The sequence below is a fragment of the Cinclus cinclus genome, chromosome Z, assembly GCF_963662255.1.
Source record: "Cinclus cinclus chromosome Z, bCinCin1.1, whole genome shotgun sequence".
In the NCBI taxonomy this organism is placed as follows: Eukaryota; Metazoa; Chordata; class Aves; order Passeriformes; family Cinclidae; genus Cinclus; species Cinclus cinclus.
In genome coordinates, this window is record NC_085084.1 from 46,490,032 (window position 1) to 46,634,210 (window position 144,179).

The 144,179-nt window shown below is 37.6% G+C and overlaps 2 protein-coding genes across 2 annotated transcripts in view; one reads left to right on the forward strand and one right to left on the reverse strand.

The window, feature by feature from the left end:
* Nucleotides 1-33,067: 33,067 nt before the first annotated feature.
* FANCC (FA complementation group C) lies at nt 33,068-94,461 on the forward strand. Its single transcript, XM_062513356.1, has 14 exons — nt 33,068-33,232; nt 34,781-34,868; nt 40,481-40,575; nt 62,817-62,936; nt 63,736-63,800; nt 66,432-66,596; nt 70,189-70,345; nt 77,705-77,757; nt 80,295-80,394; nt 85,080-85,155; nt 85,947-86,028; nt 89,364-89,535; nt 92,339-92,545; nt 94,318-94,461. The coding sequence occupies exons 1-14, from the start codon at nt 33,068-33,070 to the stop codon at nt 94,459-94,461; spliced, it is 1,689 nt and encodes a 562-aa protein (XP_062369340.1).
* Nucleotides 94,462-111,257: 16,796 nt separating this feature from the next.
* Nucleotides 111,258-144,179, reverse strand: part of AOPEP (aminopeptidase O (putative)) — a 167,776-nt gene continuing 134,854 nt past the window's right edge. Inside the window, exons 11-13 of the mRNA XM_062513137.1 lie at nt 131,751-131,867; nt 114,212-114,298; nt 111,258-111,584 (exon numbers count right to left, since the gene is read on the reverse strand). Coding sequence (XP_062369121.1) covers nt 111,444-111,584; nt 114,212-114,298; nt 131,751-131,867 — 345 coding nt within the window. The 3' untranslated portion in view covers nt 111,258-111,443. The remainder of the gene's footprint in view (nt 111,585-114,211; nt 114,299-131,750; nt 131,868-144,179) is intronic.

The window sequence follows — 144,179 nt, forward strand, 5'->3', positions numbered from 1 at the left end:
CCAGTAACCACAAATATTTGGGCCCAGCCATCCAGCCAGTTCTGAATCCAGCCAAGGATACACTCACTCAGGCCATGAGTAACCAGCTTTTCCAGGAGAGTGCTGTGGAAAATGGAGTCAAAGGCTTTATTAAAGTTGATGTAGACAACATCCACAGACTTTCCCTCTTCCATTAAATTGGTCACCTGGTCACAGAAGGTGACCAGGTTGGTCAAACAGGACTTGCCTTTCACAAACCCATGCTGACTGGGCCTGATCCCATGGTAATCTTGCATGTACTCTGCTACATAACAGCTCTCAGGTTGACCTACTCCAGAACAGTCCCCAAGGTCAGGCTAACAAGTCTGCAGCTCCCTGGATTCTTCCTCTGACCCTTCTTGTAGATGATAAACGGGTCTAACATTTGCTAACTTCCACGCAACTGGGTCCATCTACCAGTTAGGACTGCTGGAAATGTCAAAATGTGGCTCTCTGAGAACTTCCACCAGCATCCTCAGAACCCTCGGGTAGATCCTATTGAGCCCCAGAGACCTGTGTGTGTCTAAGAGGTGTTTCAGGTTTTTGACCATTTCCTCCTGGGTTATCAGGGCTTATTCTGCTCCTGGTCTCTGTCTTTCAGCTCAAGGGCTGAGTACCCTGAGGGCAGCTTAAAGTCTGAGTCAAAGAAGGCATTAAATACATCAGCCTTTTTGCCTCATCCTTTGTCATTGTGTTTCCCTCTGCACCCAGTTAACAATGGATATTCTTCTTAGATCTGCTCTTGCTGCTGATGTATTTGCAGAAGCATCTTTTATTGTCTTCTATGGGATAGATGGAACAGATTCTTGTTGGGTCTGGCCCTTTTAAATTCCTCACTGTATAACCTCGCAACATTTTTCTAGTTCTCCTGTGTCATTTGTTCCTTCTCCTAGAGGTCATAAATTCTGCTTTTCACCCTGAATTCCATCCAAACTCTATGTTCAGCCAAGCTGGTCTTCCCTGGCTCCTCATCTTTCAGCATATGGGGAAGCTCCTGTGCTTCTGTGCTTTCAAGATTTTCTTCTTAAAGCATGTCCAGCCTCCTTGGACTCCTTTACCCTTCAGGAGTGCTGCCCAAGAGAGTTTCCTTCAACCAGTCTCCTAGACAGGCCAAACTCTGTCCTCTAGAAGTCCTAGGCACCAGTTCTCCTCTCCCCTCCTTATATCTCCGAGAACCAAAAGCTCCATCATTTTGTGATTGCTGTGCCCAAGAATGCCTCTAATGATCACATCACCCACCAGACCTTTTCTGTTTGCAAAACAGCAGGTCCAGCAGCTGTCATCCCTAGTTGGCTCACACAGCAGCTGTGTCAGAAAGTTCTCTGCCAAACACTCCAGGAACCTCCTAAACTAAGGCACTGTTTGAAGGCAATGAAGGCAATTTACTCCACAGGGGTAAGTAAAGCACTTGTAGTTCATAGAACTGAGAGTAGTCTTGTGTTGGCAATCTGGAGGTTACATTCTCTTACAAACATGCTTTAATTGACCTTTTGCTCACTTTGCTATAATTTTTTTCAAAATTTTCAGTGACAAAAGAAAGCCCCCAAATACAAGAGGGTCTAGTGTTGTTCTGGGGTTTTTTTTCTTCTGAAATTCTGCTACAACAAAACCAGCAACAGGGAAGGATGCATAGTAATTATTTTCTGTTTTGCCTACAAGTAGATTATTTTTCTTTCCAAGATCAAATCAGTAATTTTTAGTGTTTTTTTTTAATAAAAAAGATTTAAAATGCAAATAGGATTTTGTGATTGACTGTATACAGAGCATAACCTTACTAAGACTATACAGACAATAAAAATATTACTTAACTTCAGAAATTCTGCTTGCAAATTCATAGATACACATCTATGATCAAAGAACCTTTCTCATCAAGACAGCTTCTCAAATATTTGTTTCTATAAAGTTTTGGTAACAAAACACTCCTTAAAACCAAGCAGGAAAGAGCTACAATAAAACAGACTGACACTGTATAACTGAAGCAAGTGAAAAGGGAATCCTGCTTCCCTAAAGTCCCTTCTGGCTTTAGTTTATCCCATGGCCTTCTTCAGTATCATACAATTTTATTTAGGCACCAAAAGAGGTTACTAAGTATTCAGGAGCACTGAGAGCTCAGTTATAGTTTCTCTGTTGGATGGATGCTGGTCCCTTTGTTCTACCATACAGAGGTAGGAAAAAACTATCAAAGCTTTCTTCTCCTTTATTTCTTGCTATACTTTGCTCCAAAGGAATTGGGTTCTGCAAACATTCACCATTGTAAATCATGGCTTAAATTTGATACTTGGTCATCTGTTTAACTGCTGCTCTGTTTTCAGACTTGCACTCAGTGCTGCATCATCGGGAGAACAGAGGGTGCTGTATTGTCACTTGAAAGTAAATATATGAAAATCATAATGGATAGTAGTAATCTACAGTAAAATTACAGTAATAATTTTTCAGGAAAATACTGATATTAAAGGATCCTTTATGTCTCAAAACTAAAAGTGGCTACACATCCTATTTATTGTGTTCCATCTTTTCCCATTATTTTATGATTATATCTTATAGTTACTGATAAAATCTAAGCCTTTCATCCACTACAGACGCTCCATATTCCAGCAGGCCTTTGATCCAATATGATTGTCTTGAATGGCACTATAGGGGCAGAGCATTTTTACCAGAGCTTTTTGAGATGCAGCATATTTCATAAGGGGCCCTTTTATTAAGATTTCTCTGCCACTGTAATGGAAAACATAGATTTGTGATCTGTCCCTTCCAGGATATTAAACAAAAATTATGCCATCATTATTGAATTAGTTACCTCAGTGCTTTCAGAGACGAGCTTGTTATCATTACATTTTTCTAAATGGCTTATTGCTTCTTCAGTATGAATGGATTTTGAGTGGACCTGAAGTAGAAAATTGATAAAGGGAAAAACTGTGTAACCTTTCAGACTAATTTTTAAAAGTGTGACTCTAAGCTTCATACAATTAAACTTGATTTAAAATTTCTCCTGTATCTTTATCAGGGTTTAAATTCCCTTGAGCATTTCCATGGAAGGAAAGCTCCATGCTTAGTAACTCAGGAGGAGGCACTCAGGAAGAATTTTTCTGTAACTAGTTGAGATAAGATGAGCTGAAGTGAATGTGGAAATACTACATACAGAATTTACTGTGTACGCATAAATGCAAGAGTTTAGATCATGTAGTCTGGTCAGGTATTTACTTCATGATCTTCATACAGGTCTCAAAAAATGTTGCTGAAAACAGGTGTTCACTGGGTCAACACAAAGACAGCCACAATACTGATCTTCCTTCACACACCCTCTGATAAAAATGGCATGTCTAGGCACATGCCCATTTAAGCAGTTTGTCATAGCCTAGGAACAATGATGTACAGTGCTCCATAGCATACAAAATTTGAAACTGCATGTTGTTGGCAAGTGGCTGAAAGAAGACATTGCCTCTATGAAATGTGCAACTTTGTATGCTGCTGCATAGAATAATTTATACACATTCAAGAAATGTATGCCAAAGCATCTTTGTTAGGTTCTCTCTAATATCTTTATGGTACATGAGATCAAATGAAAATAAAAACCCCAGGAATAAATAAAAGGACACCTGCAATCCTGTTAAAGAGAATGCATTGCTTTCCCCATAGAATACTGACTCCAAGAAGTGTATACTACCTTCAATAAATCATCTTTCTAAAGAATAAAATACATCAAAATAGCTATTCTGGGAATTGCCATCAGTGCTTCAGGCGTAGCAGTGAAACATTGTAACTTTGGGCATAGATTAGTATAATCCTTTGTGGAATCTGACAACATTATTATTCTGTGAACTTCTACTGTGTCAATTGGCTTGACTTCAGACTTGTGAACAGAATTCAGTGGATGTTGTTTACTTGATCAGTGACTTCTGAATGTTGCTGCAGTGGTTGTATCTCTTTTATTAAAATACAGTAATCTGTGGTTGTTTCTGGTTCCCAGAGGTCTGTTTTGGACTTTCATACTGCTTGTATATGTTCACTTATGTTTTTCACTTGGATATTTACTTGCATTTGTCCAATTTCCCCCTTCTTTTCAAATAAGAAAACAGGGACACTTGAGTTAGGTCTTCTAAACAGGTGCCAGGTAATGTAGAAATAATAAATGATAAAGTGCAGGGCCACAGAAAATTTTCCTTTTATTTTGATGCAACCTATTCTGTTCAAGAAAAATACATTTTCTGTCCAGATGACTGACATCTAGGTATTCTCACAAGGAAAAAATGTCTGTTAATATGAAGAAGAGCTAATTCATGAAACAACCCAGTGAAAACAAAGATATTTTAAAGGTGGCGGGGGGGCTTTTTTTTTTCCAAGTATTTGTCCACAGGAAGATGAGCTGAAGTAAAACTTGGGACAGTTCAATCTTTTCTCAGTACACGTCCTGGATATCTGATAGGGATTTCAGGACTGAAGCTACCCATTTGGTGAGAAATTTTTGTCCAGGGTAATCTGCAACATGTTGGACAATCAGATACTGCTAAATTCGGGTATACATCTGGGGTGCTGATAACTGTGTTTTGGAATAGTGGTTTTATTATTAATTGCCTGGTTGAAAGACTTAAACCATTTGGTGCTTGGACACATTGGAATCCTTTAAGTAAATAGTTTAGTCTTGGCATCCTTTCACTGTAACTGCTGCAACTTATCCAGTTAATGTTGAAGGGGTGGATGTTTCATCTCGAAGCACACTTAGAAGGACAAAATTTGGTTTTATACACACTGTCTCTTACACTAAAAGCACAGATTTTCAAACACTTTATAAAAGTCCATAATTCATGCCCAGCCACAGGCAGGATTTGCAACTCTTTCAGCCTAAGTTGGGAATGCACCTTTTTCTTTGTTGGAGAAACCAGCATTTCTTAGACTGCCTTACATACAGGTTGGGTGTCTGACATTATGGACTGCACTCAAATATTGCTATCAGAATTTGGTGACAAAGAAAATTTACGTTTAAACAGGTAGTACAGTCATAGAATATAAGAATTCTTCTATATGAATAACAATGTGTTACATTGAAAAGAGTTAAACTTCAATCCTGCAAATCCTTACTAAGTTCTTAACTCTCAAAGGACTCCTATGTCTGTAAAACTAAGCAGATGTGTAACTATTTGCAGGATTTGTGTCATAGGACTTTCCTGTATCCCATGAAGCTCCATGAAGGCCAAGTCTGGGATATTTAAAAGTCTTAAGGTGACACATATGCACCTTGTTGAGGTGTTGAAATATTTTTGAAAGTAGAAGATATTCATATGCCAGTGGAAATAATCTTAGAATAGGATGGAACACTTATCAGGACCTGCATGTGTATCTCTATGTATGGAAAGCAAGCAAATACCTACAGGTGCACTTCAGCAGAAAAGATACAAGATTTTGTAGTGCAACAGGACATCAGCAGAATTCCTGGAATTATCTTTTGCTCTACAGCTCTGAGTAACTTAAGAAAATAATTAGTTTCACAGCTGCAATATGGTTTGTCCAGTAATACTTAAGAAACTTCCCCATCTACTGATAGGAACCCAACAGTAGCTGAGCGGGATGAGTTGATACTTAGTTTTGTCTTATTACAAGTGGTGAAGTCAAATCCCAAAGCCTGGCTGCTTCCCTCTAACTGTAATCAACCAGGGAAGTTAAACTCTGGTGAAATGAAAGTCTGTCATTTGACAAGACCAGAATTGGTTTTATATGCTGATAAAGCTCTCAAACGTCAGGTAGGTAATTTCACTTCTGAGAAAAGTCAGTACTGAAGTAAAAACTGCAAATATTAGAAAACTGGCAGAATGAGGTTTTATCTGTGTCTGGATTTATTTGTATTATCACAGTACAAACACAATATAGGCAGTAAAAGGTAATGGATTTTTAATAAACATACATAGTTAATTTTTTAACCCCAGCAGCAATAGTAATAGCAAAAAAAAAATAGTGTTCTTACTATATTTTCATTTTTAAAATATGTTTTTTTTTTTAAATCTGAATATTACAAAAATATAAACCCATGGGCAGATGACTGTTCTGAAGGACATCTGACCTATCAGATACGTAAGTTTCAAGATTTATTTTGTAGAGCTTCAATAAACCCATGAATCAACCCATAAGGAATCAACCCATTCCTTACTGTGCCCATCTCCACTTCTAAGCAGGAATAATTCCACTGAATGCTCCTATTCCATTCCAGCAAATCAATTCCAAATGTATTTTCTTGACTTCATCTTTTGCTACTACACTGTCTCCCCATAAGATGTTTTAAATTGAACTATTTATTATTTATAGGCTCTTATAAAAGACTGTCAAACTCTGCCTGTGTTAAATTTTCATTTTGCCCTGCTGGCCAGCCAGTATTCTAAATGATCCTGTCTTTGTGCAAACACACTAGATACTATGAGAAGATGAAGTACTTACTTCTTGGGTAATAAATGCTCATATCAGAGGCTTTGTTTCCTTGGTATGCAAAAAAGATGCTATATTTGCCAGCAGATGTGAAAGGCTAATCTGATAAACTGATACAAAATTTGCCAGAGTTCTACACTTCCATTTTTCATATAATGATAATTACAACTGTATGACTGGAATGCTGAGAGGTGACTCAAATAATTGACTGGTTAATGTTAAGAAGGCATAAATTCTTCAGAAAAGCCCTGTGCATACCAGCTGAAAATGCAACCCATGAAATAAATCCATCTGCCTACATTTGTTTTAACAGTAATACTGACCTTATAGCAAGGTATTTCCGAAGGACTTTTAATGACCAGCTGGAGTTAATAGCCTCTGGCTGTACCTCAGGCTTTAAACTCTGCCTAGCAAGCCATTAATTCCTAGGAAATGCTCTGTTCCTTGGTTGTTACTGCCTAACAGCATGACAACCTAGACTGTAAATAGCTCTTAGCAGAGAAAATAATATTCTTAAATGCACACAGTACTTTCCTTCAGCAAAGACTCCGAACTATTTACAAGGTGAGGGTTCTGAAAAACAAAGTAAGCAGAGATGACTTATGTTCCTGGGCAAACAGTCTTTCATAATGGACAGCTTTAAGGAGATGCATATTCTCAGCATGTCACTGGGAAATTAGACACCCTTAGGGCTGTGTCATTGCCCATGGCTGGTGTTTCTGGCTGTAGGCTAGGGAAGCGTCAGCACTACCCTCTTCTACCGCTGGCTATTGGCCAACGCAGTCTGAGTTTTGTGGACATTTACAAGTCTTCTGGGGAAATATGTCAAATGTCTGCAAGTACGTGTCACCAAAGAACCAGAACAGCAAGAAAAAGTAAGTTGTTTGTGATTGTCTTTTTGTGTACGTACAATGTCTAAGACATCTAAGGCAACAAAGCCTTATCTGCAGTGATTGCATGCTGCAGGTGAGGAAAACGTGATTACTCAAAAGGATGAGCCAGACAAAATAAATTTGATTGCTGCCATGTCTTCAAAAACATCTACAATGACATTAGTAAGTATGACATTAGAAGTATGAAGAGTCAGACCCAGTGACTGACAAACCAGAAGAAGCACCTGGCTGGTAGCCAGATTTTCTATCTTGTTCTGTAACACCAGCATGGTCAGAGTGGCAGATTCACCACTTCCCATTCAAGAACAAGCATTAGCGAGGTGCCAAGGAATTTAGTCCTGATGCTGAGAAATTGTAAGCTCATGTTTAACACCATGCATGTCAGTTGCAGTTGCACAGTACTCTTCCTAGCCTTAAGCATATGACATAAGGCTTTGCCAGGCTGTTAGAAAAGCTGTGTAGAAGGCTTTGCTAGGTATGCAGCCACACTAGATAGAAACACAGAGCTTCTTGAGACTGAAATTCATTCATAACAACCCACTGTTAAACCCACCTGTTTCAAATTTGTGCATGAGAGGAGACCAATACTACAGATTTGTAACAGTGCTGAATATAATATAATAAATACCTTTTGTCACATGCTGGTTAAGGAATTTTGTCAAGTGGATATGAATAAAAACCAGTGAGGAGCATAAAACTACAAAAGAAATCAACCTCAAAGCCAAAGAAAAAGAAACAAAACAGTGGTCTTCTGATAAAGAATATTTTGCAGCATTGTTCTTTCCAATTTTATCATTATTTGTAACTGGCCTACTATTAATTTTGTAGGTCAAACATGGTTACAAGCATGTACTCTGAACAAGCACAAATACACTTTATTATAATTTTAAATAGAGTGCTGCTGAAGCTAGCAAAATGACAGTTTGAAACCTGTTTTTCATTTTTTGTATACTTTCTGAAAAGATCTCTTGTGCTTTCTCCCCGTTTCTTAATTAGGCTTTCTTTATTCCATGACAAACAGGTATCAAACCATTATCCAGCCACAGATCACACATTTTTTCAGTTCTCATTCATGCACTAGCACAATTCAGAGCAGGACTAAATCATGTCAATTTTTGATTCCTCTTAGTGGTACAGAGCAGCCATAACTGAACAGAGTGCCTGGAAAAATAGGAATCATCAGGACGTCAGTTGCATCACAAAGAGTAGCTCTGACAAAAGATTCACAAGGTCTTGCTGATGGAGTTTTTGTTCCACCCTCCTTACACCTTGAGAGAAATATCTAGATAGAGGGTCAAGCTCCCAGTCTTCTTATCCTTTTGGCCATCTGTTCCCCTGAACAGCTTGGCTCTCACCCTGTGGCACAGAGAAGGATTTTTGAGGAATGCCACAGCCCCACATAGGTTTTGAATTTTGAGGACACGGGAACCACTGAATATAGATAATGTCTCCCTAACTAATTTAGTAACTTGTTTTACATATTACATTTCATGTTTGATGTATAACCGCATATGATCATGTTTAGAACATTTCACTGCTGTATGTCATAAGCCATAGAATAAAATGAGTTGAAAGGGACTCACAAGGATCATCAAGTCCAACTCCCCATCCTGTATAGCACCATCCCCGAGTCACACCATGTGCCTGAGAACAACTGTCCTAATACTTCCTGACCTCTGTCAGGCAGTTGCTGTGACCACTTTCCTGGAGAGCCTGTTCCAGTGCAAAAACACCTTCTGGGCAAAGAACTTTTTTCTAATACCCAGCCTAAACCTCCCCTGACACAACTTCAGGCCGTTCCCTCAGGTCCTGTCACTGGTCACCACAGAGCAGGGATCAGTGCCTGCCCCTCCTCTTCACCTCATGAGGAAGTTGTAACTGCAGTGAGGTCTGTCCTCAGTCTCCTCCAGGCTGAACAGACCAAGTCACCTCAGCTGCTCCTCATACAGCTTCCCTCAAAGGCTCTTCACCATCCTTATGGCACTCCTCTGGGTGCTCTCTAACAGCTTCAAGTTTTTCTGTACTGTGGTATCCAAAATCAGTAAATACACTAAGAAATCACACAGAAGCCTTTTAGCATTCTAGGTACTTACACAGTGTCACTTTAAGTTTCTTTCTCAATTACTAAAGTTACTTAAGAGTTCTTTTTTTTTTTCTTTACACTATGGCCTTTTAGTATTTAGTTAATCCTTGGAAAAGGCAAAGATTAATAACTTCCTAGAAACCACAAAGCCAACTAATGAAGATTCAGAGCAACCAGGCTCCTTTAGTCCTATCATTTGAGTGTATTATTTTTTTTATTTATAATAATTATACTTGCTTTTAAAAACATAATCCTTAGTTCCCATTTCTACATTTTACAATGCCAGTATCACATTGCTCATTTACTAGATGGGGAAGAACTGCCACTTGGAGGAAGGGAATTCAGCTTCATATCATGTTTGATATCGTATTATTTCATGACAAAATCTATTTTCTGAGATTAAGTATGAAAGAACCTCTAATTGTGGCTGCTTTTGTATTTGTATTGTATTGCAAATGCTGCCAGAGTTTTTTATGTCCTATGAAATGAAAGAAATATGTAAAGGTAAGGAAATACATAGTAAAATCTCAGGTTTGAGCCAAAGCTCTTAAGCAAACTCCAGGGAGCACTGCTGAGAGATAACATGGAAAACAGAGTGTGACACTATGGGAACAAGAGAAAAGGGAGGATGCAACTGTTTCCAAAATTAATAAAATCTTTCATAGACCAACAAATTCTGTGCCTTAAACTTAGGATTGCATGAACAGCTTTATGAGATTTTGGGCTCCTACTTTGTGATTTTTAATACACTAAGATTTATTTTATAGGTGACAATAACTTGGCATTGTGATGTTCAGATTTGGATTAATTCAACACAATTTAAAAAAATGTATTTATTTGTAGTTTACAGATACACACTCTCACTCTTTTCTTCAACATAATACAATATTTATTTTTGCTATTTCATTTTGCATGGTGCATTTGCATATATAACTTTCATTTATATAGGTATTTGAAAAAATATTTTCCAGATAGGCTTTATGTGGTCTGTGCAAAGCTGTATAAGCCTCTTTTGAACAGTATGAATTATATTCATGCAAGTGATTATCAGTTGTGAATAAGATTCAGTATATTAGATTAGAGATAATTTACAGGTGTCTCAATGTAAATATTCAGTTAATGATGCAAGAAATTAAGGGAACAAAGAAACACTGTATTAATGAGAGAATGATGGAAAACAAATTACTATTTTGTCAGAGATGTCACAAGTAAGGGACTAAATCTGAAGATAGACAAGGTTAAAGAAAGGTTAATACCAATAAAGGAAGAACGATTGCTAAAATAACTGAAAGGAGATTTAGGAAAGAGTGCATTCCACTGACTTGCTAATACGAGTATTGCAAGCAAAGGAGTGTGGATGACAAACTGTTTAAAGAAGGAGTGAAGGCAATGGAATACTAAAATTATACTTCCTTTGGGAGGTCAAAGAAGCATGATATTGCAGTGTCCAACAGGTTAAATGAAGGAAGGAGAAATATAAGGTTTTCATTTAATGTGTAAAGAATGTGGGGGGAAAGTTGGCACTCCATGACTGCTGTTCTTATTTTCTGTTATAGAAATTTTAGAACTGTTTTAGCCACTTTTTGACTAACACTGAAATGATTCTACTTCTAAGTAGAAGTCTAAAGACTTCTCTATACTATTTCAGTAGCTACTTTAGCAAGCTACTTAATAAGTGAAGATCTTTTCTATTTTGTAGGGATCCCAGCTGACGGATTTTTATTTTCTTTTCTTTTTTTTCTTTCTTTTTTTTTTTTTTTTGGTAAGGCAGTGGTCTGCAACACCAAAAACGTGCAATTTGAAAAGGCATAAAGGCTACAGTTGTAGACTGGCCTACGTTGCTTTGAACAAATGATCATATACAACATTCAGCAAACATAGAAAAATGCAGACCATAAAGATGATTGTTTCAAACTGCATGAGATTGTTTTAAAACCAAAAGGAAGTATCTTCTCATCTATCTCCATCCAGTCCTCTTTTCCTGTGCTTTACAGCTTTTTTTCTTTCTTTTTCTTTTTTTTTCTTTTTTTTTTTTTTTTGACAGCAAAGTCATCACTAGGAATACTATGGTGGAAACTCATGCATTGAGTAAATATGGGTAATTTCTTCACTTTTATCTCATGTATAGCATTTTTCTTTACATGTTGCATTTGCTTGGTTTTCATGGAGACATAGGCTTGGCAAAGATTATAGACAAAGAAGCAGTCTCTCATTTCAAGCAAAACCATCCTAGTGTGGAAACTGTTCTTCCATTTTTGACAAAAGCATTTAAGCCATACGATGAAAGGCAGTTACCACAAAATTTATTCACCGGCTTTTCTTTTCTCCTTTTATTCATACACTTGTCTTATATTCCATGGACAAGGACTATCTTGCTTCATTTTTAGTACATTTAGTAAATTACTGTATTTAATGGAATTAGAACTTGCAAGCTGTTTTGCTAGCAATCTTTTACAGTGTTGTGGGCTTGTTTGAAATTTCAGTTTCTCATACTTTTAAACTGTGAAGAAAAATTAATTTATTGAGATTTACTTACTGAATTTGAAAATATCACCTGTAATAATCAGGTTTGCAAAAGAAAAAGTTCAAGATTTTCAGTGTGTGGTACCTTTGAGTTCACTACTTTACTGTATGATAGTAACTTCATTTTGTGAGATTTAATGCTTCATAACTTCTAATGAGTTTGAATAATTATGGAATTCATGAAAGAATATGAAATTCTGTAGCTGCATACCAATTCTCAAAAGGCAGTTTCAAATATCTCTAACCCTCTGAAAATTAGTTCAAGCGTGATCTTTATCACATTTTGCTGACTTTTTATTTTGGCTCCTGCTTCCTGCCAGTAAAAACAGCATTTCCCTTTTTACCATCTTAAATTTGGTAAAACCTCTCAGGTTCTAGAATGTGTAAATACCTCTTTTAGTTAAGGAGAGTATTTTATACAAAGCAGGAAGGAATATAGTCACACACATGAAACTGAAATGCTCACTGGAGTATTTCATACTGTTAATAGCTGTCGGGAAGAGAACAGGTCAAGGCAAAGTCACTAACTTTCCATCCTGTAGCAAGTATTTCATGCTTCTTCTGTGTATGTTACAGGAACTTTTTAAAATAGCAATAGGGAATACCAGAAAAATTAATAAGCTCTCTGCATGCTGTACTTGATTCTGTGGAACAAACTTAGGAAATGCTCTCCAGTATACAAGTGTTCAGCAGGACACAACAGCAGCAGGACTAAATGAAAGATTTTTTTTTAATTAAAAAAAAATTAATTTTCATTGTCTCTGTGTCTTGGGAATGATAGATGTAAATTGTCCTTTCTTTGTATAGCACCTGCTGTGAATGCAGACAGGAAAGGATTTATTTTCAGGATTATTTTCCACAAGAAGATTTGTAAATATAGATAGAAACATAATCACCAACCTAAACACTTCAGCTTCTCTAATATTATTTTGGAAAGACACATAATAAGACAAGTAATGAAAATCTTGGCTGTGCCAAGATTAGTTAAATTATTGTTATATGGTACAATTTCCAAATTTTATCCTTGTGACTATGTTTTATACCAGTCTGATAAATAATATGTCAGCCTTAATAGAAAGTTGGAGAATTCCTCAGGTCTAGTTTAAGGAATATTAAACTGCACTGGTTGATTCAGGGCCAATTTTTTTGAACCTGAAGAGGCTCCCCAGCTAAAAACTTGATAGTGTTTGCATTAAAAAGATACCAAACATATTCATCTATCACTTGGGACACAGAACACAGAAAATTTTCATGTCCTGCTCAGGAGTGAGTAAACATCCCCAAGATGTCAAATCAACAGGAACTATGTTCCCAATCAACAACAACAAAAAAAAGAAGATAGAAAATTATTCCAGCGTGAACCTAAAGACTGTGTGACATTCACTGCTCATGAAATTCATCAACAGGATTTGCAGACTGATGCCTCCAAGAAGCAACTCCCCTTCTCCTTACTGAAGACAGTTTTTTTAATGGAACAGCTTAGAAAGTATAAGCAACCATGAAACTATACTGCAAATCCAATGGGAGATATGGGAGAAAAAGAACACCTGGAAACTCATGGAAATCAACATGCCTAACTATTCTGCTAACAGCTTCCTAAAATACCGTATTTTAGTGGGTAAATTTTCAAATATATAATCAGCATCTAGAAATGCCACATCCACCTATTCAGAGATCCCCTATTGTGTCTAGCAAACAGCAATACACTGGAATCTATTGGTGACTTGTTACACAATGTGGTCTTCTCTGTGGATCTCTTGAATATGATTTATGTTTACTTGCCACTGCCGTGCTCAGGCAGTTCCCATCCCATCTGTAAAAGACAACAATATGACTGCAGCATCTACCTTAGCTCTTTGTTATCTTGTACCAAGCATTTTGAGCCAGCCACAGATCTATATGAAGGTATATACCATGTTCACTTCAGCTAAGGCGTCTGAGGCCATTTTGCTTGGTACTTGTCTGTTGCTCAGAGCAGTCTTTAGCTAATCACCACGATGTGCATAAAATATATTGCATATATGGTGATCATGTGCATTGATAATTATATTTATCATGCACCTTTGTGTGCCTCACCTGCACACCTGCAGTTCATCCCATCACCTCCCCCAGGATTTATTCTAACATTCAAAATTTCTGAAAAGCTTCAAACAGCTGGGACTTTTCCTTTCTTTCTTTTTTCCCCTTCTCTGCCCTTTTCCTCTCAAACTTGTTAAATACATTTTTCTTTCTCTTCCCCTAACAAGGGACTTATTTTCTTACCAAATTTAATACTGGCCAAAAGATCAAATGTTGATATTTTGCCCTGAACCAAAGTATAGTATCTGCTGTGTATTGTCAAAATGCAAAGCTTAATGAAGGGCTTTGGCAAAATACCTTGGGGAAGAGGAGATTGCTAGGGCTCTCAGAGAGCAGCCAAGAATTCTCTGGTATTTGGAATATCCTTTCCAAAATATTCAGGGTTTGAAGTAATGGAATTCTTATCTAAAGCAGTACTGTTTCTGGTGACTTAATAATTTCAAATATTATTTTTAAGTGTCCGAGATTTACTATTAGTAATTCTCTAAGGCAGATGTATTAGCTCCATATGTAGTAGTATCTGTTATTAAAGATGAAGGCTAAAGAAACAGTCCCCATAATATTTTTTAACCTCAAATGTTTTGCATTTATTAAATGTGGGAGTAGCAAACTCCATACAGACTGTCTGAAGTAACATAACACTTGTATTGGTATTCACTTTATTCGTACTATCTATTTCATTATTCATATTCATTGCCATTTATTTTTTTGACTATTTAAAATGAGGGTCCTTTGAAGGTAATATTACCAACTGTTTTTTCCACCTACTGGAGTTTATTCATATTAGTAAATTACTTTCATCTTTATTTTTTATTTGCTCCTATTTTTTAAATATTTGTCTATTTTACCCTTTCCCATGTCTTCCTTAAATGCCCTGGGGTTTTTTTTGTTTGTTTGTTTGTTTTTTAAATCTTGGATTTATTTTTTACAGCTCCTACTATATTACAATGATTTTTTAGCCATATGTTCAGGTGTGTATGAGAACTTTTTGTGCAGTAGGCTTGTTGAGCAGCAACAAAATTGTCTAAGCTGATGGCATAAACATCAAGCTGAATAACAAAGGCAGCTTTTTGCTACTCTGACTGTGGGGTAGAAATACACTTCGGACAACTCTAGAATATGTTGAGTCAGAAACATGAAAAATGATGTTATCAAATGTCTTCCATTCAAGCTTCTTCCAGGGTACTAGAACTGTAAAAAGTCTCATGAATGAAATAACTAATAATGCTGACATTAAAGAAAGTGTTAACATAATTGATGATAGAAAACAAATACAAATTCTTCCATGTTTTCACTTGACAAAAAGAGTAGAATGATTGAAAGAGTTGCATGAGTTATGAACGGGACTCATTGTGTGAATATGGGCATTACATACAAAGCTCCAAGTTGTGGTCTGCAAATGCGTTGGATGTACAGGAAATATTCCTGACAGTTTGTCTTGATGGGTTGCCTGATGACCTGTTGCTGTTTCCCAAGAAAGAACTTTGAAACTTTTACACACAAGCCTTTAATTCATCAGGTGTTTCTGATTTGATAGGATGAAACTTAAAAAAGTAATTTAAGTAATGGATGGGGATTTTACTATATGGGTAGATAGAATTTGGTTTTGTACTGACAGGGATGCCTCTTTTTATAGAACATTGAAAGCAGTAGTGATCAGAAAAGAGGCAGCCTCTAAAAAAAAAAAAAAAAGAATGCAAGAATATGAAAGCCGGATGGGAGTAAGGAGTTTGAACATCATCTTGTAAAATTGTGAAAACCAGCAACTTTTAACTTCAGCAGCTGTGGTACTCATATGTTCAAGCAGACTTTAAATCTTATTATTTGTATTAGACTACAAGTCTAATACAAACTAGCCTATAATTCAGACTAATGATGTCATTGCAATTTAATTTAAAATCCATCTGAAAAGCAACAATTCAACCTAGGCTCAAGAAAGTGTTTTGCCAAAGTGACTTTGTTCTTTTGGATAATGGGTTTTGTTTTTCCATAGGTAGGAATGCAATGAGTGCCTTACTCATTTCTTCAAGGAGGAAATAAGGACAAAGTGGTGCAAGAATACTTATTTGGAGGAAGACACTAGGATACAGAGAATTCTGTGTGCTAATGGTTTCTCAAAAAGACGGGTGGAAATACAACAGCAACTTCTTATCAACTCTATTTTGCAAATAGTGAACATGGAGGTAAAAGCAGGCAGGAGTGAAAGAGCTACCAGGGTAAACAGGAGAAAGAGCCAAATAGGTAAGCTGACGAATAAGAGGAAGAGAATTAAGTAAGACTCACAGTCTTACAGTGTGGGCTGGGGAGTGATGAGCAAAAATGCACCAAGTAGTCAGGCTGTGTAGCATTCATATTTTCAGTAGGGCTGCTTTGAGGACCAGTGCCAGAGCTTGGTAGTTTTATTGCCTATGCTTTATAACAAACTCAGGGACACTAGGGTTCACCTTGCTTATATTTTTCATTTTGGCACCAACACAAATTTCAGTAAATCGAATATTTATTTCCAACCATAACTTTATTTGAAACAAAATTTCTTATTTACTCTATGTCTGTGCTCATACTAATAACATTCTGTTCACAGGGATACAAGGACTTGCTATTTTCAGAAAAGTGAAAAGAAGCATAAGTTTAACATGTTTTGCACCAAATCTTACCAGAAATGGTAAAGCTGAAGGCTTTTATTAATTCGTGAGCCCAGGACAAAGACTGTGGCCACGCACTTTGGCCTGGCCACAGACAGCATTCGGTGCGTGGCGGCTGAGAAGGCACATCCCACCTGGGGCTGCAGTGCCCCGGTCACTTTGCTGTCCCTGCGAGCCTCTCCTGAGCGGCACGCTCATGGTCAGACTGGCTTTGCCCATCTCACTGGCTCACCCAGCGAGTCTTCCACGTGCAGGAAACAAGAGTTTCGCAGGGACCCCCGGGAGTCCAGGGGCCTGAAGACCCACAGGGCTTTTGTCGATCCCAGCTCAGGCCCTTCAGGTCCCGTGCTGGAGTCGGGAACCCAACTGTGTGCCGCTGCGGCAGGCTGAATCACAGATCCAGAATCAAAAAACCACAGAATATCCTGAGTTGGAAGGAACCCACAAGGACCATGAAAATCCAACTCCTGGCTTTGCGCAGGACATCCGTAAGTCACACCAGGTTGTGCCTGAGAGCCTTGTGCCTGAGCTCAGACAGGCTCGGTACTGGGAGGCCTGTTCCAGCACCAGCCACCCTCCGCTGAGGTGAAGCACCTCCTCCGGGTTCCCAGCCTGACCCCGACACACGCTCCCGCGGCGGCACGGGCACTGTCATGGCCCGGTCCCCGTCACGGCCGATCCCCTTCACGGCCCGGTCCCCGTCACGGCCCGGTCCCCTTCACGGTGCTCCCGCGAACCGGCGGCGGCCCGCAAGGCCCCGCCCCTTCGCGCAGGCGCGGCTCGGGCGGCGGGGGCAACGCGCGCGAAAATTCCAAGGGAGCGTCGCGGCGGCCGCGGGTAAGCGGCGGGAAGGGGAGGGGCGGGACGGAGCGGGAGCGGGGAGCTCCGGCGGGACCTGCCCAGGTGCTGGAAGGGAGCGGCGGCTTCTTGCCCGTGCCGCCCCAGCTGGCCGCGCCGCGGTGGCCGCGGGCCGGCGGCCGTCGTGGCGGGAAGGGGGTGCGCTAGTGCGGATCATCCTCCGGGCTCCGCGCCTTCCCCTTCCCCCCTCCGCGGGAGCTGGCGGCGGCGAGCCCGCCGGGAAGGGGTAACATGGGCAGCCAGGCGTCGGGCCGGCCCTCCCCGGGACTTTTGAGGCCGGCAGAGCAAGGCGGCCGTGGCGGTGGGGCCGGGCCTGCGCCACGTCCCGAGAGCCGCTGCCCGAGGTGCTGCGAGCCTCGCTCCTGTGGGCTCTGTGTTCCCTGCCAGCGTGCCCCGTCCGGCCTGGCCTGCAGCACTTCACCGATCAGACATCCCCGGTTTCTGTGGGCAGCCTGTGCCAGTGCCTCGCCACTCTCTGGCTGAAAAGTTTCTTCGAACATCCAACCTAAGCTTACTCTGTGTAAGGCCATTGCCCCTTGTCCTATCGCTACGTGCCCCTGTGAAAAGTCCATGTCCAGCCTGTACAGTATTCCCTGTATAGGTACCATCTGTACTGGAAACATCTGCAGAGAGACATCAACATCTGTGCTGTCTGCGTCTTGCTATTTCCACTCCTTCCAGAGAGGAAACAGTGATGAATTGTCATTTTGTAGTATCGGTGCAAGCAATAATTCATGGATACCTTGCTAAAAGGTTGGTAGATGGAGGGGAATTTGTTTCTGATTCAGCAGACTTTGCCAACTTTTGTACTGTGCAATCTGACACATACATCTGCTGTGGTGGAGGAACTCTAGTGGAGCAGGCTTTTAAAGAATACTGTCCGGAAGTATAGCTGACCTTTAATTTAAACTAAAGAATAGGGAAGACAAATGTCCTGCAAGTGCTGGGAGAATTTGACATTTCAGGCTTTGGGTTTGGTTCACAAATGTAGGTAATTAAATTTCCACTCCCCTCAAAATTTTTCCAAATAGCCATTTTTCATGCGGGAGAATAACTAAAATAACTGAACTGTGATAATGCTCTCTCTCTCAGAGTGAAGAATCCTACAGGTAAAAGTACTGTGATATAACAATCTAGTGATGGGCTTTTGGAAACTAGGAGAATCCTCAGAATTTGGGATTTTTTTTCTGATATGTACTTAAAGGATCTGAAGCTGTCCCCCATCCATTTTGTGAAAAGAAATCTTTATTGTCTGCGCCCAATACATAAATTGAGTTTATGTTCTGAATTACATGAATTGCTTTCTCCATTATTTGGGTTTATGCTCATCTCCCCTTCTTTGCTAAAGATTGAAAATTTGTGTAGTAAGACTTGATCACCATACAGTATTTGAAGCAGAGGTGGAGACATTGCTGAAGGAAGAGCACGTGGCGCTGCCAAATCCATGGAGAATGTTGGATTTTGGCGTTGCTGGGAGGGCCCCGGGGGCGTTTGGCGCGGCGGGGCGGGTGCTCACTGCTGCCACCTCCTGGGCAGCGGCAGCGCTGCGGGGCTGGGCCCCTCCGCAGGAATCTCCCGGGAATATGTCACTGGGGAAATCCGAGTCGGGAGCAGATCTCAAAGGTTGTCTTCTCGCTTACAAGCAGGGATCAGTTTTGGTAATAACTTCTGTGCTTTTCATCATGGCTTCCTCAGAAAGTGGGATGTGTGTGATTCTGCCTTTCTGTGTCTTTGCTACTAAGGGTTGAATATGATAATTTTAACGAAGTTTGAAAGCAGGATAAAGGTTTTACGATGATTCTATTCCTGCATATATTTTAAAATTTGAAGGGAGGGTCAAAGAGAAAGGCTGATATTCCCCATGTTGTTGGGCAGTAGTCCTCCAGGACTGGATCACATCTCTTACAAAGACAGGCAGAGATATTTGGGACTGTTCAGCTTGAAGAAAAGAAAGCTGTGCAGAGAACTCACAGTAGCCTTCCAGTATCTGCAGGGGGCCTGCAGGGAAGTTGAGGAGGGACTCTTCATCAGGAGCTGTAGTGATAAGACAAGAGGCAAAGGATTCAAACTGAAAGAGGGGAACTTCAGGTTGTGTATTGGGAAGAAATTCCTGTGAGGTTGGTGAGACACTGGAACAGAACGCGCAGGGAGGTTCTGGATGCCCCATCCCTGGCACCGTTCAAGGCCAGGTTGCGTAAGTCCTTGAACAACCTGGTCTAGTGGGCAATGTCCCTGCCTGTGGCAGGGAGGGTTGGGACTAGATGATCTTTAAGGTCCATTCCACCTCCTTAACATTGTATGATTCTGTGATTCCATCTGGTCAGCACATGCATATGGGCCAGTTTGGTGGGTGCACATGAAATTAACCACAGGATACCATGGGTGAAAGTGTCATAAGGGACACTGGTGGGAGTTGGAGTGATGTTATGAGGAGTTACAGCCATAAAGGATACAAGGAACTGGACACAGCTGTTCCATCAGTGGAACAGCCTTTGGCCCCTCAGTGTGCTTTTAAATTATAATTTCTTTAACCCTAAGACATATGTTTCAGTGTACTGCTCTACAACTGTGAAGTTGCTGCTTTTGGCAAAGATGTCTTTCAAAGACATATGGGTGGAGGACCTTGAGAAGGGTGACAGAGATAGGTGAAACAAATTTTTCTTGAAGCAAGAACTCAGAAAGTGTTAGAATCCTTTGATATAAATGGAATAATTCTTGGCATTTACAGGAAGATGTACATATTGCATGAGATTGTTCCCAAATAAAAATCTTCAGTCTTTATCAGATTTTTTTTTTAAAATTATTTTTAATGAATATGGCATATTTTGTGCCAATCTGATCTAAACAATGCTCAAAAGTATGCCAGATTGTAAAGATCTTGCTATATGTAAAAGTGGTAGAGCACTTCTCAAAAATAAAATCTTAAACAATTCAGCTTTCACCAAGAAGGGTATTCCCAGACCATGTTTTTTAGTTAATGCTATAATAAATTGGTGTCATTGTTAATGTTATTAAAATGAAGACAGTGGTAATACTCATTAAAAATTTGTAGTTCCTTTCATGCAGCTATGGAAATTAGAAAATTATTAATGCTTGAGACTTTGTGGCACATACCACCAGCTCCCAAGAACACTTGAGGATCATGCAGTTAGTCTACTTTTTAAGTTACAAGAGTGTACAGTATGTTAAATATTATGTTATTGGAGAAGGACAATAACTTTTCAAGTATTGCAGAATATTTAGAAATTAGTAAGACTTAGTTATGTGTTTTACTATATAAATAATACAGATTTTAGATGGCATGACAACTGGCATGTGATAACTTGGAGATGCAAAATACTCTTAATTAGTATTGTATTAATCATGAACTCATTAGACATAAATAATAAATTAATAAAGAAAAATCTAGATTATTTATATTAACAATCATAATTTACTCTTCTGAATTTCGGAAGTTTTGATTGCAGCTTCTTTATAATTTGTTCAAGAATGCTATTACTCTGTATAATGATAAAGGGTGGACTCATGTCAAATGGTTTGTGAGAGGTTTCTGTTAGTTTTTTAACTATGAGTCTTGCATATGGTTGCAGGGTTGTGACATAGTACTTCTCCATGCATTTTAAACTTCCTATAACAATCATATTTCTAAGCAAAACTGTGAGCTATAGTTTCATAATTTTACTAGTGGTGAGTTGTACAGGTATTACTGGACACAGTCTAAAGACAGATTACTTGCTCATGTGTAATCTGCACAGCATAGTTTATGGTAATCTTGCAAAATAAAGCCCACGAGGCTACTGCAGCAAAAGGAACTCTGTAAATCTTTGAGAGGAATAAATTAAAGAAATTGTAAATGGAGTAAATCTGATGTTTGGTTTTAGTTTTTTGTTGTTTTTGTTTTGTGTTTTGTTTTTTTGTTTGTTTGTTTTTAAAGTAAACAAATATATAAGTAAATGTACCATTCTTAAAAATCAGAGCAAAATTAATCAGGGGCTTCTGTAGAAGTGAAACAGTATGTACCTTACTTAACTAATTTTAATGATTTCTTTAGTATCATCTGCCACATGTATCAGAAGTGAGAATTGGATTCTTAGGCTTCTGACTCCTGTAGCCAAATTGTAGTGCTGTCTTTCCTCCCTATTAGTAGATTCACTGGACATGATTTTTTTATAAATCTTGATTAACAATGTTACAGTATTGAAGTATTCCAGATGGGACTGTAATAAGTTATCAACTAACTCGACATATATGAGTTTCCAAGGAGAAGAGGCCAAGAGACATACTACTAGCTAGTATTTTTTTATTTATTCTGTACATTAGAAGTTATTTATTGTCTGTGGACCAAATTCATAAGAAGCTCCCTTTCCATAAAATAAGGGAAAAATACAGTTTTAATTTCATGCCAGGTGAAAAATTGTGAGGTTTTCATGAACAGATGTGACAGACACATTTTTGACAAGTCAGAGGATCCTCTGTAGCACATTGAAAAGTAAATGCTCATAAAATATACAGGAATAATTGACTGAAAATCATTGTCTCATCAATTTGAATGTCAGTTCCCGTCTTCAGTATAAATGCCCACATAGCTAATTGTTGCTGTAGTATGAGTTTGACTGAATGAATGACCAAAAGTCTTTGCTCTAAATGTTTCTGAAGAAATTTATCTCTTCTTGTTTGCAAAGAATGAATAGCCTGATTTAATGCCTGTGAATAGCATGAAACCTTGTCAATGGACTCCAGGGACAAGTATCTGTGGGAGTGTGTTAAGATAATGTACAACAAAAAGGTGTAAATGTTGATGTGAATGTCATGAAATTATTTTTATTCTTCTGAAGAATACATTTTTCTTTTTCTGTCAGGTGTACTTAGTGCCATAAATACATCTTTATTCTGAAGATTTTATTCTGTGGCTATTTCTGAGTGTGAGTAGTCAGAGGTGGGGGGTTGGGTGGGTGGGTGGGATGTATGAGACTCTTTTTATGCCAGAGAAGTGCATTCTTTGATTTGCAAACTTGCTTTCGCTGTGGACTCTGTGAATACTTTTCACATATTTTTTTACTTACACTTATTAAGCTGTCACTTGAGTTCATATAAAGGTAAGTATGTGTAATATAAACTGAAAAGAAAATACTTTCCTGTGATTCTTGTGTAGTAATTTTCTTTTTGGTGGAATATTGACCATCACTGCATAAATTGTCATATAATTCTTGAAGAGCTTAAGGCGAATAATAGATTATCTTTGAAGAAATCCTTGAAAAACAGTGTTTCCTAATAGGCTAGAGTATATGAGATTTGTGTGTTTTATCTCTTTTTGTCATTTGTTTCCTCAGTGACTTTGAACAAATTGTTTTCTATTTGTTCTTCAGCTTCCTTATGCTTATACACAAATGCTTAAACTCTGTAGAACTCAGGTTTCAGATTCAATGAATTCAAACTCATAATTCAGGTTTCAATGAAAGGTATGTGCTTCATTACTAAATAAGTATTAGAGGTTCTTATAAAAAATCTTAATGTAAGAATTGCGACCTGACTGAGTAGCTCTGGACATCAGTAACATAGTCCGTATTTTACCTTATGTTCAAATACTTGAGATAGAGTTTGAAACATATGTCTTTTCATATACCTGTGTAAGCCAGGGGGAAAGCTTGAATTTAGCAGTTACATGGCTATTAAAGAAGCATTGTTGGAAATATGAAGCCCCTTAGAGTTCATTTATTATTTGCTTGAAAGAAGAAAGGCAAGCAGTCATTTATCTCTATGTATAAATAGGTTGCTTTCCTGTTGCTTTCCCTCTCAACCTCCACACCTTAGCTGGAGGAAGATTATGCACTGTCATGTACTTTTTTAGGCTTTCTCCTTCCGTCCTTGTAATTTTAGTGCCTACAGGTGGAAGTAAGTGCTGTTCTTGGTACAGTAATAAAAAGGAATACATGTTTTCTATGGTATTGCAGGTCATGTGGGACTCCTCTGATGAGAGGATTAATGTTCTAATTTGCTGTGTATGAGCACTTAATGTATGTGCTTCTGCTCATGCTTGAGGGAATTACTCTATAATATATCTGTTAATCGCAGGACTTACATTTCTAAAAAAGAAAGTGCCAAGTATTGGTGTATATGCAACTTTCCTGTCACTGATAGCTCATAATATGGAACTGACATTAAATGCTGTTTATTCCATGGTGAAACTTAGAATTAATCTTTACCTAGGGGTCTTTTTTTTTTCAGAGGAACTGAATTTTAAGGAAATAAATTTGTCTGTATTCCACTCAAGTGGAATATGATTGAGTGGAGTAGAAGTTGATAGAAGAGGAGGTTCTGTGATGAGGGAAATTTGGGTGGTTTGGTTTATGTTCAGACCAGAATGGAATAGAATGAACAGTTTTGATGGGACAAAAATCATCTAGTCCAACCATCTGGCCAATTCACAGATGAACAAATACTAACTTTGGTATTAAGTGCATTGTCCAAATGCCTCTTTTTAAAGCACTTGACAGGCATGGAGCAAAACCCACATGTGTAGGAAACCTGTTCCAATGTTTGACCACTCTCTTAAGGAGTGGTAAGGAAAGATTTCCCAGTGTCCAGTCTGAACATCCCCTGATGAAGCTTTGGACCATTTGTACATATCCTGTTACTGGATTCCAGGAAATCCTAGGAACAGACCAGCACTCCCTCTCCAGGTGCCCTCCTCAGGAGCTCTACAGAGCAATGAGGTCACCCCTGAGCCTCCTTCTCTCCAAACCAGACAAACCCAGAGCCCTCAGCCGCTCCCCACAGGGATGTGCCTTCCAGCCCTTCCACCAGCTCTGTTGTCCTCCTCTGGACCATTCCAGGACCTTCCCACCCTTGTCAGACTGTGGGGCCCAGCACTGCACACAGGACTCAGGGTGAGGCCGCACCACGGCTGAATCCAGCAGGATGATCCCAATCAGGGCTGGTGATGCTGTGTCTGATGCTCCCTGGGATGGGGTTTGCCCTCCTGGCTGCCCGGGCACACACTCCTGACTCACCCTGAGCTGCTGCCAACCAGCACCCCCAGGTAATGCATTTCTGAAGTGATTTTCAGATGTATGAAACGACAGTATAAAAATCTTTAATAATGGTTTTAAGCTATGGGAGACAGTGGCAACCATGTGTAAAAGTTTAACTGAAAAAGTAGAATTTATATTTGGTACAAAAATTGCTCATTGTCTAGGTAACTGCAGTTCATTCACTTAGCTTTGGCTTACATGAAGCTTTGTGAGAGCATATTTGCTAGAATTGGGTAATGAAACCTGTATGGTCAGATAACCTAGATAACTGTATTGGGTCAGGTAACCCATGAGATAGGGAGTGATGCATTAGCTGGCAGGTTAGGTATGAGAGAACGGGTACAAAGAATAGATTTAATCTAACAAGAATTAACCATTATTGCTAAAAAGTCTAATTTTTCTAATGTACTTACTTGGTAAGCTCTTACGTGGATGAGTTTCTCACTGTCAGGAAAGCTTAATGTGAAATTTAGGCTTCATTGAGACTAAGAATATTTTTGCCATTGATGTAAACAGAATCAGCATTTCCTTCCTTTTCTTGTAACCTGCAAAATAGGAACTTGGGTAGTATTCAGATAACACTGCTGTTATTTGAGACCCATTGATGTGTGATGTTACTGTAACTGTTAGTGAAGCCAAAGTGGTCTTAGTAATAATTGGACTTTTTGCAAAGTGCTGTAAAAATATTCTTATGTTACCAGATACCAGAGATAGTTCTGCCTTCTGTAGTTTGAAGGCTCAATCAGACCTGATGTCCCTTTCCAGAGTTGCCTTTATTCTTTGCATAGTTGTTTTAGCTGCAATTTCCCTTGTGTCACCTTTATTTCTGTTGTTGTCACGGAAGTCAGCTGAAAATGAGATGGACTGGATGAAAAGAACCTGCGAACTAAGTCAAAGGATATTTGAACATTAATTTTCATTAGAGCTATCCCCCCAAAAACGTTGTTTCTCAAGCCCTGGGAGAGATTGCTACGTTCTAGTGACCTGAGTGTTACCAGATAGTCTTGTAAGATTTACTATTAGATTGCAAGACAAAATGCATAAACCATACTTAGGAAATATACTGAAAGATGTGCTTCACACCCCCTTCCCACCACTACTCCATTTCTAGAAAACGGTGAGGTTTCAAGGTTTGTACTTGTTTGTGTTTCTGTTCATCATGCCCAGGACATAAATTTTAGCTTCTGCTGTATTTTGAGGTGTACTGTTGTTACCTCTGTGATTGATCACTGATAAGAGGAAAGCAGTTCACATATGGAAGAGTTAAAAGGTGAGCTAGCAGCCCCCTGTTTCTTTCAAGCCTAGATTTTGTTCTGGAAGGTTGTTTTGATCTGCTTAACATCAGTGTGCACTGGTCAAATCTGGGTTTTGCCTAATTGCCTTGAAACTACTTTTGGTTTTGTGCCTGATTCCCTGTCTTCTGGTATGGACAACTTTATGTGGGTCTTGCTGGATTTTGTTGTGGAAATTGAAATTCTTTTAAACTAGGACATTGTATGTTTTGGTACTTTGCCGAATTGCATAGAGTCTTCTGCCAGAGATGTAAAGGTACCTTACTTTATTGCCTGTTTTCTACTCTTAAATTTTACTTTAAAAAAAAGTACTGGTGCTGTTGATTAGTAACTTCTTTCTTGTGTTCCTTGTAGGGGTGGCTTCCAGTGGATTGTGATCTGATTTTTTTTATTCTAATTTGTTCTATTTTGTTCCTGAAAATCCATTATGTGGGCTGGTACTTACAGATTTTGCGTTTGAAAGTATGGTTGATTACCTTCTTGCCCTGTTAAGATTCATTATGGAAAGGTAACAACATATGCAAAATTCAGTGACATCACTCCTGCTTTCATTGTTCCTGTGAGTGGAAGATAAGAGTTAGATGGATATGCTGAGATATTATTTCAGCTTTTCCCATTAAAGAGAGTTTTATTCTTTATTTTCAAGCCTCTTGAAATGGAGTAAGTTAGAGGGAAGATCTGCTGCTACAAGATAAGCTATTGGATCAGAAAATCTTAATTTTTGTGTGAGGCTAATAAATAATATTTTGGGGGTCATGAAGTGTGATCAATGGAAGTCACAGAATATGCTGAGTTGGAAGGGACCCAGAAGGTTCATCAGGTCCAACTCCTGGCCCTGCACAGGTCACCCCCAGAGTCACACCACCTGCTGAGAGCATCATCCAAGTGCTCTTGAGCTCTGTCTGACTGGTGCTGTGACCACTGCCCTGGGGAGCCTGCTCCAGTGCACAAACACTCTCTGGAAGAGGAAAGCTTTGTCAGGATCATATAGGCCTTTTCAGGGAGAGGGAGATGTAATGTTTTCAGATTATCTGAGAAAGGGAGACCTTGCATGAATCACAGCAAAGCTGGCTTCCTCAGGGCATCAAGTCTTCTCTAGACCTGCAGAGCAGCAGAATGCAACTGGAAATATAATTTTGCAGTTTGCAACGATATTCAGATGAAACCTGTTCACAAAATTAGCCTTGCCAGGGGCTACAGTCACTTAAATGTGAAAACTGAGGTTTTTTTTCCTGTGAGACTTCATAATATAATTCAGAAGGTAATTTAACTCTGTTACAAATTACCAGTTATCAGAGTAAATAGGACAAACAAATACAGAGGAGCAAAACAGAAGAGTTAATTGCTTTCTCCAGGAGAATTTTTAGTCTAAACACTGAATGATAATGTCAGCCATCTGTTTGACAGCTATTTAGTTTGCCAGATTTCACAGGTTGCTTAGCAATGTTTTTTTCCTCTCTTTTGGCAAAACTGTGTCCTTTGATTTTATTTCCAGGGGAAGATATAGTAGCATGCAGTTTGTTTTAATTTGTAAAGTGTGGATGTTGACAGGCAGTTTTCTATAATAGTTGTTTTTTCTTGATGTAAAACATCCATGAATGTAGGCACCAAGAGAAATAGGCAAACTTGTTTTTATGTGAAAAGTTGCTAAATAAGAGATGAACCCTAATCAATACCGCTTGTAAGCACACCAGTTTAAAATGAAGATGGAAGTTATTCTTTCGATTATTCTTGACTGCTGGACTGCCAGTGTATGCAGATTAGACTTAATACCAGCCCATAAACCAGCCTGTAAAGCTAACTTCTCAACAAGGTATACTGGAAGATAAGATGACAGGAATAAATAATTTATGTTTTTATTTTTCACATAGTCTTTACTACTCTTGGGCCTTTCTGAAGTTTCTAAAAAAAAAAACACTGCTTTTGCCTAATGAGCTATTTTCAAAATTTATTTTTTGGGGGCTGGTAACAAGATTTTCTTTAAGGTAGGAAATAAATTATGTTTGCTCAAACCTCCTATCTAAGTATGTATGAAATTGTGTTCTGTTCTTGGGCAAGCGGATTGAGATTTGTCAAGGTGAGGATGAGAAATACTCTTGAGAATGAGGTAAAGAAATATATACTTGATGTAGAGATGTAATAAATGATAAAATAGTGACAATGTTCAGGATAATTGCTAGGTTTTTTTTCCTCTTGGCATTACCTCAGAATATCCATTAGGTAGTAAATTTGTGACATGATTATCGTAATCTTTGAAACACTGAAAAACTTAATTCTCTTTCATTACTTCACCAACCATGCTATATCACAATCAAGTTAAGGGTGATTAAGGAGTCAAAATGATGATCTATTTTGATTATATAATATACTGAAGTGCTTGCCTATTATCTGGTAATTGGTAATATTTGGTAATATTAATTGGTAATATTAGTCTCCTAATATAATAAATACGCACAAAAGGACTGTTCTACTGCTTTTGTAAGTATTAAAACTACTACTCCTTTTGTAAGTATTAAAACTCTATTAATGTATATTTTTATGTTTTGTTATCTTAATGGTGACCTGTTCTGCTTGGGCCCTTGGGCCCTGACGTCATAAGAGTATTTTTAACTGTTTTCTTATTTTGTCTTTTTCTTCAGAAGCTGAGGTTGCTGGTGGGTAGGATTTAAGAGAGGAGGAGGAAGAGGAGGAGGAGGACGAGGAGGAGGAGGAGGAGTGGAAAGTTAAATGTTAATTTGGAACAGGTAGGTACTTATCATTAATTTAAGGAAAAGTGAGAGCTTTATACCTTGAATGCAAATTTTAGTCATGTTTATTTGGAATGCTGTGACATAAGGCAATATTGTACTTTAACAGTGACTTAAAGATCCTTCTACTTGAAAATCTTTATTTAAATTTAGCAGCTGAAGTTACAAAATTAAAGAGAAACAGAGTCATAAGAGTTTAATTGTAATATTTGTGAACCTACTAAAGCCAGATTTGGGGACTTTGCCTCAAGATCTGGTAACAAAAGCTCGTGACTAAAGTGGTATGTTTCAGACCCTATTCAGAAAGCACACTTGACAGAATAAAATTCCTTGTCAGAAATGCTGCCTTTAACTTCTGAAAGGTATAATCAGTACCCTTATACCAGAGCTCCCCAAGGTTCCATGTGCTTGAAAGTATGAGGCCAAGAGGGTTTGACTGAGGGTTCTCAGGGAAGAGGACTAAAGACTTCCCCGTTTATTCTAGAAGTAAAAGATACTGTAACATGATTCACAATTACTCTGGCTTTTGAATTTGCCATGTTCTGGCGAACACAAAGTCATAAATGAGAAGCAGTTTTTGATTTTCAGCAGCTAAAGTGAGTCCTTAATAACTGAAAAGAATGGAAATTAACCCGAAAGAGACTTTAGAAATATACTTGTCAGTATTGTAAGTCAAATTATTAATCAAGTATTTATTATCCATCGATAATAAATACTTGATTAATAATTTGACTTACAATTCCTGTAGCTCTTCTAATATGTTCTATATAATACTGGGATCAGAACATTTAAATTACCTTTGATTAACTAAAAGTTTTTTATTTCTCTGGCTAATAAACTATATCCTATGTCCTATGATGGTTTTTGAAATCAAGTCTGTGTCTCTGGTATTTTTACTTTTTAATCAGGTTATTTATACATTCAGTAACTTTAATGTATGTTTTCCAGCTGTTGGACACAACTCTTTTTGGGGTGAAGGCAAAAGTAAATGAAAACAATCAAATTGCTCTTTTTAGGACTAGATGCTATAGTTAAAGCAAACAATCAATAAAATAACTATTTAATTGAAAACTTCCAGTGAAAACAAACAAGTACAGCTTAAAAATCATGCTATTGGAAACGGAGTATTGTTGGAAGTGTTGTGGAATAAGTATCTTTGTGATGCTGAAAATCTTAAAGTATGTTAAATTAATGACATTCTTGATCAAGGATAAATTGAAGCATGGAGTAGATGCTAAACAAGGGCTGGTGGCCTATATGAATAGGGAGCAATTCCTAAAAATGCCACTTTATTGTATTCTTCTGTTGATCTCAGCATAATTTTGTAAAAAATGTGCATTGATGGTATTCCAAAACAGAGAGTAACATTGCCTTTAGCATTTTTGTGATTATAATCCTTGAAAATCTGCATTCAACCCTGAGATGATTTCAGTGGATTAGAGTATGGTACTAATAATGCCAAGGTTGTGGATTCCATTCCCACATGGACCATTGCCTTAAAAGTTGGACTCGATGATCCTTATGGGTCCCTTCCAACTTAGAGGATTCTGTGACTGTGTAATAGTTGCTGTAAGGGCTTCTACTGCTGTTGAATTGGCAAGAGTAGTTCTTGTCCACAGCTTTACAGAAGTGTACAACCCTCCCTCCTACCCCCCCACCACCCTCCAAAAAAATGCAGAGATCTTTACATGTCATTCTAAATGGTTTATTCCAAACATTACATCTTCTCTTAATCATAAGGATAAGTTTGCTCCTTATGGCTGATATATTAGGATTTTTAGCAGTTTCAGAAAATTAATTGCACAGAAAAACACATCTTTTTGTCCTTTAATGTGCTTTGAAAATGCATATAAGACTGATTCCTCTATTTTTTTGCCCATAAATGTGTCCATGCATTGAGCATTAAACTGCAGCTAAAATTTCTGAACTCAGCTTCAGAAACAGAGTGGTGTTTCCTTTTCATCAGAAAATTATGCGAAGGGATCAAGTTCAGGACTGATCTTTCTTAGGATTGGTTCTGAACCCTAGATTGTGTAGTTGGAGTTTTTTTGGTCCAGGTCCTTTGTTTGTGCTTTCATGCAACAAGCTGAGGGTTTTAAATAGCACCAAACATAGAGCTTCTTTGTCTTTTGTGATTTTTGCAGGTCTCTTTATGGGAGAATACTTTTCTCATCTCCAAGCTACTCAGATGTTTTAAGGGAATTAGCTATCAGAAACAGTAAAAAACGCACACTTGTAGTTATCAGCCTAGAGAGATTCGCTTCTAAGATTTTCTTTCACTTATGAATTGTACTGGTTTTTGTTTGTTGATTTTTCTTTTTAATAGTAGCAGTACTTTAAAAAAAAAAAAGTGCAACTCAGTCTTTCTTTGTATGGCAATAACTCTGGACCAGTTAGGGAATTGACAAAGGAATCTCACTGGACCAGCAATCTAGTTTATTTAGCTCCAATAACCAGGGAGAGTAAACACCTTTCTTACTGGGGAGCTGAGATCTCAGACTTCTGGGAAAAGAGGTGATGTCTGTGCCATTCTGGATGCTGGAGTAGTAGAAACAGGTACTCAGTACATTAGATTAACCTGCTTGATTTGCTTTACTTGTATTCTTCATTAATACTTAATCAACTCATGACTTGCCCCAAAATGCTGGAGTTTTTGTGCTTCCTCTTTTTTGGATAGTTTTGCTTTTCCTTTTTGTCTCCTTTCTTTAAAGTTGTAGGAGCCATTTTATTAAAGGGATTGATTTTTCAGTTACTTGGGAGGACTGATCTTGTCTGGGAACATCAAGTAGGCTCATTAGTTTAATCAAATGTTATTAGTTCACTTCCTGTCTTTAACTTGTTCTAAAAGCCTTTATGATGTCCCTGTGGTGATAAAAGTGTCTGATAGCTAATTGCCACTGGGACCCATGTTACTTCAGCCAGCTACTGTGATGGAGTGTCTCATAGCATGTTTTGATACTCAGAAAAGCTCAGGAAGATCTTGGCCCTGCACAGATACCTTAGGAGCTCTGCTGACAGCAACAGTTGCAGATGAAAATGGAAGTTTATTAAAAAACACCATAGCAGTGGCCCTTGCTTACTTGTCTTTGAACAAGTTTGGAGCAAGTACACATTGTACACTAGCAATCCAACTAACAATCCCATATCTTAACCTCAATTTTTATCCCCACTCCCCCCTTTTTTTAATTTTTTAAAATTTTTTTCTGGTCAAGATCTGAAATCAAATGATAGTTGTGATTCACTAGTGGTTATCTATTTATTTTTTATTTATTCTCATAGAAATGAAACAAGTTTATTAATTATCTTCAAATTTTTATCTGGCTCAGATTAGCATGCTATACAAATCCTGTGTTTGTAAGGGTTAGCTGTATAAAACAAGCTTGGGTTGAAGGGCTGCAGTAGAGGTTTATTTTTTTTGTTTTATAGCTTGCAGTGATACATATTAATTTGTTTTTGTGCCATCTATGAGTGTCTGAATTTGTCTCCAAGTGGGCAACAGTTCATTTCTGAAAATTGCCACCACATTCTGTTAATTGACAGTTGTCCTTACAGTTTTGACAGAAAAAACAATGATTGAAAGGCTGCAAGAGCTCATTTGGTCTTTCAGCCTATGAAGTATTTCTTTAAGAGAGATTTGAAGGTTGTTGTACTGCCTGCTGTGCTATTATCTGTACTTCTGTCAAAGAAAAATATAATAGTTAAGCAGAAGAAAGTGCATGCTGTTTTTTGGTATCTTTTACTGGGGCAGTATGTCATTCTTATCTTTCAAAGACCAATTTTTTTAGAGTGAAGTGTGGCATAGGATGTTGATCATTTATGGTACAGCTTTCATTCAGAACTGGGTTATATGTAAAGCTGCATATGGTTATATTTTTTCCTTCTTATTTATATGGTATACTAGGAGATATACTAGAGAGAAATACTAGGAGAATACTATACTAGGAGAAATACTAAATTTGTTAATTTCTATTAAGGAGAATACTCTTTTTTCACATAGAACTAATGATCAATTACAAATATAAAAATTACAATGAGCAAAGTCCTCCTAGTGTTTTTTGTTTTGATTAAGCCTTATTTTAATGTTTCCATTTGTCTTGGAACAAACATTTTTAGTTTTTCATCCTGTGTAGCCTTTAAACAAATGCATGCTCAAATTATTCTAAAATTCTGAGTGAAATATTGATGATGATAAGTTTAGATAGGAAAAGCCTGAAACAAATCTGTTTGTTGCATTTATTGTAAGATAATTTACTGATTTCTGAGCCCTCTTTGCAACTTTGTCATGATGAGGTTATTAGTTTAACTTCTTAATATTATAAATAGAATTCCCAGCCTTATGAGATGTAAACACAGACACTCCCTACACCCCATTCTCATGTGCATACAAAAAAGGTAGCAGAAATCCCTCTTTGTATATTCATTCTTGGTTTGAAGCCAGTGTTCATTGCTGCCTGATGTGGAGTTGAAATCTTTTTTTTCAGGATTGTGGAATGGCTCAGGACACTACAGTGCCCAAACTGAACTTTGAATATTGGTTGGATAAAGCTATTGAATGGGGTCAAGCCACTACACTGGAATCCCAGAAGGATGTGTGTCTTCACTTGCCCCAGCTCCAGGAATTTCTGCATCAGCTTTATGAAACAATAAAACATTTGGTAAGTGACTATAGAAGGAAGAGTGACCTGTTTGGAAGAGGCTCTCCGAAACAATCTGCATCATGTTTTGACAAAACCAGAAGCTAACAGTAGCAAGAAGGTTTGTCTTGTTGACCTCAGGTACTGCTGGATGAGAGGGGCAAGCTGGGGAAACAGTCACAGGTAATAGAAACAGGAGTGTTTCCTGTCCCTAATTTATTGTGAAAGGGGCTTCTTCTTCCTGATTGGTTGATGTCATGTGAAGTTTCCCAGCCAATGCTCTAGCCTCTTAACAAAACTCTTTCAATAAACAAGAATTTGATTCTGGTTGTCACGTCATAAATTGGATGATTTAAAGGCCTTAACATGCAAAACTGTAACTGATCCTTTAAATCTTAGAAGGTCTGCTGACATGTTAACCCCAGTGTTATGGCACACACAGTGAATTCTAGCAGCATGGTCAGACCACTGGCATAAGCTGCTGCATCTTCTGTTTATTAATTTAATTATTGTCTGCACTCATTTGAGTAAAAGTAACTGTTCATTTTTAGTTGCTAAGGTGTTTTTCTGAGCATGACTTTTTCATGTATATATTCAGTATAATGAGCTTTAGAAGTAATGCCATACTGCATTATGGCATAAGGCTTGCTTCTTCTGCAAGTTTTTTTTTTAAATATTCTTATCTGTAGACTGTAGAGTGAAATTTGTTTCTGAACTGACTTTTAATGTTAAATTTTACGTGAAATGTTTAGGGGGAGTGGATTTTCTTCCCATATTTGTATTTCTTTTTCATTAAAGCAGAAAAAAAAGGTTGCTACTTCATGTTATCTGAGGCGTGGCCTGAAATGGACCTTGTGAATATGGCCCCCTGAAGTCTTGGTCTAGCCCAAAACATGAGACAATGTAAGGAATTTATTGTAGTAGCAGGAGATAGTTATAATTCCTGCTATTTGCATGTTATCTCAGCAAAACACTATTTTTCAAAGCCTTCATTTATTAGATAGTAAATCTACAAAAATGGAAAAAGATTGATTACACAGGGTTGTATACAAACCAAATTGTTTACTACTTTTATAGTGAAGCTGCTTTCTATTTGGTTAGAAGTTAAATGTCAGTTTCTTACTGGCTAGTCATTAAGGTAATTTAAAGAAAGCAAACAAAAGCAACAAAGGTAATTTTATGCAGTATTAGGTGTTAATTTCTCCAGAAACTGTAAGACATTGTATTATAACAATGACAGTCAACAAAAATATGTGTTAATTAGGCTTTTAATGCAATAAAATCTTACATTTGCTAGTTATTCATACTGATCTGCTTGCTGGGTGTGAGGCAAATGAACGAATTTTCTAATGTAGTTGAGTATTAGGTAAGGAAATTATGTAAGTTTTAACTTACTTGAATGATGACATTATAGAAAATTTCCATACCTGCAAGGTGTTTTGCTTTCAGAGCATTTCACAGTAAAATCATTGGGATTGCAGTTTACAGCAATGTGTATCATTAATGTTTCTCTTAATATATTTTTGATGTGCTGTATATTTACTAATTTTTTTTGTTTGTATATTTTAGCAGAGTTCCACTGTAGCAATTCAGCAGTTCCCTTTAATTGGACAGCTTCTAGGACGTCTCTGTTGGAATCCATTTGTTATAGGATATGGTAAGAATGTGTAAAGATACTTCTGCAGCAGTTCCATGAAATTTATTCTATAGAAGTTAGGAAAATAAGAGTTGTTATATACTATGATTTTTTTAAAAAATACACATCATTCTTTTTTACTGAAGTAAAATTTTGAGATGAGAAGGTTATCCGTGTTATTTAAAATATGTGGCCTTCAGAAATGTTAAATTCACTTTTGGATCTAACTAATTTCATGGTTTAGTTACAGAATCTTGGCTTGGGACCAGTAGGTTTTAAACCCAGTGAATGTCTATGTGCATTATGATTTCCATTCTCATTTTTTGTTTTATTGATTAGATTTTGCTGGAGTCTCAAAAAGTACAAAATCTAGTGCTTCAAATTACTTTCAACAGAAGTTTCTTTCCATATGTATCCGAATATTCTATTATATATGCTAAAATTAAAAAAAAAAATTCTGATATCCATATTTTCTAATTAGTCTATGTTATTATTGTATTTGTTTTATTGAATACTAACCATGTATTTTCCCCATCTCTCCGTGCTTAACTAGTGAAAATGCACATAGCATGTAAATTAAAACAGTAAAGTAGTAACATAGGAAAAAGGCAAGTGAAAAAAGAAAATGCTCTTACTGGTGGTGAATATATTTGTGAATGAGAATGTAGAAGAGAAAATAAATTTGTCACAGCAAACTGTTGTGAGGGAGGAGACACTTCTTGTGCTATGTCATCAACAGTTTTGATACATTTTTCAGGAACTGAGATGTTAAAATTTTGATAAATTACTTGGGACCTCATTTAGGCAGAAAACTGATTCTGAGCTTCTCTGTGAGCCCCTTAAAATAACTTTTTGCCAGTCTTTTGCTCTTATTACAACTACAAGTTAAAAAAGGGAAAAAAAGGTGAAAAAATCCAATTATGTCTTTTCTGCTTTGTGCTTCCTTTTGGGGAAATATGGAAGAGAGCAATTTTTTTTTTTTAACCAGAAGGCCTTATTAAATCAAGCACAGCATACATCTTCTGTTTCGGCTTTCTCTTCTAGACAGCTCCAGGCACAGGCAAAATGAACTTGTCTGTAAAACACATAGGAGATGTGTATAATGTCAGCACTTCACATCTAAAAGGAAAATTTGGGAAGGAACCATCGGTTTAAACATCAACCACTTTTGCAGAGCAGCAAATATGTGCTTTTTGAAAAGGTTTTCATACTTTATAGATGTATTTTTACAATTGAGAGGTTTCCCTTCTAATCACAATTTTTGACTATGTTGGTAACCACTGATGTTTTACACGCAGCTCTGCTTCTAAGTTTTTGTTTGGAATATGCAAGTCTTCAGATGATCAGTTTTTCTGAGCTGACGGTACATTGTCTTGTAGAAAGTAGCTTCACCTGTATTTGTCATCAGAGTTGAAAGCCAACTGTGTCTGCTTTTGGCTCTTTTTCACAAAAATCACAGCAATACATTCTTGGTTTCCTCTACTTCTTTTTTATGTGTTCCTTCAGCATTTTATTAAGCTGCAAAAGCACTTTTTGTGCAAATAGGTTGTTACCTCTGAAGTTTGCTCGACAGTGACTCCAAGTGGCAAGCAAGCCAGTTCAGAGAACTTTTACTTGCTCAAAATGGAATCCTTCACTTTAATGCTTCAAGATTTTCTGACATCAGTAGATCTGAAGATGTCTGTTTATACATTCTCACCACTTCCTCTTCTTAGAACCACCTGAGCACTCTTTTGACTGGTGGCATTTTAGATTCAGCAGTTTTTAATTTTGTTTGGCACTGGTTCTGAAGATTTTCTTTAAGATGGTGCTGGCTATAGCAGATGCTGACTCTCAAGTGGGTTTCATGTAATTTCTCATTTGGATAAATAGCTCACTCAAGCATGTGTCTGAGACCAGACCACCCTCACAGAAGAAGGAACTAATTTTGTTCAATTCAGTCTTTCATACTAATAAATGGAGAAGGAATAACATTATACTTTTGCATCATGTCCAAACCACAGTACCTATCACCTTAGATGAATTTCTGTTGGTGCTGGAAGCTGACATGGCTGACCACTCAGTGCAGGAAGCATAGTCTCTGAGGGAAGATAATCTCCTCATAAACACTCCTGAGGAGGAGGTGACCAAGTTAGCCTTATTTAGAATGCTAGTGTGACTGAAGCACGACTGAAGAAAATCTCATGGCTTTACTTGTGGTCCTGAACCACAAGGGGTACATCAGGAATTCAGTCTCGGTTAGGAATTCCAGTGGTGGTGGGGTATTTTTATATTTTTTTAATGTATTTTTTGTTTGTTTTTGTTTTGAGGGTGGTTTTTTTTGGGGGGGGGAGGTGTGTGGAGTGTTGATTTTTTTGTCTTTTTTTTTTTTTTTTTTCTGGGCTGTGTGATTATCTTCTCAGTAGAACCAAATGTCTCGAATCCCAAACTAATTCTATGAAGGGGAGATTTCTTGGTGGTGGCTCTCTGTCAGTATATGTATGTGAGCATGTAAGCTTGGGAATGGATTAATTTTCACAGAAAGTTCAGTTTTAGCTAATCCACATTTTCTGTTATGTTTCAACAAAATTGTACAACAATTTCTGACTGTAAGATTAAGGTTTTCTTTCTTCAATCTGGCCACAGGGTATTTATAAACTGAATGGGCTTAGGATGATTGAGACTAGATATGAGAAAACCATAACTTTTTGTTCTTTGTTTATGTTGGTTTTGTATTTTTTTTTTGTTGTGAGATTTGCAGGAAAGACGTACAATATGATAATGAGGGTTTGGACTTTTGACTGGTTGGTTGGTTTGAGGTGTTTCAGTACTTTTGTTTGTTTCTTACTTTCTTTGGTGTTCTTTTCCCTTTTTTTGCTTGGTGGTTTTTCTTCTTTCCTTTTTTTTTTTTTCCCAAAGCAGCTTCCAGGCTGTCTAAAATTTCCTACAGAATTTTTTAATTCCCTTTGTTGGAATACAACATTAACCTCCCTAAAGAAGTCCTGTATATAAGTGGTAACCTTTTTTGAGCTGTAATTTCCACCTTAGAGGTTTTCAATTTTATTTCTGTGGGTGTATTAGTTGGTTATTCGGGTATTAGGAAGCCTTTTATGTCATAGTAAGATCAAATTTGTATTTGTTTGTTTGTTTGTATCCTGATAATGCTTTTCAGTGTGTTATCATGATGATAGGTTTTCCATGGAAATCACAGTTGCTTGAAAACTGGGAGGAAAAAATCCACCAGTACATTTTCTATGGCTCTGTGTTTAATCTTTTGATATGATTATCTTCTGCAGCTGCTGTAATTATTTTAAGATCTGTCTTAATCTTCCCATCTTTCATCCCCTGTTCCAGGGCAGCTGTGAAAACAGTGAATCAAGAGTTTCCCTCAGAGTGTGTCTTGGGGTATATCAGCAAGAGGATTGTATGGGCCCTTTTCCTGTTTTTCACAGGTCTATGGGAGGCTACCTCAGTTTTGGTCAAAAAAGTAATTTTTTGAACTAGGAAAATCTGAAGTTATACCTGTTCCTTGTTTTTTGGAAACTTTTGGCTTATCTATGAGTATAGGTTGCTTTCACTGGGGATGAAATTTGATTCTATCTGTGTTAATCTGTATATAATCATATATATGGCAAAGTGTGACAACTCAATTTATCTAGGCTTTATTTTCATCCTTTGGTTTTCATCATACTGATTTGCATTTTTGACCAGCAGCAATGCATGCAAAATATTTTATAGTATGCAGCAAGTCATCATGTGTAACAAAAAATCTTATCCAGAAATCTATTCAAGCAGTTATATGTATTGTCACCTCTTTTCTTATTTTTTTTCAAAAGAAAACCAAAATTTAAATAAAATGACTTATTGATGTATTGTAGACGTATTGAGTCAAAAGAAGAAATGTGTGTATATACTGTTTGAGATAAGAGGTTGGACTTGATGTCTTCTTCCCTGTCTTTTTCTATTTAATTAAAGGGTATGCCAAAAGCCAGACTTTATAATCAGGCAGTGTTTTAGTCTTAGTAGTTAAAATGTTTAAAATCTTTATTTTCCAATAAGGAATTGGCTATGATTTAGAAACTTAAACAAATAAACTACTCTTTGTTTATTTTTTTCCTCCTAGATAATATCATATCAATTTAGATGGAAGGTGTTTTTGAAGGAGATAGTTGTCTATTAGTGGTGATGTCTGAATGCCAGTTGGATATAATCAGAGTTTAAGAACTTCTGCTGAGCAGTAGATGTGTTCTTTAATGCCAGCATTACAAAACCTAGGAAATTATTAGCCTTGTAAAAATCCATATTAAAACAAATCCCCAAACACACGATGGTAGAATACCCAAACTGGGGTCAGTTAAAAGTGTATGCTTGGGGAACCATTTCTGTTGCAGAGATGTTAGTCAGTGGGAGGTCAGTAGTGGCCTCCGGGCTTGTTGGACATTTATTGAGGAATACTGGTTTAAATCACTGTTAACGTCTCTGGTCACCTGGTGAAAATACAGGCATTACTTAATGGACCCTTTATTTTTTCCTCAGGCTTTCCCAACAAAACACTTCTAAATAATACTGTTTATTACATCCTGGATAGCAAATACATAGAAAACAAAAGAAATTCCTCAGTCAGCTTGATAAACAAATTTTCTCACAGTATCATTTCTGAAACTGGTAGTATCACTTATTTTTATTATTTTTAACACGAAGCTTTTGCTTGCTAAGTGAATATTATGCCCGAACTACATTGAGTTTTCAGAATTTTTATTTCAATCACACAGTTTTGTTCTGGCATTAAATTCAGTGTAGAACATCTTGGTATGTGCCAAAGAGCATTAGAAAAAAAGCCACCAAAGTGTATTGAAAACAAAGTTGTGGGAAATAATAATGAGTTAAATGGCTCTTCAGCTGCTTACTTCAGATAATCAGCCACTCTATAATAATATCTGTGCATCTGAGAAGTGAGAGTTCTGCTCATTTTATAGTAGATTCAGAAAGAAGATAACTCATTTCAAACAGTGGGATAGAATTGAGTAAAACACAATCTGATCCTGAACAGAAAATCAGAATAGGATTTTTTTTGCATCATTGTTTAGCTAGCTGTCTGCAGAAATGTAATTTTCCTGAGGCATAGAGACTCTTCCTGTATTTTTACAGAAAACTTGGTATTTTACATTTTGGTTATGAATAACTTCATACTTCACAAACTGTAGTTATTCATGAGTGAGCATATGTGAGTTGTGCAAGCTTTAGACACAATGTAATAAACTTATTTTACTACTGTTGACTATTGTCTGTTGTTCATGATATTATTTATATACTGAGTTGAAAGTTCCTTGAAGGTAGCTTCATGTATTATCTATATGAATTAATTACTAAGTCCTGCAAGTTTCTTAGGATTATCTAACTATTGTATAGATTCTGAACACTTTATAACCTTTTAAACTGCTGTTGAAGGAAATGATTACACAAGATGTATATAGTGATTGATGTTAAATGTGTGGTATGAGTCTGGTAGAATAGAAGCACCATGAGTTGAGGCTGTTATATAGGGCCTCAGTTTTGTGGATGAACGGGGCATGTTGTGTGTAATTCTGTCTGTGTTTTGTTTGGGTTTATCTTTTCCCTCTAAGTGTATCTTTATTTGCTTTTTTCCCCTACAGATGAAATCCAGAGGACTCTGATGTGGTGCTTATGTTTTCTTTACAGCAGTGAACCACAGAACGCTGTGGAACTGAAGGCAAACAGCTGGATACAGGTAAGTGAATGAATCCTTCCCAGGACTGCTTTGAATTAAATTGATGATTTAAAGGTGCTACATCTATAGCATAGACACACTATCATTCTGTCATTTAAGAAACTGCTCCAAACACAACTTGCATACATATTATATTGAATTGCATACAATCCTAATTATAACACAGTCAGTGATAGTCTCATTTTAAATCTTAGAAGGATGAGGTATTTTACATTTGATAGTTTTGATGTTTTTAACCTCCTAGATTCACTGGGTCTAGTATTCTTGAATAATGAGCAGCAACCTCAAATCAGAAGGGAAGCAAGTGTTGCTATTAAAAATTAAGAACCTTTCAGTTAGGATAAAATAAATAACTTGGAAAATTTTCATGGTTTGTTTTGAAAGCAACTTATATTTGTTCTGTAATTCTATTATTTTTTCATTTTGTTTAATCTCCTGCCTATGAAGAATTTAATTGTATCCAAACATTCTTCAAAGACAGTCAGAAAGGGAAAGAATAGTGCTTGTGTGTGGATTTATGTTTAGTGACTTAAAGAATAATGAATCTCTAATCCCAAAATTACAGTTTTGCATTGCATATCTGTTAATATTTTACATATTTCCACACTGAATTAACAAAGCTCATCTGCATGTGAGTAGCTTGCAGTGCATCAATGCTTAATGTTTTACATTGCTGACTAAAAATTTGAGGGTGCAGTTCTGTTGTACCCTTCATTTTTCCATGGGCCCATATAAAAATATGGTAAAAAATAGAAATTGGATTGTTAATACATATATTTTTAATCTTTTAGTCCTCACAATTTGTGAGAATGTAGCAGCCTCATCATTTTTTATGCACAGCTCTGCTAAAGATTAAGATATTTCTAGATTTCTCTAAGTAGATAATTTCTAATTTACTAGTTTATTTTGCATGTCAGATTATCTAGGTATGCATGTAATACTAGGATGTACAAATTAAAATAATTGATGGTGATGACTATGCACCTTTTTATGTGGGTAAGCAAGTATTGTTGATTGAAAAGCAGTAGTCTTAGAAATATGTTCTTACAGTCTTTTTAGGTGGCCTTGGGTGCCTGTGCATACCTGTTTAGTGGGCTGTACCACCTACCATGAAAATTTGAATAATTTAAATACTAAGTAAAATCACCGTTACTTTTTTCTGTCTTTAATGTTTTTCAGGAGTCTTTTACTGAGGTTAGTACACTTTTAATTCAAGGTGTGGCATTGCTTGAATGCCAAAGAAAAATGACACAAAAAAGCTCCTCTGCCTTTTCTAATGTAGTCTTGCTGATTCCTTGTATTCTTAGTAATAAAATAGAGAGGCAAAGTAATATGCAGTTAGTTATCAAACAGAGCAAAAATGTGTCCATTTTGCATTTTAATAGCATAACATATATGCATGTATTAATGATGCATGCTAATAACATATGCATTAGTGATGTTAAGTGGTGAGGGAGAGATGTACCCAGACAGTGAAAAAAACAATTATCGTAATCTACAACATTTGACTCATCTCATTCATGTAACTGAAATGATGGTGTTGCTGATACAAGAAAAAGTGTCAGGTCAGCAGAACAAACAGTTGGAGATGGATGGAAGGGGGGATTGCTGCTTTTGTCTTATATTGAAACCGACACGTCAAACTGCCCTGTGGTCTGCAGAAATTTTTCCACCTACTCCGTGTTTCAATCACCTGTAATAACCACTGTGTCTTAATGGGTCAAGAGTTAATCTAAAGGTTAGGAAAGAGGGCACAGAGGAATTCAAAACACAAACATATCCTACTAGCTATTTTTATCATTCAGCACTTAGGTGGCTGCCTAAAGTGGATATAGACTAGAGTACCTGGGATTAAAAGAAAGTGTATCATTAAATTGCTTTCTATAATTAGTAGAATTTCTTCTTAGGGAAGAGAATGACTGCCCAGTGGGCAGCATCACAAAACCTTCTTGAAGAAAACCATCACAGTCCTGGTCATCACTGTAATTCTAGCCACTAGCAATTGTGACACAATAAGAACTATCATTTTTTTTGTTTTACAGAAGAACCTAAACTAAATGTTCTGCTGCTCTTGAGGGTTTTCTTCTGACATCTGTGATAATGACACATATTTATATTTATTTAAAATATTTTTTTTATTTTATATTCAGAAAACCAAAATGTTCCTGTTGAATCTCTTTCCCTTTGCTTTTATAGCCATGTGCATTGACTATGAAGGTACACCTTGGTTTTTTTGTTGTAGGAAGTGTGAGTTCCTGAGGAGTACTGGGGCCTTTCAGTGTATCTTTGGCTAAGGTCATTGGTAGGAAGGCTGATCTCAAGTCTTTTGTTTTTAGCTACTAAAACAGTATTTCTGCATTTTCAAAGTTGCAGAAAATGTATTTAATGTATTTAATGCTAGCTTACTTTTTAACTTTCCTGCCATTGTCATAGAAAAGCTGTGTTGTTTTTAATGGTAGCTACCCACTTGAAAATGCATATCACTACATTTCTGAAACTAAGGTTGTGCAGGTCTGTAAGTCCTTTAAAAGAATAAAAGGTGAAAATAAATTTATTGGCATTTAATTAAAGTGGGTAGGGTAGACTGCAGTGTTTTTAAGGATTGGTTGCTACTTAAAATGGTATATATTGCTGGTTTTGTTTGTGATTTGGAGCATTAATGTTGGAATCCAGGTTATCTAGGTCTTTTATAAAGCCAAGCACAGTACAGGAAGCCAAGATACATGCTGTCACAGATTTCTCACTAATAAAAACAATCATGACCTGGTGGAACCAGTCTCTAAGAAAGTTACTTAGTTTCTGTAGTTCTGCCTCTGAGCAGAGATTTTTGGAGCTGTGAAGTATGTGGTTTTAAGATAGACTTCTCTGTGATGGCTAGAATAGCTTCCTTTCACTGCACATTGCTCTTGGAATGACATTGCTGCAAATGAGAGCTTTGCTGAAGCAGGTTTCCTTTTTATTAACTTGGCCACACCTTCTTCTCTGCTCTCAGTTTATAAACTGTGTTTATGAATTGTTTATGCCTCTGGAATTTATTTCCAATCCTACTTTTATTGTATTGTGTTGTAAGGCCATACATACTTATGAGAGTGTTACAGTCCATCTCTTTTCATGTTGGATAAAACAGAAAGTTAATATTATTTTTAAAATCTTTGTCTTCTTTTTTCTTTATTTTTTTCAGATTTATTTTTTTCAGTGCTTGACTATTCCTTAAACAAATGCAAAGTAACAAGACAGCATATACTTAACGTATATTAACATAAACCCAGGAGTGGAAGATCTCTAAGGTTTACCCTGTCTTTTTAGAGATGTTTTTTTTGTCTTGGCCAAGTTTCCCTTTCTGAAAATGTGTAGTTCTGTACAAATAGCAAGTCTGTATCCTGTGTATGGCCATATCTATCCCCATCTTTCTTATAACCCCCTCTAAGTACTGGTAGGCTGCAGTAAGGTCTTAAGTAAGGTCTTTTAAGGTCTTCAGATAAGACAATTGTGTCTTTTTCTTCGTCTGTTTTATGGGTCTAAGTTGATGTTGTAGGATATCTGTCTTTTTATTTGCTAAAGGATAGTATGCTGAATATGTGAGGCAAAGTTGGAAACTGGACACTGTTGTTTGTAGAACATTGTAATGAAGTTGAACACAATAAAAACATTGTTGCTTATTATGATAGTTATTTACTAACTTAGAAACTGTGTATATTTTTGTAGACCAGTAGATGGCATTCTTCATGTTACTTACACTTACACGTATCTTAATTTTATATTTGTACGTACACAGTTTTCAGTTTCACAACATTCTAATAAATATGCTTCCAAGGAAGGCTGAACTTTTTTTAATAGTAGTCTTAAGTTTAGAAGCCAGTTTCCTTGATGCCCTTGTTGTGTGGCATTGTTTTGACTCTTAGTTTCTAGTGTTGGTTGCACTCATGAGAATTCTGTGTTAAGATTCCTGACGTTTACGGCAACAGTGCAAGATCCTCACCAATAAGAAGATTAATTTCATTATGTTCTTTGCTGTATTCACAGTACATTCTGTTGAACCGAGTTTTTTAATTTTTCTGCCCATAATTTTTCCACAGATGTGGGAGAATTCTGTCCATGTTTTCACTTGTTTTGATAGTGACTGATTCTTGATATTTGTGGGGGTTTTTAGTGCTTAGGGCTTTCTATCCAAGGATCTATTACATTAAAGTCTATGTGAATAAGTTTGTGTGGACACTTCACACCTTGGTTCTGAAGTAAGGGAATGAAAAACTAACCATGCAAATAGCTTGAGTAAAAAGAAGCATAAAGGAGCAGCTATTCATTTTCTCTCAATTCCTCCTTCTCTCACTGTTATAAAATTACAAGTAGTATTCTGAATGGCACGGGACTTTTTGTATTTCCCCTTCTTTGTTTTTCTTTATTACAGTTTCCTAGTAACTCATTTATCTATGGTCATGCTTTATATTTTTTAAGGACAAACTAGTCTATTCATTCTGAATGTTTGAAGTCTGTCTCTTGTCATATTGCTTGGTTTTCTGCTCCCATTTTTGAATTTATTGTGTTACCTTTTTTGTTTTACTGCTGCTGATTTCGTGCATTTATTTTCTGTAGGCGTGGGGCTTTCCCCAGGATGCTGGGTACAACAAATCAGGCATCCTTTTGTGTGTGGTCTCTGGTTAGGAGCCAGCCAGCCTTCCTCAGTGCATTAGCCCAGGCATGGGAGCTGGCACCGCTCAGAGCCAGGAGATAGCAATCTGTTCCCTGAGTGCTCTCCGGGGTGTCCCACATGCATCCCTGCCTGCACAGGGATGGAACTCAGATGTTGTTAGGGGTTAAACTAATGATAATGTTGTTGTGGCCCTTCCCAGCCATTTCCTGTATGTGTTCTGATAAAAAGGCAGTATTACATGGTGGATTGCCAATAATTTGTTAAACTTTCTGTCGAATGGCCTGGATTGGAAAGGTCCCACTAGACCAGGTTGCTCAGAGCTCCATCCATCTTGATAACTTCCAGGGTTGGGGCATCCTCAGCTTGTCTGGTAAACTGTGACAGTGCTTTACTACCCTCACAGTGAAGAATTTATTCTTAATACCAAATCTGAGCCTGCTCTGTTTTAGTTTAAATCTGTTTCCCCTTGTCCTGTCATCACATGCTCTCATAAGAAGTCTCTCCATCTTTCTTGTAGGCTCCCTTCAGGTGCTGGAAGGCTACAGTTATGTCACCCCAAAGCCTTCTGTTCTCCAGGCTCATCCTAATTCTCTCAGCCTTTCCTCACAGGGAAGGTGATCCATCCCTTTAATCATCCTAGTGACCCTCCTCTGGATTCACTCCAGTAGTTCCATGTCCTTCCTGTGCTGGGACCCCAGAGCTGGATGCAGCACTGCAGGTGGAGTCTCACCAGAGCAGAGCAGAGCAGAGGGTGAAAATAAAAACTGAGAATTAGCTGTTGTACATTTATTTTGCTTTATCTTCAGCTGTTCTGTGATACGAAAGTTTTCCTTTCTTAGTTAAAACTAAGAGCAATCATTAAATAAATATGCCTCATAAAAGAGGAAACAAGAACAGTTCCCATATTTCCTGTTGCTAATGGTTGGCTGTTCTGGAGGCTTTTGTGAAAAACAAGGGATTCTGAGTAATTACAGGCTACTGATATTTTGTCATATCGCACTGTTTATGTTTGGAGTTTTTTTATGATATTCCTATAATTTATGATTGGTTAAAGCCTTGAAGTGCTGGAACAATGTATTTTTAGCGATGTTATTATGGTCTACAATTATTGATGTTCTTAATATTCACAAAAATTTTAATCCAATTTTTAATCCTACATAGGCTTATATCCTATGGAGAGGGTGGGAAATGCAGATTTTAATGTCATTTCTAAGTTGATGAGCCATCAGAATTGGATCCAACAAACCCCATTCTTAAAAAGTTAAAGGCTAACTCACAGCTGATAGATCGTAGTGTAAATCAGAATTTGGAATAAGTGGTAAGCTTGATGTTAGCAGATATAGACCAAAGTTGTGATTGGTTGTATTGATCAAGCACCAGTTAGACAATTAGAGCCAAAAGAAAACAAAAAGATTATGTCAGTCAAAGCTAAAGCATGGGAAGATAGAGTACTTTTTGTCAGGGCCACTTACCAAAGCAAACCTGACAGAAAGGGCAGAAGAAAAGGTGAGTTGAAAGGGCATGCAGTTATGCAGATCTAAAAATACTTGATGGAACTGAATAACTTTTGCCAGAAGTTGGGACAGTGGACCAAAAAAAACCCCAAAATAAACTCCAAAAGAATCTTCCAGTTCAGTAGAGTAGTTCTCAAAGTGCAGAACAAAGCTGAAGAGACTCAGATATTCTGTGACTCTTTCCTGAAGGCCATCTGTTCTGAAGAATCGCTGGTGTATTTTTTGGCAGTATACAAAGGCAACCCAACACCAATGAAATATAATCTTTTAAATATATAAAAAGAGAATATGTGATAATAACGCAAAAAGAAGGATATTTCTGGCTGGTGTCAGATATTAAGCTTTCTGTAACATCAGGTTTGGCTTTGAAAAATCAGTTCCAGTTCAGTCCTCTGCATAGGTAAAGCTGTATTTGTTTACTTGGCTGTCAGTTGGGCTGGGTACAGCAGTCACTTTTTGTCACCAGATGGCAGGAACATATTTTCTAAGAGCCAAGGAGTTTTATGACTCTGGAGGAAAATAATTATACCCAAATCCAAGAATAAGTGAATGTGGTCAGAATCTCCAAGTCATTTTTAAACGAAGCAGAATTCCTGTGCTAAGTGAAACAAGCACAATGGGTTTTGCACAGGCGTAACGCTCCTTTGGAGAAGAGTAGAGCAGGACAGATTGTACTAAGAATATCATGCATGTGGATGGACTGTATACAAAGTCTTCTGAATATCCTTTATCAAGTGGCCTGAACCATCCTTATGTTAAGTGTGCTCTTGTGCAAAACTCTTCAAGAAGCAATCTGTGCAGATCTTGAAGGGTTTTTAAAACAAAACGAAAAAATTTATGAAAAAGAATCCTCAGTTTTTGTGACTATCTCTGCAAAAAAAAAAACAGAGATGGTATCACTGCAGTCATGTCAGTTAAAACAGGGAAATGCTTCTGTTTGTGCCTAACAAAAGCAAGAGTAAAAAATCCTAGTCATTCACTGACCTCAGTTCATGCAGTAAAATGCTTGTAGCAATTTTTTTTTGGTGAAAATCAAGTTTTTTCTTAAATAATAATAAATCAATTGTGGCCAAAATAGAGAGTAAGTTCAGAAATTAAACACTTTTCACCTCTTAAGTATTGCATTTGCAAAGGTAAATTCAGACCCCGAACAGAATTGCTGTTAATTCATGTAATATCTGAGAGTATTCAATTGAGCGGCTAATTGAAAAGACTTATTAGTGACAGCTAGTGACATTGAGTATTGAGACCATTGTATTTCAGGGACAGTTGAGAGTAGTTCAGTGCCACTGCTGCAGTTGGTGTGAAGATAGGCTGCTCCAGGGGAAGGTCAGCCAGGATCTGTAAGTGAGGAGGAGGCAGGTGCAGCTGTGCCTTGACACAGAAATGACGCAGTTGCACAAGAAGAGCAGAGCAAGTCCAGTGACAATCACCAGGGTCAGCTGTGAGTCCAGTGAGTGCCACAGCAGGCCCACACTGACAAGGCAGGTCCAAGGTTTGGCTGTGAAGTCATGGCCAGGGGTCAGGCTGCAGGGCAGCATGGTGTGTGGCCAGCCACAGGCATGGCTGCAGAGCAGCTCAGGCAAGGACCAAATGCCTTGAAAATGCCTCTGCCCATGGTGGGTGGGTTGGAATTAGATCATCTCCAAGGTCCCCTTCCAACCCAAACCATTCTGTGATTCTGTGTAGGTTGTGCACAGAATGGGAATTACAATGTTCTCTTCTTAGGTAAAAAATGTTGATTTGATTTTGGGGCCAATATACTTGCCATCTTTCAAACTCATTACCTACTATTTTTATTTGTATGCATGCTTTGTCAGGTGATTAGGAAAGCATTAGAAATTGTTAGGAAAGGATATAAGTTAAAAGTAATCCAAATATAATGTAAAGAGCTTATCTCTTCTTTTCCTAAAAGGTATTATTTTAATAATGAATTCTTTATAGTAGAAAATCTTCAAGTTCACATTTTCTAGGAGACAGGAATTTAAGGTAATGTGAAGAAAATATGTAGTGCACAAATTAGAGTGAACTTCAGTATCTGTTCTTTAGTTTCCTTTTTTATGTTAGGAGGAGCTTAAATCACTTGTAAATTGTGATTCCACAGGGGGAATGGGCCCCAAGACCATCTGATGGAAGAAGTATTAAAATAATGTTGGATTTATAATAAAGGATGTCTCTATGAGATAAGAATACTACTTTAATGACATATATGGGTAATATGTCTATTAAAAGGCTTATGAGTTGCTAGAGGACATACTGAGAAACATATTTTTTCCTTCTTATCTAGACAACTTTGAAAGAAGGAGATTAAGAGCTGAACAGAGTTATCTGGGTTAAAATTATGAACATACTTCACCTGCTATTTATTACTGAGAAAGTGAAAGGAGTAAGAATCTGTGTGACTGCACAGGTTTTAGCAGAGTTCTATTACACATACAACATTTTCAAATGTTTTGTTGTAAATTTCCCTCTCTTAAGGGAGAACAATTTTAGTAGTATTTGCACTAAGATAAACAACTAGCTGTTTTTTGTATTTCTTACCTTTGTGATAATATCACTGCAATATTTTACCATGATAGAACACAAAATAATCAGAAGGGAATGTCAGTGTAAGAGGGATGGGAAGGCCTGGAGCAGAGGATCTGGTTTTCCCTAGCAGTTGTGGGGAGAGGGATGTCTGTGTTCCAGGAGGCATGCATCCAAGAGACAAATGGAAAATGTTAAGTCTCCTGGAGGCCAAAGCAGTTCAAAGTTACTTAATCACCTTCTGAGACTCACTCTTGTGGTTTTACGGATCTTATGGCTTTTTTGGTCTGTTTGGAAAAGCATTGTCATTCCTCCTCTAACCTGTGCAAATAATCAAGAACTTTGATCACTGCAGAGATCATAGTGTGTTACTTCAGATGAAAGACATCTGATGGTGATTAAAGAATGTATCTTGTTTATACTTTTCATATTTTTTTTTTGTAGTTTTTACTGGTCCTTCAGGAGTCTTTGTAGCGGTTTTCCTCAATCACTATGTATAGAATTTACCCTTGCCTTCCATCAACGGCTTATATGTAAGAGGGTCTAAAGATATTTCCTCCAAGTGGTCTGGAGTGCTTGGAGATAAATGGGCTTTTACTCAGTCCTTGATTGTTTTCATTCAGCCTTGCGTGTGATATATCCTTTTTCCCTTTTTTGCTAGGTGGTGGCACACTGGTTACTGTAATACCTCATAGTTACAGCCAGTAGACAATCTGTGCTTTTCACAGGAGCATCTGCAGCCAAGTCCTGGCAAAATCGTTGAAATCGTACAGGCTGCCTGTACCTCTTCTTAGAGAGGAGCACAATAACAGCTATGTGTTGTATGTAATAGTGTTGTACTGCTTAATTTTGTGTGATAAAACACCAAACAAAATCAAGAGAATGCATGTAGTATAAGTTTTGAACTCTACCACCTAATGCAGAGATCAGAATTCAAAATAAAATTTCTGCTTAGAGAACTGCTACTTATTTTAGTGTTTAGGGCTTATTTTGTTGTTTTCAAAGTTGCTATTGCCATTAAGCATTCTTATAGAGGAAGGGAGCAGTTGTAATCATAGGGTCATCAGAAATGTTCAGTGTATGTAACAAGAAAATGACAGACGGAATTCTGATATATGAGTGCTCTCTAGATACATGTCTTATCTAGAATTCACACAGTTTTTTTTTTCAAAGATCTAAAGCAGAAATTAGTTCATTATAAAAACGTGGGGTGAGTGGGTGGCATGTCAGGTTATATCTTTAGGTAGTTAGGTTAAAGTGAATATTTCAATGGTAGATCTGCTTTCTCTGTGTCTCTGGCTATCCTATAAGGCAAAAATGTTTTCATAAATTTAAAAGAGAAGTATTTAAAGTATCCATTTTTCAGACCATTTGTGCACATTAAAAATAACTTGCTATTCAGGTTCAATGGTTTTCCTGTTGGACAGTGCTTACACTGGGGTCTTGCCACAACAGATGCTATAGATTATAAGAAGACAGCAAGTATAATAATTACAGCATGGAACAGACTGCTGGCAGATACAACAACGTAGCTTTCTCTTTAATCATAGTGCTTCCCATCGTGTGGGTGGCCACAGGCTGCAAATGTTTCAGTCAATCCCTCCTCCATGCAGCAGTGGTTGTAAAACAGAGTTGAAGTAAACAGCATTCCATGGACCATTAAGGAGTTTTAATTTTGAAAAAAAATAGCTTCCCTTCACCCCTCCTTTTGGCTGCTTGCTTCTGTCAGCTGTTACCTACCAAATCAGTTGTGCTTGAACTAAATAGTATATAATGTACTATCTATGGGCTCTTTAAAAAGTTTGTTGTGCTTTGTTGCTGCTTTTGTTATTAAAATATGTATTACTTTAAAACCTGAATGTTTTGTTGGTTTTTGCAGCAAGAAATAACCTCTGCCTTTCATGAAATGCTGTATTAAGTTTAATTTAAAAGCTTTTCATCTTGTTTTCATTCTCCCACCTTTTTTTTTTTTATTCAATGCCCAGTGTGATTTTGCTGTTACTGTAAATTGCTTTATTGTCTTTCTAGCCATGAGCACAATGCCTTTTCTCCAACCAAAATTAAGGGGAAATTTCTGGTGCTTTTTAACCTTGTGGCCAGTTTACTCCTTTGGAAGCTGATTTCACCTCCTTGATGTCTGATGTATAGTCATCTGGAATCTGTGTTTCATGGAATGGATTTAAGCAGCTAAACTTGGTGTCATGAAAAGAGTTATGCAGCATTTACAGGCCTTTTTTGGAGTATGTAAATCAGCCGCAGTTGAGGACAGATAATTTAATTTTATAAGTGCTTGTGCATGAAAGTGTATGTTTCAATGGATAACTTCTTACATTGTAATTAGCTATGTGTGGAATTAGGTATGTAAATCAGCTTGAAAGAAATATCTTAAGTGTCAGTGGTTAACAGTTCAAAGTGAATTTTCTTTTGGATCAAAACAGGACAAAATATTTCTGTGAAGCATTGGCAGATTTTAAAGGTCTGACATAATTAATTAAAGCCTAATGACTTAATGAACTCTTAATGTAATAACAGAGTTTTCAAATTTTAAATTATTAGTTAAAATTTAGTTTTAAGAATCAAGTTGGCTTGCTTTGCAATGCATCCCAAGGGAGTAAAGAGCACTTTCAGGCTATTTTCTCTGTCCTTTGTGTGATTTGTTTGTGTCCCAGATACCAAGGACTTTATCCTGTTGAAGTGGGTGCACTTCTAAGGTGTACACACCTTGGGAAACCCACATCTCATAGTAGTGTTTGCTAGAAATTTGACATGTCTGCCTCTTAAACTTGCTAATGTACAGTTCTGTAAAAGGTTAAGGACCCCAAGGTTCTTAGGTGAGGTTAGGTATGGGTGAGGGGAAATACTGCAATAATTGACTGATTAATCAAAGATGAGTAATTGATAGTATATAGACAGTATAGTTTATATTCAAGATTTCTAGTAGAATGTATTCTAAAACAATTTTAATTTATAAGAAATGGGAAGGTGATAGAAGACATTAAACTTATTTGTACAAGAAGAGACTGGGGCTGGATCTTTTCAATATAGAAAACATTTTAGAATGAAGGTGGCTTTTCACATACAGCACATAAAGTATTTCTAATGCTTGTTGTCTTCAAGTTTTACTGAGTTCACTGTCAGTATTTTCTTTTTTCTGTTTTTCTTTCATTTCTGTAAAGTTAGCCAGAGGGAGCTCTTGGTCATTTTGAAGATTATGCATCTAAATAGTTAGTCTTCTTACTAGCTCTTTTGAGAATCAGATTTCAAGCTGATTTGGACCATCTCTGGTCACCTGTAGATAATTACAGTGGTAGGTTGTAAGAGAATTTGCAATGTTTTCAGATGTGCAAGCATTACTGTAGTCTTCTGGTTCAAAACAGAATAACATTATGAATGGGCTGGGAAAAACCAGACCTCTCTTCTTCCAGTGTAATTCTTTAACAATGCCAAGCTAACATGATTATAAAGGATTTCTCAGCTTCTGGGCCGAACTAAACAATGGCTAAGTATGTCAAAGAGGAAAATGAGAAACAAAGAATTCTGCTTTCCTGCAAGGCTGCTTGAGCTTTAACAGCAAGTGTCACAAATTGCTAGCCAGCTGACATTTCTCAGAGCACTTTAGACGTGCCAGGTGGATGTAGTAAAGAATAATGATTTATTACTGAGACACAAAAAGAGGTCTCTATTTAGAGAAATTCTACTGGCATTAGATAATTTTGCTCAATCTGATATAGCTGTGACCAGCAGTTGTTGCATCACCATTATAGGTGTATTTTGTGATTTTTTTTGCTGAGAAGTTGTGGACAGTTTTCTCCCTTTAAACTTTTAACTGCATGATACTTAGGAAGTCCAACCCCAAAGTGATTAAAGTAATTTTTCCTGAATATTGTTGTAAATTAGGTGCAGTATTTGCAATGTGTGCCTATTGGAAGTATAAAAATATGTACATACATTCATTGACAAAATAGAAATTTGAGATTATAATTTTTCTCGAAATTATGTAACTCACAGATTTAAAGTAAAAGTGAAACAATCTCACAATCCATCCACTCTTTCTAAACTTATTCATCCCACTTTTCCACATCATTTTTGTGTGGATTTAAGGAATTTTTCAGTGGGAAGATTGCATTTTGTCTTTTGAAAATTGTGGAGGGAAGAAGGAAATTAATTCTAAATCACTGGCTTGTTAAACCAGAGAGCTTTAAGAAAAAAAAAAAAGAAAAAAATTTACGGTTGACTCTGGTAGAGCTATTGAATTTCCTTTTGTAAGTTAGTGTAAATGTGTGTTTTATTTCAGCATCTAAAGTCTTCCCTTTTTTAATACATACAGTAATAGCACTTTCTAGGTATGTGTTTCTTTAAGATAAAGGAGAGAGATAAAAGGGAAAGAGATTTAAACTGCTTTTCCTGTCTGAGGCCAAGAGCAGACTCAAAGCTTGCCAGCCCAACAGTTCTTCAGCTTTTTTCTTATGATTTCTGAGGGTTTTGTTAGTGACTTGCAGATGGAGCTTAGGCTTTGGAACTCATCCATTAAAAAGTTTCATGGTCTTAGCCGCAGTTGTAGTGCGACGTGTTTTTACTGTACCAGTGTCACAGAAGGTAACTGAGGTGGAATTGGTAAGGGAAAAACAGTGCAGCCTTCCCTTCTCCTCCCCATAATTTCCCACATTTCATTTGGAAATTAGGATCATGGAACATTTTTCATCCACTTTAGGAAACAGGTATCATGTGAGCCTAGTTTTTTTACTAAGCTACATGTATCAGCAAGATTAATACAATTCATAGCATACTTTAATTTCTAAAGGAAAAGCATATTTTTCTCAATGAGTTTTTGAAATTTTCTTCAGTTAAGTTTTTCTTGTAGGTTTTCATGATCCTTCAGTGTATTTTTGCCATAATTTTAAAATCTTTTTAAAGAGAAGATTGTAGTTACAGTTATTGAAACAAAGTTTAAAAAATTGTCTTCATTTAAGGGCACCTAAAGCAGTTTTACTGAAAACACTGACTGAAAGTGAATCTTCTTAATTCTTCAGGAACAGAACCAGGGTTAAGGGTCATCATCAGGTAGAGCGTGGAGAACTTCACAAAATCTATGTTTTCATGTCTGGGAATGTGTGAAAAGCAGTGAAGTCATATTAATTTTCTGAAAGAACAGTATTATTCCTGTTGGGGTTTTTTTTTGTTTTACTTTTAGCTCGTAAGTAATTCAGTCTAGTAATTTATCTCTAGATTTTCTGTAACTTGATCACATGCTTGAATGACAAGATCCTTGTCTCTGTAGGAGTGTTTAGCAGAATGATTTGTTTATAATCAACTAGTCTGTAATGGTTATCAATGGAGATTTAGTTGTAGGCAGATGCCAGACTTTAATTCCAAATGAAGGACTATAATGAGAAGCTCCAGTAAATCCTAAACATGGACTTGTGGCGAGCAGTTTTGTTTAGGGTGCTGGCACAGAATTTAGCTAATAAAAACCATCCTGTAGATCCATGTATCCATAAACTGTGCTGAAACAAGAAAACTCCCTGACAGTAAACGTCAGAAGGAAATGGAGGAAGCAAACTTCTCCTAGCCCTGTACTTAAGCACTTTGACCCTAATTAACTAAATTACTGAAGACTATTCCAAGCTTTCTTAATATTAATTGAAACTGAAGTGGTTTTTTTTTTGCAAAACTCTGTGTGCGTACTGAAATAGACTCCGTTTGGTAAATTGAGAAGTTGTGTTGACTAGCTAATAATTGAAATGTATGTGTATATGTAATATACCATTTTTTCTGTCTGTAATGTGTTTTCATCACTTTTAATTTCAAAGGAGAAACTGGAAATTTTTTTGTTATGTTACAAATAGTTTGAAGATTTTTTTTTTACAATATTTTACTATTCTTTTAGCATAATATGCTGTCACATACTTATAATAACTTGTTCACAAATATACGCCATGTAATTTCCCTAATTGATACACTGAGAATTTTATAAATTGTTGAGAAAATAGAATAATTTTGAGTAAAATAGTACTTCAAAAACTAGATGATATTTAAATATGTATGATGTTTTATACCTTATATTCTTTTACATTTTGATTTTGGTTTGCAGAAAACTTATTTTTCTGTCTTCTCCTGGAGCCCCAGAGTAAGTGAGCAAAGGGTCTTAGAAGCAAAATTGAAAGTCACTGACTTTTGAATGAATGGGTAGGTGTGTGGAAATAATATGAATTGTGTTATGTCAGCATCCCAGTCCCAGAATTGATTTAATTGACAGTTGGTGAAATTATCTCTAAATGAATGTACTGCTTTGTCATTTACAGATATAGCCAGTATGAATCTTCAGAACTGGCTGCTTATATCATAATAAGAAGGTTTTAAGTCTGTTTGTGTTTTATTTTCAATAATTTAATCTAGAGGATATGGGACGCAATAAAACTCATAGGCCTTTAAGCAGGATTTTTAAGAAAACATTACTAAAAACACAGGAATTTGTTTTTGTTTGAGCTCCTGAAAACTAGCAAACAAAAATTTATTTGTATTTGGAAAACAAATCAGAGCAATGTGTATATCTTGCTTACTGAGGACTGTTTAAATTATTTAAGAAGTAATTTGGGCTGTTAGGATCCTACATTCAAAGAAAACCCCTATTATGTAGTGCTTTGTTTTTTTAAATTATGACTGGAAATTATATTGTCTGATTTATCCATAATGTTGTAATTGTTTATACAGTTTTATAGTACTTTTTTTAGCCAGATTGGAAATAGAATTTGACTTCTTGTCTTTTGTGTTGAAAGCCACGGGCCATCTGGCTATAGAGGAAGCACCTAAGAGCAACACTGATGTACAGACTCTTGAAGTCATTGACATAAAAGAAATTTTTGTTCCAAAGTCTGATTAAATGCAAGTAAAGAAATAACACTTACTTCTAAAACTTCCTTTGAATAAGATGTAGTTTTTCATATTATACCTGCTTTCTTTTAGCAGAGCTGAGGAAATCTGGTTCCCGTTGAAGCTGATAGAAAGGTCAGAAATAAACCTGTTACTTGACCAGATTACAGAAATTTCCCCTTGGGTATCCATGCTGTACTTACTCCAACAGATTCACACAGATCATAATTTTCAGCAAAATGTCATTAGTGGTCTTGTCTCAAAATAACTGCACTTTGTATCTTCAAGCAGAATATACTTAAGAGAAGTATTTCTTTAGAATAAACAATAGATTATTCAGTTTCATCCTGCTCTACTATTGCTTTGATAGACTCATCCAAGACGGCAAAAAAGAGCTCAGTATCATTGCTGGGAAGGCTTAATTAGTGTCAGGTTTGAACAGTTTATCCCAGTGAAACCATCCATCTCCAGTGTTCAAAATGCATTGGAGCTATTGATTTTCACATCTGCTTCTGAGGACATTCAGAACCATAAATATTTTGGAAAGAGTGTGTCGAGAAGTTTCCAGAAATAAATTGGTTTATCTGGCTTCTGTGGAATATCTGAAACTGTGTCATAAATTCCAGGACAGTTGCTACACCAATACAGTTAACTAACATAAAACTTGCCATCTTGTAATGGAAAACAAGTTCTATTTATGTGTTGATTTCTAATTTCAGAAGTAATTGTGCCTTTAATTCAAGCTTCTGTATTTTTCCCCATTGATGTATTCAGGAAAATATTGTCTAATTCAGAAAGAAAAGGGATAAAAGGGTTCAGAGCTTTTGGATCCCTGCTTGGTAAATACAGTATCAGCACCTAAAGCACCTCCTGCCTTGCTGGATTTATGGATACTAGCTGAGTTGGTGTCTGCCTGGGGCAGACTTAAATGTTACTTTAATCAGGGGAGAGACGAGTTCTGCTTCAGAAAAGTAATTTCCAGGGTTTCATAGAGTCTTGTGTCTCATGACATGGTTGTTACAAACTAAGTTATGGAGTAAATCAACAAATCCCTTACAGCATATGGAAGTCAGCCTTCATTACTTAAAGAGGAGTATGAAAAGAGTTAGCTTAACTTATGTGAAAAGTGTTTTAGTTGCTTAGCCCTCTTGAGAATTACAGAGGTTGGAAAAGATCTGTAAGATCATCAAGTCCAATGTTAACACTGCGCTGCCATATTGCCACCTAACCATGTCCCCTAGTGCTACATCTACTCAGCTGTTGAACACTTCCAGGAGTGGTGGTGCTGCTATCAATAGGGCAGCCTATTCCAATGTGTGACAGCCCTGTCAGTGAAGAAATTTTTCCTGATATCCAGTCTAAACCTCCCCTGGTGCAACTTGAGACCATGTCTTTTTATGCTGTCAGTTGTTACTGAGATTGTAATAGAAGAGACCAACCCCCACATGCCTACACGCTCCTTTCAGGGAGTTGTAGAGAACAACAAGGTCTCCCCTCCTTTTCTGCAGGCTAAACATCCCCAGCTCCCACAGCTGCCCCTCGTAGGACCTGTGCTTGACCTTTCACCAGCTCCTTTGCCCTACTCTGGACTCACTCCACTGCCTCAATATCTTTCTTGCAGTGAGTGGCCCAAAACTGGGCACGGCATACAAGATGTGGCCTCACCAGGGCTGAGTACAGGAGGAACAATCACTGCCCTGGTCCTGCTGGCCACACTATTGCTGATAGAGGCCAAGATGCTATAGGCCTTCCTGACCACCTGAGCACAGCTGGCTCATTGCTAAACTCCTTCAGGTCCTTTTTGGCTGGGCAGCTTTCCAGCCTCTCTTGCCCCAGCCTGTAGTGCTGTCTGGGCTTGTTGTGGCTGGATGCAGTACTGGGCTGGACCAGCACTTCACCGTATCAACTGCTCTCAGCCCATTGATCCAGCCTGTCCAGATCTTTCTGCAGAGCCTTCCTACCCTTCAACAGATCAAATCTCTCACCCAACTTGATTTCATCTGCAGACTGACTGAGGGGACACTGTAGAGAATCAGACCTAAGCATGTTTTGTTTCAAACATTCTGAGTATCATGAGTACATGAGTATCACGATGCACATCTGAGTATCTGAATATCACAGGAAAGGTGTGATTTTGGAGCTGGGGCGGTGCTGTTCTGAGCCAAGTTCTTGCTCTGCCTTGAGACTCATGCTTAATTCCCCACTCCTATCTCACTTCCTGCAGAAGGGCTGGCTGTGCATGAGTGAACAAAATTGTGTGACGAGTCTAGTTTACATAAGAGGCATGCACTGGGTGAACTATAAAAGGGAATGAATCAGGTCTCATCTTTCTTTTTTCTGTCTTTCTCTGTTTTATTCTCTGGCTTTCTTTCTCTTTTTTTCTCTTTTTCTTTTGTTTTCTTTGTCTTGATATCCCAGCTCTGGACCATCCACAGGACAAGAACCACTGTGAGATTTAAGGACTGGAGATGATTTATTTTCTTCCCTTGCTTTGCCTCAGCAAATCATATCCTATCCTATAGTCTATACTGAATTTTGTTGTGGGAGTGGGGAGGTAGTGGAGGTATGCTATGGGATCTTGTAGATATGAAGCAATGTGCTTATATGAAGCAATGTGCTTACACTGATAAAGAAAGTTTATGAGCTTATGTCTTTGTGGTAATGCTGGTAGGATTATCTGCCTGTTAAAGATATTAGAAATCTCTCTGCAGCAGTGGATTTTTAATTGTCTGCAGTATTACTCAGTATAAATTGTATCAGTAAAATAAAGTCAATTGGTTGTTCAAAGAAGTTGGTCATTGTGAGTAATTTTATAAAAAAATTATCAATTAAATTTCAGGTTGTATGTATTTTGAATAGTATGCCTTTAATCCTAGGCCATGGGGATGGATTTCTTCTCTTGCAATTGCAGCCAAGGTGGTTTCCCTCTTACTTACTCAGTGGTGGTAGAAATCAAGAAAAAAGTCACTTTTGATACTGCAGTATGTCTGACTGCTGGTTTTTTTTTTTTTCAAAATCCACCATCTTGATTCTGGAAATGCAAAAATAAAAGGCACTTGTTGTTTTCCCTTTTGAACACAGTATTTCTGCTGCAGATCCACTTCCCTGGCTTATAGGATGCGGTATTAGTGTATTAGACAGTGAGTGGTAACTGGTTCACTGCCAGGAATGACAGGTGATTATGTTTATGATTACTGTGATTATGATTACTCCAGCTATTATTATTGCTGGAGTAGTGTAGACGACTGATTCCATCAATACAGGATTGCATTTAGTACTGACAATTTTCTCATCATGTGCTGGAATACCTCATAGCTATTGATCTTGAAATGATTCCTTAAAAGTCATCAGTATCAATTAACTGATTGATACTGTGTCTCTGTAATATGTTGTGTTTTTTTATTTTCCAAACTGCTTTTGGGGGGGGGGATTGATAATGTAATACTGGAACGTGTCACAAGGTTTGAATATTTATATTGCTTCCTATATATGTGAGAAAATCTGAAATCTTAGACTTCTCTATAGTACTTCCTGGAAGAGTTAATTTCAGATATTCCCAAGCCCTTCTCTGCAGGACTGCTCTCAGTCCATTCATCCCTTTCAGGGATATTGGAGATTGCCCTAGTCGTGGTGCTGGACTTTTCACTTGTTGAACTTCATGAGCTCCACACAGGCCCACTCCTCCTACCTCGGGATGGCATCCCTTCCCACAGAGAATCAATTGACACGGATCTTGGTGTCATCTGGAAACTGCTGGGAATGCACTCAATCCTTCTGTCCCACTCAATCCCATCCACTGATGAAGATATTAAATATTCCCTATCCTAACAACTCATTTGTCAAGTATGAGTGAAGCATCAGTATTAATTTCTCTTCCAGACAGCTAATATAGAGTAGTAAAAGAATTATCATTTACAACCAAAATTACATAAGAAGTAAATAAGCTACTTTTTCTAGGGAGAAAGAGAACTTTCTGTATATGTTTTAGAAGAGTAAGAAAGCTTTTAAACTGAAATAGACAAATGCTTTAACTTACTGTTAACAAATACCTTTGTTGCATGTAGGGATGTCTCAGGCTTTCCACTCCAACACTGTCAGTTAAATGAAATGCATAAGACATAGAGCTGAATTTTAAATTTTTTCCATCTTTAATACAATATTTGTCTTATATAAATACCTAATAGCTCCTTTCATCTTGACTACAGTATCTCATTGCCTGTGTTTCCCTTGCCCCCTTCTGGCTGTTCAGAGATTTTGTACATTTCAAGAAAAAAAAATCTGCAAATTCCTTGAACTGATCTAGTAAATTGAAAATAAAACAACAAAAAACCCTAAGCAAGTAAATAAGCAAGCAAACCCCCAAAACAATACCAAACCATAAACCAACACATGAAAGTGTTGCAGGACGTATGCATATTCTAATGATGTATAGTCATTTTGTCTTTTCTTCTGTTGCCTACTTAGCACTGGCTGTTGTGCAAGGGTAGGGGGAAAAGTAATTTCGAAAGTACTCTTTCAAAAGTATACAAAGAGAGTTCAGTGAAATTTACCTTTAGGAAAATTCTGGTTACAGAAAGGGTCACTATATAATAACTTTTATAGTGTTATGATGTATGGGCTTTGTAGTGTTACAATATATGTGGTTTTAAGCCACTCCCTTGTTTAACTGTCATTTGCCATGTTTGCCTGTCAAATCCTTTTCAGAGGATTTTTATGTTTATTGTCACTGGTGAAGCTTTTTGTAAGTCACTAAGCAATCCAACAGACTTTGTACTTTTCAAGCCTCTTCCTTACTTCTAGTGAAAGTGGCATCCCAGATTTGTTGTTGAAACTCCTTCTGCATTTTGTTTTTGACTTGCAATTTGGTCCCTTATCTAATTCTCCTGGGCAAATTGTCTTATTTTGTAGTTACTCTTGATAGTGTTCTGAAAAGAAAATTTAACTTTACTAATAGTTGCAAAAGACAATAAAAATATAGAAGGATTATTATTTTTTTATCAATAAATTAAGGCCTGTTGGGAAATTGTACAGTTTTAATAGATTTTAGCTTTCACTTTTGACACATTTAGAGGTTTGTGCATTTTTAAAATCCACTCTTTTCTGTCTTTTCCTTAAGAGTGCAAAAAAATTGATTGTGAGTTACTACTTTGAAACTGTTTTGCCACAGCATTTTTTGTCCTATTTGTTTTTTGGGAATTTTCTGGATGGCAATAGAACAGCAGTTGCTCCTATTGAGGACTATTTAGGAAAATAGTTATACAATCAAGAAAAGTTGTATTTAGGCATTTAACATAACTCTTCAAAGTAGTAAAAAATCCAAAAGTACAACAAATAAGGTATCCCAAATGCTTGTTATTTATTTTGATAACAGTAATTTTTCTTAGACCTCTGGAGTTCTTCTGCTGATTCTTCTCTCTCACATCAAACATGGAACACATGGATTGAATATATTTAATTCTGGGACTTCTGAAGCAGTTGCTTTGGGATATTCAACAAAAGCATGTAACAATACTTGAATTTCTGAAAGGAGAAAATGAGTTAATGAGATTTCTATTTTTTTTGTCTCAAAAATATTTCATCAGGTTCCTCTTTTTTGTTAGTAAGAATGCACAGAACGAAGCAGCCTAAACCCATGGAAGTCACAGGGGTTTTGTCTGAACCTTTCTTTAATCATATGTTTTTTAAACAAAGGCCTTCTACATTGTATACTAATCCTGACCCTCTGTTACTAAGACTTTTATATACTTAGTGCCTTATAAAGTTTATACTTTCAGTGTCAGTGATACATAAAGCCCTGAAATGAACCCTGGAACATAACTGTTGTTATGTCAACATGTAGCAGTCAAGAACAGGAAGAAATGAAAGCTGTAAAAAATGCAGAGCAGGCAGTTTGATAATCAACATAGAACTATCTCAACTGAGCTGTGACACCTGGGTGCAAAAACCTGCTCAAGATTTTGCACTTTTGGTTTTTGTAATGAGTTTGCTGGGGATGGTGCTGGGATGTGACATCTGTCCAAATGACAGCAGAGCTGTACTGCTGAAGAACTAGGAAAGCATGAGTTCACGCCTACAGAACCAGTGTATCAAATCTGTTAATCTGATTTAGAATCTGTCAGCAAAGGAGTGCTTAGATTATCATATGATGTATTTAAAAGGTTTTAATGAGATGTAAAGCATTTGGTAGTGAAATTGGTAGAGAAGTAAATGTCAATAGAAGATTTTTATCATCATCTTCTCAAAATAAATGAGGAGGTTAGGCAAATTACTGTATGAGACCAGACCTTGAATCCCAGAGCATCCTGAAAAAGTGAAATGGAAAAGTAGATGTTAATTTCACACTTTCTCTTCTTGATCATGGTACTAACTGAGACTACAGATGATTGAAATGGCTCCCAGGGAACTGAAACCTAGCAAAGGTCTGTGGTTCTGATGTGAATGCTCTCCACTGCTACTGGACAGCTGCTGAAATTGTGTGATGTGAGTGAACCCACATTTGATTGTAGCAGCTACAGCATTTTCCTTTTGGTTGGTGGAAGCTGTCTGCTCTTCTGTATCCATGGTGTAAAATGGCCACAGCTGATCAAAAGGCCTTACCCCAGACAGAGTTCAATGGCTGTCCTGTTCCCATACTGCTTGTGGTAACCTGGAACTTTATTGCCATTCTGTTTATTTCTCAGAGTTTGTTGTGCCATCTCCTTTCTTCTTCTAAGTGGGAAAGTAATGAAGCGGAAACCAGTACATTCATATCAGCTCTGGGCTACACATCAGCAGATTATTATTGTCACTTGGTTAAAAATGTAAGTATTTTGTGTAATTGAGATTTTGTTAATAATAAATCACCAGTTTATAAGCACATACATGGAGCTGTCATTGTGATAAGGAACATGAACTGAACTTTGTTTATCTTTTCTTACCTCGGTTACTTTTACAACCTTTTAAGGGAAAAAATGAAGTGGGAGATCTCTGGACAAATGAGAAATTTTTATTAGACTACACTGTAATCAATGTTCATAAAAACAAAATTCCCATTGCTGTTGCAGTATAACAAAAGAAAAACTCTCTTCTATCATTATTTTTGCTCATGAAGTTAAAATTGTATTTATTATTTTATGTATTGGAATGTAACTTCTGAACGGTTTTTTTAACTGTATTTGCTGCATTTAATATGGGAGATGAGCCCTAAATGTTAGCTAAAGTAACTTTTATATTTAAGATATGTAAAAATAGTGGGAATAATATTTCATAATATATTGACTTGAATTAAACAAAGCGTGTAAAAATTATTAGTAATGCTCTTCTGAAAGTTATGCCTTAATTTGTGGGGAAACAGCTAGAATGAATACCTTTTTTTGTTTTAAAATATATAAAGTGTAATGTGTTAAAGTAACATTTTGCAGTACAGTTTGTTTGGTGATTTGGAGAGCTTTAATTTAAAATCAATAGTAAAAAAATTAAAAAATCAAAATAGATGAACAGAGTAAGTTATTAATCTTTATAGTACGTCAGTCACACAAAGAACCATACAACTAATGTCTGCTTATTGGCAGTAAATGTAATGTGTTTTATTTATTTTATTTATTCTATTTTATATAACAGCTGGTTGTTTCATTAGTAACAGAACTCAGAGAAAACCAGTCCAATGGACTTAACAGTCAGGAGAGGTAGGTGTTATCTAAACATAATTTTGATATGTTTTGGTTTGGGTCATTACAGTTCAGTGAGGATCATGTTACAGTCTTGGGCAGCTTAGACTTCAGTTGAAAAGTTTTGGATACATATGTTAGATAATTTAAGGTGCGTACAAGCTTGGTAAGTTTGGCTTCGAACAAGAGTTCGTACTTCACCTAGGAGTTATAGAGCAGTTGGAAGGGACCTTCAAAGATCATTTGCCTAGTGCTGCTGTTGTCACTATTTTTCGTATGATCATGCCTTTGTGCTGTCTGATTTGTACCTTTCTACTGACCTTGAAATGCAGATCACAGACTTTTGTTGGTACTGTAAAAATTATGTCGTTTGAATGTCAGTATACCCTATTGATTGCATGTAAATTAAGTGACTTGCAGCTAAGAAAACAAAAGCAAAAATTATGATATTTTTAATGTAAACTATGAGTTCAAATTGTGTTTTCTGTGTTAAGTGTATTCAATTTATTAGATTATATTATAAGTAACAGAATAATAAATACAAATAAGCAATACTTACTAATAATTAAATTTTTAGTGATGCAATAATTACATTAATAGTGTTATGTAATAAGCTAAATGAAATTATTGTCATTACTAAATGGCAAAATAACTAGTAAGTAAATAAAAGCATTTAACTATTATTAAAATCGAAATAATTAATAGATAATGAATTGAATGAAAGAAAATGCCTGTGCGTGTTCTGTGCCCTTCAGAGCCAAAACTGATGCTATGAGTAAAAGTTTTATGACCTATTTTACATAGCTTGTAAAATTACAAGAAAGAAGAGGCTGATTGAAATATTTTTCTTGTATAATGAGTCAAAATTTTGGCTATTCTTCTCCCCTTCCTCTCTGCACCTAGGTATTTGGTAAAGAAGATTAAATAGGCTGAATTTATTTAGAACTGATTATAAAATCATGAACAAAGTTAATGAGGAGTATCACAAAGTTTCTTTCCGTGTAGGAAATAAATGTGCACATTTTTAAAAGTAGGGTGAAACAGAGTTAGCTGAAAAGCTGGTTGAGATTGTTGGGAAGAGAAATATCTGATTTCTGCTGGGAGAAAGGGAAAACCTTGAACTTAAGTTGATTTTTGAGTGTAGAAATTATGATATGGATGTTTATTCAAATTCCAGAAATAAAAATGTTTACTTTTAGAGGTGTACATTTTCTCCTTTCTCTATTTAGTGATATTTTAAAAATTTTGATGTTAATATCTGCAAATTAATTGTACACAGTGGAGTGCATTGTGCACTATTCTCCGAGAATATATTTCGACATTATGTAGAAGAAAGTTGCCTTTACAAGGTTTTTCTTCTAAAGTTAAGTAAGACTAAATTAGTCTGCTAAATTTTGCTAGTCCTGGATAAGGAATTAGAAATATCATTTTGCAAGGGAACTGATGTAACGTTTCAGGTCTGTATATCCTGGAAAATACTGCTGCAATACAAGATCATCCCAATAATTAGCATTCCTACAAAAACACCTGTAACAAAAGAGCATTTTGAAGTATTTTGGTATAAGAAACCTTAAACACATATTTAAACAGGTAGTTACTCAGAAATGTGTGTCTTTGAAAATGTGTCATATTTTATTTCTCTCTCTGTTGAAATGATAATGATTACTACCTTGTGTCCATACTGCTGAGCAGTCTCTTAATTCCCATCTTAGTTCTTCAGAAGTAGTATTGGTGACTCCTCAAAATCCTTCCAGATTCTTGCAGGGAATGCACTTCTTTTAGTGAATCAGGAGAAACTTGCAGGAGATCAGGGAGGCCTTTTCTAAGCAATATATTTTATTTTATCATATTTTAATTTGCTGCAATTCAGTATTTCATAGATCTTAGTCTTTTTAAGTGTCTTCCTGTCAATGCTGCAGTTTCATGTGCTAGAAACAATATATATTCTCTGAGAAATTTGTGATTTCTTTTTTTGCAAATCTAGTCTCTTGCCATGTAAATTTTCTTAAAGTTCCAAAGTTTCTGTGCTTTCTTTATATTCCAGATTCCACTGTCTTTAATCATTTCCTACCATGTAGTTTTAGTGAGAAGATCCAGCAAGTGGTTTGTATATTAAGATCATTAGGGGCTACGTATTCCTTCATCTGTAGATCTGTAAGACAAATTTTTTCCAGCTGAGCACTTGAGGACAGCAGGATTCATAAATTGTTTCTGTTAAGAGGAAAGAGAGATTTAAAAAACAACAGGAGGCCTGAAAAGCAGCTAGGTCTTCTCTTCTGGTTCTAAAGGAAACTTACATGGGAGCTATGAATCTTTAGTCTTCCTTCACTGACCCTGGGAAAGACAGAGAAGTGTGCTAGGAAGGATGTGGTGATGGAGCCAACACAACTGGGCCTTCAATTCAGAATTGTGTTGATATCCCTCATATAGTTTGCTTTGAGCACTTAAATATCAACATTTTATATGACTTCTTAAGATTCTGCACACAATAGGAAATGATACGTCAGTAGGCATTCTAGTAAATAAATATGGGACTACATGTCAACAGGCATTCTAGTAAATAATTTTTTCAGCACTTAGGTCTTACATGTAATCTTCTGTAATTAATTAATGTTCTGAAATATGAACTCTGTTTATTTTTTCCCTCAGCATTTCAGCCAGTCGTGTGAATGCTATGTCCATTTTCTGTGTGCCTCTCATTACTTTGCCTGATCTAACTCCATTAGTGGAAACTCTCCTTCTTTACCATGGAGGTTCATCAAAAGAAATTCTTAGTTCAGAGTTTCTGGGGGCTGTGAATGATGCCTTTTTAAAGTAAGTAGCAGGGTTTGTATTATTGCTTTGCTTTTTCATAAGGACATTCAATTAAATTCAAGTCTTTTTTCTAGGTTTGTGTTGAAGTTTGTAAATCAAAAGTCACTCTGAATTCTTCAGAGAGAAATCAGAGTGCAGGGATTGAATTAAAACCTTTGGATGGATTGAAGTATGTTAAGCCACTCACACATAAAGTAGAGGTGTAAGTTTAGGTTTTAGAATAAGCAAGCAAGTAAGTAAGAGTAGGTTTTAAGTACTTTAGAGAGTAAAGGTCTTAGATACCAGTGTAGAAGTGCAAGTTCTAGTGAAGGTTGAAAAACATAGTCCTGGATACTAGTGTTTCTGTGTAGGCTCCAAGAACATGGTTTTAGACATAATAAAACTGTAGTGTGAATATTGCTTACATTTTTTAGATAGAACAAGATAGACCATATGGGTAGTTTATATGTAACCTGGTGTGCTAAGAAACTAGAATTCTTATAGGTTAACAAGTAGTGGTTTAAGTTCATGTTTTTAGCTTGTTGGGTAATTTGTGTATAAGAATCTATGCATTGAGGAGAGATTTGCTCTTGCTCCTGATTTTTTCTCTCCTCACTGCCATCATCCTCGCCCATACGAGCTGCAGCAGCAACATTGGCACTGCCAGGACCTCGACAGGAGCAGCTTCTAATTGGGACTTTACTTGTATTTAGGGCTCCATGCTGAAAACTTTCAATGCTTGTAGCTCTGTGCCTTTTGAAACTGATGTGCCTTTGCAATATACAACTTTATAGCAATTAATATTACATTGCTGTTGCACAAACTGTGACATAACAGCTTTAAATATTGACTGGGGCATTGTCTCACCTATTCCCTAAAAAGGAAGTTAAAACCTTCAATAGATTTTAGGAATTTTGTGGAAATTGTGATAATTTTTCATAGAAATGTCATTTATGTGTCATATAAGTGTATGACCATTCCTGACCTGACATTTTGGGAGCCATTTTAATTTTTCTGTGTGTAAGATTGATCCTTATGTTTGATGTTTTCATAATTCTTTTGGGTGTGGTTTTTTTTTTTTGTTTTGGGGTTTGGTTTTTTTTGTGGGGTTTTTTTTTTTTTTTGGTTTTTGTTTTGTTTTGTTTTTTTGTGAAATTTGTTCTCCAGATTTTAAATTCTGGTTTTCAGCAGATTAGTTTTAATGAGTCAGAGAGGAGCAATTTGTGAAATACACCTTTGCTTGTTTCGCTAACCACTAAACCCACTGTTTTGATAAAATCAGTCTGTGGATGAAAACCAGCTGAGTAAAGCTGAACATCAGCAAGGTTGGCTATGCCAGTAAAGGGAAGATGTCAGGGAAAGCACAGCCTACTTTTGCTTGAGAATTGCTTTATTCAAGTTGTAGCTGAGGCGCTGTGTTATAAACAATTCTTTTAATACTAGAAAATGTCCCTTGTGAACACTTTATGTTGATTACCCATTTCTCTCCTTTTAAAATCAGTTTTAATAGCTTCCTCTGTATTCATCATAGTTTCTTAGATGTTCCAATGAAGATTTTTGTGGTGATCCATTGAGGGCTCCAGACAAAAGTAGATAATTAATGGAAAAGTACAATAACTAATCCATGTGTGTTACTACATGCTGAGCAAAAGAAATGAAAAAGGAATGTGAATGTGGAGGTTTGTAGTGAAAGATGTGCCCAAGACAGATATCTTTCAGTTTTTCACTTCTTCATATTTTGTGGCTTCTGACTGTTCATGTTCCACAAGTTTGGAAGACTTTCAGAGGAGGTTCACAGGTTCTGTACAGATGGTCTGCATATCAGTAAGCTGATGGGCAGTCCATCATGACAGACTTCTGACACTTCATGTTGTGAGTAAGGCCATTCTTTGGATGGTCATAAGAGGTTCTTCTGACTGAAATAAATGTCCCTTTACTTAGCTGTTGAACTATTTACTTATCACAGTGAACAAAAATACTTACTTCACATGGCTTTTGACTAAGTGACTCTTTCAGGGTCCTCAACAAAAGTGCATGGTTTCCCTGAGAGCAGATACAGGCTCACATGTTCTTTGCATGACATATTCCTGAACTGTCACTGAAGTCATTGGTCTTAATGTGAATATGCTTGTATTTAATTTTGTTCCCGCTCTGTTTTCCCTAACTCTGTTGTGTTCTGAACATGTCTTCTTTCTGAACATGGGTGAAGCCTGCCCCAGAAAATAGGGCCCTTGCGGGCTCCAGAGAACTGAAAGTGGTCCTGGTGGGTCTATCTGCAAGTTCAGGTCTGGAAGTGTAATCATTAGAGTTAACTTCCTGTATGGTTTTTATATCTTACAGTTACCACACCTCTGTGTAAGCTTATTAGCTTTCTCTTCCTGCCATAATGTCTATAATATCTACCATGCTACCACAAAAACAACAAGAAAGTTGGTAGTGGCAAAATTAGCTAATCTCTTATCATTCTTAATTTACTCTGATATGTGTATGTGCTTTAATAGTAATATTTAGTAAAACAGCATCCTGAAATTGAGCATTGCTTTACAGTTTTGAAATTCTGGTACTTCAGTTTATTTCTTGTCTCCACATGCACACTTTAAGTGTATATAATATTATGTGGAAAAAAATAAAGGCTTTTAAATGAAATTCAGAATTCTGAGAGCTGATAATTAAATGAACATATGGCAAAATAAATACATTGAAAATAGATCCTAAAATGGCTTTAGTATTCTTTCTGCTAGTATTTTTCTCTTTTATCAGTAGTTTTAGTTTGCATGTACTCTCCAGCTAATTTAAGGTTTTTTAATCTTAACTTGATTTAAGACTAAGACAAATATTTATGGTTCTTTATGTTTTGGTCAATAGGTACAAAAATATTCTAGGATGTTTGTGCTGTGATATCTCTTCTTGGGTGGTTAGTTTAGTATATTTTGATTCATGCTGGTGCACACTGTCTTTTCTTTTGTAGTGATACAATACCAATAGCTGAGGTCTTAGGTGATGAGATAACTTCTTAACTTCTTAACTATTTGTCTGTTAAATAGCTCTGGTAAGTGCTGGTGGGCTGCAGACTTAACTACCTCTAAGTAATTTTTTTTTCTTTTTTTTGTTCTCTTTTTTTTTTCCTTTTTGTTGTTGGTGGTTTTGGATTTTTTCCTTATTTCTCTGCAAAGATAGATAATGCTTTGGTTATACAGCATAAATATTATGCAGGACCTTTCTACTCATCTATCCCTCTGCAGTAGCTGTCTGCAGGAGCTAGTCCAGGTTTGAGAGATTGCAAGGTCCAGGGAAAGGACCTTTCTTGAGAAAGGAAGGGAACTCCAGACCTAACCTTCTGATTCCATTTGATGGGGATTCATTATGACCAAATTTCTAGGTTTTAAACATGTATGGTGAAGTTTCATCTGCAGATGAAGGTGATAGTTCCTGTCATTCTTTGCTATTATAATTTGCTGTTGAACAGCAAAGATCTCTCTCTTGCTTCAGGTTGATCTTTCTGCTTCCTTTTTCCCTAACACATTTTAAAAGAAAAAAAAAAAAAGTTGTTTTTTTTTTTCTTCTTCTTCCTTCTAGTTACTCAGGTAAATCAGTATTTTCCTTTCTAAACCAGGAAGAAGATCTCCCTTCCTGAACCGGCTATCTTCAGCCTTTGGCTTCGTCACTTAACAAGCCTTGAAAAAGCTACCTTACATCTTCTAGACCAGTTGTTTTCCGTTCAGATGAATTCACTGGAAGAAGTGGCTCGTGTCATAAAAGACTCATTGCTGGTATGTGCAACATGTAGTACATTTGAGTTTTCAGGTATGTCAGCATAGAGATGTACATCAGCATAAACGGCCTTTATGGAACAAATGACTTGTTAACACAAGCCAAATCTTCAGTTTTACAAACATCCCTAATTTTTTAGTTTTTATACAGAATTGTAGAATAGAAATAAGATTTCATCCAGTGATGATGAATGGGTAAAGAAACAAGGATGTCGTTGATGAGGGTGCTGAGTACCTTCCTCTGTCTTAAAAAATTATAAACTCTGCCCATGAAGGATTTGAATTTTTTTTCCTTCAGTATCTGTGCCCTTGGAGTTCAGCAGTCTGAACAACTGGAATCTCTTGTAGATTATTTTATTATGGACTGCTTTGTTACTTGGTTTTGTTTGCAAATCTGAACAAAATTTTTAATGTAAGACATTTGCTAAACTGTAATTAAAATTTGTTTTCAAATGCTGTGTTACACAGAACACGAAAAGTCTTCTCTAAGAGAAAACCAGGCACAGTACATTTTCCAAAATAATGAGCTAATTTGCAGCACTAAATGTAAATTTAATTGTTAATTGTAGTGTGAAATAGCAGGTGTGCTATGCACTCAAATTATATGTTTCATAAAATGACAGAACTGTCATAAAATGACAGAACTAACAAATGGCATATGGTAGTTTATTTTCAGCCTATGAAACTGCTTAAAGAGTATGTATTCTAGTCAGGAAAATAATGGTACCTTTAAATATTCTTCCTTTCAATTGAACTTGCAAATCTCTTATTTTAGGGATCCATTATGATACTAGCAAATCTTATAAATGGCTTGGTGTCAGCAGTTCTTCATATGCCATCTGGGGATTTAGGTATTGCAGCAAACAAGGCTATATACAGGATCTATGCCTAATTTTTCTGTATCAGATATAATGTGAGTTGTAGAGAGTATCCAGTATTACACCGTATACCAGCTAAGGAAAAGATATCTATATTTAGGTTATAAATATATAAAAATAAGTAAAATAATTGTTCCAAGTGTTGCTTTTGTTATTTATTTAAAAAGCTCATACTTGAGTTTTCTTCACATCCTGGTCTCTGAAAAGAATGAAACATTACTGTGCCAGTGTACTTAGGTTGTCTTTACTTGCCTCTGCTCCAAAGACTTTGTGCTTTCAAAATAAGATATTCACAGACTGGCAAGACCAGTGCAGCAGCTTTGAAAGCTGCTTAGAAAGCTGCTTTAGAAAGCTGGTTTAGAGAGGACATCCTGTGGACAAAGAATGGAATGAATGGAGCCATAAAGAAGAGGGCAGTAGGCAGCTGGATATTGATGATTGGTAGGCATTGATAAGAGGGAGGGTGCATAAATGGGAGATGGCATAACAAGTGAAAGGAACAGGATGGGAAGCTTCAGAGAGGCAGTATAGAAGGAAAATAATGTGATCCGGAAATTGTGTTCTAGATGCATAATGACATTTTGTACAACATGTACATGGTATTGTAAAGATACTTGTGAGACATTAACTAAGTCAACACTTTGAATCCAACTGTATAATTATTTAGCCTGTCTAAAGAATATTTAAATATTTGTTCAGGAATGTGGATGTGCATTTTTTTGCAGTTGGATTATGATATTTAGGATGTAAGCTCTGTTTACCTTATGGATATGGTAATAGCAGAATCATGAGACAAAACTAGATTTCTACTTTCCTACTTGGAAGAAAACCTTTAGAGGAGAAATAGTCAGAAATATGTTAGTGATTTGATTATAGTACATTATAAGAAGGACATTTCAATAAGCTCTTTCATAATTGCATTATCAGAGTAATTTATCTAAATCAAATATCTTGATTCAGTAATCATACTGTACATAAACCTCATAGAGATCTAAGGTGCCCAGATAGTTGTAAACCACTGTACTTCTCTTATGAAAGAAACTTGATATGTACTACTCATATTTTAATTCCAAGAGTAATTGTTGTGTGATGGTCCACTAACTTATGTTTGTATGCCATGCTACTATGTTTGTGAGTTTGTGGCTAAACTGAAATTAATATTGGAAATTCAGTAGTTACTCAGAAGTTAGAAGTGAAGTGATCATCACAGATGGTCTCTTAGCTTCTTTGGAATTGAGTGGATGTCTTCCTTTCTGAAGTAACTTCAGGGTTTATTGTGTGCATTAACAACTAAATGTGCAGTAAATACACATACTAATATTTTATGCTTTACCAGGAATGGATAGATATGTATATACACAGACTTTTAAAGCCTGTGTATGTAAAAAGAGATGTGATTGAACTGGTGTCCTTTATAGTTTCTGTTTGTTTCTGAGATAGCTTTCCAAAGTAGTTTTGTTTCAAAGGTATGTTGCAAGAAAAGTGCAATAGGTTGAGAGAGCTTAAAACTTGTCAGCTTCTTCTTTATAAGTCATCTGTTCTGGCTGCATTTTATTTTCCACCTTGTCAGCATAGAATCATACAGTCATTATGGTTGGAAAACATCTGCAAGATCATAGAGTCCAACCTTTGATCAAAAACCACCATGTCAACTAAATCACGACTCTTAAGTGCTACACCCATTCAGTTGTTTTTTGAACACTTCCACGGATGGTGACTCCAGCACCTCCCTGAGCAGCCTATTCTGATGTTTAACCACCCTTTCACTGACAAAATTCTTCCTGATGTGCACACAGGTTAAATCTCTGTCCTCTTGTCCTGTCACTGGTTGCCTGGGAGAAGAGGCTGACCCTCACCTGGCAGCACCCTCCTCTCAGGCAGTTGTAGAGAGTGATTAGGTCATCCACGGCTCTCCTTTTCTCCAGGCTAAACAACCCCGCTCCCTCAGCTGCTCCTCACAGAACTTGTGCTCCAGAGCCTTCACCAGCTCCACTGCCCTTCTCTGGACTCTCTCTGGCACCTCACTTGTCCCTGCAATGGGGTGCTTTGCTGAAGTCCAGGTAGAAAATATCCATAATCTTTCATCCAATAGGCAGGTCACCTGGTTATAAGAGGGAATTAGGTTGGTCAGACAGCCTGTCCCAAACCCCTGCTGACTGGGCCTGATCCCCTGGTTGTCCTGTATGTCCTGATGGCACTCAAGGTGATCTGATCCATAACCTTCCTTGGCATTGTGGTCAGGCTGACAGACCTGTAGTATCCTGGATCCTCCCTTCCACCATTTTTGTAAATGGGTGTCACACTGGCCAGCCTTCAGACATCTGAGACCTTCCTGCTTAACTAGGACTAATGATAAATGATGGAGAGTGGCTTAATGAGCACCACTGCCAGGTCCTTCAGTACCTTTGGGTGGGTCCCATCTGAAACCACAGACTTGTGATTGCCAAAGTGGCACAGCAGGTCACTAACAGCTTCCTCCCGAATTGCAGGGGTCTGTCCTGCTCCCTATCTCTGTCTACCTGCTCAGGGGGCTGGCTGCCCTGAGGATAACTGGTTTTACTAACAAAGACTGAAGCAAAGAAGGCATTAAATACATCAACTTTTTCCTCATCCTTGGTGACTCTGTTCCCTTCCATGTCCAGTAAAGGAGGGAGATTTTTCTTGGCCTTCCTTTTGTAGTTAATGTATAAAAACAGTTATAAAAACAGTTCCTATAATCTTTCACAGCAGTGGCCAGATTGTGTTCAAGCTGAGGTTTTGCCTTTCTAGTTTTCTCTCTGTATGACCTAATGACATCTGGAGTTGCCTGCCCCTTCTTCCAAAGGCCATAAGCTCTCTTTTTTTTCCCTGAGTACCCATGGAAGCTCCCCACTCAGCCAGGGCAATTATCTTCCCTATCAGCTCATCTACTGGCACATGGAGATGGCCTGCTCCTGTGCCTTTAAAATTCCTTTTCTTAAAGCATGTCCTGTTCCTGAATCCCTTTGTTTCTGAGGGCAGTTTCCTGAGAGACTCTCTGAACCAGTGTCCTCAACAGGCCAAAACCTGCCCTCTGGAAGTCCAGGGTAGAGGTTCTATTGATCCCCTTCCTTATTTCACCAAGAACAGAGAAACTCTATCATTCCACGGTCACTGTGCCCAAGATGGCCTCTGCCCACCACATGTCCCACAGCCCTTCTCTGCTTGTGAGCAGCAGGTCTGGCAGGGCATGCTCTGGCAGGCTCCCCTACCAGCTGTGTCTGAAGTTACCTTCCACACACTCCAGGAACCTCCCAGACTGTCTCCTCTCCACTGCTGAGTTTCCAGCAGGCATTTGGCAAGTTAAAGTCTCCCAAGAACAAGGGTTAGCGACCATGAAACATCCACTGATAGAATATTTCACTTCATCCTGGTTGGGTGGTCTGTGACAGACCCCCAGCAGGATCTGTGCCTTGTTGGCCATCCCTCTGACTGTCACCCACAGGCTCTCAGCCTTATCCCCACTGCCCCTGAGCTCTACAGTCAAAAGACTTCCCAATGTACAGAGCCAATGAAAGAGACGTTAGTAAGGAAGAAAAGAGGAGTGATTAGGGAATATGTTGATAGATTCAGGTACTTTTAAAACTTACGTAAAATTATACTTGTGCTTTAAAAATAAATGTAATCTTCAAAATAGAAACACATATGATGTTTCATATAAGAAAAAAAGTAGCATTTCCTAATTTAAACTGCTGAATATGAAGTTCAGAAATACAAATATACAATTGGAAGATACAGACAACATTTAAAATACATCACCGAAGTAGTTTCCTAAAATTAGATGTGCTTGACTTCTGGAAATGTTGTGTCCAACTAATTGCATGTGAGTATGGAAATCAGGAGTTACCACTTAAAATCTGAATTACCTTGGGTGTGTTTTCTTCCCCATGTTTATTCTTGCTTGTGGTTGTTATGGAGCATTCTGTGATGTGAATAAAATGCAGATTATTCTGTCTCCTTTTTTTCCCATTTACTTGCTTACTGTAGATACAGATGTATTTTTCTTATTTTTTTAAATTCAGTTCTGGCTTTGTGTTATAAATAAGATTCTGCTTTCTAATAGTACAGATACATAAGTAGTATAGTTCTTTCAGGCTTGTGTCTGGAAAACATTAAAAGTGTATTTTTTTCTATCATAATACTGCACATGCAGCTCCAATTCTCTGTGTTTGAATATTTTTGTTTAGTGTGTATTCTGCTATCTGTATTGTGCATGTTTTAGAAGTGATTGAACAATACGTAGGGTTTGATTTCTGTGAAATGCATTGAATAGTTGCAGACAAAATTATTGAAATGTTAATGCCTTTTTATTTTGAAAATATAAGGAGATAATGTCAAGAAGAAGAAAATTTTATGAAAATCCCTCCTGGAAATGATAATCACTCCCAAATTCCAGAACTTCTGCTGGCAGTTGCAGAATTGTGCTGCCTGCTCTTGTCCTGCTACACAACAGGCAAATTGCAGGGCAGACTTCTGCACTTTCACAGCATTCTTGCTCCGAGTATTTTCAAATTAATTCCATACAGTCCATTGATCAAAATCTTGTGAAATTAGGTTACAGTAGGTTTTGGGCTTGGGTTTGTTTTTTGTTTTTTTTCCTTTTGACTGCCAGGGATGAAATTCATACTGATTTCAGTAGTTTAGATAAAATCCAAGGGGCTATTAACTATGAATTCTAATAGTGAGTACTATTAGATTGCTGCTGTCTGCCAGGAAGTGAGGAATTTTTTATTGTTGTATATAGCACATTTATTTTGGACTTGTTCAAAAGAACTTGGATTTGATCTTGGTCTGTGAGCCGATGTGCTGGTGGGCCCTTTCTGGTTTGTATCCAGTGTGTTGGCTTGTCATCACAGAAGTGTGCCTGCAAAGGTGGGTAGAGGGTCTGAAAGGCTGGGGAGGAGTCAACCCTTTAGCCCACAGGACTGAAAACATACTCTCCCTTCCTTTCCACTGTTCTCCAGTACCTCAGAATGGTTGGGTCTGGAAGGCAGCTCTGGAGATCTAGTCCAGTCTTTCCACAAACAAATAAAACAAACATCCCCCAAAACAAAACAAGAAAAAAGCCAAACCCAAGGCCAGGAAACAGCCCCAAACAGGGAGAGGCCCGTGCCTGCTGTCAGTCTCGTGGTGGGGGCTCCTTCCCTGCTCTGCTGGCAGCGGGATTCGGGGCGCCGCTGCCAGCTGCTCCTGCTGCGGAGCAGGAGGTGGCGCACGTTCCATAGCAAAGAAGATGGGGCAAAACAGCAAGATGAGGTGCCACCTCTTATTTACAGTATGCCAGAAACAGCTGGGAGAGAGGAGGACCTTATCTAGACAGTTTTTAGTAAGGGTGGTTGTTTTCTAATATTACCATTTACGGATCGTATTCAGCAAAGTCCTTGTTCTCCCTGTGTACAGTTCAAAAGACACTCTTTTAATTGTTCTAACTATATAATTATTATAACTTATTTTTATAAACATAGTTTATATATATTATTACAGTATTATATTAATTTTCTACTTGGTGCTTTTTAGCTTGAAACAAATGCATACAAATTTTCAGTAGTGCTTTATGCACTTTAAGGTGTATTAATGAATGCCATTTTATAAGCACTATGCTTCCTATAATTTATAGAATGCATTTTATTAAACATGCTTTACTCTAGTCTGTTCAAGAACTATATTCTTACCAAATCTTCAGGCACTAACATCAGAGACACTACGTGAGGATTTGCTTTACTGCTTTGAATTTAATTTAGTACTCTGGGGAATGCATAAGTAGGATTTTTTTCTAAGTCTTCTATAAAAGCCTAGGAATATGGAATTAGAAAGCAGTGTGTTAACTGGTGCCTGTTTAATTATAACAACTTTCTCAAAACAGTTTTTTGTGTGGTAGCATGGTAAAAGGCTTCACTAGTTTAAAAAAAATATTTTGATGAACTGAGGTATTTAGCTTGTACTAGCAACTCTGAAATTCACAAAAGAAGATAATACTGTTAAAAAATGTCTTGGGCAAAAATGCATGCAAAACTATTAAAGACAAAGATGATAAAATCAGTCTCTGGAATTTAATTTTGAAGATGTAGCAAGAATCTCAAAGCACATCCAGAAAGGGTTGTCTGCAAGGAGGAAAGAAAAGCTTTTTGAAAAATCTGTTCCCTGTGTCTAGCCTCTAGCAATTGCATGCAACAACCTGTTCTTTCTGTCTGCCGCCTTTAGTATTTGTAGTGATTGTTGTTATAAACAGTTTGGGATCCCAGGTGTTTGCATTTATCAGCTGTTGAGCCTGCTTGGTTTTGCTACTGAGAATCCTAAGAGTTCTAATCCTGAGAAAAGGGTTTAGTAAGAGTTGATCTTAGAGTTACAGTTTAATAACGGGTATGTAATAGCATCCATGAGTTAAGCTGTAAATTATGCAATGACAATTGTGTGAATTGTTTCTTATTAATACCTATTTTTTCTTCCATTTGTTTATCTACAGCCACAAGCAGCAAGCCATCCTGCTATTTTCAGAATCATAAATGAAATTTTCAAGTAAGTTACTGTGGGAAGGGCTTTAGATGACCCATTTAAACATTGAGGTTTTCTTCGAGAGCAGAGGCACTATTATAATCTGAAACATATTATATTTTCAGGATATCTTTTTCTTTACCTGTATACTTTAAAGTCCCTTTCTGTGTAGTACACTGCAAATAATGAAAAATGTTTAAAATAATGTTAATTTTAAATAAAAGTTACAGTATAATAATCACTGGTCTAATAGCTGCCTACATTGTATTTTAGCCTTTGAAATTTGTAATTTATTTTGTACTTCAGTAGAGATTTGTGGTTGAAATACAGTTTTGAAATGAAAATTATAAATGCTGAAATGGCTTGGCCCATGCCAGCATGAAAGTAGCATTTAGCAGAAACCTTTGCACTTACCAGTGTAGCCTCTTTTACATTTTGTTTATGCCTTTCAGGATTTATGCTTGTCGATATGCTCTTAATGGCCTTAAACTATTGATCCACTTGTTAATAATGAATTTGGTTTTGAATGCAGTAAAGTTGTTTTGAAGCAACCAATATATTGGTTACCACGTGGGGGCTTCAAATCCTCTATACTCAGTTTTCAGTGGCTTTTCTCTTCTTTTCACTTGACTTAATACTTACTAATTTTAAGTAGTTCTACTACCAGGGTTATCAGTATTAACAGTTCCAATACAACAATAATGTACTTAGTGACTGACATCCTTTGCTCATCAAGTGTTTCCCTTCTTAGGAAGACATGTGTTCAGAGGCATTTGTGTGTCTGTGTGCACATTTAGGTTTGTGCAGGCACTAACAGATGAACCTGGGCTGTAGAAACTGTAGACCACTGTATGGTGAGAGTGGAGCCACTTGGGAGTCACTGCTCTGACAGTCCTTTGTTGCTGTGGTCCCATGTCTGCACACAGATAGCATTTTCTGAAGAGTTGAGATTAATCACTTTCCCAAAGCAAGATGCATGTAAAAATTGATGTGACTTCAGCAGATGTGTACTGATGTCTTAGGCTGGAGGCTATATATTTTGATGGTACAGAGAGACAAAATTTGTCCAAGCTTCTTCACTTATTTAAGGTCATGCTATATAAAATATTTTCTTAAAAAAGCCACATGACTTCACTACTCTTTTGTATCCTTTTCCTTTGGTAGACAGTAGAAATTGATAAAATTATATTTCTCATCTAATGCAGGACTTTGTCCAACACAGTATTTCCTGGTAAAACTTTGCACGTCTATTAATGTTTCAGATTGTCTTAAAAAATGATGTTTTCCTGTTTCTAAGCCTACATTTCTGTTCCCTTTCTTTACTTTGAATTGTTCCTGCTTGGTATTTTTAGAATACGGTGTCTCATCTCCTCTTGGTACTTACATGAAGCTGTATATGTTAGCTGATTTTTGCAGACCAGTTGGTTAATGCAGCCTTCTGTTTATTTTTGTTGTATTTCTCTAACATCCTTCCAACTATTATCAAGTGGTGTGCAGATGTTAAGATACTGTTCCAGTTGTAATCACATGTGAGATTTTAGAGAGCTGCTGGTAAAGAAAATGTACTTCCTTGCTTGGAAACTGTTAGGTTTCTATAGATGGCACAAGACTTCTATATTTGGGGTTAGTTTTCTATTACAACTATGGATCTAAGCATTCTGACTCCTTCTGTAATATCTTTTCCTGCTATTTGAATGCATGTTAAATCATCACATTGATATTACTTGATATTACTTACTGCTTTTATTTCCCAGTGTTTTCTTGCTATGTGTGGCTATACAGAAATCCATACACCTAGACTGTCTTGAGTTTCCATGTTCTATTTCTTCTTTTTATATCAGTGATTATATTTGCCTGTAGTTTTGTGACATTTCTACATTAACAGTAATGTGTTAGCTCTTTATATGTTTCGGAAGGAGTGAAACAATACTCTAATACTTGTATCTCAGTGGCAACTTTGAACATTTTTTCTCCTCTCTACTTTATGTCTTTCATATAAAAGAATGCAAATTGCTGCTATGCGTTTTCCTCCACTTGTTCTGTTTGCTCAAGGTTATTTTGCACTATGGAAGACAAGTTGAAGCATTCACCTTTTTAAACCTCTAGAATGGCCTGTGAGATGCAGTCCCACAAAACGCTATGAAGTATGCTTAACTTAATCATGGGAGTAGTTGCTATGAATACAATAAACTGATCAGATGCCAAATTTGGCTAATAAAGTTGTGCTAGTCTTTTAAATTGCATACTTATTTAGGTAGCATAAATTATGTGTCTTAATTATGTATATTGTATATATTTACTAAGTCTATCTGTAGGAGTTGTGTATGAGGTGTTTTATTGTTTTTTGTTTGTTTGTTTTTGTTTGTTTTTTTTTGTTTTTGTTTTTGTTTTTGTTAAAATAAAATTTAAAAAGCCTGCAAAGTTAGTATTTCTATTAGTGGTGTAATGAGCTCAGACACAGTTTATATAAAGAATATACCTTTTTCTTTCATTTCAGTTAACAGTGGTGTGATGGGCAGATTAATTATCTGATCTGTCATATCTAACTTTTCAATGCCTAGGAATGCACTGATGGAAACTGATGGAACCTCAGAAGTTGTGACAATAATACAGGTGTTTACACAGCTCTTCCTTCAGGCTCATCAGAATGAAAACAAACAGGTTTGTCACAATCTCTTTCTTAGTGTTTTTTACCATTGAAAAATTGCAAAATTTCTCAAGAAAAGACCCCAGTTCCACTCTTCAGAGAAATAACTGAATATAATGAGGTAAATAATAGCATCCCTCTGTAGCTGCATAGATACACCAAAGTTCAGTTCAAACATCCTCTCCTGCACATAAAATTATAGCATGAAACCAACATTTAAGAGCAATTTACCTAACTTAACCCTCAAGTACATCCACCTAAAGTGCTGCTTTTCACAGGCTCAGTTCCCCTGATGCTGAAATTTCTGCCTGTATAATGAACATGAACATTCATCTTTGATAAAAATGAGGAAGAATGCTAGATGCATTATTCTTTTGCAGTAGCAGCGTCTCTGATAATAAATGAAGCAGAGATAACAACCCCATTCCCAGTCCCCTAAATAGTTATTAGTAGGATATTGGATAGTCATATTTGTCTGTTCAGAAGGTAAAAGACACATAATACATACTGGGACACAGAATACATTCTGATTTCAGTTCCTGATCCTCAACAGAGGTCTCTCTGAAATATTCCTTGTCCTAAATTTTCAAATTTTACACCTTAGTCTGTCTTCTGCACAGATTTTAATACAGGTCTTACTGAACTGAATTAAGTGAAACTACTTTTGTGTTAATTTAAACAAGAGCAAGATCAGATTTTTATCTTAAAAATTTTAAATACAGGTATGAAAAATCTTTTCTTACTTACAGGTTGCAAACTTGACTTCAGATTCCCAAATCTCATGGTCACATCCTGACCATCTTGTTTGTGTTTTGGAATCAAATTCATATGATGCAAATTTGGAAAGACCCTTTTAAAGTAATTTTAAAAATTTACTTTCCACTTGAAACTTATTAAAATTCCCAGTTCCTTTGATTTTTTGCATCTTTTTGAGGGAGATGGTAATTAAGAGAATGCTGGGATTTCTTGAAAGTTGTGGCATACTGGCTTTTAATTAGCAGTCTAATTGAATCTGTCTTCTAGCTTCAGGCATCTGTCTTGCTTAATATATTAATACTGTGCATGATAATCTTGTGCCACCCTGACTGCATGGAAACAACATGCTGTGTAGCCCCAGGTGGGGATCAGTGGGTGAGAATGAACATAAAGATTCCACACCCATTAGACACCCAAGAGCTTATCCTGCTGTTCAGGCAGTATGTTTTCTTTGAGGTCAAAGTCCTTCACCTGCTGGCATTACAACATGGACTATTGCTCATTTTTCTAAAGTGGTTTTAAACACTGAATTTCCTTTATTTAACTTGTGTACTGTTTAAGTCATGGAGTTCTAATTAAGGTAGTATCTTCATTGGTAGATTTAAAAGTCCCTTGTCGAATAGAATAGTATAGTATAGTATAGTATAGTATAGTATAGTATAGTATAGTATAGTATAGTATAGTATAGTATAGTATAGTATAGTATAGTATAGAAATCATTACATCAACTGTAATTTTAGCTAACAGTTTGCTTGCAAAAAGGCAGGTACTGATTGCTTCCTAAACTTCAAGTCAGTCAGATCCCTTTTATTTTCCCTGTGGTCATACCATTATTATATGTATTCATAAGGTATCTGTCTTTGTGGTATCTGATTGCCCTTGACAGGACATAATGTGCTCCCTTAGCATTTAGAATAAGAATGGTAGAAATATTAATGACAGAAGGTGAAGTGGATTCTGCCTGGTCATTGAAGCCTTCAGAATTTATAGACAGTTAATTGAAAAAACTCTAGGCAAACATGAATCCATAAAATTTGCAAAACAGTTGGGTCACATCTGGCGGTTCACAGGTTTGTATGGTAGGAGGAGAGTGATGCTCTTCTGCAGTGTGGCAGCTGTCAGAAATAGCTGTCTTTAACTTGGTAGACCATTTAGAGAGAATAAGGTTTGGCAGAAAAAAAGCTGAAGGGTGGGTAAAGGCAGTCTTACTGGGTTTAGGACAGTTTTAGTTCTTCCATGTTTTTGGAGACTGAAAAGAGTATAAATGGAACGTGGGGTTTAAACCTACTTAGGAAAACGTCTCTTTTCTCTAGTCAATGAAAAAGAAATTAAAGAATGGGTGCAGTGAGATCACTGTTGGGATATGTTTTGTACTAGCAGATTTTCTTTAAGTTTGTGGTGTTAGTGAAAGCAGACCTGAGGATAGCTGGTTTGTGTTGCTTGTAAATGTACGAAGTTAAAGTTCATATTTCTATTTGATGGAAATTATAATTTCCTCATGAGTTATTTTCCCTTGATCATTTCAGAATTGTCATTGGTTTTCACCTGGGAATTTTGTTTTAAATAGCTGGATAAATATTTTAAACCAGTGTTCGCTGTTTATTTCCTGTTATACATCATGGCATTTGTTATAACCAGTTACATCCAAACTTGTTCTTGTTTTGCATTTTGTAATGGCATATGTGAGGAAAGAACTGACTAAAATACTGTGTTTATATGACAAACCTTTTTGGCTTTGGCTAGACAGTATACTGAAAATTGTTTTTCTCTTAACTTCACAATATTGTTTTCATATGTAGTATGCGCTGTGGGTTGTCTTGGTTACTATTAACTGTATCAACGGGCTGCTTTTTCACAGGAGTTTTTGGTGCAAGTTAACTGGCTGCATGCATACTTTACTATAGAAATTATTATTTTTTGTAATTAGCCTAATTCCTCTTGACAAGTAGACTTCTAGAGTGTTAGTATACCAGTGATATATAGGCTAAGAAGAGGGTATATATTAATGTGCTGTAATTTCACTTAACTATTGTTGACAGAACAAAAAAAATGTAGTAGAAAATGTGTTTATGTTTGTTTATAAGATGCATGTGTATATATGCCAACAGAAAATAGCTATTAAATACAATCTTCATTGGATTTACAGCTCAGTTACATTTTATAGAGTTCATATACCCAGTCTGTGTTTCAAGAGATGATCTGTTAGCTAAATGACTTCTTACTCCTAAAAAAGAAGACAAAGGAGTTCTAAGATTAATGGTATCGAGATTCAAAGATGTAAATGAGAGAATCACAGATTGCTTGAGAATTAGACATCATCTTATCCAACTCCCCAGCTCCAAAGCATAGCTACTTAGAACCAGTTGTCCAAAGACTATATCCAGATGGGATTCTACAACTCTTCTCAGCACACTGTGGTAGTGCTTGGCCACCTCACAGTAAAAAGAAAGTGAAAAAATAAATTACAGAAGTTTTTTTCTGATACACAGACAGAACCTCCTGTGCTTGAGTTTCTGCCATTACCTCTGATCCTGTCATTGTGCACCACTGCAAAAACCCTGTTGTTCTGTTGTTTTGCACCTGCCTTTTAGGTGTTTATATACATTGGTAAGATCCCCCTTGAGCCTTCTCTTCTCCAGGTTCTTTCAGACTTTCCTCATAGAAGTTCTCCGTCCCTTTAATGATCCTTTTGGCCCTTTATTTAACTGGGCATTAACTAGGCATAGTATTTCAGGTTAGGCTGCTGGAATGGCTGATGACAGTGCTGAGGGGAGGGGAAGGGGCACCTCCCTGGAGCTGTGGGCAATCCTTTGCCTAGTGCAGCTCAAGATATCACCCTCTGTCACAGGGCACACGGCTCACACTCACCTTGGTGTCCACTGGGTCCCCAGGTCCTTCTCTGCAAACTGCTCTCCAGCTTGGTGGCTGCCTGCATGTACTGGTGCCTGGAGTTATTCCTCCCCAAGTGCAGGACTTCATACTTTCTCCTTGTTGACATTTATTTGGCTTCAGAAATGGTCAGCCCATTTCTCCAGCCTGTCAAGGTCCCTCTGGATGGCAGCACAACCCTTTCATGTATCAGTCACTCCTTCCAGGTTTGTGTCATCACCAAACTTCCCAAGGGAATTTGCTGCCCCTTCATGCAGGTCATTAATGAAAATGTTAAAGAGGACTGGACCCAGAGCTGACCCTGCTGTGCTCTGGTAGTTACTGGACTCCAACTAGATTTTGTGCCAGTGATCACCATGTGGGCCTGGTTGTCTGTCTGTCTGTCTCAGAGGGAGTTGGTATTGCACTTGCACACAAATGCTCCATGTTAGACGTGCCTGTAGTACATGTTTGCAGAACAAACAGATTAAAGGTGTGCTACTGCTAGTCTCAGCTACACAAGTGTTCACAGCATACAAGTTGCACGTTCTCAGATAAACAGGGCAAGTCTGTTACTTGACACTGCCCTACCTGCTGCTGGATCAGGTCCTAAGAATTTTAGGTTTCCATTTTTTAACAGATGGCAATAATCTACACAATGCTCTTAGATTCTGTAGATGTTTTTAGCTCTTAGTTTAACATCATCTATGAATCTGTTTACACTGGAAAATGAAATAAAACTAGTGTATCTTTTAAGCTCTGCATATTGAGAATGCAAACTTATGTGATTACAGGGAAAAAGACTAAGACTAGTAAAATGTAATTTTCTTGATGCTCTTGAATCTTTTTTGATGCATGTAATTTTAAAATCTATAAATAATTACTTTTCATAATCAAGCATTTCCTAAATATACCCCTTTAATATGCAAAAATCCTAAAACTAACTGAAGAGTTAATGTTCTGTTTTCTTGCTTCAGTCTGTAATGTTAATTACTGCCTTAGATGAGATTATTCATTGTGTGTTTGTTTTAAAAACTGAAGAGAAACCTCTAAAAATAATGATTTTGTGTCTTAGCATAAATTTCCACTGAAGGCCTACTTCCCAAACCATCACCAGCCCCTTGTTAGAAGTTTAGCCAAACGTCCTTTTGGTAAGTTTTTCATTGAAGCATTTGCAGAATTATGAATCTGCATGGTCTGTATAAGTCTTAAAATAACTTTAAAAGGGACAAAGATACTTTTTGCCATTTCCTTAATAGGGTATGTTTGATTTGGCAATTTTAATAATATTATTTTAATGTATTTTTCTGCAGGAACATCTGATTCTTATGTAACAATACTACAAATGTAACTTTAAAGAAAACTAAATCAGAAGTGAATAACAAAGAAAGAATACATAATTATGTAGGGATGAAGCCATGTTATAGAGATTGTAAAACTACTGCAATCTTCTTATGTTTTAATACCAATAATTGTCGTTATGGAAAAATATAATGTATTTCACAAGAAATAGGCTTTCTGTTTCTCTCTGAGGCTTGAATTCTGCAAAACAAATTTTGTTTCAGGTTGCCTATTCATACAGATCAAGAAACCACTGTTCAATTTGGTATGATTTTTTATGAACAATAATTAAAGCTCAATAGAAGGGCCTCTGAGAATGCTATTGCACTGATTAGATATTAATATTGATGTAGCAAAGGAACATCAGTCTCATTTCAATATTCCTAGATGTACTTCCTTTCATGGCTTTATCAATGAACTGTTTTATGAAACACAGTAATAGGTATTGTTGAAAATTGGGAAAATTTTAAATGAAATTTTTAATGCTTTGTGATAGCTGAATCAATTTGGAGAAACTTTGTATCTACCTTTATGCTTCAGTTTTACATTCTCGTGGACAGGCTATGATTTTAAGAGTTTTGTTTTCATCCTTCATCCTCAGAACTCCCAGCTGCCTCTTGGTCTCATCATGTGAAACACGTTTCAGATATGGTCAAAGCATTAGTAGAAGATACAAACATTAGGTAAGCAGTATAAGATCTTTGAACTTTTTGTCCTTTGGTTGTTACTTTGTGAAAGATCATGTCATTTGAAGTCTTTAATGGCTGCATTTCATAATTTTTTTTATTACTCTCTAAGTATATTTGACAATATTTTTAGAATAGACCTTGGATTACTTACTGAACCTGAGCTTTTATAAAATCTGTCTACCTGACCATTAAGCCTCTGAGGAAACAAAATCTTGTCATTCCTTCCAACATATATATCTAGCTGCATAATGGAAATGCTTACACTTGTCTATTCTCCCATTTCTCCCTCAGAACTTTTAACCCTGTTTTGTGAAGAAGCTTGGCTTTCTGCACGCTAGTACAAATGTCCAAACTGCAAACTTTCTTCTTTTCATAAATATATGACTGCCAGACTACAGTATCATTTTTGTTGCATTAATCATTGGGCTGTCACTCCATGTTTCTGACCTGCTGCCCTTGGCATCTACATGAATTATGCTTTAGTATGGGATGTTCTAGGATTATATGAAAAGAATGAAAAAACATTAATCTCTATCTGCTGCTGCCTTGTAATTCTTTCTTATGAGGCATGTGATGAGACCTGACTTGTATTGAACTTGGACACAAGTTTTCTTAGGTATGCTGTGAGAGTTAGCTGTCCAGAGAATGATAAACAACTTTTAAATTCAAAGAAACCAAAATAAATTTTTATTTTAAACTTGAAATATATCAAAAGAAACAACACCAAAGCCAACCAGACTTGCAAAACAAGATCATAGAATCACAGAATCATCCAGACTGGAAAAAACCTTAGAGAACATCAAGTCCAACCTATGACCTAACACCACCTTGTCTACACCAAGTGCCACATCCAGTCTTTTTTAGACATCTCCAGGGACAGTTAACTCCACCACCTCCCTGGGCAGCCCATTCCGATGCCTGATTATTCTTTCTGTGAAGAATTTCTTCCTGATGTCCCATGTAAACCTTCCCTGGTGCAGCTTAAGCCTGTGCCCTCTTGTGCTGTCATTGGTGCCTGTGAGAAGAGACAAAGCCCCACCTGGCTGCATGCTCTTTGCTGGTCATTATGGAGAGAAATAAGGTCTCCCCTCACACTCCTCCAGGCTCAACAACCCCAGCTCCCTCTGCTGCTCCTCATAGGACTTGTGCTCCAGATCCTGAACCAGCTTGGTTACCCTTCTCTGGACATGCTCCAGCATCTCAATGTCCTTCCTAAATTGAGGGAATAACTGGACACAGCAGTCAAAGTGTGGTCTCACCACTGCCTTGGTGCTAATCCTGATACAGGCCACAATGCCACTGGCCTTCTTGGCCACCTGGGTGCACAATGGCTCGTGTTCAGTCTGCCTTTAATCAGTAGCCAGGTCCCTTTCTGCCTGGCTGCTGTCCAGCCACTCTGTCCCAGTTTTCCCCCTGGGTGCTGGAACAAAGATACTTGCAACCGTGCCTGGTTTCAGGTAACTCACAGGGGCCATTTTCTTGTTGCTGAGTGGCAGAAAAAAGCTTTTTGTTATTCCCTCTGAGGCCAGGCTGTCTGGTGGTGGCATCTCACTTTCTGTATGAGCTGCAGTTCAGTGCTCATCCCTGAAGTGTGTCAAATTTTTCTGTCCTTGGAGTGTGACCCATAGCTGACTCTGACTTCTTAAAGAAACATGTACATAACTTAAGCTTAGAACAGATAAATAAAACAAGTATCATCCATAATAATGTGTTACCATAATGTAACCATGTCTGTTCTCCTTTTGTTGCCCAGCCCTTTCTTGGCTTATATATAGTTGTTTTCCTCTATTTTGAATAGTAAACTAGTTTGAACAGTATTGTACTTGCCAGAATACACTCTTACTTCCTTTGGAATTCCTACAACAATTATGTTTTCTACCAAATCCCTCCCAGTTAGAAAGAAAATAGATCTAATGTGTTCTAAATACTAATATACATGAAGAAACCATATTCAGTTTTATTTTATTGTTTTATTCCTGATTCTGTATTCTTTTGAATAAGATAACATTAATAAGATTTACAGAGGTGAAAAAATACTGTTACACAGCATATCCCGTGGCTTCTCAGTGCTCTCTTTATATAGGTAGGTTTTCAGGGGTTTTATTTTATACCAAAGGTGAATCTTATAGCAAAGTGCTTTTTGTGTACTTCTAATCAACAGATTGCTTCTGTACTGATTTTTATTATTATATGTAGTACTCTCAGTGAACGTTACGTGACATTTTAAACCAGAAATCAGTTGATCAGTTGATGAACTTATGAACATTGTGTGGGGGAAAAAATCCCAAAAAAGGTGAAGGGCCAGTTTTGGCAATGACAGTGGATCACAGGTGCCACTACAGAGCAGGCAGAAACAGCAGTGGGGACAGAAGTGGAGGGTACATGACTCCAAAACAGACACTATAATAGTAAAAAATCTTCAAGGTAATGGTAACATCAACTCTTGGATTTTCTAAGATCTCTTGTAGTTACCTTGCAAAGACGGCATCTTTTTGAGTTGCCAGGAATAAAACATAAGAAAACCATCTAATTCTTTCGAAAAAGTTTTGCCAAATCTATTAGGAATAATTGTTCTTAGCTCTTGGTCTTAATCTAGCTGTCCTTCTCTTTGTCCTGCCATGCTTAGTTTAACTTCTTTGCTTCTGAGACACCTATCATTAGTTTGTATCTCTTTTCTTTAGTTTTCTCTGACTTTAGGGGAATGCATATAAGAAAGTTTGGAGATAAGTGATGGTTCTTCTTACAGCAATAACCCTTTTGTAAACACTGTCAAAATTTTCATTTAAGAAGACATGAATTTTAACAGTCAGGAGATACACTTTAAAACTTTATATTTAGTCCATATAATTTGTAATTCCTCATGAAGTACCAAAAATATGCACTTCATGAATTACCAAAAAGCAGAAAATAAGCCTTGGAAGCAACAGAGAGAAAGTGAAAGGCAATAGTATGTTAGAGTGTAATACTTGAGATATGATTTAAAGTTTTCTAAATCCTGGAGCTGAAGAGTATAAACTGTAGGGATGAATTTTATTATGTATCTTTTCATACCTAGTGTTTTGTCACGGTTTATTAGAAGCTGCTGTTAAGTATAGTCTGTTCTACTGTCAAAGTTAATCTGTAGTTGCACTGGGTATGTTCTGGTTGTGATTTCAGGTAACAAAGTAGTACATGGCTGTATGATTAGCAGGTAAGGTATTCCCTGTTGAAGAGGAGTTTAAAGATTTTTTTTTCTAAAGTTAACTGTCAACACCCTTTGTAGTTAATTTAAAGCAATTAAAAATGTTAAATAGTGAGAAATACCTAATTTTATATGTGTTCTTTTCCAGTTCTCTCACCGACCTCTTTGAAATCTGGTATTTGGTTGCTTGCTTTGGAGAATGGGTGGATATTGCTGCAGAACAATTACTGAAGGCTGCTGTAGAACCAGATGCAGTGCTTTGGCTGCTGGCATTTTACTGCTGTCCTAAAACTGAAAATCAACAAAGGACTCAAACAATGGTGGGTAACGTAGTGATAGTAGGCAGCAATAACCAGTCAATAGTCTGATTATGTCTTACTGGTGTAAACAAATAGTGCACACCAGAAAAATGAAATGACTTTACAAAGTCTCTGGGAATTGTGTTGCAGTGGAGAATTTGAAAGTTGGGGTTTTTTCTGTTTTTTGACATTTAGAAATTCCTCCTTTTAAAGTATGTGATACAGATTAGCATCCTCTTGGCTTTCTTTTGGAAAACCAGGGTAGTTCTAATCATAACTAAAAGTACACTTAGTGATGGTATTTTTTTAACCAGTGTGGCAGAATTCAGCATGCCTGTGTTACAGCTTCTTCTGAGAAGGAAACGAGAGAAATCACAGCAGTTGAAACCACGAAGATAATTATCAAACACAGCCTTGAATCCCAGCCTTGCCAAGCTATTCTGATTTCTCTCCAGTTTTTGGCATGTGATACTGTAATAAATGTGATAATACCATATGCTGGGTTGGTAACAGAAGGAGCAGTGTTCTAACCTTACACACTGTACTGCATGAAGAGTGCTGTGCATCTGTGTATGCAAGCAAACACTTGAAAGCCTTTAATTTAAACCTGTTATGCAAATCTGAACTAGCCCAAGCAACTGGATCTACGAAGCCCCAATTCAAAAGGCTGCAACTTGTCTGGTTTTCCTTAATTTGAGAATGGATTCTGGTGGATTTAAAAATGCAGGTCAGTACACCACAGTAGTAAAATCATGTTTTAAATTTACATCTAATGGTCCACGTACAACAGTGCATTATGCAATATTTTATTTCCTTTCCTTCCCCTCCTGCTTCCCAGATGGCACTACAGATGCAAGATCATATCCCAATCACTTAATTTTTTTTTTCTCTGAAATTTCTCATAGTCTAGGAGCAGGGGATGGGATGTTGGCTGAGCAGAGTTAGGTTAGAGCTATGGTGAAGTAAAGAAATCAGGTTTGTTTTTTTTTTTTTTTTTTTTTTTTGGAATGTCGTTTTGGGAAAGTAGACAGTATGTGACCAATAAACAAGACTGAATGAAGTTATGGCACTACAGATGCAGATCAATGTATGGAATATTGTTCTAACTCGACAGAATGAAATCAATTTGTCCCATATATGAAATCATCTCCCTGTGTGTCCTCTATTCCATCAGTTTGTTATTCAGTCACAACATAAGACAAACTTTAGAAACAAAAAAGCTTTTCTATTGACAATCCACACAGTGACTCATCTCTTCCCAGAGATCTGTTTCAGTTCATCATCATTCTTTTCTTAGGTATTTGAACTGAGACCTTTTTTTCTTTGGCATAGGTCAGGCTACTTCAGAAGCATTCCCGCACTTCATGCAAAACTTCTGCCTTTAGTTAGGTGCTTGGGTTTTTAATTTGTCCTTTGGCAGATTAGCTTTCAGCTCTTTCAAATGGAGTGGTTTCCACTTCAAACCTAGCACCTTTCACTAGTTAAGGATTAACATGGCACAGAAACTTCTGGAAGATGTCAGTCTGGAGTACTTTTCATTCAGCATTATTTTTGTGTGGTAAGGCGTGCACTTAGGATTTTATAGTCCTGCTCTGTACTTTGGGTAGCACCTTTGTATTAGCCAGAATGTAATAAAAAGTGTTTAAATTATTTTAAGAAGAAAAAGGCTATTTTTCCTGTTCACTAGAGTTCACTCATATGTGCCGGACTAAATATTCTGCTCCTCAATATTTATTCATTAGGTGCACTCTTTTCATACCTTTAGGGTCTGAAATACGGAAGGAACAAAACTTGGAGGTTGGCACTAAGCATGAGATTTCTAGGGTCCTTGGAGCAGAACCAGCTACTCTCCATCTGCAGTCTCTGGCTCATATGGTTCACAGAGGAATAAATAATGAGGAATTCCAGTTACCTTTCTGTAGATCCGGTATCATTTATGCCCGACATGCAGTTGTGGACTTAATGCAAGAATAGCAGCTTATGGTCAACATCAGTTAAATGAATGTCTGAAAAAAATTGTCCCAGTGAATATCCTTGGGAATTTTCCTTAGGGTCTGTAGTGGTATTTTTCTATTGTTCCAGCTGATACTTTTTTTTTTTTTTGCATTCCATCTACAAGATTTTTCAGTTAATTTTTAATACAGTGAACAGAAATATTAGGATTTTTTTGCAGTAGTTGCTTATAGTTCTTTTTCTAGAGGTATCAAAATCTTCTGTTTCCTACCCTCAATAAAAATTTAAGTTTTATTGTCTAACTCACAGCATAAAAATGTAAGTTGCAAACAACACAGGAAGAAGTTAAAATGTACATTCTTACCACAACATTTTATCAGCCAAGGTCAGGCTTCATGGGGATTTAATTGATTTACAGCAGCAATACTGAAATGAATCTGTGAGGAGCCTTTGTTCTTCTTCCCACAATGCAAAAATCAGGCCATGTTCTTCTGGGGGCTTTCTCCATTTCCTTATATTATTAAAAACGTAAAATAATAATAGTAATAATAATAATAATAGTAATAGTAATAATAATAGTAAATTTTTGTATAAAGGTGAAGTCCTGTTTTGAGGCCCTGTCTGCTTTATTTGTAAGACCAAAGAAAGAAGAAAAATGCACTCTGTCCACCTTTTGTGGGCTAATCAATGTAAAAGAAATGTGTTACAGCCCTTTCTTCCCTGGTTTTACTGCTGTTCAAATTAAAACTTTTTTCATGTTTGAGTTGTTTCTCTGAGGATTCAGTTTTCTTTTAGTGAATAAATCCAAAGTAAAAATACCATAGATTTGACGTTTACTTATCTCTGCATCCTTTGAAATCATTTCCTACAGGTAGAAGCTCAGGCAGTCTGCAGTCAGATAATGATGCTGTTCAGCTGTGCAGACCTTTCACTCAAAGACCTGGAAGCTGTACACAGGGGAACAGGTGTAGAACTGTGTTGTAACCAGCATCTTACAACAACACATCTTCTGACCAACTTCTTGCTCTTTTCACCTGGTGCACATAAGATTGCCCAGGAATGTATCTATCATATAAGTGTTTCTTCCCTTTTCTTCAGGTTAACTTAAATACATACTTACTTTACTGTTTTTGATTTAAGTTTCTACCTCTTAATAAAGAAAACACGTAACAGAAAATTAAAGGAAATGTGACTACAACAGCTGTATCTAACCTGCTACATATATATTTCACCTACAGTCAAATATTTTCCATTCACTTCTTGATCTCACTGACAGGGTTGCTATTGTCACTGTACAGATGCAGAAACAGCTGAAGTAATAGCTTGCAGTTAAGGGATACCTACAGTTCATTTACACATGGTATAGATAGCTTGTGCAAGCATTTTGATTTTCCCATAAAAATCACCCCCTAAATCATCCAGCTACTGCAGACATGATGGCGCTCTTGCTGTTTTCCATTGTGTGGAACAGCTGGTTGCTAGATCTTAGCATTGTTGTGGCAGAAGCTTGGTGCATTGGCAAAGCCAGTGAGGAAAAGTGTGGTAATTGAGAGAGAAGGAGAGAATGAAGAGATAAGACAGTGTCTCTTGTGGTGTAAAAAAAAATGAAGAGGAGTAAAAGGTTGTACGCCTTTTAACACAGTATCTTCCTATTGGTGATGACAGCATTCAGGTATATAGGAGCAAACGGTGAAATGTGTTTTTGTCTCTTAAGATAAACAGTGCTTAGTGTAGGATTACAAATCCCTTCCTTATTATCAAACCATATTCTTGCAAAAAGTGCACATCCCCTATGCAAGCAGGTCTAGGGCCAGTGTGTAGTTTTAATACTTCCAGAAGTTTTTCTATTCTGCAGCAGTGCGGTCTTATGTATAGACCTGTACAGGGTATACGGCATGTGTAAGGCATCTGATTTTGTGATGCAGCTGGCCAACTAAAAAGAAATATTTCTCTCTCAGAAGGGCTAAGGTATTTCTCACATCCTAGCGTGCAAGTTCGCAAATGATCAGTTTTCTTCTAGGCGTGGTAAAGTTTGGGGGGTTTTTATGTATTTTTACAGACTGCTGTTTCTAGTTTCTCTTCATGAAGGGAGTGCAGCTGTTGAGCTGTGATGCTGTAATGTACTAGCTGGCTACTTTGAATCCCTCCAGGAGGACCAAAGGCAATCTTCTGCTTCTTTATAGATAGCAGTATAACTAACTTTCAAAACTCTGAATATTTCCCACTTCAGAATGGTCATGAGCTGTTGCAGGCTGGTTTGTTGGTTTGTCAGTCTGATAAATTTTGACTGTGTATAATCACTAATGAAAAGGACTAAAGATAATATGAAAGGCAGAATGGTGTGGAACTGATTTAAGATGCACAGCTGTGGTATTTTAGCACAGTAAACTTTGGATTTAACACAGATAATGAGGAGTCAAGTCCCTCCTGATCTGCAAAAATTGCAATTTAGGGTTTTTTCCTGTTTTTTGTCATCTTTTGGGGGAGGGAGTTTTCAAACCTTTGAAAGCTTTACAGAATGTAATTGTCTCCCCACATATATGTTGAACTTTCATGTACTTCTAATTATTTTCTATGGCAATGACATACAAACAGTTATACTGTCTATCCATTTGTGTTTCCTTTAAAAACTTTCTGGCCTCTTGATTTGTTTCACTTGAATTTGAGACAACAGAAATCTCAGAGTTGCTCAGCTCCATTGGGGTGTGTGAAAAGAGATACCTTAGGCAGAAGTTGGTTCTCACATATTCAGTGGTGAGGGAAAAATCTGGTCTTCTTGCAAGTATTTTGAAGAATTCTTAGTATTGAGCAACATACGTGCCTAACTTAACCTTTTGTGTTTTCTTTCAGATTACTGAGATAACTGACACAAGCAAAGAAATTCATAACCTTCTGATCCGTACTGCATACAGATTTAACCATAGTGGAGAAGAAAACCAAAGGACTCTGAAGCTGCTGAATGCACTTCTTCAAAAACTTCCATTGAAAGTTTAGAATTTTAATGTCATCTGTTTATTAAACCAACAAATCAGGTCTTTATCCAGGTGTCAGCATCTAGCACTGCAGGTTACCGAGGGCAGAAAGATACCTATGTAAAATAGAGCTGCCAATTTATATTCCCTCATCTGTATTGAAAAATAATCTGTTGTTTGGAAATGTTAATCTTTTGAAACAAAATAGGAAAGATGCTTGAAAATTTTGTTCTGAGTACCTTCTGTAACAAGAGACCTACATAATTTAAAGTAGTTCACTCATTTCCGTGTTTATCTGGCTGAGGATCAGTTTTTTTCCCAAATTGTGCTTGTGGGGCTTTTTAAAGCAAGTAATATTCAACTGCTTGATTGTTGTTACTAAAATGTTTTGTTCTGTGCTTCTGCTTTTATGAAACTAATGATGATCTCAAGTGATTCATGGTGTTCTCAAGAAATCAGTGAGTGATGTTTCCTGAACTTTTTCCTTCTTTTTGAAAATGTTTCTGAAATGACACTCTTCCCAGATTTGCTAAATGTGGGAGCTCTTTCAATTCTGCAGCTTTCATAGGACTATGTTCTCCTCTAAGAACTATACCAATATCTGGTCTTTCTCAACAGATACTGTAGGCATAAAATTGCTTGTAGTACAGCCCACTTAACAGAGTGCTGTGCCTGATGCTATTATTTTTTCATTAAAGAAGTACGGGAGTTTTATTCAGTCAAAAGAGGGTAAGCAAAACAGAAACATAAGGACATTTTCCAGTTCAAAGGGACGGATTTCTTGTAAAGGTTGCAACTCATTGCCTTCATTTTTGTGTCCAGCAGGCATTTCCTTACTTCTTTGTTTAAGTTTTTTGTCTCCTGCAAGGAACATAGACAGGTAGCAATGGCTTATGTTTTTTTTTACCCATAGGAAAGTATTTTTCCCAAAAGTTTTGTGAACCTCTCTCTAGCTTAACTAGAAAAATAAGCATGGAGAATAGTAGTGATAGAGGATCCTAACTTTCCTCAGTAATTTATTCTCTTGTATTACTTACCTGTAATGCCAACACTTGTGCTTATGCTACTCATAAATGCTACTTGGAATACTATTCTTGTATATAAAATTCAACACATGTATCTTGAGTTAATAAAGCTTTTTGAATGTAGCATTTGTTTTTGAGCAAGAGGAAAGAAAAACAGTGTACTTAGTGTCCCTTGGCTGTAAGAAGTGGAAAGATATTTTCTGTTATGCTGTTAACTGATTTCTTACACTTTTGTTCCCAGTGAGTCATATTATTAAGTTACATGCCCTCTCAGTCAGTTTGCTAGTGAAAAAACAGCAAACACATGATGTATGTCTGCAAAGAAAAGGGGTTTTTCTCTTTTTTGATAAAAAAAATAATCAGTGAAAATTCAGAAAGAAATATGTAGCAGTTTTTGTTGTTAATAGCCACATATATAAAAAAAAGTAAAATCAAGCAATCTGGTTTTCTGTTCCCTGAGTACCACAACTGAAAAGGATGGGATTAAACTAAATTAATTTTTGGTCACAAACTCAGAGGTATTTGTCTAGTGGAAACAGATGTGGAGTGCTCTATTTAGAATTATAAATAACCTAAAATTTTAGTGCAGTGGAAGAATTTGGTTTCTTGTGGTATTTTTTGGGGGTTTCTTTTTTGTTTAAAGTCTAATCTGGTTGTGGGATGTGAAGCTCTTTGGTTGTGTTTTCTTCATACTGTGCCTATATGTAACTTTAACTACATAAAAGAGAGATTAACAAAGAATTGCAGTATCTAATTTTTGCAGATTAATTAGGTGAATGATACGGGTATTATATTTAGATGTGTATAGCATTTTTTGGAAAGGTATTTTAAAGTATCTTTTCTTTATCAGTGTTTTTATTTTTCCACTAACAAAATGCATGAAAATTCTTCTAACTTCCTTTACTAAAATCATTATGCTGATAGATAAGGATAAATCAATTCAAGCAGGAAGGAAATGTACAATGAAGACAGTAAAAACCCCAAATTAATAGTGAATTGGTACATTCTTGTTTTCCTCTGTTTGGCTTCATAAGAAAAACTGAATGATTTAAATATTAAGGAGGGTTAGCTGTTTCAGGAGGCTCTAAGGAAGAAACCTAACTGATGCTCTCTGTAACTTAAAAAAAATACATCTGTACTGGCACTGTTTTTGCTCTTTCTAGCATAGTTGTTATAAATCATGGGTATTTCTTGTTCCTTACTCTTTTACTATACTTGAATTATGATCTAACTTTGATATAAGCTGTGATTTTGTGAGATGTTGAAGCTACTTTTGTTAGTTTGCCAGTGGAAGGCTACAGAGCAATTTGGTAGATCTGAGTAATGGAAGATCTCTCATATGGTGGCTTCTGCCAGTGTGCATCTTTTCCTCTGTAATTGCTGTATTCTGGAAATATTCTTTTGTTGAACCAGCCAACAAGTCCTGAAATCAGACCTAAAGTAGGTTGTTCCCTTGTGTTTTATCTGCAGCACACACCCTGGTTCTGGACAGTACACTGAACACAGAGAACTTTTCAAAATTGTTCTGCTTCAAGGCATTTTTATGAATAAGAATGTAGACAGTAAATTTTACTTCTTTGTTGATTATGTTTCTTTCCAGTCTAAGGCTGCTAAGTTAGAGCTTTTTGAATTCTGCAAGCTTTGCAGCATGGTGCTAGGTGGTTTTTGTGGATTTTCTTCAGGCAGGAAGAAAGGTCATTTCTGTGGCTTTTCTTTGATCAAGATCTCAGTACAGTGCCTGTACAAAGCGGAATGTATTTTATTTTCTCATGTACTGTCAGATACTGCAATTTAGCTGACCAACAGTAACATTTAATCTGTTACTTCTAGCACTTGTGATTAAGTTTCTGTACTCTCAGCACTGCAAGTGCCAAGATGTTTTAATAGACAGAGTGAGTTAAGACTTGTTTCGGTGGGCTGCAATCTGTGGTATATGTTTGTCTTGGCAGAGATACAGAACAAAAAATTCTGAAGCATTAGCATTACAGAATTGTAGGATAAAACATCTAGCACAAAATACTTGCAGTTACTAAACAAAACACTGTTAAATCAGATTTACACTGTTTCATTGCTGTATTACCTAATGTCAGAATAAAATACCTAATGTTCTGTGTGAATGAGTAATGCCATAGTCTATTAAAACACAGTTTTACCTGTGATATAAGAAGGGTGTAGAAAGGTGGTAATTTCTTACAAAGGAAGGCAGTTTTCTACTAGACCCAAGTTTGAAAAGTAAAAACCTGGAATGTTATGGGAGGAGTCCTCCATGAGCACAAAGAGCATGTGTTTGAATTTTTTATGCTTTCCTGATAATGTGCAATGGCAACACCAGTAGTTAAATCACTGTAGGTGCATGCTCTGGTGCTAGAGACATCCCACTAGTACTTAATTCATTGCAGTGTTCAGATGTGGGTCTGCTTAAATCCACTTCTCTGGCAAGTTTTCCTTACATGTGATACAATTTTTTCTTAAATGCTTGCCTGGATTTAAAAGATATACTCAGGGTAGACATTCTGTTTGCCCTAGAAGAGAGTAGCTTATTCTGGGAATTTGCTGTTAGGTGGTCTGTTCAGTAGTGAATGCCACAGAGGCGTTTCCATTGCTTGCACTGGCCATCTTCCTTTAACCAGCTGTCTGGCTGCTGGAAAGGAATGAACCTCACTAGATCCTTCTGATGGCTTGAGTGTGCTCACTGTTGTCTGAGCTTTCAAGAGCCAGTTAGGGATAAGCACTGGTCTGCTGTCAGATACTGAAATAAAAATTTCAAATGTCAGCTGGCTGTAGCTGAGTTGTAATGATGTAGTTCATAGGCAGGTGCTTTAGTTTGCATTCTATATTCTTGCATGTGTGTGAAGAGAGGGAGTGACAAAAAAGATAAAACCCGACATATGTGAAACTCAGCTGTAGAAATTTAGCTGTGATTTTTATATTCAATACTGATAGAATTAGGAAGTAACAATTCCATCCATGGCATTCCGTTAACCTGCATATCAACAAATAGAAAAAGAAAATCCAGTAATTGTATCTTTAATAGATTTGTATATTTAACTAACTTCACATCTCTTACTACCTTAAAAGCCTTCTTCATAACTCTTCTGAAGTGTCAGATAGACTCATTTCAGAAAAAGTTGACCCTCAGAAACAATGACCTTTTCTTTTCTGTCCTTTTCAATAAAAATATCTATTGAATGAACTTTTGCAGACACATAAATGTCATCTTGAAGAGATTATGTTTTTACATATGCTTGATATACACATGCATATGCATTAACATTGTGAATTACACTGTTGAGATGTCTCATGCATACATGCCAGTTAGTCTGCATGTACAGTTCACTCCTTAACATTTTATTTTTTAGCTTGTGAGTTTGAGGCTTCTGAAAGAGGTGCATGCAATATGTCATTTGCCTGCTACTGATGAAAGTTTCCTTAATATTTCACATATAAAAAAGCAGCTTCTGTTTGTTTTGACTAATGATGCCATAACTTCTACTATGTATACGTTTTCTGAAAATAGAACTTCAGCTTTTTTATTTTCAACTAACTTGAAACGGTAGCTGGTGATACAAATCTCCCATCTGTACCATTGTTCCCTGTAGAGACTACCAGTAAGTGTTTAAGTGCTTCTAATCTCATGACTGCTGCACTTCCATATCATCTTCAGATGTCTGTGAATAGAGAGGGAAAAGCCAGTATCAGATACCATGGAAGAGGAGAGAAGCCTTGAAATATGACATAGGTTTAATTTATAAAATGGAAATTGGTGATACATGTCTGCGAATTCAGGCACTTTGTGAGTTTCTAGTAGGGAGGACCAATAGCATCTTTGTCTTTTCTGGAAATGAAAGTACCAGTGTTTTTTCCATAGACCAGAAAATTTCTCCAAGTTCATTGCAAACCCCATTGTGATGTTTCAACTTTCTTTTCTTGTGTGTTTGCTTCTTTGCTGAAGTAAAAATGGCCAGTGCTGAGCAATTTGCTGCACTGCACACTTTTCAGGACAGACTGAATTGCTGTGGCCACTTTCTCTGACTGTCTTGCCCTAAGCCATGAGTGGATATTGAGCAAATGTTAAGCCCAAACCTTGAAATTAAGCAATAACATATATTTTGGAAAGATAATTTCATTGGGATTTAAAGTGTTCAGATGACAGCTGTTGACTATTTTTCATCATGGCTCTTCTGATCCTGATTTCATAAGTTCTCCTACTCATTGTATTGGCAGAGCAAGTTCTCAGATGCACCTACTCTTTAGGCAGAAGCATTGCCTTTTTTATTTTTTTTTTAATTCTCCCTTTCTGGCCAGGATCCAAGATGGATGTACAAATGGTAGATCCAGTCTCTTTTAATTTTTCTTTTGTTTTTAATTTTAAAATGGAATACCCTAAACCTATGCAAACATCATAGAACAAAGTTTAAGAACTTGCATATAAAAAATCAAGTATGGGTTGACTGTCTTTTTCTTCTGAGATGCTTCACTCACAGACTTGTGTCTAACCACACAGCAGTCTGTAAGTCTGATTTCTTCAGATTTGGCAAACCTGTTGTAGAAGAATGAAAGAACAGAATTTGGTATCAATGCTGTCCCCCCTCTGCTTCAAAAATCATGCATTTTAACAGCCCTGCTGGTGCTCCACTTGAACGGTTAACCCAGCTTTGGGACAGTTCTTCAAAATGCATTGTAGAGTGTGGCAATCCACATGTATTTAAAGAAAGTATGAAATGTATGCCATGTTACATCTATTTTGGTGCCATTTTCATAATTTTCTTGTAAATTTTGTTTTCTTTTGTGAATCTGAAAGACATTTTAGCTCTTGATTTTTTTGGACATTCAGGGAGTAAGCAGGAGGAAGAAACATTCAGAAGGAGGGCTTTGCTGGGTCCTTACCACCTCTAAAACATAACCAAAAAGCACAGCCTTTAATAGCTGTATTTCAAGACAGAGAAGGGAATGCTTTTTGGGTTTTGCTTGTTATAAACCTGTAGTTACGATGCTGAATGTTCTTGATGCTAACTAAAATACAGTGCTACACCAGCTTTTAGCATTGACCTTCATTCTGTGATGTAGAGCTTTTGTCAGCATCACATCTATCCTTCAGCTGATGCTGACATTACTCCATACTGCTAACAGTCAATCAGTAGCTTAATAAATAAATAAGATTGGTCTTTCTATTTTCGTGGTCTGGATGCTTTCTAATTCCTGTTCCTTCCTTCCCTCTTTCAAGTAAGAAATTTGCATTCCTCTGATTTTAATGAAGAACAGAGAGGCAAGTTCTGAGGAGGAAGTGTGGTACCTTTGATTTAGCTTTTGTATTTTTCAGGTTCTCTGCTGCTTGGTGTGTAAAACTTCTAAAACTTCATATTGGGTGTTAGTAAGGTCTCTTAACAGGGTGGTTAGATAAAACAATCCCTTCCTAGCTAGAGAACCAAGGACACCCCTTACCCAAAAAGCATAAACAATTCAAGGGAAAAGGGGGCTAGCCAGGGGGCTGAGACTTCATAGCCTGGGGCTGTGGTTGGACAATTGACCCCAATATGTAGGTGAACCAAAACTTATAAAAGTGTAAAAACTCATGACCAGGATCCATCTTGGATTCTGTTTGGGTATAGCCTCAGCCAGGCTCTTGCACTGCCCAAGGTGTATCCTTTCAATAAATGCCTATTTTATTCCTTTCACTCTGTCTAGTTCCAGGCCAGCCTTTCCAGGCATCAGGTGTGTGCAGAAACTGTAAACTGTCAAGTCGGTGGGCTTCTCTGTTCTTGTATAAAACTGACAGTCTTGTGATTATTTATCTGACTCTTCATCTGTGTAAAGAATGTGCTGGTTTAGGCTTAGGTAGTTGATTTCCTTCTCAGAGGCTGGTGTGGTGCTGAATTTTATATTTATGTTAAACACAGGGTTGATAATACAGGAGATGCTTTTGTTATTGCTGAGCAGGTCTTTCACAGAACCAAGGCCTTTTCTGCTTTTCACAGAGCCATGCTGGGGAGGAAGTTGGGGGTGCCTGGGATGCTGGGGCAGCACACATCAGGGGCAGATGATCCAAACTGACCAAAGGGATATTCCAGACCATATGACACCATGCTCAGGTTATAAAGTGGAGGAGGATGGAGGAATGGGGAACATTTGAAGTGGTGGTGTTTGTATTCCCAAGTTACCATGATACATAATGGGGCCCTGCTTTCCTGGCAATGTCTGAACACTTGCCTGCCCATGGGAAGCAGTGAATTAATTCCTTGTTCTGTTTTGCTTGTGGTGTGTGTGTGGTTTTTGCTTTCCCCATTAAAGTGTCTTTATCTCAACCTATGAGTTTTCTCACATTTACCCTTCAAGTTCTTTCCCTGATCCTACTGGTGGAGGAGAAAGTGAACAAGCATCTGCATGGGGGTTGACTGCTGGGCTTAAACCATGACAGGAAAAAAACACATTCAGTATTTATGTAATATAGTTGCATTTTTTTTAATACTCATGCAAACAGGAACAGTGTTTTGCCTGAGCTAAAACTGGGAGTTTATTAAAAACCCTTCATATATATAGCCAAAAGCAACAGGAGTTTATAATACAAACAAGTCATGATGGGCCATTTCAGCACAAGTGGTGGCAATTACAAAACCTTAATGTCAATTTTTCAGGGTAACATTGCCATGTTATTGATGGGAACAAAGATGGCTGTAGGGACACACAGCCTGCATGTAGGAAATGTTGGCTGAAGGGGCATGTGAAAGGTGGAATGAGCAAGAAGGGGCAGTGTGGTTCCCTATGTTAGGGAACAAAAGAAAAGTAAAACAATAAATCAGAATGAAACTTCAATTGGTCATGCTTGGCAGTTAAATAGGTGAGTTTCAGGCACACCAAGGGACAGATGCAAACTGAAGTAAGATATTTGCTATGATATTTTAATTTTTAGTTCCATTCTACTTGCAAGAATTGGCTATAGGGAGGTACAGCTGTAGAGCAAATAACTTTTACTACCAAATATAAAAATAACTGTGGGACAAAGTTACTGTGAAGAAACATCTTGAGGTTAAAAAAAACCCCAAAAAAAACAAAACAAAAAAACCCCCAAAAATATGCTTTTTCTGCGTGGTAGATGATGAGCACTGTCCTTTCAGGATTAAAGATTAAGTGAATCACATGGTGCCAAGCACCAGCTTCTCAAACTAGCCTTTTTAGATCCAGTCAGGATGGCTGGGGATGATGCCAGTGGCAAAGCAGTCAGCATTGCCCCATGAATAAAATGTCTCAGATTGAGTTTCAGCAGAGAGCTTCAGTGCTGAAACACCAGTCCCAACAAGCCCAGAGGAAAAGCCTGGATATAGTCAGAAACAGGCAGTTTTCAGAGATGACTGAAGTGTGCTACACTGACTAAAGGGTACAGTAATGTCCCTCTGCTGCTCAGGGGCATGTGAGAAGACAGCAGAGCCATCATCTCTACCACAGGGCAATGAGCAAAAACAAGGGTTTCACAGCTTGTACTGTGGGCATTACTATTGGGGTACTGTGTTAATATGAAGTGGTGTCAGTTGACAACTAAGTTCTGCTTTCTGATGTGTAAATGATCATGCAAAACCAATTTTTTACAGAACTGCAATTTCTGTATGCTTTCAGGTAACTGCAAGTGCCTGTTGTGGAAAGCAGGTATAACCACCAGGAATCGGGACCTTAATTTCATGCAGAAAATATGCACTTAGTTTAAATCACAGCAAATGGACAAATGCAGTTAGTCTTTCAACGACTGTGCAAATGTCTATAAGCACTGCCATACTTCACCAACATAAAATGTCAGCCTGGCAGCAGGGTAAAATTTTAAAACAAATTTCCCAGTATGCTGTGTTCAAAGAAAGAAAGGAACATAGCCGTATCAGTGTGTGTGTTCATATTTTGTTTATGTGCCTGAAATCAGCATACTTGCGAAATTCTAGATGAGTCAGGCTCCTCTATTTGGTTGCTTCCTTGTACTTTCTTGCAAATTTTTTCTTCTGACTAGTCTGGGCATCAACAATTGAGACCAAGAAGAGAAATACACTTGGGTGTCTGGTGAAATCTTTCATTGTTAGAGAAGTCATCAGACATGACTCACGAATGCTGGGAACTGTACACAAAGGTAGATACTTTGTAGCTTTCAAATACCCTAAGATATATTATTAAAAAGACCACAAGATGTTTGGTTTTTTTTGTTTTTTTTTTTTAGATACTAGGAATCAGTGTTACGGAATAGGGTTCTCAGTGAATTAGAGTATGGTTTTGTGCTCAGTATGTGGGATTATTTCAAATGTTACTCTTAGTACATTATTGTGTGTTCTTTTTCAAAGTAAAATACCATTAAGTTACTGGTAAAAATTTGAATGGCCTTAGATATTGCCTGCAGTATGGGCACCTGGAAGATGTGGTGTTTTCCAGATATTTACAGTTCAGCTTCTGCACGGAAGGAATTAACCCCAAACTAACAGAGCCTTTGGAACATAATGGCTCATGGTAACTCAGCTGCTTGTTGCTTTTTCCAAAAGCACCATGGTTTCCTCCCACATACCTCTGTATGCAGAGGAGCCTGCAAACTAACACCTAAAATTTCCTGTAGTACAAATACCAGTTCTCAAGACTTTCATCAGCCATGGAGATTAACTGGCTGGCTGCAGTGCATGATACATTTTAATGCTCCATATAACTTATTTGATTTCTTTTAGTAATATCCTTTTTCATACTGCTTTTTATGTGTCAGAAATCCTTAGACTGCTTACGCCAACTTGTTTCTTCAAGCTGCCCACTTGCTCAGGCTGCATTTCTGGTCAGACCTTTGTCTCCAGAGCTTTTAGCTTTCCTGTTTTGTGTGAGGCATGGGCAATAGGATACAGCTAATGCCCTCCTAAAGGGGAAATCACAAAGACTGCAGCAGCTGCAAACATGTCCCAGCAAAGCTGCAGACAGAAAAACAGCAAAATGGAATGTTTTATTTTACTCTATACTTGCAACAGAAAGTGTATGGCAAGGAATGAATGCATGCCCACTGAGGGGCCAAGGGACTCACAGGGCCACCCCCTTGTTATGGTCTGCCTTCACTCTGAAAAAGCAACCCAGTAGCAGCATGGGAAAGTGGATGGTGATCCTTGTCTAACTATATAGGTACAGTGTTAATTTTTCATCTGAGATTCATTTTCAGAGCTAAAAATTACATCCAGAAAAGAATCACTGAGATCCTAACTAGATGCTGGCCTGAAGTAAGCGGGAGATAGTCCAGCACTGGGCTTTCTAATGCTATTCAGAGTAAAATTACCACTGTGTTTGGAAAAGACTAAATTAGGCATGGGAGGGGAAAAAAACTCTACAGAATGCTGTATTTTATTCAGAGGGGGCTGCCTATGAAACAAGTAAACTAACCCAAAGGGCAAAGGCATACCTATTTAGATGCCTATGTTGTCATAGCCACAATCATAGAATACACTGAATTGGAAGTGACCCACCATGACCATTGTGTCCATGTCCTAGATGGAGGTAGCATTTGAGAAGACATGGCTTCCTGTAATGATTTAGTTACAGGAAGTTTGGAAATGGATTTTTTTGTTGTTGTTGACTTATTTACTTTGATTCTGCAACTTCCTTCTGTCAGGAACTCAATATAGAAACACCCACCTTGAGAGAAAATTGTGAATAAAATTAATTATAAGGTTGGTGTGGTTTTTTGGTTTTGTTTTGTTTTTTTGGTTTTTTTTGTTAGGCTTTTGATAGGGTCTGTTAAAAACTTACATGTGCAGGATCTACTGCTCCAGCTGGATCACTGCAAACATGGGGTCTGATAGGATTAATCCAAGAATCCTTCAGAAGTTGGCTTATGTAATCACAAAACATCTCTTTTGAGTGGTCTTGGGAATCCAGAAGTCCCAGCTGACTAGAAACTGGCAAATACCATCCTGATTTTCAGGAAGGGAAGGAGGACCCAGGAGACTATGCATCTGTCAGTCCCAGTTCAGTGCCTGATAAAGTAATGAAGAAGTTTATACTGGGGGTACTGAAAAACACCTGAAAGACAACACAGTCATTGGTCACAGCCAGCACAACTTCATGAGAAGAAAGCCCTGCTTATCAACCTGGTTTCCTTTCATGACAAAGTAACCCACCCAGCTGACCAAGGGAAGCCAGTAAAGTTTTTGACACTGTCTCTCACAGGATCCTTCTGGACAAAATGTCCAGCCCAGAGCTGGAAAACCCCATCATGGGATGGGAGCAACTGGGTCACGGGTCAGGCACAAAGGGTTACAGAGAATGGGGTGACATCAGACTGGGGACCTGTCACTGGTGGGGTTCCACAGGGCTCCATCCTCAGCGCTCTGCTCTTCAACATCTTCATAAATGACCTGGACACAGGACTGGAAGGGATACTGAGCAACTCTGCAGATGATACAAAACTGGGAGGAGCTGCTGACTCCTCAGGGGAGGGAGGTCCTGCAGAGAGACCCTGACAAATCAGGGGTCTGGGCAACCACCAACCATTCAACAGGGCAAAGTGCTGGGTTCTGCATCTGCAGCCCTGGATGTATGGACAGACTGGGGAATGGGATGCTGGAAAGCAGTGCCACGGAAAGGCACCTGGGGGTCCTGGTGGATGGCAAGTTGAACCTGAGTCATTGTGCCCTGGCAGCCAGGAGGGACAACCCTGTCCTGGGGACATCAGGCACAGCATCACAGCTGGACAAGGGAGGGGATTGTCCTGCTCTGCTGTGAGCTGGGGCAGCCTCACCTCCAGTGCTGGGGGCTGGTTTGCTTCACAAGGAGCAGCTGAGGTGACTTGATCTGTTCAGCCTGGAGGACACTGAGGACAGACCTCACTGCAGCTACAACTTCCTTGTGAGGGGAAGAGGAGGGGCAGGCACTGATCCCTGCTCTGTGGTGACCAGTGACAGGACCTGAGGGAACGGCCTGAAGTTGTGTCAGGGGAGGTTTAGGCTGGGTATTAGAAAAAGGTTCTTTTCCCAGAAGGTGTTTTTGCACTGGAACAGGCTCTCCAGGAAAGTGGTCACAGCAACTGCCTGACAGAGGTCAAGAAGTGTTTGGACAATGCTCTCAGGCACATGGTGTGACTCTTGGAGATGGTGCTGTGCAGGGCCAGGAGTTGAATTAAATGATTTTTGTGTGTCCCTTCAACTCATCTTATTCTGTGATTCTGTAAATAATTATATGGTTCACTTCCAGTGCTTTTTACATGATTCAGAAGGATTTTGAAGTAAGTGTAATGTTTATATCATGTTAATGACCCTACTAAACAATAGGAGTGAAGAACCCTATGCTCTCTGATGAGTTATGGTGACAGCAATTGTTCAGTGCCTCCTTCAGTTTTCTTCTTAATCTGGAGCCTCACTCTGTATCACAATGCTTGGATTAGCAACAAAAGGCCTTATAAACCCTGATGAAGGGCCAGGACTGTGTCCAGAACAGCCAGGAATGCCACCTCTGCCATTTTTTAGATTTTTTTGTGTTAGTGTTATATTTTTTGTTCATTTTCTCAGTTGCTACCATGCATAATGGGTCATGAAGTTGCAGTGAGGAGAAATGTTCATGTTAAAACTGCTGAAGCAGACTGTAAGAGCTGTAGCAAACAAAACAAATTACTGCTGTGCTCAATATAAAAAAAATGGCAAGTAGATTGTTTTGAGAGAAGAAAAATTTGGTATTTTAAAAGCATGTAATGTCTTATGTGTCCTGTAGTTTGAACACTACTGGCTATGAAGAGGCTTACAAGGTTATTTAATTTCTGCATATTTTGTGCAAGAGTCTTATTCAGCTCTAAGTTTTTTTCCTTACACAATGGAAAAGACTAAAAGCAAGCTGGTTTCCTTTGCAGGCCTTAGCAGAAAAACCTGTGAAATGAAGTGTAACTCTGTCGTGAATGGAATCTTGTAATAACTACGTCTGTGAGTATCACTACATTAGAAGTTATTGTGGTGTCTCAGTGCCTTCTTGGACAACTTCCTAACTCTTGCTGCATTTGAAAGAACTTGCTGAGTGTCCCTTTATTCATGTTTTGACACTGTATGCCTGAAAAGGGGGAGGTCAGAAAATGTGATGACGTGAAAAGGAACTGTACTCTTTGTACTGAAGAAACTGTTGAGGCAGGCTTTTACCTTAGATTCTGAACCCAAGAACTTTAAAAAAGAATACAATTTTTTTTTTCTTCTTAACATCTCTTAAGTAATGAGTTCCAGGTGCTTTTGTCCTGCTGCAAAAGCAGAAATGAAATCATACTTCTTCCCAAGTTTCTGAATTAATGTTGAACCACCGTGCAATGGAAAGACTATATGTACTTGAAAAAAAATTTATTTTACAAGAGAATTTAACATAAAACAGTAGAGAACAAGGGAAATAAATTCACAGATTTTTGTGGTTTAAATTCTTACTCTCTGAAAGGAACAATTAAGATGTCTTCCAAAAATGTAGAGATTCACTGATCAGGAAAGAAGAGATACGCTTGACATACCACTGCAAAAGAAGCATCATAAGGGTATGAAAGACACTTTGAGAAAATGGGAAGTCTGACATTGCTGATGAAATTTAACCTAAACATGACAGGGAGAGCATGATGATCTTTGTTTTTTTTCTTCAATCCTGTCCTATCACCAGGATGATGGCAGGTAACTTTCCACCATTCATTTCTGCTTCTAATCTTACGAGCCCCACCCCAGCTCCTGCTGATTTTATATTGAGGGTTTTTAATATGATATAAAAGTTACAAACAATATTTTAAAAACACAATACAGTTTCATCCATTTTCAGAATGTCCAAATTAAAAAAGTTTTTCAAGAATCTTTGGAATCTGCAAACCAGAATGACTGTATTACCAAAGTGCAAGGATAAATCCCAAAATTCTTTTATACAAGAATTACCTAAAGGCAGAGTAACGTGTGTGTGTATGTGTTTGTTTTGTGTGCATGTGTTCTCAGTTACAGTGAGCCTCTAGAAATACAGAAAGGTAAATATTTTTGTCAGCTGATTGTTTTAGCAGTCACATAATCCTTCCTTTAATGTCCTGGGTCAATGGAATCCTAGTACCATCGGGATTTAGTAGAAGATCTATAAAAAGAGTTGTCTGTGATCTTTCCTGCAACGGAAACAGCATTTAAAGTTATTACTCTGTCACAATGAAGGAATATTCCTGATTGCCCCAATTTTCCAAACTAAGTTATTTTTTAGGTTACCAGTAGAGCGTAACTGTAGCTGCAGAGTTAACAATGATCTCTTTAGTTTCCTAGAGCTACCACAACAAGGTCTGGAGAAAGCAGGGAGGATCCATGTTGGAATCACTAATTCTCTCATTTATTAGCAGGTTACTCTGAAAATACTATTGGAGGCAAATTACCAGACCAATACTGTGCAATGTACTATGTATTCACATACCTTCTCATCTCTAGCCAACAGTCCTCTCAAACAGTACTGAGGGAGCTTTTCCAGCTTAGACCATTTAGTGTCTAACATAAGGACATTATAATGTGTACTGATTCATTTTTTGAGAGAAAAAAACAACATTTCTGAAAGGCTCTTAGGAAAGGTACATCTTTTTTTTTTTTTGCTCTAGGGCTCGACTCCTGTTCCTGCTGAACTGAGCCAGTGTGTAAGATCATAACTGATATCAGCTCAGTAGGCACCGGAGGACGGGTCCATCAACAGCCTGGAACAACAGCAGCAGCCATAAGCTGTTTCCGACTGGAGCTGCCACCATCTCCTGCAAACGACACACAGTGCTACGCTAAAACTGCAGAGAGATCATGACCGCATCTATTAAAGAGAAAACTATAAAACAAAAGGTTTATTGACAATCTCAGGTTAAAGTCACAAACATTATTTCCTCTGACCTTTAGGAAAGCATGGTAACCAAATTACTGTAGGCGATGCCTTACATTTACAATCAGACTGAGAACTTAACTGTTTATCCTTAACTAATACTAAAATCCTTGGTCCTTCCCAGGTTGCCTCTGCCTCTTATCGTCCATACAGTGAACCTCAGACACATACATTCATCACAAATCTGCCCATTCACCAGCAAGGGATCTCAGCCAGCAAACACTCTCTGTCCTGCAGAGAGTCTCCTCTCCCTTCTCTTCAGGTGCAGAACTTAGCCACTGTGAACAAAGAGGAAAGCAATCACTGTTCACCAATCAGCTAAGCTCTGCACCTCACCAGAGAGATCTCGGTCTCAGCAGAGATAGTTTTCAGAGGAGGTTCTTCTGTCATGCTGTGCTGCTTTCCTCTGTTTTTGGTGGGCTTGGGGGGTTTGTTTCTCTCTCTTTTTTTTTTTTTTTTTTTTTTTTTTGGTGTGTGTGGGTGTGTGTGGGCATGTGTTTTTTGTTTGTTTGTTTGACAGATGGAGAGGATTCCACGCTGTGCACCCATCAGACCATTAATGGTGAATTTCATGCTAGCAGCTGTGGTCATGGCTGCGTGGTAATCCCTGGCAATGTGATTTTAATCTTAAGTCACAAATCATCATGCCAGGAACCCAAACAGCCATAACATTAAAAGAAAGCTGTGCAGCCACACAGAGTATTGTACTCAGTACCTTTAGATTTTATTTTACAGCTCACCATACACTTCCACTATTGTCAAAGGGGCAATTCTAGACTACTGCTAATACCTGCATACCATGTAATTTTCCTGTCCTAGATACTTACCCTCAGAAACTTGTAGAAATTTTGATTTTACTGTTTCTGGCCTTCAGACACTTGAAGACACCTACCAGATTAAGAATTGTTGAACGTAACTCAAATTCCTGTGAGTCCTTGGTAATTGGGAGTACACAAGAGTCTCTTTAGGCTTAACTATTTTAATAGGTGTCTCTCCTACCCCACAACTGATATTCTGCCACTCTACAGTCTGATCCACCTTTCCCAGAAATGTTTTCTTGGCAAGCACAGTTCTTGTCTATACAGAAAAACAACACGGCTTTTCATAATCAAACTTGCTTTCATAGTATCTGTCATTGGCTGTATTTCATATAAACATATCAAAAACCACTATAAAATCAAGTGGAACAGTCAAATACTGCTGGAACAGGAGAAAATTAAGATTTTTGCCAGGTATCAATTAGGTGACAATGTTTTTGCTAAATTAGAAGCCGGAATTTTGAAGCACAAATCAGCTGCAAAATTTTGTGAACAACCAAGGCAATCAGTCTGTCAGATGATTATATGATTAACCAAAAATCTGAGGTATGCTGTACTGGAAGAAACTTTCATACAAATCTAAATGGGTTATATATTAAACATGTATGTGCAGACGTGGTAAGGCTACCTCCAGCTGTTCAGACAGAGAATTGGAAAGTATCTTTGCAAATCTATAGCCCACAGCAATCTTTATTCCATAAATATTTCTGCAATTCTCCTTCTCTGGTGATTTCTCTCCTTTAATTTTATAAACAAGCCAACTTCTTCATGTTAAGGCTGCTTTTCTTACCTCAATCTTCAAAACCTCAGTACCCTTAACAAAAAAACATTTGAATTACCAGCTTGTTGTCACATAATTAATATTTGCTTCCAAATCCACAGTTTTGTATTTCCACTGTGGGATCAGGCTCTTTTCAAGACTGTGCTGCCGGTCAAGTAAACATGCAGCTCTATTAAACAGAAATGCTCCTTGCACAATTGAAATTTTTGTAAGCAGAATTAAGAATACAGAATGGGAAACAACTGTAGGCAGAGCCTGGCCTTTTTTGGCCATTTGAACTTACAGTTGCCTCTTGTACAGTCCATTACAACAAAGCCATTCTCCACGATCTCCAGCTATGCCTACATGTATGTTACTCACTGCTCCCGCAGCTGGGCTTAAGGAAAAGAAAAAAAAAACAAGCCAACAAGATATGCAACAAGAGTTATTTCTCAGCCTAAGTAGCCACAGCCTGTATTGGTATGCCAGAATTTACCACGTTCAATGAGCTCTGCATATTCTTTCTATATGAAGTAAAATCAGGGTGTTAGGTTTAAAAGGAAAAATCACCTTTTCAGAACAACATCTCTGCCACCACTTTGGCTGAGGATGCATCCATATGTTCTTGTGCTGCAGCAAAGCATTTCCGTGCAAGTTCTTGTTGTTTTGCATCTTCGTTCACCATTAATTCACCATAGAGATACACACCCATAGCCTGAAAGAAGAACATAACATACAAGCATCCTACCACCAATAATAGCTGTTTTTTTGCCACTGACCTCCAAGTATTCATTTAAACTAAACCCAAAATAAAATATACAATCCAAAATACAAAAAATACCATTTGCTCTCTAATGCCTGTTTCTGTCCCCTCAGAAGAACTAATTTTCTCTGAGTCTCTTGAGCCTAAAGATGGCTGTCTATATGCTGTGTTTACTATGTTAAAACAGATTATTGTAAGAATTCTATGAATTTTATTAATTTTATGGCATGGCAAGAAAATAATTCCTCGCTCCACTTTCCCTGACACTTTTCAAGTTGAATACTGATTTCTTTTACCCACTACCTGAATTTTTTCCAAATGTCCCTTAAAAAAAGAAAAAAAACCTTCTCCTTCCTCCAACAGGATACACATTTTCTTTCCAATTGCCATGTTCACTCACATGTCCATGAAACAAGGACTGAAGTACTCCACCCTACAATTCCCATTTGGCAGTTCTGTAACTAGACATCAACTGAACGTGGTCACGTCTGTGTTTGACTCCCTTTATATCAGAAATACAGCCTAACATGCATAAATTCTTGTTGGGTATGAAGGCAGGCTTTTCTTAACAATTTATTCTGGACAGAGCAGTTATAAAAACGGTAGTGGGGCTCCTGTAGGGAGATCTGGGCCCCTTCGACCACTGCCAACAAAACTCTGGCCAACTTAACAGGAAACATATTGAAGATTGTCTTTTTTTCCTGACAATTTTTTTTCCAGCTAATTACAAGATTTCAGTAAATGTTAAACTGCACTTACCAAATAGGATTACATATGTTACCAAATATTAGCAGTATACCATGCTGACTTCCACAGTTATTGTTTGGACACTTCCAGGAGTGGAAAAATTTGGATAGCATTGAGAATATAAAATTATTAATGCTATTCCTCACAATTTCTAGCATTGGTTGGTAAGCCTTAAAGATACCTTCAGCCAGAAGAGAAGTTTATCAATGACTGAAGTAAAAGGAGAAAGTCTCAGAGTGGCAGAAATGTGGAAGACCCCTTGTCAATTCCCTAAGCATGTTCTGACACCAAGAGAACCAAAGCCTCAGATTTCCAAGGTTTTCAGCTGCACCAAGGTCTGGCAGCCACACAAATGGCCTTGGATCTGGGCTCCAACTGCTCTCACTGAGAATTTTTTAAATGGTGAAGTTTTCTTACTATTTGAACTACCTTCTCTATTCAGCATTAATAATTCTCCCCTAGGTCTAAACATTAACATGCAAAAAAACCACTGGTGCTTTGTAGAACTTCAAAGGATTTAAATAGCCCATTTACATTTTTTCCCAGACTTTTAAAAGAGCCATGTTACATGATCAGTATGGACATGCAACTGCTCTGATTTAAGTAGTAATCACACAAGAAGCTGGTTATGCCATTAACTGTATGCACTGCTTAAGTGTATGAAATGAAGATTACATTAAAAAGCTGCAAAAATTATTTCCCTACACTGCAGAAAATGTCTTTATTTGGCATAATAGCTTCTCCAAACATAATGCAATTCTATATGGCTTTATCAACTCAAGGATTTTCCAAATCCTGAGCCCCCAGCTTCTGCTGGTGGTTATCTCCATCCTTTCACAGAATACAAATATGCACAATATATGTAACTCTTTATGAAATAATGTTCTTTTATGTTTTTTGTTTGTTTGTTTCATTACAGAGCTTGCCAAGAGCTCTGGGGCCTGTTTATTGGCCGAGATATAAATAGGAGGTATACTTCCAAGATAGAAGAACACATAACAAACTTCAGTAATTCAATTGTGCTGTGTTGCCTGAAAGCACAAAATCCTCACTGGCTCTAAATAGCTTTGTTCATTCTAAGCATAAAAGGTAAAGACATTAATATCTTGCCTAGATTTTGATGTATCTTCATTTTCTATTTTTAAACACACATTTAAGTATTTAAAATTCATCCTAGGCAGTGAATGTCTCAATTTCATATAGTTCATAGTGAAAAAAGATAAACAGAAGTGAAACAGAGAAGTACAATGCAGAGGTACAACTAGAATTCTAAGTTCACAATAGCCTAAATAAAAGGCCATAGTAAGGGAATCATAGATGTCCAGCCTTTCAAGGCCTTCACAATCACCTCTTAGCAAATCCCTACCCATGGGGAGGCTAGCATTCCCTGGAGGTGCACTATTGTGCTATACTACTTCTGGCTGTCATCTTCAAAACTGAGATTACCACAGCACTGACTGCTTTGCACCTACCTCATACCTGCACTGACATTCACAGCCACACCTGCTTTCCTCAACCTGCAAAAGGAACCTGCTGAGAAGTATCTTCCTAGCATCACTCCTACCTCTAGCTTTCATAAAATGCAAGGAGGAATTCTATCTCATTTCACCTCCTGACAGGAGATTAGCATGTTTAGGTGGGGCTGAATACCCCTGCCCTAGGTGGCTTCCTTAAACTACAATATTTAGGGGACCACAGAAGAAAAAAATGAATACACAGCCATGTTTTTGACAAACTGCAGCAAGAAAGGATACAAAAATATAATTTTTAATTGCAGCAAAAGGGTGTTAAAAAATTGGCTGTTTTCAATATGCTAGTTAAATGTAACTTACCTGATCCTCTCTGAGGAATCTCTCAATGTCTCCATACCCAGGCTCATATTTGTGTTTAATGATGAGTTCACACCACCGATGACGAACCTTTGGGAAGAAAAATAAAACTAAGTAAAAACCAAATGAACAAACAAACAAACCCCTGCATTTTATCGGAATGTTGATAATGTAACTGTACCAATTTGGCTTTTTCGTCTTTGTTGGGTTTGTGGTTTTTGGCAGGTTGCAGCCTGGCAAGTCAGTCAGGTGGACAGAGAAGCCAGAGCTTTGGGCATGAAATTAACCCAGATCCAGGCACACATCTGCAGCATCTTCACTGCCACTGTTTACAGTCTTGACTTTCTTTCTTTTAAGTTAGGCTGCAGGCTATTTCTTTCATATTGTCAAAAAGGGGATGTGCGGGTGGTGGGAAACAGAACTTACCACTGCAAAGGTCTGGAGAAGCCACAAAATATAACTGATAATGTCCCCTATGTAAGTGTATCATACAAGTGATAAAAAGGCTTAAATGTAACTCTGTACCATTAAATCCATTCCAAAAGGATAAAAGTTAGATATCAACCCACAAAATAGAGAACTTTCACTTAAATTAATCAGTTCAGCTACTAACAGATTTTAAGCACATTCTTAAGGATTTAAAATTCATCTGTATTTAAAAAGCTGTCATGCTCTTCTAGCAATACACATTGATAAAATCCAGTTACTGACACACTGCAACAAAGTTTTCAAGCAAATTACAACAGAAAAAGTGTTGTTACTGAATTAGTATCAACATGAATTACATGTGTGTTGTCTTTACATTTTTGACTTTTCTCTTCACCACTCTTGTGGCAAAAGTGCCATCTTACTCTCCAGCAAGGTTTGCCTGATTGTATTTTATATTCCATTCAGCACTGATAGTAAAGGAAAACAGTTAAGTGGATTAACTCCCAATGCTTCAGTTTCAGCCTTTTGTCTTCCGATCTTTCAAAAGACAGGGCACCTAATGAAAATCACCTTTCACAGTAAGAGTGAAATGCTAGCAGTTTTAATAGTTTTCAAAACTGAGTCCAAATTATGCTTATATCAAGTAGCTGAACATGACCCTTTTTCTGAATGACAAATGTAGTGGTAACATTGAGAACTGAAGACAGAAAGGGAAGACTGGGAAAAAGGTATTGTTGCTTTTGGAAATAAGGTTTTGAAGATAATTTCCTTTTCATCCTAGCCCCTTCCAACTTTATAGCTCAAAACAATCTCACAGAATTGCATTAGATTAGATGCTAATCCTATCATCATAACAACAAGTAATAAATGCTCACAGGTCCTGCGTACGTGATCCCTCTTTTCAGCTGACCCCTTATAGAAAATAGTTTGAACACACCTTATGAAAACAAAAAGCTGGGAGGTTTTGGGGCTGGATGGATTTTGTACTTGCTGCATGTAAGACACTGAATAGCTGCAGTGCTGTGCATGATAGGGAATAATTGCTGTCTCTTATAGCTTTTTACTGATTAAATAGCAGCTGTTAGGATCCCTGCTAGTGGAACCAGAGCTAAATTTACCAAAGAAACAGCTTTCCAAGATTCAACTCACTTTGCTGTAGATGCCCATATAATGCAGACCTTCAAAACCCTACCCAGCTGCTGCTTCTCCCAGGAGACACTTTTATGTTTCTCCACTAAGTCTTCCCAGGCAATACAGCTTTGCTACAGGGTTTCTCATAGCACCAAGCATCTCTTTGCCTGGGTGAAACTACCCTGATTCAAAACTTAACCATACACCTCTCCTATCTGTAAGATGAGTTAACCAAACAATAAAAACGCATTTAAAAAACTGCAGATACGCTTTACTCTGCACATTCTTCCTTACATAACAAACAAACTACAATCCAATAGCAATCCAAACAAGCAACAATCCAAAACTCTGATAGCAGTGAGATGAAACATGATGAGGAGAAAGGGTCTGTGGTCTCCTCCTGTGATCACTGCTCTTCTACATCTCATGATCCAGTAGTTATAGCACTTATCCAGGAGGTAAGCAATCAAGTGCAGCTTCTGTGGCTGCTCACGACCTCAAACTGTGCCTTCAGCAAGAATATTTCAACAGCAGATTATAAAGTATTCTGGGATGGGGCTCTCTTCATACCTCCTGGTGGAGTTGTTATTTCTCCTGCAGTTATTAAAGTATTTATTGATCTAAAGGAGGAGTAACAAGACTTAAGGGCCTACAGTTCTGAGTACTTTTGGTAACAATAGGGACCTGGCTTAAAGAGCACAGAAGCCAGTTTGCCCCCAAAACACCCTTCCTGGTACAACCACTGTAGCTGCATGGAGAACACAAGTTGTCTCTGTGAAGGCATTAATGTGGTCTTACTTCCTCATGTATTAATGTCATGTATGTATGACTGACACTGCACCATGGCCTGATCATCTGAATTCTAATGGCTTTGGAAATCACAAAACTAAGCTATGCCTGTTCCCTTAGCTGTTCCTTCCTCCATATGGTTTCTGTCCTTGGCAATCTACATCTATTCAAACACTTAAAAAGAAAAATATTTATTTGTTGAGTGAGATCTGAGACAGCACACACTTTTCTCTTTTGCCTTTTACTCTTTCTTTCCCAGGGTGAGTACAAATCCCAGCACATTCCCAGACCTGCAACTCTGGCACTTTGCCAGCTGGGGCAGAAGCAGCATGCCTCTTATCCTCAGATTACACATTTGCCTCCTGTCTGCCCCAAGTGTTCCCATGGCACAGCAAACTGCAGCAGAACCAATGGCTGCTGAAGGGCCTGTGAAACCATCAACTCAGTCAGCCCTGCTGGCTCCCTGTGACTTGTATGAGACCCCAGAAAGCAGAGCACAAAAGCCAAGGCTGGCTCTGAGTACAAAAGGGGCAGGGAGAGCTTTGCACAGTGTGGACTGAAATGTACTGGCTACATTCCTGCCCCTGCATCATACGGTGTGCAGACAGCCATGCTGCTCCAACTACAGCTAAAACAGTTTCTCAGACACATGCACTATAACAAAGTCATTTTACTATGATACTCAATAGCCCTAAGGCTGATTTCACAAACATATGACTTTTAGTCATATAAGTGTAGGGTAAAAAAAAAATAAAATAAAAAAAATCAGTTCCCAGTGTCTCATCCAATGCTTAGAATGGCAAGATGAAAATGGGCCCCACAGCTTCACAGCCTAATGAATGAGTCATGTGAACGGATGCTTTCAACAAAACAGTCTCAAAAGGAAACTTTGAAAACCAAGTAGCTTGTGGTAGGACTGGACTAACCACACCGCATCCCATGTATGCTCTTCTTGGGTTTTCTTTTCCTCCCAGGAGAAAATACTCAGTGACAAAAACAAAAATTCATTAGTCCTTTCATAGTTTTCTCTCTGCATGTTTCTCTGTGCTCTTCTACATGTAGTTCAGAGATTCACAGCGTATGTCATTTTGGCTGTTTACATCATAAACAATATAAAACAAACCTGAAAAGTAATTTTCAGCAATCCAACCTGTTATTGCTGGCAGAAAGCACATAGGACTTTGCTGGATTTGAAGCAACACCTTTAACTGCTCACCCACCCACCTACAGTCTTACTGGTTTGGCAGCTGCAAGGAACTACACCTGATGAAGTTGTAATTGAAATTTATCTTCTCAGCCTGCAATACCAGGGTGAGAGCTGCTCTCCTAAGTCCAGGACTGATGGCTGGCACTCCCAAGGATGGAGAAAAGTGGGGCAGAGGAATGATGGAGGTGTGCTGACACCTCCTTTTCCTTGTGGATGGATTTTCATTGCTTGAAAACTACTTTTTCCTCCCACCCTGCTTTTAGAGATGGTGGGGACCTCTCGGCTGCCAGGTTTTTAAGCTAAAGTAAGTTTGTTGCTATGCGTTTTGCAACACAATACTTGTATTAGTAGTGCACTTCTGAGGCACAGTCCAGTAACATGAAGACAGAGAGACTCAATGTCTCAGGTACAAAATTTAATTTTCGCAAGTATCAACAACATTGAGATCTAAGTATTGGCACATACCTACACGGAACATTGTGAAGGGATGCTACTGTCAGACATCAAAGTCCCAAATATAGGAGCAGCATTTTATACAACTAATTCCAGGAGTCTCATAGTGTCTTTTAATTTTATTTTTAAGAAAAATACACAGTATTGCACAATATCATTTGTAACTAAAAAATTACCTGCATTCTGACAGCTCAATGGAAGATACCAAGACCAAAATTTTGCTTGGTCTGTTTTCAGACAATGCAACTGGCTGTATGAGATTATTTGAGGGGGGGAAAATTTATATAAAATATTCTAATAATCCAGCTCTAAGGTAGACCCTTTGTTTTAGCAACCTGGGTCAAGACCTTTTGGGAAATGGTGCTTGAAGCTGACAGACTAAAGCCATGTAAGGCTTGACTTTCAAAAGGAAAGCTCCCAGTGACATACGTACCTGAGGAAAAAAAAATCTTTTTTTAAGATACTTTAAGCATGTCTTAAATTAAAGAGATACCAATAGTTTCTGACCCAGGTGATAAAATTCTTCTGCCCATGTTATTCTCCCCTGCTGCACACAATCACAGAATCCCAGAATGGAATGTGTTGAAAGGGACATTAAATATAATGTAGTTTCAACCCTCCTGCCATGGCAGAGATACCTTCCACTAGATCAGATTGCTCAAAGCCCCATGCAACCTTGGTCATGGATGGGGCAACTTCCAGGAATGGAGCATCCACAGTTTTTGTGGGCAACCTGATCCAGTGCCTGTCCACTTTCAGAGTAAAGAATTTTTTCCTAATATCTAAGCTAAGGCTACTCTCAGTTTCAAACCATTCCCCCTTGTCCTGTCACTATATGCTCCTGCAAATAGTCCCCCGTCTTTCTTATTGGCTCCCTTCAAGTACAGGATGGCTGCAATTAGGTCACTCCCTCTCTTCACCATGTTGAACAAATCCAATTCTTTGGCCTTTCCTCACAGGAATCACAGAATACTAACAGAATAACAGCTGAGCTGAAAGGAACCCTTAAGGACAACTGAGTTCAATTCTCAGAGCTGCATACCAGCAAAAAAGAAATATTTTACTTCTGAGGTCTACGCATAAGATTTAGAAAACAAGTAATTTAAACCATGCCTTTAATAAAGGGAGAAAAAAAATAGACTTTACTAAGCTTTTGGTCTACAGAATGCAAGTTTAGCTTCAGGGAAAATGACTAAATTTTGCTAATAGCTGGATCCAATTTAAAAGGCGCCATAAGACAACAAATCTAAGTCACTGAACAAAAGCAACATACTTAAAGATCTTAGAAAATGGGATCATTTCAAGTAGAGTAAGAGCTATTGTTCAACGCAATGGAACCTTTATTAAAGGTATGGGGCATCTGTGATGTTTACAAAATACAGATTCAGACTCTATTGAAAAAATTATTTGAACAACTTGACTCTTAAATGTTAATTAAAGAGTCTCAGAGATCAGACTCCAGTCTAATTCACAGAGGAAAAATTGGAGGTTTTTTTTCAAATAACCAAGCTATGCTACAACAGATTAATTTTAATTAACAATAAGGAAGCATTCCAGAGCACCGTGATGCTGCTCTGTTCCATCTGAAATCATCTGTTGCCAGTGTCTTCCTATCTACAGATAAATTGGATTCAAATATTACATCATTTGCCTTCCTAATTAAGGAACAAATGTCACTGGACAAGATTTGAACTAAAAAACAGATTTTACAGTTGTTTAGCATGGAAGAATTACAGATTAAGAACTGCTAATTTTACAGTGCAATTAATGATGTCTTCCCCCTCCTAGCTGAAATAGTTACTCTTTAATACACCAGTGACTTTTCTGTACAGTCTGAATTTCAAGTGGGCACTCCTATCTTTTATGCCACAGTAAACACATACTTTAGAAGGTGAATTTGACTTCATTGAAACTTGCCCAAGTGAGGGATGCTGAAGCAGCTCACCAGGAGCAATGAAACAGCTTTTTGTACTAAAACTGTCTTGACAGACTATTGGTTTGGCAATCTGAAAGAGTGTACTCAATAGCCAAAAACCTACTGGATGCAAACAGAATGGACTCATCATTTTTACAAGGATTTCTGTAATTGTGATTATTGTGTTTGTCAAGGGTTTGTCAGGAGACTGAGTAAAAGAGTCATCTATCAGCTTAAATTAGGTTTATTTTAGACCAAAAACTGGACTTCACAGCTTACATTTTCTCTCATGTCTGGTAGCACTTCCTGTGACAGCACTGCAGAGCCCAAAGAAACCAATGGATACAGCACCACATCAGCACCAATCTTTAAGACAATGTTTCCTGCTGGGACCCTCATGGCATTAAAGTTCAGTTAATGCTGTTTCTCCCAATGCAATGCTCTGTTTTGGTATAAAACCCTTAATTTTCCAGAGCTATGGCCAAAACAATAATAAAATTTCAAACTTAAAAAATAGTCTTTGGTAGCCTTACTTAATATGTATCTTACTTTGTGTACTGGAATGACCTCCTTGCTGTTCAGTAGCTGGACTTGAGGCAGATGGAGCTCATGGAGCTCCAAGATACTCTGCATTTCACATCACTGATTGTATAAACAGCCCCAGGTTGTGCAGGCAGATTGTACAGGCCACCTTGGACAACCTCCTTTCCAGTTGTGCAGCACAGCATGAGTATCTCAGCCCACTGACACCCCAGAAAATAAAAAGGAAAAACAAACAAACAAACAAACAAGAAAAAACCAAACCAGTAATGGACTGGTAGATCAAAACTTTGTCAGGAGCTAATTGCAATTTTGAGGAGGACTATGTAGAGGTCTAAAATATTTTAAAACCTGGAGCATGAAATGGTCATTTAAAGGTCACTTAAAAGCTAATTTTAGCAGAATATCAGGCATTAGACTTTGGTAATTTTGTAGCAATATTCTACTTCCTTAATTAATTTTACTCCTTCTGATTTATATTTCACCAGAGATCAAGCAATTGCACACTGTGAAGGCTGACAACAGGGGAGAAGGACATGCAAACCCCATCTCTCCTTCCTTCACTCAACAGCACTGATGAAGTGCTGTGGGTAGAGCTCATGCAGCAAACGCCTACATTTAGCAGCAGAAGAGAAAGGTGTGGCACAACCACGATTTGAAAGGCAAATTCTGTTGCTTGGTCAATGGCAGACTGTGGGACAGCTGGCAGCACTTAAAGCTGTACCTGTGCTCGTGTGTCCATGGGCCAGGCAGCATGCTTCCACAGCTGTGCAAGCCTCAAGCAGCAACAGGTGCCTGGCTGAACCTTCTCACATTTATAAATGTGATTTAGGGCCATGTATTTCCTTCCGGTCCTTTCTCCTCCCCTCCAACAACATGCTCCTGTTTCAGCGTTCACACAGTTCTATTATGTTTTTAATACAATGTTTAAAAGTTTATATAGTACCATAGCCTTGCTCAAGAGCAACCTCATCAGCTTCCACAGGCTGTAAACATGACTCCACCTTCTACCTGCAAATAAAACATGTATCTTTCCCACAGCCAGCACAGAGGTTCTTTTCTAGGTGACCAAACCTGAATCCAGGAATCACAAACCATGCTGCTTCAGAAAGCCCAGGCAGACAACCTTGCTGCTCTCTGTGATCAGAGACACACAGCAACCAAAGGATAGCACTTCAGGACAGGATTCACTCTTGGCAAAGCAGCAAATGCTGAGGACTTGTCTGGAGAAGACAAATGCTGTTTTTCCCCCCACTTCAGCCTTACAGCAGAGAGCTCCCAATTACAAACCAGATACTGCTCTCCCTATGTGGGCCCCATCTGTGATCAATGACAGCTGTGTTGATAGAAAAAAAATTTCCAAAAGGAGTCAGAAAAGGCAAGAGACTAAGAAGCCATGTCTAATCCTTTTTCAAAGGTGGCACTGGCTGTGTCTCTCTTCTGATGTCAAAGCTGTCACTGTGAATAAGAGGCTTGGTTGGGATGCCTAATTCTGTAGTCTCAATGCTCTTCAGCCTGCCCCTCCTTACCCTGTCTAACAGGAGATGGATACAAAACAGGATGGTCTCTAGCTTTACAGCAGACAAACAAAGTGATGATAGGGAAATGACCCAGAGAACAGTTAGATGAGAAAAAGACCACCAGCACCAAAGCAGTATGACAGGCTCAACAGTACTCTCTGGGATGCCATGGTGCCTGATGGCTTTTCTCACGACATATACTTTTGTGCTGCCACTGTCCCCATGCTTTGGGAACAGCTCCTACATCATAGTGCATGTAAGGTAAGAACATATTTAACACAGCATGTGAACTCACTTAATTTCCAAAATAAAGGTTTTAAAAATTAAGCCTTAATTTAAAACATAGATACCCTACTTACACTGGAGCCAAATACTTCCCCTTTGCCTGCATTTTCAGTATTGCCTGCTCAGCATGCTGGAGCACCAGTGCCATTCACAGCTTGCAGCAAGGTGAAGATGGCAGAAAAGACGTCACCATCTGCCTTTTAGCAATTTCACTAGTGATGTGTGTGAGCTTCACTTTTCTGTGGTGCTTCCAGCTCTCAGGAGCAAGGCTGCCTTCTGGCAGGTGATAGAAGCAATGCTTGTGCCACCTTGCCTGCTCTCCCTTCTCACTCCTTCCTTCCCCAGAAGGGTGCTCTGGTGAGGATGGCTGCATGTGTGAAAACACAGTCTGAGGGTGAGTATGGAGAGGCTGCTAGGTGGCCCAGAGATCCTGCACCTCAGAGGGAGGGGAAGGAAGACCAGGTCCCAGCCTTAGGTACAACCAGTATCAGAGGTATTGCAGGGACAAGCCTCATGCCTTCAGGAATGTAAGCTTGGCTTTGGCATATGTACACATCCAAACAGACACTTTCACCAAAATGCACCAACACCTCGTCTGCCCCCTTGTAAACAGGCATCTGACACCCTACTGAAACACCTATCTACAGTAATGGCTAGATTATGATAGAATGGGTTGGGCTGGAAGAGACCTTAAAGATCACCAAGTTCCAACTCTCCCCCAGTGGCAGGGAGACCTTTCACTAGACCAGGTTGCTCAGAGACCCATCCAGCCTGGCCTTGAACACAGCCAAGGATGGGGCATCCACAGCTTCTCTGGGTGACCTTTGCCAGCATCTCACAGACCCTCACAGCAAAGGAATTCTTCCTAATACCTAATCTAAACCTACCCTCTTTCAGTTTGAAGCTGCCACCCCTTGTCTTATTCTAATAGCATCTCTGGAATCAGCAGAAATTTATATCACCCACAGCCAGCAATTCAAAGTACTTCCCATTACCACTGTCTTTTCTTGCTGTCTCCAGATAGAGTCTGCTTATAATTGTATTTACCCATATAATGTCTTCATATGTGTTACAACACAGATTATTTATATATGCATATAAAAGCATGCTGGGCTTATAAACCCAAACATTATAGTGGAAAAAAAGCACATAAACATCTGATGCAGAAATTCAACTCTGGAGAGTCTGAGATCAAGAACACCAACAGCCTGGTAACAATTATTATTAAATTATACTTCCTCTTCAGCAAAAGGAAAGACATGTATCAAGGCAACAGTAAGATATCCCATTTGCCTATGCCCCTCTCTCCATCCCTCTGCTTCTATCTCAATCATCTTGTAACTAGAGGCAAAAATACCTTTTATCTTTGGTTTCCCACAGTGACTATGGAGAGACTGTCAAAGTATTTGTTACTTCCATGCAAGATTACTGTCACAAACAAAATCTGGGACTCCATATGCAAATAAGACTCATATTCCAAGCAATGAACAATGTGGCTGCCTGTTTTTTTCCATAACTTAGGTCACAGCCAGTCTACTCAGCCCATGCTCACATCCTTCTAATTTCACATTGCTTAAAACCTATCTTTCAACTAGATTTCAATTTCAAAATAATTAAATACAATATCTGACTCCAAAGAAAAAGACCTTTTGCATCACTCTCCTACTCATTCTCCCTTCTTCAATGCCCAGCAAAATTTTTAAAGTGAAAAATGTATTAATTTTATAAACTCAGACGAGATATGCTCACTCCTGCAATGAAAACATTTAGATTTTATTCTGTGTTTGACTTTTTTTAAAATCATCTGCTCCATTGCTTTTATTCCCTGCTGCTGGAATACAGTGATGGTTCTTGCTTAGGACAATGCTTACACCACGTGGAACACAACAAAATTCACCTTCAGGACACTGTGACTCCAAGTGGCACAAGAGTTGAAAGTAGGACAGCAGACTTTATCCACATGTTTTTAAGTCAGTGACTCAGTAGTGGAATCGTATCTGTTTGGTTAAGAAATGACGTCAGAATCTGCACCTTTGAATTGTCCTGCTTCTTGAAGCATTTAGACCTCACAGGGCACAGTACATTTTTTCCCAAACCTGTGGTCATTTTCAGGCATACCCTGCATCTGCAGCCTTTGAACAGGAATGAAAAGTATTAGATGACCTATTTGGATGAAGTCTCGAAATAAGTTTATTTTGAATAAAAATATTTTCAGATTGTTTTTCAGAATTAAAAATCAAAACAAGTCAACCAAAAAACCCCACAAAAAAGCAAACCTCAGAAGAACATTCCTACTGCTGATAGCTAGGGGATTTTGTTTGTGTTTTAAAAACTAACCCTTCCTACTACCATCCTCCTATGTGAGTGCTACCATAGACATGCAAACAGAGTAACCTTTTAAATTTCATTACAAAGGCAGGTGGTTTGTATTACAGCCCTGGATTTGTATTGCATGACACAGAAATACTGAGTAAAATTTTATATAAAGCAATCAGATTCAGAAAACCTTTAGGACTGAGTTCAGAAGCACAGAGGACTCCACCACTTCATTCTCCTTGCTGGACAATAGGATACAGAATCCTTATTAACGCAAATCCCTTCCTTCACAGATTCTTTGGATAAGGAGTAAAAAAATGCCAAACCAACCCATACTGCATATTTGGTTCCCTCTTACCATCAGCTCCCCTGCTTTCCAAGTCTCACTAAATTGCTGGGCTGCCAGACAGAGGAAATTAAGTCCAAAACTGGTTAGAAAAAAATCAGGGGTGATAAGTGAACAGGACCAGTAATGGCAGCAGCCAGGGCACAAAAACTCCTGCTCATGCCACCCAGCAGCCACTGAGATCATTTGGAACAAATGTGTTGCTGCTGGCTCCTGGAGGGGTGTGGGACCAGGAGTGCTGACTGATGTAAAGCTATTTCGAGTGCTCCATAGATCTCGTGCTCTGATCATGCCTTCAGCTAATGCTGATGGAGGGATTTTCTGTTCTTCTCAGGTGGCTGGAAAAGCCCCCGTACTTTGCATATAGTAACAAAGCAAACCCAAATTATAGCAACTTGAGATTATCCTCCAGCCAGTCTTAGAAATTAATCTCAACACATCCACTCAGTCACAATGGGCACATAAGCCAGAGTGAGTCTCATGGGACGACTCTCATGACTATCACTGGAAGCATTTTTCCCTCATCTTGTTCCAATTTTCTTAGTTTCACACTGAATTTTGGACCTCATCTTTGGGAAGCCAAGTGCCACCTTCCTAGAAGCTACCCTCTCACTGGGAAAAAGATCAAACTCCTGCAAATGCACTCTTCTGAAAAACTATCTTAACCAATATGAATACCAATATCGTCTGTGCCAAAGAGCCTGCAAATTGCATTCAGATGCAACATGAACAAGAACATGAAACAGAGCGAAGACTCAAAATTTTTCAAGATCACAGAGGACATTTTGCAAGTGGCTGTGACTTCAGTCAACACATTTATCAGCAACGAGGACAGTCTGCCTGAAATTAGCCCTTTTTCTAGTGAAAACAGAAAAGGCTTTCTATGACAGATATATCCTTGCTAGGGTTTGCATAAGGAAGTAGGAGAAGTAGAGCAGGGAAAAAATAGTATTTCTGTGAGGATGTGTGTGAAAAGCATCAGACTGATAACAGTAAAGAGATTTCACTTTGTGAAAACACACGTTTCTTCTTTCTTTTCCATTTAATGAAGATACTATCTCAGTAGTGATTGGGAGTATAAACCTCAAATATTATTTATTACAGAAACATACATACCATGCAGGCTGACTCATCTATAGAACCTTTGCTTGGTTCCTTGTTATTGTTTTCCTTATATCAGGTTCCTCCTGATGTGCTTATTGCAATTCAATTGCAAATAAAAAATTATTCAGTGTAACCATAGCTATGTCTGGTGGCACAATAATGCTCCAACTAAAAGATTCAGGAAGGAAGAGGCAGGTGAAATTTATTTTGCGCTCCTGGTAAATTTTCATAGCAGATTTGTAAGTCCTGCAAAACATACTATCTTACCCAAAACAAGGCATCTCTGGCTGACTTAAACTGAAATGGAATAATAAACTGTATATTCAAATATGAAATAAGTACAGAAACTATTTTTACTTTTGCAGAAAAAAACCAAATTCACTAGAAAGCAATGCCCTGTAATGTGGTCATCAGCTGAAGCTGCCACCTTTTTTTATCTACTGATTTTGGTGTTTCATACCAACAATGGCATCAGTTAAGGAAAAGAACCTTGGTTCTCCCTCTGTGCTTGCAATGCCACTATCTGAAACGTGCCTCCCTGTACTACCCAGTACAGTCAAGAAGGACTGGCAAGCCTGTGGAGGTATTTGCAACACATTACTAATTGTACTCAAAAGCTGGAGAGTGCTACTGAGTCCCTACCCCCAAGGGAGGACTGACCCAGTGGCTGTGCTAGAAAGCTCACCAAGTGCCTTCTGCAAATGTGCACTGACCTCTCCCAAACAGTTCCCTTTTCCCACCCAGATTTACAGTGTTGTCTACAGGGCTCTGTTCCATAGCTGTGCCTTCAAACAATGCCCATCCACAATCAGCAGGACAGCTGAATTATGCAACCTGAGAATGTGCTCCGCTAAACACAGTCACCATCAGATAGGAAATGACAAGAATTCATTTGTACTTCCATATCTGCCAGCTTTTCACAAGCTAGAAAAGATAAATGAATCGAAGTTATTTTGTCTCAACACAATTCTCACCACTTCTAGGATGCCAAGCACCTTAAATGATTTGTATTAGCGTGACTGCATTTCTGTTAGTGAAATAAGATGCCACCACTTGACAGCCTTGGTCTCACAGGCAGACCGCATGCACAATGAAGTACTTGTGTGAGAATGGCTTTATGCCACCCATGTGACTGATGATATTATGATCTTAACTCATTTTACTCACATTTACTGCAGAAAGAGTTCTAGTTTCTCTTCCCAGAATGTACCACATTATGATCCCAAATACAGGGAAAGCATTATGTAAGTGAAGAGACACTCAGTCAACTTGCTGAGACAAGAAAAACCAACAAAGCAACTTTCCATATGCTGTGCAGGCAAGATAAAAGTGGTATCTAGAGTAAGAAAGAAAGAAGGAAAAGCTAACTCTACAGTGAAAAATCTGGGGGAATACACCATAAATATTTCTGCTTCATCCACATTCTGTAATTTTTATCATCACTTCTTAGATAATTCACCAACAAATAAAAAATGCTTGCAGAAATATCATCAAGTCTTATATAGGATGGGAAATGTCACACCCACTATTCTTCTCATATAGCTGTTGTCTTCTTCCTGTCACATTTCACTATTCTGCAGGCTACTCAGTCATCCTGTGATCTTGTGTGCCCACAAGTTACAGGCCTTTGACCAAATGAAGAACAGAAATAATGGGAGTAATGACAGGGTTTCTCTGGCTAAGAGATTCCATTGAGTGTTAGCTCAGATCTCATGGTGCTGTCTTTTGTAAATTATTTTCTCCACTTTATTTATATGAAAGTTCTCAATAGCTTATTCAAATGAGATTAGATTGCACTGCCCTATCAGAAAGGATGTGATCAAGGTCAGACAGATTTTAAAAAATACCAGCCACCCAAAACTTTCCATGTAGACCAAGTCTCCACATTCTGCCAGATGCTAGATATTCAATAAATGAAACAGCTGCATAGAACAGCCACTTCAAAAAGAAACAAAATAAGAACAAACCCAGACCTACTTTAGATTTTATTATCCTACTAGGCTGTCTGATGGCATTTGTAGCTGCTGCTTTGTAACATATCCCATTTCTCCTCAGCCAGCTGAGCTTCCAGCTGGACTTTGTCATGTTCAAAATGCAGCCAGCTTCTATAATGCTTCTCTTGGATGCAGGATGTGGTATGTCATGGAGATGTAGCCTGTGCATGAGTTATTTTGTTATGTAGTGGGAAGCAGCACAAGATAGAGGAAAGAGAAAACTGAGGACACAATCATTCTTCCCATGGAATTGCCTCCCATTTGTCTGACACCACTTGTCTGTGCCACGACAGGCTCAAGGCACAGAGAGAGAAGAATGGAAAAATGGCTTTAAACTTTGAAACCTCCATTGCTTTCAAAACAAATATTTCTCAGATATGCTCAATTCAAATAGCTCAGATCACTGAATTTATTTTGAAAACCAACTGGCAGTTTTGTGTCTTCTCAGATGTTACAAAGTTTGAGGAGTAAATGGAAAATGAAATAATTATTTGTTACAGAAGTTGACTGCAAAAAGTGTAAAGGAGTCACAAATTCTGCAATTTGCAGATGCCCCACAAGCCTCTCTTGGTATCCAAGATTAGAGGCAGACCAGTCTGAGATGTGATTAAGCCATCAGAAGTTCTGGCTCTTGTGGCTCGAAAGTTACGCATTACAAATCACAAATATGTTACTTAACCTATGATTTTTTTTTTGTTTGTTAAAAGAAGCATTCAAATCAGTGTCTGTCTTAGAAGGGAGATAGATACTGAGCCTACATATCTACATTGAAATCTAATTTGAGAGGACAGGAACTACACTGAGTAACCGAGGAGATCTCTTCAAGAGAGATCAACCTTTACATTCCAGGCAAAGGCTGACTGACCTCTCTCTTGACTGATACAAAGGAATTGAAACAAAGCAGCTAACGTGCTGCAAACCCTCTACTCCTTTCTGAAGCAGCATGTGCCCATAGATTGTTCAGTCTGGACATGTACATGGTAACAAATGGTCAGGAATAGCAAAGAGTGCTGTTGGCAGCTTCACTGGCTGGGGACAGACTTGCACTTTGCTGTGGGCAGGTGCAGATGCAACCAGGTGTGCAATGCTTTACTACAAGCATGGTCAATTTTAAAGTCAAAAGAAAGATGCTTCAGTGATACAGGTAGAAAAGCTTTAAGAAATATGAACAAGGACTTTCTATGCTGTACTTGTGCAGGACATAAGGACCCCCAGTAATAACATTCAAAATTATGATGTACAAATTTTAAGACCAAACTTAGTGAAAATACAAAAAAACCCATACTCCTTTGTGTACCCTCTCACACTATAAGCCATATCATTGCTTATCCCTACTGGAAGACGTTAATTTAAACACTACTTTTCAAAAATAAGAAAACAAGTTCATTTCTTAACTTTCTACTGCTGGATGGAACACAGCTGACAACCTCGCTGCCAAAAATCCTAGAATAAACCCTCTGACATTGACAACTTTCTTCTTTTTATTGGCCTGCAAGTTTTTTATGGTTTATTTTTAACAATCCATTTCTGATATTACTACTGAGAACATTTGAACTCCAATAACACAACAGGATCACTGTAAGTAATTTGTGTCTCCAGAAATTAAATCTAGACAAGAACAGGCTCAGAACATAGTTCTTTGTCCTGGGATCCTAACAATAAAATTCCCCTGTGCACATACATGAGAACGAGGCACAAATATTCTGCTCCTCAAGTAGGTGAGGCCATGGGAGCTAGTTCCTTTCAAAGGACTGTATGTGTCTGGGGTCTGATGATTGGTAAAATGCTAATATTAATGTTATCTTAGTACTTCTAAGTGAGTTGTCTGCTAACCTTTGGTTTCACCTTGTACAATAAAACAGAAATTACATTCACAGAGGTTCTAATTTTGTGGGTTTGTGGGGTTTTTTCACAAAAAGTTTCTGACAGATTGTTCGTGTACTTTTATGTAACACTGCAAGAAAAAAGAAAGCATGAAAGTGAAGAGAAAAGAAAAACCTGAGAAACTGAAGCTTGTGGCCTGGTGCTTACAATTCACAGGCATGAAATAGCAACAACAACATAGCTATGGCTTTGATCTATCTCCCTGTTAATTCCTCTTCCCATAATAGAACCACTGACATTTCACTGGTATTCAGATGTGATTAAAATATATTCAAATACCTATAAATAGAAATGTTGGTTCAAGTACTAATTAAAAACAAATCTGGCGTTTGGAAAACTGCTTCAACAAAGTTTAAAAAGGTGCAGTACACAGGAGCAATTGAAAGGTTGTTCTTTTTTTTTGTTTTTTTCTGAGAAAAAGATAGACATCTGTTTTATCAATCTTTACGTCAAGGTTTGGATTTCCAAGTCTTTCCAAGTGTCTACACAGCAACTTCAGCATAAATGTGACAAGACAGATTTTGCTCTCTCCTTCCATTCTGATAATTGCCACAAAGTTCTAACTACAACAGGGTAGATTAGACACACTGGCTTTCTGCAACCTTCTGCAAGGTACTTTTTAAATAAACAGGAGTCAGATGTTAAGTTCACCATATTCCTTCATTGCACAGTAGATTGGTTGTATGCTACATCCTAATTAACCCTTATTTTACACACACACACACACACACACACACACACACACACATATATATATATATATATGCTCATATACATACACACACACATCTCTCTACACATCCTTTATTTTCATCACTGATTGCACTTTCTTACCTCCCCTCTTGAATACTATATACCTGAAGCAAAGACTCCTTGCAGGGGACTTTCAGTCACTATTTCTGCTGCCTTAATTATCACAACTCTCCCAGCTTGAGAGAACCATGGGACTTCTGAGAGTCCTCTCTGCACATGATAATAAAGATTAACTGGTTTGCCTCACAACAATATAAAGCACTTTGGAGCAGGGATGCTACCCTTTACAATATCATATAAAGCAGTGTTTACCTCGGGGGCTTTTGTCACTGGCACTTACTAGAAGCTACTGTAAAAAAACATTAAATTAAGGCCGCAGACCAAAAAACACCATACTCTCTCGGGAAAGCTAACTTCCCTAAATCCTGAGTGAGACTTTGGAGCATGCAAAGAGTTGCAATACGAGTTGACAATAGGAAGAATAATTTTAGGCTATAACAGGCTAATGATTACATTTGGAGACAGTATCACAACAAACACAAACTAGGCTCCTCTACACAGAAAAACGAAGTGAAAAAATTAACATTTGAACAAATGTGCTGCCTCAGGGACATGTAAAACAGTTTGGGCATCTGGGTTGTACTGTACTTTACTACCACAGTATGCAAAACACACCTGAATCTACACAAAACACACAGAAATACTGAGTCATGATGACACATGAAGATGCAACAATACTGGAGTTAAGATCATCCAATTTCAGATTCAGACATGGAAAAAGAACTGCAGTGAGCCTGGTTCCTTGTGGAACACTGCCATTCCTAGTCAACAACACAGTGGCATACTTCAGGGGAGATTTGCTTTTATGTGACTTACCTCAGCATCTTGCTCCCGGAGCCTGTATGTTCTCTCCAAGCACTGCAGTATCCTAGGACACAATGTCTTCTCCTCCAAGAGGGACTCCAGAAGTAAGACCAGCTGGTCAGGGAGAAGCTAGAAGAAAAATAAATGCCATGTGTGAATGACAGTCTCTACTCGCTAAACAATGTAAATGGAAACAAACCAAAGAGGACAAGATTGTGACAACCTGTGCACTTCCAGCACATGCTTGAAATACAACTTGGACCTCTAGCTGGTTTCTGAAAAACCTCAGGGTTTATGTGTCTGTATTCTGAAAGACTGTGCTGGGGCACAATTAGGTCTAATTTTCCATGGTTTCCATTGCTGTGGTTAGGTCAGATCTAAAACATGTTTATCTTATTGAAAAATAATAATGGCTTAATAAGTAAGATATTTATGGAATGTACAAAATAAGCAATTCTATTTTGTTTGGGTTTGGAAGAAATTAAAAGAGAGAATAATTTACAGTGCATAATTTGAGAAATCAACAAGACATATAAATACATAATTTTTAGAGAGGCATTTTTATCTGATATACAAGCATTTGCATGATATGTTTGCAGTGAACAAAGAAATACAACACAAGTAAGTGACCCACCAAACAATTGTTGTAAAAACACATTTTGAGGCATATTTTAGTCAATGAGTCACAAACCATCCATCCTTTCAAGGGAAATATGCATGAATGTTGTGTTTGTGGCACACAGGGTATAGCATCTAGACATGGATACATATTCACTAGTCAGTAGCTTGACTTCAGAACCTCTAATTTTGAACTGGAACCTAATGTAACCTAAAAAAAAAAAAAATCTGTTGTAGCCAGTGCTTAAGTGCTGTTTAATAGGCTAATAGGCTTATGGATGAACAAATAAATAATTCAAGAAGAGCTCAGAGAGAAATTGCAGCAGCTGCCAGGAAACATCTATTGGAAATTCAGGCTCCAAGGTGATCAGTCAGAAGTTTATTATATGCCCCAAAACTTGCCCCAGCATTCATCACTGCAGGGCACCAGGGGAGGAAGGGAAAAGGCAAGAGAAGGCTTTTGCATACAGAAAGAAATTAACCTTGCTCACTTCCAATGTTCTTGAGACAAGCTAATGAAAAAAGACATCCCGTTACTTTGACAGTACTTCCAGTTTTCACCACATTTGGTGATTCTCTGTTCCTATCTCACTGCCTGCCCATGTCCACTTTGCCACACCAGTGCACAAAGCACGGATGAAATTAAATCAGCCATAAGAGGAAATGCCTCTCCCAGCAACACACCCTGCAGCCAGAGCTGTTTATATGGACTAAACAAGACTGGGTTCCTGATCTCTTGACAGCAAGTTCATGAAGATATCAAGGATCTTCTGCTAAATCTTAATCTGTAAAATATCTACATTAACAACTAATTTAGCAACATGATATTTTCTTCTCTTTTAGACTGATTAGTACCTAAATCAGAATAAAGAGGATAGGACATCACCAATATAATAATGTTTTGGTTTCTTTCCATTTTGATTTCCTTCCATTTTTTTATTAGTAAAGTTTGTTATATTCCTGAAGACTGAAAATACCTCACATCTTACTAGCTCTTAGTGGAACATTTTGTAAATAATACCAAAGCCTGCCAATCAAATTGTATCACTAAAAGGGGTCAGGTATTTAAAAATACTGAATATTTTGTTTCAGGACAACTACTAAAATGGCATCTTAAATGCTTATTACAGAGTCCAACAGCAGCTGCCAGGGGGTTGGTGAGACAAGTTAAAAAACAAATCAGGGAAAGCTTCTGGGGAGTGGGTCTACTTGGAATTAATTCTGAATACTAGTAAAATACACAACGTTGCAGAACACCACACAAAGAAACGTAATTTCTGATTTAGAAAGTTTTCTCTGCTAACTAAAAAGACAGAAGAATAATACCAGCTGCTTGAATACGGAGGTACAGAACAGCTGAGGTTTTTATAATATATCTCCAGTATAATTGCTGTAGAGATTCACCCACAGAAAGCTATTGTTTAAGGTAGCATTACAGAATCTCATTAAAGCTAACAAAAGAGCAGCAGCTGAACAGCAGCCGTGCCTTTAATTTACGTCTGTCTAGTGCTGCATCATGGCTGAAGTTTCTTCAGAAACTTCAATTTAGATTTGAGAGTCAGTAAAACAAACAAACAAACAACACCCCCCCCCCCCCAATAAAACAAACAAACAAATAAAACCAAGCGTCCACAAAGTGATTAGACAATGCTGTCAGGCATATGGTGTAATACTGAATTGTCTTGTGCAAGGCCAGGAGTTGGACTCCATGATCCTCGTGAGCCCCTTCAAACTCAGCATCTTATATGATTCTATGGATGAGACCATGGCATCTGCTATTTTCCCACATTCCAGCTGCCCAAGATGACACCTTAGATAGCAGTTTCCAGCTCAAGGATTAACTGCAGTGCAAGGCAGGAGTTAGGGAACACCTGCAGCAGGGGCGGGGCAGGGAGGGGCACGCTGGCAGACCTCTCCCCACAGGGGCACTAATGGGTGCAGCTTTTACACTTTGTTCTATGAGTTTTTTTGAACACAAAAGGAGGAATGTTCTCATCTACATACTAACCCTTGGCTTTCAACAAAAGAGACTGCTTAAAAACCCTATCTTAAGCCAAGAGACAGAAAAATTGACTAGAGTTTTACAACAGAGGCTGCTGCAAAATTCATTCGGGGTGCAGACGTTTTCTTTTGCCCAAACACAATGTGAGTACAATTCTCACCAAAGGAGTCTTTTAATGGCTATAAATAAGCTTCAAAAAATTGCACTTAAATTTTCTGTCAGAAACCCCACTCTCTTTGTTTTCTGTTTTCCCACCACCATCCTTATTTGTCCTACCCACCTGTTACTTTCCATCTTACAAAGCAAGAGAATTGCTTGGGGTGCATGTTTGCTTAACACAAAGAGGCCCTTGCTTTAAGCAATATCTAAACATAAATACTGTAGAGACCTAAATGCAAATTTCTTTTCAAGCACCATATAATAACTTTCCTTTACAACAACGCATAATCTGTGAATGCATATTGAATATGTAACACCCACAGAAAAGTACACAACACAGATACAGCAGGTTACAGCAGGATAATCATCAGTCTCAAGTTGTATCTTCAGGTTGAAAACATTCAGGAAACAACCATAACACCCCAAATGCAAAATTTCAGTGTTCCTCATAAAATGAAATGAAGTGAAATAAAGTGAAATACCCATCCCACATACTCTGAACTATAATAGATAATGCTCAATCAAAATGTTCAAATTTCTGCAATTATGAAAGCAGATCGCTTCAATCAGGAAATGTGGCAAGGATCAAGAAACAGTTTTCATTACGTCAATGACTGCTGCAACAGCATCTATTTATACTGTAAAGTAGATAGTTCCTGTCCCAACCTATGCCTGCTACATGGAAATCATACTACTTTTCTCAAAGCTAGCCATCCCCCAGCTGTGAGTATGGACATTACAAAGAGGAAATAAATTAATATGTTTTGATCAAGCACACTAAAGATTTTTATATGCAATTTAACATCATTCCCTCTCTAAAGCTGTATCCCAGCACTGTACAGATTATCTTGCCCTCAAGACTGTAAAACTTCTCTTCCAGCTTTTTTGAAAGAGTTCACTTCATCCTGCCACTAAACAACTATTTATTCCCTGATTACCCTAAGATACCTGATGTGGTGGCTTTAAATTTTGAGTAATGAGGCTATTACCCTTAAAACAAACTGTAAATTATAGGGAATATCAAAACTGCATCTGTATTTGGAAAATGCAAGATGATAAAGAAAACATATAAACTGAAAATACAACTGAGATTCACTGTATACTAAATGTCTCAGAAGTAAGAAAAGCATACTTTGTATTTTAGTCATATCAGTACACAAAACACTTAAGCCATTATATGGTTACAAGAGTATGTTAATAGATTAGTAGGTTTGAAAGGTTTTCTACAAATCATTTTAGAACAAAACTATGAATTTTCAAAGTACAATCCCTAATCTGTAAAGAGCACAAAGAAAACAAGTCTTTCCTCTTCAGAGATCTGGTAGAGCAGCTAGAAGAGGTCATCGACCTCACACCCCAGAAGACCACCCACACGAAAGCTCGTATCTATCAATTCCTACATTAACAAACACAGTAAATGCCAGATTCACCCTTTATACTAGAAAAAAAAATTGCCACTGAAACAGTTGACTACTGACCTTTCACAGGCATGAAATATGACACAGATAAATCTACTTGAGCATCCACAGCACGAGCACTTGCACTGCACCCCTCAGCCTTGACACAAATCACTAAAGTTGTACAGCTGGTATGTTGAATATCCCATTTGCTCCTGCCTGCACTTGAATGAAGTCATTGAAAGCCTCCTTGGAGGGGAGATCTGCCTCAGACTAATGCAGCAACCGATTGACAGTGGCGTGACTTCTATTATTACTCCATTATCACACTGGGATCTGTGCCTAAATGAGCATACTTCCTCCCTGATGCCATTTCCTTTTATCCTGGCTCTAGTCTAAAAGTGGATCAATGGGAGTAATATATATGATGTCACTTCAATTTACAGCTACTGCCTCCTTCTCTCACATGCACAAATAGATCAAATTCTTCCCAAAAATGGTTAAAAAATGCACAGGGATAATCTTCTCCAAAAAAAGGGTTCTCTGCTATATTTGTCTGTGTAACCACAGCAAGGAACTGAGCAAAAAACAGGGGAGGAAAGGAAAAAAATAATCACTACTGTGCACTGGAAAATGCTGGCTGAAATACAAGAAAAACAAGGCCTAACAGAGAATTAAAGCAATTTGGCCTTTGAAAAAAACACAAATATTTGAAGTTTCTAAGGCACAGTGTATTTCTCCTGTACTTGGTGGAAGACAGTCTGTGTCCTACCTCCAGAAACATGAAATGTATTTTCACTTATATATTTAGAAAATATTCCCAAGTCAATCCAAATTCTTTCCCACTCTCCTCTTAGAAAGGGAAAATCCCCACCCCATAGTTCAGTTGTGAATGGTTTCCTTCAAACAAAATTTGATCATAGAACCATTTAGGTTGGAAAATACCTCCAATCTCATTGAGTACAACCACTAACCCACGCTGCCATGTTGACCACTAAACTATGTCCCTAAGCTCCAAGTCTACACGTTTTTTAAATACTTCCAGAGACTGACTCGATCTTGTGCAGCCTGTTCAATTTCCTCATAAACTGCAGTCAAGAAAGCAACACTACTAGACCAGGAGACAGGATTTATAGGTCCAGGCCATCTCCTCACTTTTATTTCACACTGGTCAAACAAATCCCTGAATGAATCTCATTTTATAAACTCTTCCCCACCACCTTCAATGCTCTTTTTTGTAGGGTGGAACTAAATAAAAACTTTCATAGAAGAAATCCCCTCATTCCTCAAACTGTCCAGAACATTGGTAGCTTGAAAATTCAAGAAAACACTGTTTAGTTAACCATGTTTTTAACAAGATACTGTCATTGTTTACCTCAAACAATATTCTTTAGATGCGATCAGCACAGTGACTTCTTTTAAATTAAAGCAAGGCATGCTCCCCCCGTCCCCCTTCAGGGCCTAAAATGTACTCATATCAAGTAGCATGTGAATTCACTAAAAAATGCCCACACTAAGAGTTGTTAATTAGTGAAGTGTAATACACTACTGAAGAGAGTTTAACTCTGAAAGAACTAGCCTGCTGTTTGATTAATATGCAGGAAAAAAAGTATTCTGCAGCTGACATAAAAATGCTTTGAACCAGTTTGAAACATAAGCCCATCTTTGCTAGAGACTGTCAAAATTTCACAAGCACATAGTGAAAAAGACAGTTCTGTTCAACTTCATTTGGGCCAGTTTATTTAACTTCCCTCTTGATGAAAAGCCAGCTCCCCTTTCAATATTTCTGAAAGATAACTAGTCCTCCCTACATTTAAAAGCAAAGTATCTCTCTGTATCACATTCTGATCTAATCATGAACTGCATGCACTTCTATAATATCTTTTTCCACTGTGTGAAGTTTTCTCAATGTCTATTCAGACAGCTCTTTCTATACTCAGCAACTCATTTTCAAACACAACCATTTAAAAAACACAAATGAGGAACTGTATATGGTAATTAAAATGAAAAATATTTTCCTAGGAAATTTGCTTCAAAAAGCCTTATTTCAAAAAATAGTAATTCCAACAAGTTCATGGGCATTTTACTTGTGTTGTACATCAAAATGCATTTTCTGGGACATTTATATCTGGCATCACTTACTTCTTACTAGTAGAACATAAAAATGACACTGAGACCAATTTATTTAATAAATAAATAAATAAATAAAGGGCCAGCCACTGCTACATAAATACATAAACTTTTTTTCTTAGGCTTTAAGACGAAGTATTTTTCCCATTATTTATTTAATGGAGAGAAGATCCACTTACAAAGAAATTCAGCATCTGCAATCTAGCATAAATGCACTGATATGTCAAAAATGATTAAACCTTTATGATCTAACATATTGCTGAGACAGCAAAATGAAAAACAGGTGGCTTCCCCTACAGGTTCAGTCAGGTTATGCAGTGCTTTTCTCAACCTTAGCTTTCTCAAAGAAACATTCCACTGTAACTTTAACCTCAAGCATAGTAATTCCCTTTTAAGCATAATAGACAACACATTCCCTATTCTATGCAGATCACCTGCCCTGTCAGTTGCTATCATGCTTCCAGTATGTGCTGCTCCTGCTTTCAGATTAAATGGCCACATCAAGAGAAAGTGGACACAGGAAGCCAAATCCCCATCTCAAGTAATACTTCATACACATCATTACTGTGACACAAACCAAAGCTGAAGCTGGCAACAGCAAGATCATCAGTCATTCCTTCACTCGATCTCAGGAGTCCCCAGCAGTGGGGATGTGATAAGAATATCAGTCCTGTGGTTAGTGCTAGCCAGCTGTAAGCCGCTGACATTAAGACCACCCTTTCTCACTTAACAGCACACCCAACAGAGGCACTGCAGGTTCAGCAAACCATTCATCTAACTACAAAAACAAAGCCAAGGAGACCTTTTATTTTCCAGACTCTACGACTATTACCTATTAGAAGATTCACAGAAAAGACCACCAAGTCTTATCAATTGGTGGAAAGCTTTGATAAATTGCAAATTACTGGGCAAGTAACCTCACCACCCAGTGCTGAATACAAAAAATTTTGTCTCTGGAAACTTGTCCAGGAAGTTAAACCCCTTCAGTATGAAATATCCTTGCACAAGAACTGAGCAAGGGCCAGCTTGAAGAAGTATCATCTTTTTCCTTTAAAGTTTGGTACACATTTGGCCACTTCTGGCAGAAATTTGTTCTGCCTATACCTGCCAATGCAAGACTCAGTCAATGCCCAGAGTTCAGCTAGGATTGTTATCTTCAAGGAATCCACTACAGGTTTTACAACTCTCTTATGTGGTCAGGTCAGGAAATCACAGCTTGTTGACCAGAACACATTCTCTGGTAAATCAAGTACAAGGGTACTATATCCAGTACCCACTAGATGCCCCACACAGCTGGCACTCAGAGAAAGAACCTGAAGGAGGAGAGAGAAAATAACTTGTCTTCTCTTCAAAGTTTTCACTAGCATGGCTGTGCTGAAGGAAATTTTATCAATTCCACTCAGCTCATGCTGGAGCTGCAAGATACAACACCACTACAGGGAGGGCTCTCTGAGATTCATCATAAAGCACTAACAATGTCACAAGCCTTCCTGAAGGAAAGCATTAAAGCACAGATGGGAACCTGCAGTTCCATCTCTTAACCCTTTACTACTGGAATCCACAAGAATCAATTCTCTTTTCTAACCTTTTTGCTTTCAGAACAACAGGTAACGAGGGCTTTCATATTTAATTATATCACGTGTCTTTCAACATTTGTAGATAAACTGCATTTCCAGACCAATATTTTCTTCAGATCTGGCTCTGGTGGACTATACGCCCAATACAGCCTCTGCATATTTACAATAATTTTTCCAACACATCACATCCATTTCATCTCTTTTTTCTTTTAGAGTAGTTTTGTTGTTTGCTGGTTGGTTGTTGTTTAGAGGGGTTGGTCTTGGGGTTTTTTCATTTGTTGAGAATGCAATTGACCAGACTGAGTGGACTCCAGTTTCAGAAATATACACATGCTTCCAAGCAAGTCTCAATCACGGACAACTTTAAGACAGATATAGTTCTAACAGTCTAAACCTAAGAATAAGTGCTGCTTGGGACATAGAAAAAGCAGTATATAGAGCTTGCAGTCATGAAATTATCCTATCTCCATTGATCAAAGATGCAGAGATGCCAATCTACCACCATCAGCTTCTAGAATTATTTTTTTTAACTAAGGTCTCACAATGGCCATGAGTCAAACTATCCACTTGTCTGAAAGAACGTTTTCACCGTGGTGGAAAGTTATCTAGTTTCACAGCTGCTGTCACTTCTCAGCCCAACTGCCCCACCATCCAAAAGAAAACCTTTGGCAGTTTGGCAGAAAACTGGGAATGAACACTGCACCGTGACTCTAGCAACACAGGTTACCATATGGTTACTGGTTTTCAAGTCTTTTTGTGGTTCCCACCACAATACCCACAAGATCAACCACTGTAGGCTACACTGATGACTCGGAGGCAGCCCCTTCTCACTGCTGCCCAAAGATCACAGGTGACAGCCAGGCACTTCCTCTGCTCCACAATTCTCCACTCAATGCAAACCAGCTTCTTGGAAAGGAGACTGAACTTTTCAATGAGTAGTCCTAAAACTTGTGCTGTCAGCTAAGACTGGTCACAAGTGTCACCACCTCTCACTACAGATGTAGGCCAAGTTTCTCAGTTTTGTCTGCTCTACTACAAATACACAGGAAGGTGTACTTAAGGGAAAAAAAAAACAAACAAACAAAAAAACAAAAACAAGAAAGGAAAAAAAGTGACCACTTCTACCTCTCAAAAAACCCTTTCTGAAACAAAGTACCTTACTGCACACAGCTCTCTCCAGGGGCAGAGGATAAGACAATGAAATATCTGAAAAGTTCATTGCTTTATATTTTTGTGAAAACTATTACAAATCCTATTGTGATGAGTGTGATATAGAACAGAACAGTGCATCCCACTACTTTTTATTCCTGATTTTAAAAATATGGATAAGGTTTTAAATTAAACTGTTGCAAAGGACAATTAACACTGCAAAAAAAAATAAAATCAAGCCCTTAAGAGATCTGAGAACAAGTGGATGAATGTTGCACAACATCCTTATTATGTCCAGTGCTGTTTAAAAAGATACTGTAGCTACTAGCAAGGATTTTGTGGCTATATTTTCTCTTTCAAAATCTGTATTTCAAAATCTATATTTCTCCTATACAGGAGCATTAGAACTAAGTATAAAAATAATCCAAGCTCAAATTTCCTGGATATGAACTTTTCCAACTGCAGTTTGACTTAGGGGTCTATTAGCTTGAAGGAGTGCAAGGAACTCACTGGCTTGAGACAATATTTGCACATCATTAGCATGTCATCACAGAACTTCTTAACAAAATCAAAAAACAAATAAAACCCAAAAAGTTAGTTTAAGTACTTATGTTTTCAGAAGTAATTATCAAATAAAATGAGTTTAAAATGTGATATAAGAGCTACACTCTGCTTATGTTTTTTGGATGAGACTTTCTGTAATGTTTAGGATGATAGGTGAATCATTAAAAAGAATCAGAATTATTTCATCGCATGTACTGACTAGCACTTCCACATACAGACACAACATTAATAATGACTTTTCGATCTTGATAATGGTTTTGTTTTTTGACTCATAAATACAGCTTTGTGTGGGAACTCTATTCAATCTAACAGAATTGCATCAAAGTACTAGCCCCTGAATAGATCTCTTTTAGAAAAAAAATCCCCCAAATTATTACTTTCTCGTGATTATAGAAATGTGTGTTGGTTTTATGAAAATGTGACAGAAACAGAAAAAAAATATTTTAGACCTAGTAAGCAACTACTAAGCTGATAAAGGGGTAAGAATGAAAATATGACATTTGAGGGCATAAACTCCCTTTTAAATTCAGTCTCACAGCTGAAGTAAAACTAGAGGCTTTAAATATATTTAAATATTTTATTTAATGTAATTTTTAATATATTTAAATATTGCATGCAATTTTTTATGCTCATTTGTAATACTGTTATATGCATGCAAGTATATATCAAGATATGCTCATGTAATAATTCAGTATTTTTTTTTAACCTGAATCCAAACAGTGGTGGTGGTGTTTTAAGACTTTTGCTTGTTTGCTTTGGTTGCTTGGTTGTTTGTTTTTTATGCTTCTATAAGGAAGATTCAGTGAAGTGCTGAAAATAACTTGATCTCATGCCCTCCATCCATTAGGTTTACGCATCATATTGCAGAGCACCTGGAATCACTTAACATAAAATAGAGGTACCTGCAGCTTGATTTTCAGAAACAGGCACAAAGACAAGATTTCATACTGAAATCAAAGAGCATCCTAGGTTCTGCATTTTCAAATAGAGATTTTATACCATATTTTCCATCAATAATTTACTACAACCTTCATTTTTAAAGGTACTTAACATTTCAAATGCTTTACAAATGACTGAGAAAGCAATGGTAAAAGCAGTTGATGCAGAAGAATTAAAATAAATCCTTAATCAAAACTCCCAGACTAAAGTTGTTAATTTTTATTCCAAAAATGTGCAGAGAAACTATTCAATTTACAGCCATTCCTTTCCATACTACTTTTCCCCTTAGCAAAAGGATCTAATGTGGGTTAAGCAGAGGGCACTCCATATCCTGACCTGTGCATTTATGGGTTCCACTCCAGGTATTTGATGTCCTGCTGAAGCCCTTGTACATGGACCTGGAGGAACCAGGATGGGCTGCAGCAGGATTTCCTGTAAACAGGCGGATTCAAGAAAACCACTGCTAGTGACAGCAGGTGAGCCTATCTTCCACCAGACAGCATTCACTTATTTCTAAGGCTGCATACTATTTCTCTTCCACCTCTTCAGGAAAGGAGGGGGAAGAAAGAATATTGACCTCCAAGAAGGGTACCTGGAAAATTTGCTGACCTATGGGCTCATTACATACTACTTATGGAAGGAGAGATCCCATTAGCTTCAAGGGACTATTTTTTTCTAGTAAGGAGAGTAAGACCAGCAGTTCATCACTGGAATTACATATAAACATGAAAACAATCAAGAAGATAATTCCAGGGAGCAGTGGACTGTGCAGCAGCAGAGTATTATTTATAATACTGGATAACCACAAAGTGCAGTACTTTAACAGTAATTCATAATCTTATCCACTATGGAAATAGTTGACTGAAAGCTGGCTTTAGCAAGAACCTGCAGTGCTATGCACAGTGATAGCACCAAGTTATTCACATAAAAGTTTTAAACTGCGCAATCCCACTACTAATTTAAGAAATGGGTTGATAACAATCATTTAAACCTAATTTAAGGTAAGTAATGAATGCTTTTGAATACTGAAAGGCAATCTATTCCACTGTTCAAGCAAAATATCTGCTTAGTATGGGTCTTGTTCTTAAGAAGCAAAGGCAAGAGGCTACTCTATCAGCTCTTTCCTTCTAGTGAAGTCAGTCTCATTTTAGAAATGCATGTGCTGCTGCAGCAAAAACTGACCTTAAGTTTCCATTATAAACTGCAGTTCTCAGATGTTTATAATTTCACTATAAAAATTTCCCTCCAGCAAGAAACTTGGCATTAAAGTTCTCAGTTTATAAAAGACTGTAAAAATACTTTCATTATTATTTTTCCAGATAAAATTTCCAAGGTGTCTTACTGATTTAAGACAAATTTCTTATCACTGAACTCCTATTTTTAACAAATGAAAACTTGACAGTTGATTACTCTAGCTTGAGTCTAATGACATTTGCAAGTCTTTGAAATTAGGAAAGCTATGATAACAAAGAGCAAACAGCTATAATTAAGGAATAATTTCCACTGGCAAAATTAACCCTTCATAGTTCTGTCTTAAAAACCCAAAACAAACCAATAGCACTTTTCTTTCAAATTAGACAGTAGAGATTCAGCTTGGTGTGTGTTTTTTTTCCCCATGCTTAGAAGTAATCCCCTGAATATGCCTGAAAATCCCAGTTATATCATCACCAGCCACCTACACCAACCAATACTCCATGACAATCACAGTTTATGCTGCAAGCATTCAGGTGTAGTTAACTTGATGTGCTCAAGTACTTCCACAGAAAGAAGCAGCTTACTCTTGTTCACTTGTTTATGCATCTGCCCCTCTTAAATGTGCCTCTTACAATGATATTAGAGAGCTTAATAAATGAATTGCAAAACTGTAGAATTTTGCAGTGATAGTAGTGTTACTGCTTTTTCAAAC

Bases quoted from the DNA above. Each gene is read 5' to 3' on its own strand.
- FANCC (XM_062513356.1), top strand. From the start codon at position 33,068: ATGGCTCAGGACACTACAGTGCCCAAACTGAACTTTGAATATTGGTTG. The intron at 34,869-40,480 runs GTAAGAATGTGT...TTTCCCCTACAG, and splicing joins TCCATTTGTTATAGGATATG to ATGAAATCCAGAGGACTCTG. The intron at 62,937-63,735 runs GTAAGTATTTTG...TTTATATAACAG, and splicing joins ATTGTCACTTGGTTAAAAAT to CTGGTTGTTTCATTAGTAAC.